The 102,434-nt window shown below is 40.2% G+C and overlaps 3 protein-coding genes and 1 long non-coding RNA gene across 6 annotated transcripts; 1 reads left to right on the top strand and 3 right to left on the bottom strand.

Annotated features, from left to right (window-relative positions):
* Positions 1–3,595: 3,595 nt before the first annotated feature.
* LOC117523540 (protein phosphatase 1 regulatory subunit 1C-like) lies at positions 3,596–40,860 on the bottom strand. Of its 3 annotated transcripts, none has more exons than XM_034185104.1 (6): positions 40,243–40,860; positions 35,860–35,917; positions 34,696–34,727; positions 29,544–29,598; positions 17,577–17,780; positions 3,596–3,957 (listed from the first exon to the last, which is right to left on the bottom strand). In XM_034185104.1, exons 1-6 carry the CDS (start codon positions 40,321–40,323, stop codon positions 3,902–3,904), a joined length of 486 nt encoding a protein of 161 aa, XP_034040995.1. In that variant the 5' UTR covers positions 40,324–40,860; the 3' UTR covers positions 3,596–3,901. The 3 variants fall into 3 exon arrangements, with proteins under 3 accessions (XP_034040995.1, XP_034040994.1, XP_034040996.1); XM_034185103.1 differs by lacking the exon at positions 3,596–3,957 and adding an exon at positions 14,671–15,625 and having other exon boundaries at positions 40,243–40,858; XM_034185105.1 differs by lacking the exon at positions 3,596–3,957 and adding an exon at positions 14,671–15,625 and having other exon boundaries at positions 35,866–35,917; positions 40,243–40,857.
* LOC117523541 lies at positions 39,978–46,800 on the top strand. Its single transcript, XR_004564532.1, has 3 exons — positions 39,978–39,989; positions 43,447–43,457; positions 46,649–46,800. It is a non-coding gene; the product is annotated as an uncharacterized LOC117523541 (long non-coding RNA).
* Positions 46,801–47,898: 1,098 nt separating this feature from the next.
* On the bottom strand, positions 47,899–51,890 carry LOC117523497. The gene is made up of 3 exons (XM_034185051.1): positions 51,849–51,890; positions 51,668–51,735; positions 47,899–48,652 (listed from the first exon to the last, which is right to left on the bottom strand). Exons 1-3 carry the CDS (start codon positions 51,871–51,873, stop codon positions 48,092–48,094), a joined length of 654 nt encoding a protein of 217 aa, XP_034040942.1. The 5' UTR covers positions 51,874–51,890; the 3' UTR covers positions 47,899–48,091.
* A 13,913-nt stretch (positions 51,891–65,803) lies between these two features.
* On the bottom strand, positions 65,804–75,600 carry LOC117523813 (pleckstrin homology domain-containing family A member 3-like). Its single transcript, XM_034185422.1, has 9 exons — positions 75,336–75,600; positions 70,636–70,762; positions 70,417–70,558; positions 68,341–68,353; positions 68,123–68,235; positions 67,685–67,789; positions 67,522–67,564; positions 67,387–67,417; positions 65,804–65,924 (listed from the first exon to the last, which is right to left on the bottom strand). Exons 1-9 carry the CDS (start codon positions 75,373–75,375, stop codon positions 65,816–65,818), a joined length of 723 nt encoding a protein of 240 aa, XP_034041313.1. The 5' UTR covers positions 75,376–75,600; the 3' UTR covers positions 65,804–65,815.
* Positions 75,601–102,434: the final 26,834 nt, after the last annotated feature.

Below are 102,434 nucleotides of genomic sequence, written 5' to 3'. Positions count from 1 at the left end.
AGGGGGAGTAGTGCCTTACTCAAAGGCATCTTAAGTTTTTTTTATATATATATATATATACACAGATACACACCAAAAAATTGCAATACTGTGTAATTTAAAAAAATGTCTTCACTAAGAAATGGAGCTGAAAAAAATATTAAAAATGAACTCCTCTGATAATTGATTAATCATTTAAGCAATGAAATGGCAAATATTCACTGTTACATATGGAGACATGTGAGAGTGTGTGTGTGTATAAACTGCACATTTTTAAAACTTTTGGAGTGTTCCTCAGACAAAAACAGGAGCTTTGGCAGATATCTTCCACATCTCATTTTTAAAAGATGAACTTAAGTGTGTTACACCTTTTTAAAGCATCTTGTGTGCTTTACATCAATTTAGAAATAATTTTAAACAGCAATTTTCAAATCAATTTATAACATAACTATTCTAATTTAAGCAGTTATAGAACTATAAAACTAAATATTTTAATTCAAAATAGGCATAAATAGGTTTCTAAAGTGCACAATATGTACAAACACATACTGAAAATTGATGCTGGGTGTTTTTAATGGTCCAACTGATAAAATAACTAAATATTGATTAAATTCTAATTGTTCTCAGACCTGTAATGCTGCAGGAGAATAAATGGAGTTATGGAGTCTTGATGCTTTCTCTATACGCATGTCACGTTCTCTCACTGTTCCTCGTCAGTTTCGGGGCTTTTGGATTTTGAGGACAGATGGCTGTGTCACTCTGCAGAGTAGAGTATGAATCTCAGATGTTGTGCACACAGATGATTGATTCACTGACATTCAGGTTCTGTCTGAACACTCTGGTCCTTCAGGTGAACACAAATCCTGAACACAAACATTACAATAGTTTCTACTTTGTGTTTTGCAGTATCAGTACTTGAGGGCAGATTGTCCATAAAGTATGTAATTTTGATGTACTCGTAGGATGGGTTTCGTTCTGACCTCTTCAGAGTCTAATTCCACGGCATACCCTCTGTCATGGAATAAGGTTCTGGTCCATTGTGAGGTCCTGAACCATTGTGTTGGTGACTGCGACCTGAACTGAAAAAAAACTGACTCACTGGATTGGATTTCCATCTAATAAATATACGAGTATGTAGTCCCAACTAAATTAAGTTATACGAGTATTGTGTTGCATGAATGTGCTTTATTTGAGTTTGGGCTGCATATATTTATTAGTTGGAAATCCTGTACATAATTGAATCAAGTTCATCCAATGATGTTTTTTTTTTTTTTTTTTTTTAGTATAGCAACAACCGGTAAGTAAAGTACAACTAGCAGGTTTTATTTACAGTACGTCATCCAAGCATAGTCAAAAAAAAAAAAAACTTTACCTGATTTAAAAAACTCAGTGGTTGGTAACATTCAACAAGTATATGAGCAATAAGAAACTAATCTGCTTTCAGTCTACTTCAAAGCGGTGTATAGTGCCACAGTTAATTAACCATCTATAACCTGTATATAAATGCACTCGGAAGTTGGAGAACAAGATTTCTGTAAAGCATTTTCTCTATACTTTCTATAGGAACAATCTGCTAGTATTTTTATATATATAATATATATATATATATATATTGTGTGTGTGCACGCTAGAATTATATAGAAACCAGCTTTTTCCCAGAAAAACATTTGAAGAAAAAAATCTAAAGGGTTTCTATACTTCTGTGGAAACCATGTCTGCCTTCTACAGAAAACTTAAATGTTCTAAACAATCTGCATTTTATGGGAAAGTTGATTATGAAAAATACAATTCTCAAAGATTTCTAGAGTTCAATGGCTTTTTTTTAATCAAAATCATTCTTGAGAAGCATTTAGAAGTTTTTCCAAGAGTTTCTACATAAACAATCTGCATTATATAGAAAAATCTACAAAAGTAAAAAAGAATTTCAGACTTTCTACACAAGCTGTCTTGGCATTCAACATATGTTTTAAAAAAAAAACTAAAGGATTTCTATACAAGACGCCGCTGCCCAGCCCCCATGGAAGTGCATAAAAACTGCAAAAAGTTAAGTTCATATGTAAAGCTGTACGTTGACAAATGTATGCATACTTTTTTGTGTGTCAGATTTGTCGCTGACTCATGATTGTGACGCTAAACATAAAACAACCCTTTGAAAATAAGTGAATGAATGAAGTGAATTACTGGTTGTCTTTTTTTTTAGATATATCATTCGTACAAAAAGTAGAAAATAGACAAAGTTGTAAAGTTTACAATAACAAGGAGTTTAAGATGGAAATACATTTTTTTTTTAAGTCAAAAGGGGGAGGAAAACGCAGCATTTAATTCTCTTGTTTTAAAAAAGTATTTTCAGTTACAGTTGATGTAGGGTGAAGATTGAATATATCTATGTAAAACTCAAGATTTTAAAAATCTGAGACGTTTTTGAACCAAAAAAAATTAACAAGAAATTCAATTTCAGACTGTTCGAAATATATAACATCGTGATGTTTTCTTTAACACACACACAATTAGATGAACGTGTGCAATTTAAAAAAAAAAAAAAAAAAAAAAATCTGGATTTGTATTTCAAAAGGTGCATTTGATTTTAGAGACTTACAGACTGGTCGGACACATATTGTGCAGAATCTTAAGATGTAGTACGTCTTTTATCTTGTTAGTGACGCTTCATCCAGGCTTTCTGCCACAAGGTGACGCTAAATATAGTATTCCAGAAGGATTTGCCACTTGGAGAAATTCTCTTTTTTTCCCAAGTCAAACGAACAAGCATTTTCATTTCTTTAAAGTGTTGAATCTTGAAAAACAAAACAAAAAAAAAATGGCAGGATATATAAATCTGGAAAATTGTATATGATAATCAGATAGAACCTGCCTGATGACGTCACTGCACTGGGAGAAGACGTCATTGGACTATCGCGCTGATCAGGGCGGAGTCTGACGGAGTTTTACGACGATGGTTGTCATAGCGACTGCTCAGTTTACAAAGCAGAGTTCCTGAGTTTTCTGAAAGTGATCAGTAAGTAAACGCCTCGTTTTGCTGTAAACTTTTTTTTTTTTTAACCAGGTTTATGGAAAAACAAACAGTTTGAATCCATATTATGTTTTTATGTCTGCTGAGGTCGAGACGAGATCCAGCGCCTGCTGCGACATACCGGTAGGGGGAGACACATGCAAACAAAAGATACCAATGTACTTTGACGTTTAAACTGAATCGTGATTAATTAAAGAAAATATTTAAGGAAATTCACAAGTTTAGCCGTAATGTGTATCTGTTATCTGTACATCAAAGCATGGTGTCATTTCTGTATACAGTTAACTTTTAACTACAATTTATTCACAGCAACAATATACAGTGTTATTACTGGGTTGGTAAGGTTAGACCTTACTTGTGTGAAGCGCCTAGAGGCAAATTTATTGTGATTTGGCGCTATATAAATGAATGGTAAATGGACTGCATTTATATAGCACTTTTCCACGTGCATCAGACGCTCAAAGCACTTTTCACATCAATGCCTCACATTCACCCCAATGTCAGGCTGCTGCCATACAAGGTGCTCACTACACACCGGGAGCAACTAGGGGGATTAAGAACCTTGCCCAAGGGCCCTCAGTGATTTTCTCATCAGGCTGGGATTTGAACCAAAGATCCTCTGGTCTCAAGCCCAATGTTTAACCACTAGACCCTCACCTCCCCTATGAAATGAAAATAAATTGAAAATTGAATCAAATATACTACAAATAGAACGGTGAGTTGATGTTCTGGTGTCTGAGCTGCTTCCAAATCAGGTCATCAGGATTGACCCAGCTGGTTTTTGTTTTTTGCTTGTTTCCTTTGCTCTCAACAAAACCTCAGAGGATGGGTCACTGAGGTCACAGAGGTCAAGGTCACGTCTGCCTTTGTTGCTGCTGCATGTTTATTCATGCGTCAGTGGGCCTCGTTGGCTTCTTCGTCTTCCTCCGGCACGGTACTTTCCAGTTTACCTACACACACAAACTCAAAGTGAACAACAGTAATCTGGATCACCTCCAAAATTTAATGGAGTCTTCCATGCCCTGATATCTGTCTGTGGTGAAAAATTTTTCAAACTTCGTGCAGTAGTTTTGATGTAATCTTGCTAACAGACAAATAAATAAATGCAGATGATTTTATTAGATCCTTGGCAGACGTAATAAATTTTATTCCAGTGTTGCAGGTTTCCAGTTGCTTGAATGAGACTTTGCAAAAGTCCGTTTTCATCATGAATTAAAATTTTAAACTAAAGCCCCCGTCACACAGCAAGAATGTTTTGCCAATGCACCATCTTCTTTGTCCTTTACTTGTGGCCATTTCAGCATACTTGATACATATCTTAACACAACTGTAGTTGGATTACTGGTGTAGGACGGCACTTCACATGGGACTTATTTATTTATAGGTGGATGATGCATTTGTGAGTTGGTTGATGTTGCCAGTACACAGCGCAGCCGGGTGAAAGGGACTTAAGCAGCTGTATGTGTTGCACTGTGGGATGCTTCTGGGGTACCGGAAGTGAGTTAAATAAATAAATGGACTGCATTTATATACCACTTTACCATCTGCATCAGATGCTCAAAGTGGTTTGTTTCTTTGATTATTTGTTTATTGTTATTGCTCAGAGTTGCATGTTTATTGATGTTGTCATGGGCTGAGGAAACAGTTTCACAGCATACCTGCTACAAAGTTAGGAGGTGAACATGTAATAATACAACCCCTGGCAAAAATTATGGAATCACCGGCCTCGGAGGATGTTCATTCAGTTGTTTAATTTTGTAGAAAAAAAGCAGATCACAGACATGGCACAAAACTAAAGTCATTTCAAATGGCAACTTTCTGGCTTTAAGAAACACTGTAAGAAATCAGGAAAAAAAATTGTGGCAGTCAGTAACGGCTACTTTTTTAGTCCAAGCAGAGGGAAAAAATATGGAATCACTCAATTCTGAGGAAAAAATTATGGAATCATGAAAAACAAAAGAACGCTCCAACACATCACTAGTATTTTGTTGCACCACCTCTGGCTTTTATAACAGCTTGCAGTCTCTGAGGCATGGACTTAATGAGTGACAAACAGTACTCTTCATCAATCTGGCTCCAACTTTCTCTGATTGCTGTTGCCAGATCAGCTTTGCAGGTTGGAGCCTTGTCATGGACCATTTTCTTCAACTTCCACCAAAGATTTTCAATTGGATTAAGAGCCGGACTATTTGCAGGCCATGACATTGACCCTATGTGTCTTTTTGCAAGGAATGTTTTCACAGTTTTTGCTCTATGGCAAGATGCATTATCATCTTGAAAAATGATTTCATCATCCCAAAACATCCTTTCAGTTGATGGGATAAGAAAAGTGTCCAAAATATCAATGTAAACTTGTGCATTTATTGATGATGTAATGACAGCCATCTCCCCAGTGCCTTTACCTGACATGCAGCCCCATATCATCAATGACTGGAAATTTCCATGTTCTCTTCAGGCAGTCATCTTTATAAATCTCATTGGAACGGCATCAAACAAAAGTTCCAGCATCATCACCTTGCCCAATGCAGATTTGAGATTCATCACTGAATATGACTTTCATCCAGTCATCCACAGTCCACGATTGCTTTTCCTTAGTCCATTGTAACCTTGTTTTTTTCTGTTTAGGTGTTAATGATGGCTTTCGTTTAGCTTTTCTGTATGTAAATCCCATTTCCTTTAGGCGGTTTCTTACAGTTCGGTCACAGACATTGACTCCAGTTTCCTCCCATTTGTTGTGTTGTGCATATTCGATTTTTGAGACATACTGCTTTAAGTTTTCTGTCTTGACGCTTTGATCTCTTCCTTGGTCTACCAGTATATTTCCCTTTAACAACCTTCCCATGTTGCTTGTATTTGGTCCAGAGTTTAGACACAGCTGACTGTGAACAACCAACATCTTTTGCAACATTGCGTGATGATTTACCCTCTTTTAAGAGTTTGATAATCCTCTCCTTTGTTTCAATTGACATCTCTCATGTTGGAGCCATGATTCATGTCAGTCCACTTGGTGCAACAGCTCTCCAAGGTGTGATCACTCCTTTTTAGATGCAGACTAATGAGCAGATCTGATTTGATGCAGGTGTTAGTTTTGGGGATGAAAATGTACAGGGTGATTCCATAATTTATTCCTCAGAATTGAGTGAGTCCATATTTTTTTCCCTCTGCTTGGTCTAAAAAAGTAACCGTTACTGACTGCCACAATTATTTTTCCTGATTTCTTATAGTGGTTCTTAAAGCCAGGAAGTTGCCATTTGAAATGACTTTAGTTTTGTGTCATGTCTGTGATCCGCTTTTTTTCTACAAAATTAAACAACTGAATAAACATCCTCCGAGGCCGGTGATTCCATAATTATTGCCAGGGGTTGTATATGTATTACAGCGATGACATCCCGTTCAGCTGCGTGCCGGCAGGCTTTGCCGTGATTGATTGATCGCAGAGCTCAATCAGCCGCGATCAGATCATTTCAAACAGTTTTGACGCCGTCAGAATATGTAGATTGAGACCAGATGACAGACAAACTGCACATAGACCGCCGTCAGATGTGCGTCCCATCCCAATGGTGCCAAGAGTGTTTTGAACTATGCAACACACTCGAATGGGAGTGTGCGAATGGCACCAACTAGGTCGACTTCTCAGAGACTGCTGTCCGTCCTTCTACAGGCCGCAGCTCAGTGCTTCCCAATTGTAGCCGGATGTATCATTCTGATGAATTTCGGCCTCGATCGGCCTAGGGGTGACAGAGGTTTAAATCTTAAAAAAGAAATAAAAGTCTCACTTATTCCATACAACTAAATTTCATCATTTGTTTTTTGTTTTTGTTTTTTGGGGGGTGGGGGGAGTCTGATTCTTCACAACTGGGCAATCACCTCATTTCTGGAATGACAGCATAATGTCACTGATATTACAAAATACTTTTTATACAAATAGTAAGCAATGTTTTTCATCATGAATAATAACATTAAAAAAGTCACATTTGCAAAGTAAAATATTCATTTTTATTGACACCATATCTTTCATAATCACCAGCAAATTCTTGAGATTGTCCAGGAATCTCCAAAAACACTATATAATACTATCGTGCAGATCATAGATGTTTGTCCTTCTTATCATTACAGATGATACAGTGTAAAAATTATGTCATATTGTTGAACACAGTGTTCAGCTTTTTTGTAGTGGAAGATAATGACCAAGAAATTGTGGGAGACATTAGGTTATCAAACTTATTTTTCTTTTTCCCTTTCTTTTCTTTGCATCTTTTTTTTTTAATCTTTTTTCAGCTGCTTGGTCTGTTGCTGCCATGACTTGGACCAGGTTAAGCAGCAGAATGAATGAATGAACACCATGAACAGCAGAAAATCTCCATTAAAATCTGTAGTATCGCTAACTGTACAGATGCAATGTTTGCTCTGAGAATACTGTTGGAAAAGTACAGAGAAGGACAGAAACAGTTACATTGTGTGTTTGTGGACTTAGAAAAAGCTTATGATAGGGTGCCAAGAGAAGAATTGTGGCATTGTATGAGGAAGTCTGGAGTGGCAGAGAAGTATGTTAGGGTAGTGCAGGACATGTACAAGAATAGTGTGACAGCGGTGAGATGCGCAGTCGGAATGACAGACTCATTCAAGGTGGAGGTGGGATTACACCAAGGATCAGCTCTGAGTCCTTTCTTGTTTGCAGTGGTGATGGACAGGTTGACAGATGAGATCAGACAGGAGTCCCCATGGACTATGATGTTTGCAGATGACATTGTGATCTGTAGTGAGAGTAGAGAGCAAGTTGAGTCTAGTCTGGAGAAGTGGAGATATGCTTTGGAGAGAAGGGGAATGAAAGTCAGTAGAAGCAAGACTGAGTACATGTGTGTGAATGAGAGGGAGCCCAGTGGAATAGTGCAGTTACAAGGAGTAGAAGTGGTGAAAGTAGATGAGTTTAAATATTTGGGGTCAACTGTTCAAAGTAATGGAGAGTGTGGTAGAGAGGTGAAGAAGAGAGTGCAGGCAGGGTGGAGTGGGTGGAGAAAGGTGGCAGGAGTGATTTGTGACTGAAGAATATCAGCAAGAGTGAAGGGGAAAGTTTACAAAACAGTAGTGAGACCAGCTATGTTGTATGGTTTAGAGACAGTGGCACTAACAAAAAGACAGGAGGCAGAGCTGGAGGTGGCAGAGCTGAAGATGTTGAGATTCTCTTTGGGAGTGACAAGAATGGACAAGGTTAGGAATGAACATATCAGAGGGACAGCTCAGGTGGGACGGTTTGGAGACAGTCAGAGAGGTGAGATTGAGATGGTTTGGACATGTGCAGAGGAGGGACCCAGGGTATATAGGGAGAAGGATGCTGAGGATGGAGCCACCAGGCAGAAGGAGAAGAGGGAGACCAAAGAGGAGGTTCATGGATGTGCTGAGAGAGGACATGCGGGTGGTTGGTGTGACAGAGGAAGATACAGAGGACAGGGTGAGATGGAAACGATTGATCTGCTGTGGCGACCCCTAACGGGAACAGCCGAAAGACAAAGAAGAAGTACATTGATCACAGCATCAATAACATAAAACACCCACTCAGGTTACAAAGAAGATGACAATAAAACAAAAAATCATAACAAAACAAGAGTGCGGTCTTAAACATAAACCTTATCAAATAAATAAAAGAAGGGTATTACCCGTTCCTAACGAGGAGCCAAAATGCCTCTGTCACCCTCTAGTGGTTGCAGTACAGGCAGTGATCAGGGTGCACTCGTGTTGCTCCCTGTCCTGGTGAGACACTGGCTGTAGCGATATTTGTGAGACTATGTCTGTATTAGTATTTACATTTGAGAGACAAATGAAGATGTTACATCTCACATCATCATAGTGATAATTACCGTCACAGAGGATGTTATTGTTGGGTCGTCTGTTTGCTGATTGGTTGGATTATTAGCAGAATTAAAAGTAAATAAATAAAAATCACAACACATGTCTGACCTGGAATAGGTTCATAAAATCCATTACAACAACAGACATAATTTATTATTATTATTGTTGTAAATTCCTTACAGATAGAAAAATAGAACGAGGTAAAAACAAAATCTGATTCATGCAGGAAATGAATCAATCACAGATCAAAGTGTGTGTGTGTACAGCTTTTTTTTGTTATTGTTTAATAAAACAGTCACTTAAAAGCATTTTGTGGTTTTAGCTGCTTGTGCAGCGTAAAGAATTCTGATCTACAACCACAAAGGTCACACAGATGTGACGACGCCAACAAACATCTTACTGCTGCTCACATTTTATATATATATGTACACACACACACACACACACATATATATAGTGGGGAAAATAAGTATTTGACCTCCTGTCAGTTTTGCAGGTTTTCCCACCTACAAAGAATGCAGAGGTCTGTAATTTTTATTGTAGGTACATTTCAACTGTGAGAGACAGAATCTAAAAAAAATCCAGAAAATCACATTGTATGATTTTTAAATAATTAATTTGCATTTTATTGCATTAAATAAGTATTTGAACACCTACCAACCAGCAAGAATTCTGGCTCTCACAGACCTGTTAATTTTTCTTTAAGAAGCCCTCTTATTCTGCACTCTTTACCTGTATTACAGCCCCTGGCAAAAATTATGGAATCACCGGCCTCGGAGGATGTTCATTCAGTTGTTTAATTTTGTAGAAAAAAAGCAGATCACAGACATGACACAAAACTAAAGTCATTTCAAATGGCAACTTTCTGGCTTTAAGAAACACTATAAGAAATCAGGAAAAAAAATTGTGGCAGTAACGGTTACTTTTTATAGACCAAGCAGAGGGGAAAAAATATGGAATCACTCAATTCTGAGGAAAAAATTATGGAATCATGAAAAACAAAAGAACGCTCCAACACATCACTAGTATTTTGTTGCACCACCTCTGGCTTTTATAACAGCTTGCAGTCTCTGAGGCATGGACTTAATGAGTGACAAACAGTACTCTTCATCAATCTGGCTCCAACTTTCTCTGATTGCTGTTGCCAGATCAGCTTTGCAGGTTGGAGCCTTGTCATGGACCATTTTCTTCAACTTCCACCAAACATTTTCAATTGGAGTAAGATCCGGACTATTTGCAGGCCATGACATTGACCCTATGTGTCTTTTTGCAAGGAATGTTTTCACAGTTTTTGCTCTATGGCAAGATGCATTATCATCTTGAAAAAATATTTCATCATCCCCAAACATCCTTTCAATTGATGGGATAAGAAAAGTGTCCAAAATATCAATGTAAACTTGTGCATTTATTGATGATGTAATGACAGCCATCTCCCCAGTGCCTTTACCTGACATGCAGCCCCATATCATCAATGACTGTGGAAATTTGCATGTTCTCCTCAGGCAGTCATCTTTATAAATCTCATTGGAACAGCACCAAACAAAGTTCCAGCATCATCACCTTGCCCAATGCAGATTCGAGATTCATCACTGAATATGACTTTCATCCAGTCATCCACAGTCCACGGTTGCTTTTCCTTAGCCCATTGTAGCCTTGTTTTTTTCTGTTTAGGTGTTAATGATGGCTTTCATTTAGGTTTTCTGTATGTAAATCCCATTTCCTTTAGGCGGTTTCTTACAGTTCGGTCACAGACGTTGACTCCAGTTTCCTCCCATTCGTTCCTCATTTGTTTTGTCGTGCATTTTCAATTTTTGAGACATACTGCTTTAAGTTTTCTGTCTTGACACTTTGATGTCTTCTTTGGTCTACCAGTATATTTGCCTTTAACAACCTTCCCATGTTGTTTGTATTTGGTCCAGAGTTTAGACACAGCTGACTGTGAACAACCAACATCTTTTGCAACACTGCATGATGATTTACCCTCTTTTAAGAGTTTGATAATCCTCTCCTTTGTTTCAATTGACATCTCTCGTGTTGGAGCCATTCATGTCAGTCTACTTGGTGCAACAGCTCGCCAAGGTGTGATCACTCCTTTTTAGATGCAGACTAACGAGCAGATCTGATTTGATGCAGGTGTTAGTTCTGGGGATGAAAATTTACAGGGTGATTCCATAATTTATTCCTCAGAATTGAGTGATTCCATATTTTTTCCCTTTGCTTGGTCTAAAAAAGTAACCGTTACTGACTGCCACAATTATTTTTCCTGATTTGTTGTAGTGTTTCTTAAAGCCAGGAAGTTGCCATTTGAAATTACTTTAGTTTTGTGTCATGTCCGTGATCTGCTTTTTTTCTACAAAATTAAACAACTGAATGAACATCCTCCAAGGCCAGTGATTCCATAATTATTGCCAGGGGTTGTAATTGCACCTGTTTGAACTTGTTAGCTGTATAAAAGACACCTGTTCACACACTCAGTCAATCACACTCCAACCTGTCCACCATAGCCAAGACCAAAGAGCTGTCTAAGGACACCAGGGACAAAACTGTAGTCCTGCACAAGGCTGGGATGGACTACAGGACAACAGGCAAGCAGCTTGGTAGAAGACAACAGCTGTTATGATTATTTATTAAAAAGTGGAAGAAACACAAGATGACTGTCAATCTCCCTCAGTCTGTGATTCCATGCAAGATCTCACTTTGTGGGGTAAAGATGATTCTGAGAAAGCTCAGAACTACACAGGAGGTCCTGGTCAATGACCTGAAGAGAGCTGGGACCACAGTCACAAAGATTACATTAGTAACACATGATGCTATCATGGTTTAAAATCCTGCAGGGCAGCAAGGTCCCCCTGCTCAAGCCAGCACATGTCCAGGCCCGTTTGAAGTTCACCAGTGACCATCTGGATGATCCAGAGGAGGCTTGGGAGAAGGTCATGTGGTCAGATGAGACCAGAATAGAGCTTTTTGGAATCAACTCCACTTACCATGTTTAGAGGATGAGAACAACCCCAAGAAAACCATCCCAACCGTGAAGCATGGGGTGGAAACATCATACTCTGGGGGTGCTCTTCTGCAAAGGGGACAGGACGACTGCACCGTACTGAAGGGAGGATGGATGGGGTCATGTATTGTGAGATTTTGGCAAACAATCTCCTTCCCTCAGTAAGAGCATTGAAGATGGGTCATGGCTGGGTCTTCCAGCATGACAATGATCCCAAACACACAGCCAGGGCAACTAAGGAGGGGCTTTGTAAGAAGCATTTCAAGGTCCTGGAGTGGCCTGGCCAGTCTCCAGACCTGAACTCAATAGAAAATCTTTGGAGGGAGCTGAAACTCCAAACCTGAAAGATTTGGAGAAGATCTGTATGGAGGAGTGGACCAAAATCCCTGCTGCAGTGTGTGAAAACCTGGTGAAAAACTACAGGAAATGTTTGACCTCTGTAATTGCAAACAAAGGCTACTGTACCAAATATTAACATTGATTTTTACAGGTGTTCAAATGCTTATTTGCAGCAGTAACATATAAATAAATTATTAAAAAAATCATGCATTGTGATTTCTGGATTTTTCTTTTTAGATTATGTCTCTCACAGTGGACATGCACCTAAGATAAAATTTCAGACCCCTCCATGATTTCTAAGTGGGAGAAGTTGCAAAATCACAGGGTGTTCAAATACTTATTTTCCTCACTGTATATCCTGTTACAGACAAACCAACTCTGACAACACAGAAGACTGGACACAACTGCTAGATGAAGTATTTAAGCGATTACGTTATTCAAATGGAAGCTATATATATATATATATATATATATATATATATATATATATATATATATATATATATATATATATACAGTGAGGAAAATAAGTATTTGAACACCCTGTGATTTTGCAAATTCTCCCACTTAGAAATCATGGAGGGGTCTGAAATTTTCATCTTAGGTGCATGTCCACTGTAAAATCGCAGGGTGTTCAAATACTTATTTTCCTCACTGTAATGGCAGCACAGCGACTTAGTGGTTAGCACTGTTGCCTCACAGCAAGAAGAAGGTCATGGGTTCGATTTCCATCTGTGGCCTTTCTGTGTGTACATGTTCTCCCTGTGTTTGCGTGCGTTTCCTCCGGGTGCTCCGGCTTCATCCCACATTTAAAGATATGCATGTTAGATGAATTGGAAACTTTATAATTGTCCAGGTCTCCCTGGCAAAAGAGGTCTCGATCTCAAATGGACTAACCTGGTTAAATTTAAAAAATAAAGTGATGCTTTGATTTGTGTTTTGACCTACGAAAGGAAAAATGCTAACGGTACCACAAACAAACACATCTTCAAATAAAAAAGACTTTGATATTTAATCATTTAAAAATCTAACTGGAGCGGGCACTTGGAGACCCTCACATTTTTCACTGATTTATGCAAAATAATTGTGACTCAGTGACATCATACATCACTCTTTGTGACGCTGATTTTCCGTCAGTTTTGTCCAAAACTGAGCCACTTTATCTTTGACTGAAGCAAAATGTTTCATCCATATCAGCTCTAAACTGTTGGACTTAACAGCCCGACCTTGACCTTTTTTTTTTTTCGTCCAATACTTAGACCACCTTGTCGTTGGCTGACCCTCAGTCATTCCACCAAGTTTAGTCGAAATGATTTTGTTCACACTGTTGCACACAGATGCACGATTTTCCCCAAAAATGACCACAGCACAGACGCGAGACACATCCAGCAAATACTGGAATATAATGAATCTTTATTCACAGCCTTTTCTACACATGTACAATCTGAATATCACTTTTTTTTCTTCTGTTCATCCAGCTGATAAAGGGGAAAAAATTTTTTTTTTTTTTAAACCTACTGAGTTGTTTTGATGCATCAACACCGCAAGTAGTCCATGGGCCAAGCAGGTTTTCGGTACCACTTAAGGGGAAAAAAATGACACTTAGAATCCAGCCTCGGTGTATCATGGCCAGGGTTGGGTAGGATTACTTTGAAATGTAATCCAAAAGTAATCAAACTACAAGTAATCCAAATGTATGTACATACATACATGTAATCCACATGCATTCTTTCAAAGTAATCCTAACCAACCCTGATCATGGCCTACACAAAAATGTATGATAGCCATCCCAGGGTGGTAGCTGTAGCCAGGTAGGGGTCAGTGAAGAATTACACAGAGGTCAAACTTTAAAAATGCTCCAGTCATGTTGAAAACTATATCACATTACTTGTCTGATCATAATGATTCCAAAAAGGTATAGTTTGGACTATCTATGATGGAATGTTCTGGAGTTATGGGGTCAAAACAACAAAAATGGTGACAAAGACCAATTTCAGTTTGTATGGGGTCAAATATTAAAGTTGCTCCAATTTCAGTAAAAAAAATAAGCAAATTATTGTTTGTGTTATTGGGGTTCTAAAAAGGAATAGTTTGCACCATCTGTCATGCTTAGTTATCATGTTACAGGGAAACGTGTCACATGTAATCAAATTCAATGGACCTTGACCTTGTTTGACCTTTACTTTGGAGACAAAGCATTCAACACAGTCAGAACTATTCTATTTATTGATCCTTTTATTTCAACCAATAATTTGCATCATTTTTTGCTGAAATTGGAGCAAATTTAACTTGTGCCTGACCTACAGTTACCTCGACCACATATGCTAAAGTGAAAAATGTTACTACATATACTAACATGAATTAATTTAGTGTTTACTTTGCTCCAGTAGTCAAAAGCACCATAGCAACAAAATGGTTTATAAGTTTCATTTTTCGTCGCACTGCCCAAATTTTTTTCTTTGTGTTTTCTACTTTTTTTGGGGGGGGGGGTCATAAAACAAATACCAAATGACAAGTTTGTAAAAGCTTTTTTAGTCAGTTGCAGTTTATTGTAATAAAAGTTTGCTTGCTTGCATGTACAACTACAACAAATTTTTAAAAATTTGACATTGTGACATTTGTCACCATTGTTTAGTCGTTTACTACAATCCCGATCCTTAACTAGACTCTACAAACTTTTTATAGTAGTATTAACTAAATTTACACCAGATTATCCATACCATTCTGGACATCTGAAACACACACTTGATACAAATTGCAAGGATTTTGCAAAAATGTAGGAATTTGTACCCTATTAAATCCATTGAGTGAGTGAGTGAATGAATGAATATTACCTTTACTCAAAAACAGTAAATGATATCATTTTGTAAGTCTCCACAATAAAAATACTAAAATATAATGAGGATTAACTGATTAAAATTTGGTTAATAATGAAATTAAGTTTGCTTATATAATACACCATATATAGTATGACTGCCACCTGCTGGTCATGTGTGGATTTGTTGCAGCAAATAACGTCACATGCATGATGGAAATTAGGTGCACTTCTGTTTGTGAAATTATGAGATGAGATTGTCTATTTCTTGTATTTTCAAAGCCTAGGTCTAGCCTAGGCCACCGTAGGTTATCTAGGTATTGTGATGATATGACTGTACTAGAGTATTTCAGAAAAACATGATTCAGTGAAAGTAAGGTAGATCTGAATGTGAAGAATGATTGTAGTCATTGGACAAAGTGTGCGCGTGCATGGCTGGTGAATGCTAACGTTGTGTTTGTTAGCCGTCGAAGCGCAGAGCGAAGCGTGGCGTTGGAACAACAGCAGTCAGATAGATGAAACCAAATATGATTGTAGAGAAACAAAGAAGGAAAATGCAGCTATCGGGAGATGGAGCCTGGACTGGACACTTCCTGTTTGTGGTCACATGACAAATCTGAGAGCAACAGAGGTGTCAAAGAAGACAGGAAGTGATTGCGCAAAGCCAAAAGGGAAGAAAAAAGGAGAGGCAGGAGTTAGTGTTGTTAGTTTGTTCTGAAGAGAAAAAACACAAAGAATAATGAACTTTACAGACGTGTGCATTGGAATTTATATTTGCATAATTTTAAGAATTGTTTATGCCAATTAACTTAAATTACATTTTTGGGCTGCAGTGTTGGTAAACTTTAGCATGCAAAGCTAAAATATGAAGAACCCTTATTAAGATGCAAACTGCCAAGGATAAAATACTCATAATGCAATATAGATCTGGCTGCTTTTGCAAATCTGCCCCCAAAATTTGGGTTTTTCCTTTTTCACTGCTTTTAACCTTAAAATCAGTTTTGGTTGTTTTAACTTGTAGACAGGCGGACTGTCCAGGGCATACTTTGCCTCTTGCCCAATGTCCCAGTGCGCCCATGACTCGTATCTTGAATAAACAGATACAGCAAAAAAAAAACCATTTAATATAAGCCGAATGCAAAGTTTTGTGAAAATGGGCGTGGGTGATGCCACTTATTGCACTGTGAACACATTTTAAATTTTCTTGACTTCATCCCCTTGGACCTACTATTCCAGTTCAGAACTACTAGTTTTGAATTTGATATAAATTTGTTCATTTGCAGCATTTTCAAGTAGTTTAAGGAAAATTATTTATTAACTGCCTCGCAAACTTTTTAAAAATTTGCACCTGACTTTAACTAATGGTTTCAATTCCAGGATAGACTCAATCTTCTCATTGTCTTTTGTGAAATTAGTTTATCGTATTTGAGTCATTGTGCTAAAAAAAAAAAAAAAAAAAAAAAAAATTGACACTGATGAGCACGACTTGCTTGGCAGAGTTAATTTTTCTCAAGCACATTTTGAAGTAATAAAAGCATGAACTTTTATGAGTTATGAATGCATCATATTGTGTGCCTTTTAAAAACTCAGAGGTGTATTTTGTCATTTTTAATTACTTGCTACAGTAAAATTTAAGTGAGAAATTTATATCATAAACAAATCTTTATCACCGTATATTAAATGTAAATCCTAAATCTGTACATTTAATCTAAACCTGAAACTTTATATTTTGTAGATAAATATTTGAAAACATTTCCAAATTACACTCACTGTCTAGTATTTTTTGTTTGTTTGTTTCTTTGTTTGTTTATCATAGATTTAGATTTAAAACATATTTTTTGTTGGCATCTAATTTAATGTTTAATGTGGTATTTACATTTTTTAAAAAGACACATTTGTTGAATGTGTATTCATTATACTGTTGATTCATGTTAAACTGAAATTCTATCTAAATCTGAGTAAACTGCTAAATTAAAAGTTTTTTTTTACGCAACATAACCTCAATATCTAAATGTGAGCTTCTGTATATTCTGCATGTATAATCAAGTGTATACTGGAATTAATTGAAATGAGACAAAATTGTGTTTACAGCTGAGATTTTTAAGTCAAGTGCCTGCTAGCTAGCTAGCTAGCGTGTTAGGCTAACAAGTGCAGCCATATACAGATACTGTGCCAGCTAGCTAGCACAGTTATGTGAAATAAATATTGTACCATCTCATCTTCCTATTAGTGGCTGTAAACTAAAATTTTGATACAGTACTGACCTATGTACGACCTCATTTTTAAGCTACACAGTGAGCAAATATGACAGTAGCAAACAGGTTTGCATTTTGGCGATGAGATAAATTTTCATGTCCCGTCATATATTTTTCACAGCAAAATAGAATAAATTGAAAATCCTTGTGAAATTTTGCATCACTTTGGAAGCCCTATAATGAAAGCAAGTGAGGATTTTACATTCAACGGCAGGTGAAGCATAATTTGTGGCATCGAATGACGACTTTGTGTTCAGTTGCAGTTTGCACTTAGCTTAAATAAACATTTATATGTCTGAAATGAGAGTTTACCCCCTGAACTGTTGCTCTCTACCACTCCTCTTTCCTCATTGGCTAACAGCCGAAGTGCCTCATTCCCATTGGCTTCCTCTGGCCCGTTGTGATTGGCCCACAGGGAATCGTTAGAATAGAGCTGTGCTGTGATTGGGCTCATCTGGCTGTCCGTCTCACTGGGCCCTGCCCCCAGGAGGTGTTGCTCCATTCCGAGCTGTAGCGCTGAGAAGACAAGAGCACCTCTAGTGGACAAATACCTCAACAACAAACATGTCGCTGCGGAGCCAAAGACGGGAGAAAAAAAATAAAAATGCAACAAATAAGAATGAATTGAAAATATATCCTAATATTAAAAATCCAACTAAATGTGAACAAAATGACTTGCTACCTTTTTAACAATATTTTGTATCTCCAAACACCCCCTGTTTAATAAGTAAAGTAGAATAGTAGAGAAGCTTGAATCTTCGACTGGACTGGGTTGCTTGAAGCGAGGACGTTTCGCTTCAAATCGCAGAAGCTTCCTCAGCTAAAATTCTTGCTCTGGTAGTCTGACTTCTGTCTTGACTCTTGTAGAGAAGAATAAACAGAAGCCACAAAAGCTGGAGTTTTAAACCTAACCAGACCCCTCCCACCAAGAGGCAGACCTTTTAGTGCAGAAAAGGCGTACTTTCAGTGGGAGTAGTTTTAAAGATACACCAGACAAATTAGTGACAACAGGGAAAATTGGGTAAAGAATCTCTCCGACAGGGTTCTTACACAGACAGAAAAGGATGTGCTTGCTAAAGGACTAAATTTCTCAGTGACCCCTAAACATGTACCGACAGTAGATTACATCACTGCAGTAGAGTCAGCCATTAAACATAACAGTTTGTCAGAGTCAGAAGCTGGGGACCTCCGACTAAGAGTCACAACAGTGCTGAACAGTGCTAAGCCTCCTCCGTCCAACATCACAGGAGAAGAACGGAAAGCTTTGGCAGCACTGCAGAAGGACCAAAGCATCCTTATCCTGCCAGCGGATAAAGGCAGATGCACGGTGGTCCTGAACACATCGGACTACGAGGCCAAGATCAACAACTTGCTCAGTGACTCCAATACATACGAACATCTGAAAAGAGACCCCACAAGCGGCTATAAGAAGAAAATCATTAGCTACCTCCAAAACCTGGAGAAAGAGGGACTCATCGACAGGCAGGCATACTACAGACTGTACCCTGGGGACGCCACTCCATGCATCTATGGACTGCCCAAAATCCACAAACAGGACTTGCCACTCATGCCTATTGTATGTAGCACAGATTCCATTACGTACAATTTGGCCAAGCACCTCAAGTGGATTTTGGCTCCTCTAGTGGGTAACTCAGGCCACCATGTGGAGAACACGCAAGATTTTGTGAACAAGATCAAGGACCTGCAGCTGGAGGCAGATGAAACTGTGGTATCATTTGATGTGACATCGTTGTTCACCTGCATCCCCACCGCTGAGGCCGTCTCAGCTGTGAGGCAGAGACTGCTGGAGGATGTGTCTCTACTTGAAAGGACCAAACTCACACCAGACCACATCTGCCAACTGTTGGAGATCTGTCTTAACACCACGTATTTCCTGTTTAGGGGTAATTACTACAGGCAGATCCATGGTTGTGCAATGGGGTCTCCGGTATCCCCCATTGTGGCCAATCTGTACATGGAGCGAGTGGAGAAGACAGCCTTGACATCTTTCACGGGCATCCCTCCCAGTCACTGGTTCAGATATGTCGATGACACATGGGTTAAAATCAAGCAACAGGAGGTTGAGGACTTTACAGAACACATCAACTCGGTGGACTCCAATATCAAGTTCACACATGAGGATGCCAGAAACAACCATTTAGCCTTCTTGGACTGTGATGTTACAGTTGGAGAGAACAGGCAGCTCCGGACAGGGGTTTACAGAAAACCCACTCACACTGACCAATATCTGCTCTTTGGCTCAAACCACCCCCTTGATCACAAGCTCGGGGTGATCAGGACTCTTCAACACAGAGCCCTACAGGTGCCCACAACTGCAGAGGGAAGGGCTAAAGAACAACAACTTGTCCGGAAAGCCCTCACAGTATGTGGGTACCCACGATGGTCCATGGACAAAGTGCAGAAGTCCCAGAGAACAAAGAGACCAGATAGACAGGAGACGGAGACAAGAAGAAGAGTGTCTCTCCCTTATTTAGCAGGAGTAGGGGAAAAACTACAGAGGATCTTTAGACAGCACAAAATCCCAGTTTACTTTAAACCGGTTAACACCTTGAGACAGAAATTAGTTCACCCTAAGGACAGGATCCCTAGTTACAAATAGAGCAATGTAGTGTATTCTATCAGATGTCAGGAAAACTGTAACGAACACTACATAGGTGAGACTAAGCAACCTTTACACAAAAGGCTATACCAGCACCGCAGAGAGGGCACCAGTGGACCTCAGTCTGCAGTTCATCTCCACCTTAAAGACACTAACCACACGTTTGAGGACAAGGAAGTTAAAATCTTAGCCAGAGAGAAGAAATGGTTTGAGAGAGGGGTCAAGGAGGCATTCTGTGTGAAACAGTTGAAACCCAGCCTTAACCGGGGAGGGGGTCTGAGACACGCTTTGTCCCCTGTTTACAATGGGGTACTCAGGTCAAAGCAGTTTCGGGCTTTTGTTCATGGTAATGAGTTCATGGTAATTCACATCATCAGGAGAGTCATCAAGGGAGCCATCAGGAGAGGCGTCCGTCCATCATTAGGAGGGACAGCTGCCCTGTCATTAGGAGGGTGCTAACTAGAGCACAATAGGTGCTAATTAGAGCTATTGTTTAGTCACTAGCCTATAGCAGTCGGCCTCTCGGTAGGAGGGGTCTGGTTAGGTTTAAAAAACTCCAGCTTTTGTTGGCTTCTGTTTATTCTTCTCTACAAGAGTCAAGACAGAAGTCAGACTACCAGAGCAAGAATTTTAGCTGAGGAAGCTTCTGTGATTTGAAGCGAAACGTCCTCGCATCAAGCAACCCAGTCCAGTCGAAGATTCAAGCTTCTCTACTATGGAAACCACCTGGACAACTGAGATCCTTCACAGAAACAAGTAAAGTAGAACAGAAAGTAAATGGGAACAGGTTGTACAGTACAACAGCCAGCTTGTTTTTACTAATACATCTGATTAATTTGTCACTATTTCATGATATGTTAAATATGAAAGGATGCATTTTAATTCCATATTTTGAAATAGTTTGCTTTTGCATGCAAATAAAATAAAATAAAATTTAAAAAAAAAAGCAAAGACCTGAAGAGCCCAAATAAAAACAAAACTTTTGTTTGTTTTTCTTTGATGCCTTGGCCTTGATATGCAATGACTCCGTCTTGGCCTCGGCATCATCCAGCCTCGAAGAATCAATTGAGGCTCGTTCGATCGAGGCTGCCTTTTTTTTTTTTTTTGCATTGTTTACTTCCCACCAAATAAAAAAGTAGCCATTACAGTAATGTTACGCATATGATGGTCTATACACACAATTGTTTTCTAGTCACCACAGTACTACATGTACAAGTACTAAGCTTATTCCAAAAAGGACTGTTCTGAAGGACTGTCTTGTCGCTGCTCAAGCATGGTTATATTCCTTCGTCTGGGTAAAGTGTTAATGTCTGTGATCCAACGCATTACCTCCAAGTCACTTGTCTGTGGCTTGAAATCGTGCATGAGTCCACGGGAACGGGTCGCGGCAACTAGACTTTGTATAATACTTGGCCTCGGCCTCTGATGCTGTGTTCTCGGACACCAAGGACTCGGACTTGGCTGTGGCCTCGGAGGAGGTGCGCTCGACTCCAGCACTGGTCAGAGATTTTTAGTGAGATGACCCAATGTGCCAAGTTTTACAGGTTAAAAAAAGCATATAAATACATTGATGTCTATTCTCATACTGGATTTTCATAACCTTTATTTTTGAAATGTCATATCTTTTTTCGTTCTCATTTTTAAAAAAAATACCAAATTGCTACTTTAAGAAAACACGTGCTTCCTGGAGCTACGTTCTGTAAATGCTGTTGTTTGGCTCACAGGTTCACTGACGAGGCTATTAGGTAACTGGCACAGAGCGCCAACGCGCACTCAGGCAAAAAAAAAAAAAAAAATCAATCAAATAAAAGCTTTTACTGCATCGACTTCCTGGAAGGAGTCTGTGCTGCACTCAGATTTAAATATATATAGATATATATGTAGACACACACAGACACACCTACCTGTTTTTATTCCATTGTTTCTCTAAACTGTGCACATATTCCTGCATATGTTTTAAATTCCACCCCCCCCCCCCCCAAAAAAAAAAAATCAGTTTATTGTGATATTAGCAGTCAGTTGTAGAACTGTGGACTGAGAACATCGCTGTGCTGCATCATTGTATGAATTATTTAGCTTTCAATTTTCATTGCTCATTATGACATGACAACACTGATGAAAGGAAGAGGGGAGGAGTCAGGTCACTGTGGAATTGTGGGTAAAAGTCAGAGATTCTAACCTCAGATCTTATCTGATAGTGTAAACGTACTTCCAGGCTGCACGACCCATTCCTGTTCATGATTATAGATAAATTAAATACAAAATTTAAAATAAACAAAAATGGTAAATAAAATGAACATTTTCCAAAAAAATAAACTGAAGGTGCAGATTTAAAGCAAACATGTTGAAGCACATGTACAGATGTAACAACACACACAGTATCACACACTGAAAAAAAAAAAACAACTTAATTGTTTCACTTGGTAACACGTTCAACTGGTTCAACTGTTTTCTTTCTCAGTGCAGGACATACAAAAAAATTGAGCAGCGCTCACTCCAAGATGAGTTTACAACAAGAGTTCACACTAGGCCGAGTTCACAACAAGAGCAGTTCACAACGGCCGAGTTCACAACAAGAGGAGTTCACACCAAGAGGAGTTCACACTAGGCCGAGTTCACACCAAGAGGAGTTCGCACTGGGCCGAGTTCACACCAAGAGGAGTTCGCACTGGGCCGAGTTCACACCAAGAGGAGTTTGCACTGGGCCGAGTTCACACTAGGCCGAGTTTACAACAAGAGGAGTTCACAACGGCCGAGTTTACAACAAGAGGAGTTCGCACTGGGCCGAGTTGACAACAAGAGGAGTTCACAACGGCCGCGTTCACAACAAGAGGAGTTCACAACGGCCGCGTTCACAACGGCCGAGTTCACAACAAGAGGAGTTCACAACGGCCGAGTTTACAACAAGAGGAGTTCACAACGGCCGAGTTTACAACAAGAGGAGTTCGCACTGGGCCGAGTTCACAACAAGAGGAGTTCGCACTGGGCCGAGTTCACAACAAGAGGAGTTCGCACTGGGCCGAGTTCACAACAAGAGGAGTTCACAACGGCCGAGTTCACACCAAGAGGAGTTCACAACGGTCGGATTCACAACAAGAGGAGTTCACAACAAGAGGAGTTCACAACAAGAGGAGTTCACAACAAGAGGAGTTCACAACAAGAGGAGTTCACAACGGTCGGATTCACAACAAGAGGAGTTCACACCAAGAGGAGTTCACAACGGCCGAGTTCACACCAAGAGGAGTTCACAACGGCCGAGTTCACACCAAGAGGAGTTCACAACGGCCGAGTTCACACCAAGAGGAGTTCACAACGGCCGAGTTCACACCAAGAGGAGTTCACAACGGCCGGGTTCACACCAAGAGGAGTTCACAACGGCCGGGTTCACACCAAGAGGAGTTCACAACGGCCGGGTTCACACCAAGAGGAGTTCACAACGGCCGGGTTCACACCAAGAGGAGTTCACAACGGCCGGGTTCACACCAAGAGGAGTTCACAACGGCCGGGTTCACACCAAGAGGAGTTCACAACGGCCGGGTTCACACCAAGAGGAGTTCACAACAAGTGAAGATCACAACGGCCGCGTTCACAGCAAGAGGAGTTCACAATGGCCGGGTTCACAACAAGAGAAGTTCACAACAAGAGGAGTTCACAACAAGTGAAGATCACAACGGCCGCGTTCACAGCAAGAGGAGTTCCCAACGGCCGGGTTCACACCAAGAGGAGTTCACAACGGCCGGGTTCACACCAAGAGGAGTTCACAATGGCCGGGTTCACAACAAGAGAAGTTCACAACAAGAGGAGTTCACAACAAGTGAAGATCACAACGGCCGCGTTCACAGCAAGAGGAGTTCCCAACGGCCGCGTTCACAACAAGAGGAGTTCCCAACGGCCGGGTTCACAGCAAGAGGAGTTCCCAACGGCCGGGTTCACACCAAGAGGAGTTCGCACTGGGCCGAGTTCACACCAAGAGGAGTTCGCACTGGGCCGAGTTCACACCAAGAGGAGTTCGCACTGGGCCGAGTTCACACCAAGAGGAGTTCGCACTGGGCCGAGTTCACACCAAGAGGAGTTCGCACTGGGCCGAGTTCACACCAAGAGGAGTTCGCACTGGGCCGCGTTCACACCAAGAGGAGTTCGCACTGGGCCGAGTTCACACCAAGAGGAGTTCGCACTGGGCCGAGTTCACACCAAGAGGAGTTCGCACTGGGCCGAGTTCACACCAAGAGGAGTTCGCACTGGGCCGAGTTCACACCAAGAGGAGTTCGCACTGGGCCGAGTTCACACCAAGAGGAGTTCGCACTGGGCCGAGTTCACACCAAGAGGAGTTCGCACTGGGCCGAGTTCACACCAAGAGGAGTTCGCACTGGGCCGAGTTCACACCAAGAGGAGTTCGCACTGGGCCGAGTTCACACCAAGAGGAGTTCGCACTGGGCCGAGTTCACACCAAGAGGAGTTCGCACTGGGCCGCGTTCACACCAAGAGGAGTTCGCACTGGGCCGCGTTCACACCAAGAGGAGTTCGCACTGGGCCGCGTTCACACCAAGAGGAGTTCGCACTGGGCCGCGTTCACACCAAGAGGTGTTCACAACGGCCGGGTTCACACCAAGAGGAGTTCACAACGGCCGGGTTCACACCAAGAGGAGTTCACAACGGCCGGGTTCACAACAAGACAAGTTCACAACGGCCGGGTTCACAACAAGACGAGTTCACAACGGCCGGGTTCACAACAAGACGGGTTCACACTAGACCGAGTTCTCAACGGCCGGGTTCACAACAAGACGAGTTCACACTAGACAGAGTTCACAACAAGACGAGTTCACACTAGGCCGAGTTCACACTAGGCCGAGTTCACAACAAGACGAGTTCACACTAGGCCGAGTTCACAACAAGACGAGTTCACACTAGGCCGAGTTCACAACAAGAGGAGTTTGCAACAAGAGGAGGATGCAGAGACCGTACCAGGTTTGATGCCATGGTCTGTGAAAGAGGAGGGGGTGAGGTCTCACCCTCGTCAGCACACTTCCTGAGGTACTTTAGGTTTTGTGACTAACATGAGTACAGTCAGTAAATGTGGTGTCCCTCACACCTTATTATATTGAGCTGTTATGTTAGTCGTTTAATCAGCTTCCACTACAGTGGAGAATTGAACTGGGTGTTCCATGCCTGCAGGGTAGGAAGCTGATTGGTAATTAAGCCAGGAAGTGTTTGCTGTTTATGTACACCTTTGAGTGGTCTCTCTGTGTGTGGAGTGGTGGACTCACATGATGGTTTCTTCTTTCACAGACTCGGTTGGTCGCGGCCACCTGGGGGGTGTCGGCGGGGTCCTTGGGTCCGAACTGTTCTGGCTCCAGACCGTTTGTGCTGCTGGGAGCGCACCGTTATTCCACCTCGCCAGACCGCGCACTCATTTGTTATTATTTAGCACTCACTGTTATGTTATTAAATTCTGTTATCCTTTATACCGTGCTCTGCTTATTTTATACTGGGTCCTACTTCAAACGCTGGTCGGTTCTCCGACTGCGTTCGACACATAACAAGATTTGCCTGACCTACCCACATTTTTGCCGGGTGGTGTTTGTGTTTGGGAAGAATTCAGCATGTAAGAATTGCTTGGAAATCAACCGATTTGCACAACTTTTTAAATTTGGCTGGTTGCAGAGTGAAGTGGTGTGACGCTCAGCCAAATCAAATCGAAATCAAATCAGTTTTATTTATATAGCGCCAAATCACAACAAACAGTTGCCCCAAGGCGCTTTATATTGTAAGGCAAGGCCATACAATAATTACGGAAAAACCCCAACGGTCAAAACGACCCCCTGTGAGCAAGCACTTGGCGACAGTGGGAAGGAAATCTCCCTTTTAACAGGAAGAAACCTCCAGCAGAACCAGGCTCAGGAGGGGCAGTCTTCTGCTGGGACTGGTTGGGGCTGAGGGAGAGAACCAGGAAAAAGACATGCTGTGGAGGGGAGCAGAGATCAGTCACTAATGATTAAATGCAGAGTGGTGCAAAAAGAGAAAGAAACACTCAGTGCATCATGGGAACCCCCCAGCAGTCTAAGTCTATAGCAGCATAACTAAGGGATGGTTCAGGGTCACCTGATCCAACCCTAACTATAAGCTTTAGCAAAAAGGAAAGTTTTAAGCCTAATCTTAAAAGTAGAGAGGGTGTCTGTCTCCCTGATCTGAATTGGGAGCTGGTTCCACAGGAGAGGAGCCTGAAAGCTGAAGGCTCTGCCTCCCATTCTACTCTTACAAACCCTAGGAACTACAAGTAAGCCTGCAGTCTGAGAGCGAAGCGCTCTATTGGGGTGATATGGTACTATAAGGTCCCTAAGATAAGATGGGACCTGATTATTCAAAACCTTATAAGTAAGAAGAAAAATTTTAAATTCTATTCCAGAATTAACAGGAAGCCAATGAAGAGAGGCCAATATGGGTGAGATATGCTCTCTCCTTCTAGTCCCTGTCAGCACTCTAGCTGCAGCATTTTGAATTAACTGAAGGCTTTTCAGGGAACTTTTAGGACAACCTGATAATAATGAATTACAGTAGTCCAACCTAGAGGAAATAAATGCATGAATTAGTTTTTCAGCATCACTCTGAGACAAGACCTTTCTAATTTTAGAGATATTGCGCAAATGCAAAAAAGCAGTCCTACATATTTGTTTAATATGCGCATTGAATGACACATCCTGATCAAAAATGACTCCAAGATTTCTCACAGTATTACTAGAGGTCAGGGTAATGCCATCCAGAGTAAGGATCTGGTTAGACACCATGTTTCTAAGATTTGTGGGGCCAAGTACAATAACTTCAGTTTTATCTGAGTTTAAAAGCAGGAAATTAGAGGTCATCCATGTCTTTATGTCTGTAAGACAATCCTGCAATTTAGCTAATTGGTGTGTGTCCTCTGGCTTCATGGATAGATAAAGCTGGGTATCATCTGCGTAACAATGAAAATTTAAGCAATGCCGTCTAATAATACTGCCTAAGGGAAGCATGTATAAAGTGAATAAAATTGGTCCTAGCACAGAACCTTGTGGAACTCCATAATTAACCTTAGTCTGTGAAGAAGATTCCCCATTTACATGAACAAATTGTAATCTATTAGATAAATATGATTCAAACCACCGCAGCGCAGTGCCTTTAATACCTATGGCATGCTCTAATCTCTGTAATAAAATTTTATGGTCAACAGTATCAAAAGCAGCACTGAGGTCTAACAGAACAAGCACAGAGATGAGTCCACTGTCTGAGGCCATAAGAAGATCATTTGTAACCTTCACTAATGCTGTTTCTGTACTATGATGAATTCTAAAACCTGACTGAAACTCTTCAAATAGACCATTCCTCTGCAGATGATCAGTTAGCTGTTTTACAACTACCCTTTCAAGAATTTTTGAGAGAAAAGGAAGGTTGGAGTTTGGCCTATAATTAGCTAAGATAGCTGGGTCAAGTGATGGCTTTTTAAGTAATGGTTTAATTACTGCCACCTTAAAAGTCTGTGGTACATAGACAACTATTAAAGATAGATTGATCATATTTAAGATCGAAGCATTAATTAATGGTAGGGCTTCCTTGAGCAGCCTGGTAGGAATGGGGTCTAATAGACATGTTGATGGTTTGGAGGAAGTAACTAATGAAAATAACTCAGACAGAACAATCGGAGAGAAAGAGTCTAACCAAATACCAGCATCACTGAAAGCAGCCAATATGTCTTTGGGATGGTTATGAGTAATTTTTTCTCTAATAGTTAAAATTTTATTAGCAAAGAAAGTCATGAAGTCATTACTAGTTAAAGTTAAAGGAATACTCAGCTCAGTAGAGCTCTGACTCTTTGTCAGCCTGGCTATAGTGCTGAAAAGAAACCTGGGGTTGTTCTTATTTTCGTCAATTAGTGATAAGTAGTAAGATGTCCTAGCTTTACGGAGGGCTTTTTTATAGAGTAACAGACTCTTTTTCCAGGCTAAGTGAAGATCTTCTAAATTAGTGAGACGCCATTTCCTCTCCAACTTAGGGTTATCTGCTTTAAGCTGCGAGTTTGTGAGTTATACCACGGAGTCAGGCACTTCTGATTTAAGGCTCTCTTTTTCAGGAGCTACAGCATCCAAAGTTGTCTTCAATGAGGATGTAAAACTATTGACGAGATACTCTATCTCACTCACAGAGTTTAGGTAGCTAGTATATGGCATTAGAGAACATAAAGAAGGAATCATATCCTTAAACCTAGTTACAGCGCTTTCTGAAAGACTTCTAGTGTAATGAAACTTATTCCCCACTGCTGGGTAGTCCATCAGAGTAAATGTAAATGTTATTAAGAAATGATCAGACAGAAGGGAGTTTTCAGGGAATACTGTTAAGTCTTCAATTTCCATACCATAAGTCAGAACAAGATCTAAGATATGATTAAAGTGGTGGGTGGACTCATTTACATTTTGAGCAAAGCCAATTGAGTCTAATAATAGATTAAATGCAGTGTTGAGGCTCTCATTCTCAGCATCAGTGTGGATGTTAAAATCGCCCACTATAATTATCTTATCTGAGCTAAGCACTAAGTCAGACAAAAGGTCTGAAAATTCACAGAGAAACTCACAGTAACTACCAGGTGGACAATAGATAATAACAAATAAAACTGGTTTTTGGGACTTCCAATTTGGATGGACAAGACTAAGAGTCAAGCTTTCAAATGAATTAAAGCTCTGTCTGGATTTTGGATTAATTAATAAGATGGAATGGAAGATTGCTGCTAATCCTCCGCCTCGGCCCGTGCTACAAGCATTCTGGCAGTTAGTGTGACTCGGGGGTGTTGACTCATTTAAAGTAACATATTCATCCTGCTGTAACCAGGTTTTTGTAAGGCAGAATAAATCAATATGTTGATCAATTATTATATCATTTACTAACAGGGACTTAGAAGAGAGAGACCTAATGTTTAATAGACCACATTTCTGTTTTAGTCTGTGGTGCAGTTGAAGGTGCTATATTATTTTTTTCTTTTTGAATTTTTATGCTTAAATAGATTTTTACTGGTTATTGGTGGTCTGGGAGCAGGCACCGTCTCTACGGGGATGGGGTAATGAGGGGATGGCAGGGGGAGAGAAGCTGCAGAGAGGTGTGTAAGACTACAACTCTGCTTCCTGGTCCCAACCCTGGATAGTCACGGTTTGGAGGATTTAAGAAAATTGGCCAGATTTCTAGAAATGAGAGCTGCTCCATCCAAAGTGGGATGGATGCCGTCTCTCCTAACAAGACCAGGTTTTCCCCAGAAGCTTTGCCAATTATCTATGAAGCCCGCCTCATTTTTTGTGAGACCAGATGTGAGACCTACTAAAACTGTTCACCCAGATTTCTGAATCAAAAGCTTCACCACATGCGACATTTATGCTTCCAAACATGTGGCACAATTATGAGGGATTATAATTTTTCCTCTTGATTTGTATAAATGTGCCACATCAGATTTTTGATTGATTTTTTTATCGGTGTTGAATCCTTTGCACATTTGGTTTTGGATCAGTTCAGGTAAAAGCAAAACATGAATGTGAAAACTAACATGGTAAAAACCAAAATCAGATTTGGGTCACTTTAGCTTCTAATTTGAATGCATAAGTACCCTGCACATGGCTTGATTTTAGAGAATTGTTGGAAAACCTGTTTACCTGTCAGCGTGGGCGGGGCATAAGTACCCTGCTTTCTCTGAGTGACATCTGCAGCCTGCACAAACAACAACAATATATATTATTGTGTATATATATATATATATATATATATATATATATAAATGTAGTATTTAAAAATATTGTATGTTATAGAGTGCATCCAGAAAGTATTCACAGCACTTCACTTTTTTTCCACAATATATTACATTCTTATTCCAAAATGGAGCAAATTCATTTTTTCATTTTTTTTCCACAAAATTCTACTCACAACACCCCATAATGACAACATGAAAAGGGTTTTTTTTTGTTTTCTTTTTTTTTTTTTTTTTTTGCAAATTTATTAAAAATTAAAAAAAAAAAAAAAGCCCTGAGAAATCATATTAACTTAAGTATTCACATCCTTTGCTCAGTACTTTGTTGATGCACCTTTGGCAGCAATTACAACCTCAAGTCTTCTTGAATATGATGCCACAAGCTTGGTGCACCTATCTTGGTCAGTTTTGTCCATTCCTCTTTGCAGCACCTCTCAAGCTCCATCAGGTTGGATGGGGAGCGTCAGTGCACAGACATTTTCAGGTCACTCCAGAGATGTTCAATCAGATTCAGGTCTGGACTCTGGCTGGGCCACTCAAGGACATTCACAGAGTTGTCCTCAAGTCACTCCTTTGATATCTTGGCTGTGTGCTTAGGGTCATTGTCCTACTGAAAGATGAACCGTTGTCCCAGTCTGAGGTCAAGAGCGCTCTGGAGCAGGTTTTCATCCAGGATGTCTCTGTACATTGCTGCATTCATCTTTCCCTCAATCCTGACTAGTCTCCCAGTTCCTGCTGCTGAAAAACATCCCCACAGTATGATGCTGCCACCATCATGCTTCACTGTAGGGATGGTGTCTGGTTTCTTCCAAACATGACGCCTGACATTCACGTCAAAGTGTTCAATCTTTGTCTCGTCAGACCAGAGAATTTTGTTTCTCATTGTCTGAGAGTCCTTTAGGTGCCTTTTGTCAAACTCCAGGTGCCTTTTGTTTCACATTTTCGGCACCCTGAGTGACATGGTTGTTGTGAGTAATGACATCTGTTGCAGAACCACATTCATGTAGTATTCTGTCGAATAAATCTTCTCAACTCAAGGTGGCGCAGTTTCTTCCCTTTGCTGTCACAATATTATCATCTGAACTTTTCATGTTAAGTTAACATACCTGTATGTCCATGCGACTTATACTCCAGTGCGACTTATCTATGGTTTATTTTTCTTTATAATGGATAAAGTGGCTGGTGCGACTTATACTCCGGTGCAACTCATAGTCCGGAAAATACGGTACATAGATTTAAACCAGGAGACCAGAGCTCAGGTTACGAGCACATTAGTCTGGTAACAGTATTGTTATCTTTCCCAAAGTGGTTTGTCCTGGTCCTGTTTTTGAAGTAACATAACTCAAACATTAAAGTGATTAACCGTCTGAGGTCTAGGGTTATATTCTAGATTTGACCATACTGCCAGTAATTCCCTTTTGAAGGTACTGTTTTAGTTTAATGCCATGTGTTGCATAAAAAAATGTTCACAACAATCTCATCTTTCAGAATATGTGTCATATTTGGCAAGAACACTGTATCTAGAAATATTTTGACTCTAAATCTGAAAAAATTAAAATTAAATGCATTTTTATAAAATTCTTCAAATCTTTGTTGAAGACACACCTTTATTTATGTGGACAAACTGTTATGATGCTAGAAAGAAGTTCACCAAAAACCGTTGGCTTATAAAAGTAAGAAGAGTAATAAAATTGCATATGAGTGTAAATAAATGAAAAATAAAATCACTCACTGCTTTATAGACACATGAATGTACCGGCGTGTTCATAGACCTCAGAGGCTTAATAGTAACAATATTCATAATGACGATGATGATAATAATAAACTTTATTACCTCTGCCAAACTGTTTGTTTGTTTGTCTGTGAACAACCTGGAGCCCACAAATTTTCATATATCGTTATGAAATTTTTACTGAAGATTCATATCCTAATAGGCAAGAACTGATTCAGTTTCATTCATTAAAATTCATTGCAATTTCAAGGTCATAGGTTAAAGGGCAAAGTCAGGAAAAATCCCCATCTTCAACATGGAACAAATTTTCAAAAATTCCTAACTGTCAAAAAAATCACAATTCTTTCATATTTGAGAGCCATATGTAGGATGGTTTCCTTTATCGACTGACAAAGTTTGATCTGGATGCATTGCTGGATGGACTGCAGTCTGTGCACGGAGAATGTGCACGGGCACACGGGTATGTCTCTGCATTGAGAGCGTGCACATGTATTTGGGGTGCACGTTGGTGTGGAGGGCCATGCTGAGGCTGGTCCAGTTGTTGTTGGTCAGGTCATTGATACTGATGTTGTAATGTTGGTTGCTGCCATGGTAACGATGTTTACTGCCACTGGATTGGCTGCGGACGCAGCAGACCATCTGTCTGACCTTCTCCTGGTGTCTCGGTCATGTTGTCCTCTTCTAGCTCCAGTAAGTGTTGGTGAATACTCTGAAAGCCTTCAGCGTCAGGGTTCTCGGGCAGCACCTGCAGGTGGAGCGTTGAGACAACCGTCAAACTCCAGGTGCCTTTTACTATAGAGTGGCTTCCGTCTGGCCACTCTACCATACAGGCCTGATTGGTGGACTGTTGCAGAGATGGTTGTCCTTCTGGAAGGTTCTCCTCTCTTCACAGAGTTCACAGAGGAATGCTGGAGCTCTGACAGAGTCACCATCAGGTTCTTGTTCACCTCCCTGACTAAGGCAATTCTCCCTGATTGCTCAATTTAGACGGGCGTCCAGCTCTAGGAAGAGTCCTGGTGGATCAGAACTTCTTTCCTTTACAGATGATAGAGGTCATTGTGCTCATTGGGACCTTCAAAGCAGCAGAAATGTTTCTGTACCCTTCCCCCGATTTGTGCCTCAAGACAATCCTGTCTCGAAGGTCTACATACAATTACTTTGACTTCATGCACTGTCAACTGTGGGACGTTATATAAAGACAGGTGTGTGTCTTTCCAAATCATGTCCAATCAACTGAATTTACCCCTGGTGGACTCCAGGTAAGTTGTAGAAATATATTCATATCCTGATAGGCAAGAAGTGATTTAATTTTCAAGGTCATAGGTCAAAGTCAGGAAAAATCTTGGAAAATTGCAAAAATCCTTGTCTTTAACATTGAACAAATTTTCAAAAATTCATAACTGTCAAAAAAGATCAAATTTCTTTCATATTTCAGAGTGTTATGTAAGATGGTTTCCTTTATCGAGTGACAAAGTTTGATCCAGATATGATCCAGATTACAGATTTTGTGGCCATTTAAATCTAACTTTGAAAACCCCATTTAATGTATATTTTAAATTATATCTCAAACCCTAATCAACAAAGTTTGATCCGGATCTGATCTGGATTGTGGATTTTGTGGACATTTGAATTTAATATTGATTGATTGCATTATATCTCAATCAAAAATGCTTCAGTTGCTCTCATTTTTGTGTTATGGATTTACCTACACCACCAATTTTATGCCTGTTTGTCCTCCAGTTATCAGTCAGAAACCAAGTGCCAAAAAGCAATGACAAATTGTGCACAGCAGAGAAAACCAATGTTCTGTGAAAATGATCTGAAAAAGAATTCAGAAACCAAAAAAACAAAAAAAACATTTCAACACCAAAAAAAAGCCTTTGATTCAAGTGTATGAACTAAATACATCCTCCTGAAAAGTCACTTCTAACAGGACTTTGAACTTGAACATTTTTTCTAAGGTAAAATTTTGTGGAATTGAAAACTAGTGTTGGCAGAGGTTTGTGAACTATGAGCGTGGTGCTCTAGTGTTTAATTAATTTCTCAGGGAGCATGGTGGCTTAGTGGTTAGCACTGTTGCCTCACAGCAAGAAGGGCAAGGGATCAATTCCCACTTGTGGCCTTTCTGTGTGGAGCTTCTCCCCATGTTTGTGTAGGTTCCCTCCGGGTGCTCCAGCTTCCTCCCACATCCAAAGACATTCAGGTTAAGTAGATTTGAAATTTTAAATTGCCCTTAGGGGTGCGTGCAGGTGTGACTGTGTTTGTTTGTCTATATGTGGCCCTGTGACAGACTGGCATCCTGTCCAGGGTGAACCCCGCCTCATGCCCTGTGACTGCTGGCATAGGCTCCAGCACCCTGTGAACTTTAACTTAAGTAAGCGGTTGAAGATAAGTGAGTGAAATCGCAAACAAAACTTTTATTTTGTCATTATGGGGTGTTGTGTCTAGAATTTTGAGAAAAATGTTGAGTTTAAACCATTTTGGAATAAGGCTGTAACATAACAAAATGTAGAAAAAGTGAAGCGCTGTGAATACTTTCTGGATACACTGCAAATTCACAAAAATAAAAAAAAGTAATATCCACAGAGAGCAGGAGGTTAGCAGTGGATCATGGAGCTGTCAACACTTAAATTATTAGTTCACATAAAAATAAAAAAATATTAATTAAATCTGTATGTTAGCTGTTTTATGTTTAATTAAAGTTTGACATTCTGCTGTAAGACTTGAGCATGTACTACTGTAAACAACAGATTGGTTGTTGTCTTGTCCCAAGGTTCTTGAAATGGAGCAATATCTCCACCTGGTGGACATTTACCATTAATGTGGGGACAATCAAATTTTGTGAAGAGCTCTTATATTAAAAACATAATTTACGTTATTTAAAATTGTTTATGTTTTATGTGTTTGATCACCTGAACAACTCCCCCCCCCCCCCCCCCCCCCCTTAAAAAATAAAATAAAATGAATATTCCACTCATCTATCCGTGCACATGTCTGTGGACTTTATGTCGTATCTCAGGAGCCACAGCTCACGCCCTCTTAATTCTGATGTCATGTGACTTGTGAGATACAAATCACTACAATAAGGTCTTAATGGAGCACTTGGACCTCAGTAAACACTAAATCTATGCAGCCAGTTTTTGTCTTTAATTCAAAGTTTCAGTTTCTTCCAGCAGAGTTGTGCATTGTAAATAATGAGTCTGATCATTTAAGGAATTACAATAGAGAGGTTTTTTCTAGCAGTTTGAAATGTTTTGAAAGTGACTCTGGCAGAGGAGCTCTGCTGCACCTCCTGCCGTCTGTGTGATGATATAACATTCATACAAACCTGTGAGTCTCCGCTGGCGACGTCTCCAACATCTGCAGGACAGAGGACACGGCAGCCGTTACTGCCTTAATTCTAAACACTTCTTTAAACACCCCTGCTGTCTTGCTTTTCTTTAAGCATCTTTGGATGAATTTGGTTTTGCTGCTGTTTTTTAAGTCATTGTGTGTGGGGGGGGGGGCACCACTCTGTTTTGAAAAATGAAAAATACCTTTAAACTAACTCTCTAATAGTTTTTCTTTAAACATCTTTTGATAAATTAGGTCATACTGCTTGTTTTTTTTTTAACCATTAAGTGAAAATGGACTACAATGACTCCACTCTATCTTTTGAAAAAAGAAAAAAAAAAAATCCAAATTGCTCCATCTTTATATGAGTTCATTCTGTTTGTTTTTTAGACTTAAAGTTAAAAAATAACAGGGAACAATGATTCTGCTCTAACTTTTGAACAAATAAAATGCCTTGAAACAACACTTTTTAAATCACTTTTTTTCTTTCAGTAAATTAGGTCACATTGATGTTTTTACATTATCATGTAATGGTGGAACATCACAGGGATGATTCATTCTTTCTATTCGTACATATTTCGTGTTTACAGAGACAACATGCATTAATTTTTGAAAATGTACCAGATTTAGTCAAAGGTGTCTAATTTACTCTCCAAAAATCTGTTGCAGTTCTGTGGCCTCGGCTTAACAAAAAACATTATTTTGAGCTGCAGATGGACCACAAAGATCCAGCGTTAATGTTCTATAAATATGTTTGGTCATTTTTTTTCCATTGCAAAATCTTGCTGATGCCTGCTGCAGGTCCAAGTCCTGTTCGATGCACATTACAGCTCCATGTTTGGGTTTTTATGACCCATTGAGTTCTGACATGCATCCAAATCTCCAAACACTTTTCTGTTCCTTGCACACATTGTGTCTGCTGGAATGTTTCCTTTATTGGCGATTCGGACCTTTTAAAGGCTCCTATATTGGAACCAGACCCCCTGAGCCCAGTTCACAAAGTGGAATCAGGACAATTATTCCATCAGCCAATTCCTGTGTGGAGGGATTTCTACGAGCTAAGAGCTCATGTTCTGCATCCATCAGCCCTCTGATCACTTAGCGAAGCGAGTAGAACAAATCTAATAAGGGATCCATTAGAGGCAGTCTGCAGTTTTACCTGAGCCAGGCTGTCTGTAGATCTGCAGGGTGGCAGGAGTCGGCCTTCTGCGACGGATCTGAGATAGAAAAAACACATTTTTATTCTTTCTTCTTAGAATGTAAAAAGCTCCATTACTTATAAGGGTTCTCTGACCAGTCAGATCAATAAGTACACACTTTTATTGATCTGGTTTTCCACTTTAAAAGCACCAGCAGTAATTAAGCTTTAAATATATCCCGTTATCATTAAAAGTTCTCCCGCATCTGTTTGACTGTTGGCAAAATAAAACGGATGATACAGTTTTCATGAAACTTGGTGAGAATGACATCGCATCTGGAACAAACCGTTAAATTCTGGGGCAGATTGTCAAAGGTTGGGTCAATCCTGGAATGTATCCCATTGGATTATTTTAGATGACTCGGTAGAGACACCAGGACATTTAAATATCAATTAAATATACCAAGGTAGACCGCTACAGTTGTGTGTGTGTGTGACAAACCAAGATTTATACCAAACAGTTTAAATCATTGATAAGGTGTATTTATGACTTGATGTGTCAACCATGGTTAATGGTAATGATTACCATAGTCTACCATAGTCATCATAAAATAAAAGCATTGAAGCAAATCAAAGGATTTCGTAAAATGAGGTCACATTTCAGCTACAGTTTGCCAGAAGGCACATGGGAGATTTGAGCTGAGCTATAACTGGTGACGCAACAGCCACAGAAGGTTAGAACTCCTTCAGAGTTGTGTCTTGGTGGCTTCCCTCATCCCTCGTCTCCTTCTGGCACGTCAGTCACTTGGCAATTTAAGAGCTGCCTCCTTCAGACAGATTTACCACACAGTATCCCCGCCCCCTTCCTAAAAAAAACCTGGCTGTAAAAGTGATGATTTGTTTTAAAAGAATGCTTGCATTTAGTTTGTCCAATTACTTATGGACTCTTAAAATGTAGACACTATGTTAATGAAATAGCTGTAATTCCTAAACGGTTAATGGATCAAATTACTTTAATTAAAGCTGAAAGTTATCACTATAAGTGTGGCATGGTTGTTTTATTTTATCTCCACTGTGGTGACAAAAAACAACTAGAGCACCGCCAACACTAGCTTCCAATTCAATAATATTTTACCTTGAAAAAAATTTTCAAGGTCAAAGTCCTGTTACACCAAATGGGCTTTTCAATATTAAATTTCAGATGTCCACAAAATCCACAATCCAGATCAGATCCAGATCATACTTTGTCAGCTGATAGTGAGTGCCAGTCTGCACCTTACTGTCAAACATCAGAGTGATTGGGGCACGTTTGATTAAAATATGATGTAAAATATGTATACATTAAATGGGGTTTTCAATGTTAAATTTAAATGGACACAAAATCTGTAATCTGGATCAGATCTAGATCAAACTTTGTCAGTTGGTAAATGAAATAAATTTAATTGGTTGTTTCCAACATGCATATTCTGATGATATCTAAGGGGCCCTGATCACCAGTCACCACTAGGGGCCGCTAGAACTAGCTGAAGAGCAAAGCCACGTGAAAACGTTCTCACGAACATTCTAACATGTTTAAATATGGTTCCCAAAATGGTATTTAAGAGCAAGTGTGGACATGGTGAGGATAACCAAAGTAAACAGATGTAAACCATTATACATTAAAAAATAAATAGCATATTTTCTGGAGTATCAGTCACACCTTTTTCTGTATTGTCAGCTATTATTATTGGCTCTTTAATTTGGGATTTTGTGTATTGTTGTGCTTTTTTATTATTGCCATTTATTCTTTAATTATTGAAGTTTATTTTGTTTAGTGCTTTGATTCCTGTGAAAGGTTATTTATATAATTGGTTATTATAATTACTGTTGCTAACTAGAGCACCACACTCATAGAGCACAAACCCCTGCCAACACTAGTTTCCAATTCCTCAAATTGTTACTTTGGAAAAAATTTTCAAGGTCAAAGTCCTGTTTGAAGTGACTTTTCATAAGATAAATGTGATCAAATGTCAGCAGTTTGTATTTAGTTCATGCACTTGAAGTTTTTTGTGGTGTTTTTTATTTGACAACTTTTTCAGTTTCTGAATTCTTTTTCAGATAATTTTCACAGAACATTGCTTATCTAAAATGAGAGTGATTGAGGCACTTTTGATTGAGATGTAATGGAAAATGTACACCAAATTGGGTTTTCAATATTACATTCAAATGTCCATAAAATCCACAGTCCGGATCAGATCCGTAACAAATTTTGTCAGGTGATAGTGCAACCTGGTTTCACGGCAAGTCGTGATTCAGCAGCACGAAATATACATTACTTCATTGGTTTTTGATATTGTGACGAAAAGCACCTCATTTTTGTCACAGCAGCACAAATTCATTCTAATTCATTCTGTGATGGCTGCACAAAATTAAAAGTGAAGATGGGGGTGGGGGGGTTGGGGTTGGGTGGTTAGGGTTGGGGGAAGGAGAAGGGTTAGTAATAGTGAGTTAAAAAAAACCCTATCACAAAATTTCTCAGCAGGGACGTCCCTGAAAAAGACGTTGCTTGGATGGCAGCATGTGTTGCTCCAAAACCTGGATTTACCTTTCAACATTGATGGTGCCATCACAGATGTTTATGTTGCCCATGCCATGGGCACTAACACACCCCCATACCATCACAGATGCTGGTAACAATCTGGATGGTCTTTTTCCTCTTTTGTCTGGAGGACACAATGTCCATGATTTCCAAAAACAATTTGAAATGTGGACTCATCAGACCACAGCACACTTTTCCCCTTTGCGTCTGTCCATTTCAAATGAGCTCGGGCCCAGAGAAGGCGGCGGCGTTTCTGGATGTTGTTGATGTATGGCTTTCGCTTTGCATGGTGGAGTTTTAACTTGCACTTGTAGAGGTAGTGGTGAACTGTGTTAACTGACAATGGTTTTCTGAAGTGTTCCTGAGCCCACATGGTAAGATCCTTTACACAATGATGTCAGTTTTAATGCAGTGCCGCCTGAGGGATCGAAGGTCACAGGCATTCAATGTTGGTTTTCGGCCTTGCTGCTTACGTGTAGAAAGTTCTCCAGATTCCCTGAATCTTCTGGTTATATTATGGACTGTAGATGATGGAATCCCTAAATTCTTTGCAATTGAACGTTGAGAAACATTGTTCTTAAACTATTGGACTATTTTTTCATGCAGTTGTTCACAAAGTGGTGATCCTTGCACCATCTTTGCTTGTTAACGACTGAGACTTTTGGGGATGCTCCTTTTATACCCAATCATGACACTCACTAGTTTCCAAACAGGTGTTCTTTGAGCATTCATCAATTTTCCCAGTCTTTTGTTGCTCCGTCCCAATTTTTTTGAAATGTGTTGCAGGCATCCATTTCAAAATGAGCAGAAATTTGCACAAAAACAAAGTTTATCAGTTTGAATATTAAATATCTTGTCTTTGTGGTGTATTCAGTTGAATATAGGTTGAAGAGGATTTGCAAATCGTATTCTGTTTTTATTTACATTTTACACAACGTCCCAACTTCATTGGAATTGGGATTGTACTTACATTGAACTTACTAAATAAAATCACGCACGCTTTTACTATAAAAATTATTTACCGCCCCCTGCTGCAATGGCGTGTGAGCCCAGAATGTAGTTAGCAGCGTCCAGTGTTCAGTGTTGTTGACCCAAACTACATTAAGTATACCAGATGGCAAATGTCAGCTCTCCCTGATTTGTCCGTGATCGAATTACACGCATGCACACAGGCGCGGGCACACACACACACACACACACACACACACACACACACACACACACACACACACACACACACACACACACACACACACACACAGAGGCCACTGCATCTGCTTTAAACATGATTTTAAAACTATGTAAATTGGTCTTTTTTGTGTATAAGCAATTGTTGTATTTAAACCATGTGAAATCCAGTTTTAAAAACCATTTTAAATGACTTGTTTTTAAAGGCATTGCAGAGATATTCAGTAATTTTTTAAGATATCTTGTTAAAACAAGAATATTTCAGATATAGACATTTTAAACTGTAAAATTATTTGGACAACTTTTTTAGTGTTTATTCAATATGTATTCTGAGAAATTCAAAAAGCCGTCTTGTTGTTCACTAATCTGAAAATATTCCGGGAACGTTTGGAAGCCTGCGTGTGGATTTATCGGGCGTTTCTGTGCGCCTTATTTAACCGATTGTAAGATATGACAAAATACACAACAACAAAACAAGCGTGACCATAAAACCAGTTTGCAAAACTTACAGATGTGATGAAATGTCTCTTCAAATATGCTCACACACACACACACACACACAGAACATTCCAGACCGGATTTACAAAGACCCACTCAGCCCCACACGCCCCAACACGTATGTGCACGGATCCACTCACATGTTCGGCAGCCTGTGGGTCCAGCTGACCCTGCAGAGGGGGAACATCAAACTGGATCTTCTTTGGGCTGCCGGGCTCCATTATCACTGACTGAGAGAAACAAACAGACACAGAGAAAGAGAGAGAGAGGAGGAAGGGAGAGAGAGTGAGAGAAGGAGGGAGGGAGAGAGTGACAGTGCTCTCTTTGGCCTGCTGGGCTCCATTATCTCTAATTGACAGAATTGCAGAACAGCGGCTTCGTCATCGTAACGTTTGCCAAATCTGCCAGAGTCTCGAATATCGACAATAATGAGCCGACGGTGTAAACAGCCATCACTCTCACATTTTGGCATCAAGTTGTGTGACTGAAATTCAACTTATTTTAGTGTAAATCACCAAAACCAGCAGATCCACTTTGACCCCGTCAATGAGGAACTGAGAACTTCGACATGCAAAATCATCATCGTTCCAGAAAGAGTTTTGGAATTCAGCTCCAGACGTTGGATCTGTTTCAGACATGGATGATCTAAACATCTTTGTTTGTCTTTAATATGTTGAAAGGGGTTAAAAGTTTGGAAAAAGGAACCAAGTTAAATTAGCCTCAATTTGTCTCAACACGTGCAGGTTCAGGGATTCCCACATAAACATGCACCTACACATACGTATGCATATATAGGTACAAACAAACCACATATGCACACCAACAGAGGCTCAAAACATACAAACCCCCACACAAAACAAATTCCCCAAAGCCTAGTCTAATCCAGCAATGTACCTTTGCTGCAGTGGGGTTCAAACACCAGACCTCTCACACTTGAGGCCACTGCCCTACGAAATCAACCAAAAGGGTTGAGGTGTTATTTCAGTCTTGAAATGACACCTCAACCCCTTTGGTTGATGTGTCACTAGGTGAAACCTAGTGTAAGAAGGTGAAGTCCAGGGACTTAACCTTCTGGAAAAGTGGAGAAAGTGCAGTCTTTTGCATGTCCTTCTGGTCCCAGAAGATATCATTCATGGATTCATGAATCTTTCCTTCATATCAAAATTGTATTTCTTTTATGTCCTGTGATGAACTGGTGTCCCACCCAGGGAGAGTTGTGGACTCTCTTCTACTTCACACCACTGAACCCAGAAATGAGCACAAGCCTGATGGGCCTCAGGACCGAGGAGGAGTTAACCTTCTGTGTGTTTCTTATTAACCGTGATGCTGCTTGTCTGTCCATGAAGGTCTTCGTTCCTTGTAAGGAACTAGAGGATGCTGTGATTTTGAACTTGAGGAACAAGTTGGACTTCATCTTCACTTCTGTGAGGACCAGCTCTTTGGCCCACGGAGTGCAGGATCTCAAAACCTTAGCGAGGCTTTCCACACCTGGACTATAGTGGCCATGTGGTCAATGTGTGAAGTTTGTCTTCACCTTTGATGTTCGTCCATTGTACCGTCATACAGAACGTGGTTGACTTCAGCCCACCACATTTTGATAACGTACTGCATGAAACATCAACACTGTCACCATGTTGAGGAATACTGAATTTTGAATAAGTCTTTCTGACTTTAAACTGAACAGAAAACCAGGAAATAAAAGTATTTTCTGTCTCCAGCTCAGAAACCTTTTTTCCCCACCACCAACATGGATGTGTGTTTGTGCTGGCAGTCACAGTGGAAACTCTTTGTCTCAGTGGACATCTGGAGAGGCTTGCTGGCTACTGTAGGTGGAACAAACCACACAAACTTCACACAAAGAGCCTTTTCATTTTTTCATGTACTCTGGAACTGCTCGGCTCGGCTCAGATCTCGACGCCAGGCAGGAAATCAGATCTGTGACCCCTGCAGGCTTCAGTAAAGACTTTCCACATGTTGGATGCTAACAACCTGATAGCTGTGATGCTTCTCAAGCAAAAAAATCTGCTGATTGCAGAAACTTTCCCTCCAGAAGAGATGAGAGGAAGAAAGCAAAATAATGTTGAGTACGAAGTGTCTCTGCAACTGACTGTGGAAACATAATGTTCATTATCCTTCACTGAGGGACCCAACAGTAATCATTTAACATCAAAACTGCAAAATGTCTTTGTTCTTTCTGTCTGTCTTCTTTCTTTATATTTTAAGACTTTGAACTGAAGTTCTACGCGGCCGCCCAAACTAAATCTGTAAGAACATTGCAAACCAGTGAGTCGAATTTTGCTTATTTTGTCCCCAAGGCAGAGTTTGGTCATCACACGTAGGCCGGAGAGGCAAATAGTAGCAATACAGTAGTGTGATCCTTCACACATAACACAAAGTTGACCAAAAGAAGCAGGAACTGGCCAAAAAAACGCAGAAAAAAAAATGAATTGGCAAACCGCGAAAAATCCCACCTGCTGTCGGGGGGGGGGGGACACAGTCAGACAGGCGTGAATGATACTGTGGCAACGATGCTATTCATGCATGCTCGTGCGTTTGCATGAACACAGTACAAGCACGTGGACAGTGTGACACCACATCGCCCTCCAACAGCAGTGGAGCAGTTAGATGCTGGACATATGCACATAAATCAACGAAAACATGGACGCACAAAATAATGTGAAGCACAGATTCAGAACATTATAGGAACAATGAATGTACTGTTAAAATGTAGCACAATCACGTTACTGGTCATGAATTTGTTGTCACTGTAAAAAAAAAACCCAACAACAAAAAGAGAAAACAATGCAGTGTCTAATATGTAATTCCTGTTATAAAGAGCAGACAATACAAGTAGTAGATAATACATCCTCCTGTTCCTCTGTACATGACCCATAAGTAAGTAAGTTTCATTACACTAGAAGTCTTTCAGAAAGCGCTGTAACTAGGTTTAAGGATATCATTCCTTCTTTATGTTCTCTAATGCCATATACCAACACAGTGCAAAGTAGCTACCTAAACTCTGTAAGTGAGATAGAGTATCTCGTCAATAGTTTTACATCCTCATTGAAGACAACTTTGGATGCTGTAGCTCCTCTGAAAAAGAGAGCTTTAAATCAGAAGTGCCTGACTCCGTGGTATAACTCTCAAACTCGTAGCTTAAAGCAGATAACCCATAAGTTGGAGAGGAAATGACGTCTCACTAATTTAGAAGATCTTCACTTAGCCTGGAAAAAGAGTCTGTTGCTCTATAAAAAAGCCCTCCGTAAAGCTAGGACATCTTTCTACTCATCACTAATTGAAGAAAATAAGAACAACCCCAGGTTTATTTTCAGCACTGTAGCCAGGCTGACAAAGAGTCAGAGCTCTATTGAGCTGAGTATTCCATTAACTTTAACTAGTAATGACTTCTGACTTTCTTTGCTAACAAAATTTTAACTATTAGAAAAAAAATTACTCATAACCATCCCAAAGACGTATCGTTATCTTTGGCTGCTTTCAGTGATGCCGGTATTTGGTTAGACTCTTTCTCTCCGATTGTTCTGTCTGAGATATTTTCATTAGTTACTTCATCCAAACCATCAACATGTCTATTAGACCCCATTCCTACCAGGCTGCTCAAGGAAGCCCTACCATTATTTAATGCTTCGATCTTAAATATGATCAATCTATCTTTGTTAGTTGGCTATGTACCACAGGCTTTTAAGGTGGCAGTAATTAAACCATTACTTAAAAGCCATCACTTGACCCAGCTATCTTAGCTAATTCTAGGCCAATCTCCAACCTTCCTTTTCTCTCAAAAATTCTTGAAAGGGTAGTTGTAAAACAGCTAACTGATCATCTGCAGAGGAATGGTCTATTTGAAGAGTTTCAGTCAATCAATCAATCAATCAATCAATTTTTTATATAGCGCCAAATCACAACAAACAGTTGCCCCAAGGCGCTTTATATTGTAAGGCAAGGCCATACAATAATTATGTAAAACCCCAACGGTCAAAACGACCCCCTGTGAGCAAGCACTTGGCTACAGTGGGAAGGAAAAACTCCCTTTTAACAGGAAGAAACCTCCAGCAGAACCAGGCTCAGGGAGGGGCAGTCTTCTGCTGGGACTGGTTGGGGCTGAGGGAGAGACCCAGGAAAAAGACATGCTGTGGAGGGGAGCAGAGATCGATCACTAATGATTAAATGCAGAGTGGTGCATACAGAGCAAAAAGAGAAAGAAACAGTGCATCATGGGAACCCCCCAGCAGTCTACGTCTATAGCAGCGTAACTAAGGGATGGTTCAGGGTCACCTGATCCAGCCCTAACTATAAACTTTAGCAAAAAGGAAAGTTTTAAGCCTAATCTTAAAAGTAGAGAGGGTGTCTGTCTCCCTGATCTGAATTGGGAGCTGGTTCCACAGGAGAGGAGCCTGAAAGCTGAAGGCTCTGCCTCCCATTCTACTCTTACAAACACTAGGAACTACAAGTAAGCCTGCAGTCTGAGAGCGAAGCGCTCTATTGGGGTGATATGGTACTACGAGGTCCCTAAGATAAGATGGGACCTGATTATTCAAAACCTTATAAGTAAGAAGAAGAATTTTAAATTCTATTCTAGAATTAACAGGAAGCCAATGAAGAGAGGCCAATATGGGTGAGATATGCTCTCTCCTTCTAGTCCCCGTCAGTACTCTAGCTGCAGCATTTTGAATTAACTGAAGGCTTTTTAGGGAACTTTTAGGACAACCTGATAATAATGAATTACAATAGTCCAGCCTAGAGGAAATAAATGCATGAATTAGTTTTTCAGCATCACTCTGAGACAAGACCTTTCTGATTTTAGAGATATTGCGTAAATGCAAAAAAGCAGTCCTACATATTTGTTTAATATGCGCTTTGAATGACATATCCTGATCAAAAATGACTCCAAGATTTCTCACAGTATTACTAGAGGTCAGGGTGATGCCATCCACAGTAAAGATCTGGTTAGACACCATGTTTCTAAGATTTGTGGGGCCAAGTACAATAACTTCAGTTTTATCTGAGTTTAAAAGCAGGAAATTAGAGGTCATCCATGTCTTTATGTCTGTAAGACAATCCTGCAGTTTAGCTAATTGGTGTGTGTCCTCTGGCTTCATGGATAGATAAAGCTGGGTATCATCTGCGTAACAATGAAAATTTAAGCAATACCGTCTAATAATACTGCCTAAGGGAAGCATGTATAAAGTGAATAAAATTGGTCCTAGCACAGAACCTTGTGGAACTCCATAATTAACTTTAGTCTGTGAAGAAGATTCCCCATTTACATGAACAAATTGTAATCTATTAGACAAATATGATTCAAACCACCGCAGCGCAGTGCCTTTAATACCTATGGCATGCTCTAATCTCTATAATAAAATTTTATGGTCAACAGTATCAAAAGCAGCACTGAGGTCTAACAGAACAAGCACAGAGATGAGTCCACTGTCCGAGGCCATAAGAAGATCATTTGTAACCTTCACTAATGCTGTTTTTAGAATTTCAGGTTTTCAGGTCAGGTTTTAGAATTCATCATAGTACAGAAACAGCATTAGTGAAGGTTACAAATGATCTTCTTATGGCATCAGACAGTGGACTCATCTCTGTGCTTGTTCTGTTAGACCTCAGTGCTGCTTTTGATACTGTTGACCATAAAATTTTATTACAGAGATTAGAGCATGCCATAGGTATTAAAGGCACTGCGCTGCGGTGGTTTGAATCATATTTATCTAATAGATTACAATTTGTTCATGTAAATGGGGAATCTTCTTCACAGACTAAGGTTAATTATGGAGTTCCACAAGGTTCTGTGCTAGGACCAATTTTATTCACTTTATACATGTTTCCCTTAGGCAGTATTATTAGACGGCATTGCTTAAATTTTCATTGCTACGCAGATGATACCCAGCTTTATCTATCCATGAAGCCAGAGGACACACACCAATTAGCTAAACTGCAGGATTGTCTTACAGACATAAAGACATGGATGACCTCTAATTTCCTGCTTTTAAATTCAGATAAAACTGAAGTTATTGTACTTGGCCCCACAAATCTTAGAAACATGGTGTATAACCAGATCCTTACTCTGGATGGCATTACCCTGACCTCTAGTAATACTGTGAGAAATCTTGTGTATCTGTTTGTTGTGATTTGGCGCTATATAAATAAAATTGATTTGATTTGACTTGACATCTCCGTAAACCGGAGCTTTAAGGCAGTCTTACGTAACCTGTGGGAGCAGTGGATGACGGATGGGGAGCAACTGGGAGAATGCGCTCCGCAAATTTCCAGGAAGTCATCGGATGGATTGACAAAGCATGGACTTCAGTGACGACCCCAACCATCGTGTCGGGATTCAGAAAGGCTGGACTAACTGGAACTGAGGAATCTGAGGAAAGTGACACAGAAGAGGACGCAGCGCTTTGTCTTCCTCTGGAGTTGGCGCAGTTGTTTCAAAGTAACACTGAGGATGAAGAATTCAATGGTTTCAATGATGTGGAGTGAAATTGAGGGTTAAGTGAACTTGTTCGCATGTTATTTATATTACAGTATTGTGATGTTTCTGTTGCACTCTTGGCATATTGCACGTTTTCACGTTTCACATTTTCGGCACCCTGAGTGACATGGTTGTTGTGAGTAATGACATCTGTTGCAGAACCACATTCATGTAGTATTCTGTCGAATAAATCTTCTCAACTCAAGGTGACGCAGTTTCTTCCCTTTGCTGTCACAATATTATCATCTGAACTTTTCATGTTAACATACCTGTACGTCCATGCGACTTATACTCCAGTGTGACTTATCTATGGTTTATTTTTCTTTATAATGGATAAAGTGGCTGGTGCGACTTATACTCCGGTGCAACTTATAGTCCGGAAAATACGGTACATAGATTTAAACCAGGAGACCAGAGCTCAGGTTACGAGCACATTAGTCTGGTAACAGTATTGTTATCTTTCCCAAAGTGGTTTGTCCTGGTCCTGTTTTTGAAGTAACATAACTCAAACATTAAAGTGATTAACCGTCTGAGGTCTAGGGTTATATTCTAGATTTGACCATACTGCCAGTAATTCCCTTTTGAAGGTACTGTTTTAGTTTAATGCCATGTGTTGCATAAAAAATGTTCACAACAATCTCATCTTTCAGAATATGTGTCATATTTGGCAAGAACACTGTATCTAGAAATATTTTGACTCTAAATCTGAAAAAATTAAAATTAAATGCATTTTTATAAAATTCTTCAAATCTTTGTTGAAGACACACACCTTTATTCATGTGGACAAACTGTTGTGATGCTAGAAAGAAGTTCACCAAAAACCGTTGGCTTATAAAAGTAAGAAGAGTAATAAAATTGCATATGAGTGTAAATAAATGAAAAATAAAATCATTCACTGCTTTATAGACACATGAATGTACCGGCGTGTTCATAGACCTCAGAGGCTTAATAGTAACAATATTCATAATGACGATGATGATAATAATAAACTTTATTACCTCTGCCAAACTGTTTGTTTGTTTGTCTGTGAACAACCTGGAGCCCACAAATTTTCATATATCGTTATGAAATTTTTACTGAAGATTCATATCCTAATAGTCAAGAACTGATTCAGTTTCATTCATTAAAATTCATTGCAATTTCAAGGTCATAGGTTAAAGGGCATAGTCAGGAAAAATCCCCATCTTCAACATGGAACAAATTTTCAAAATTCCTAACTGTCAAAAAAATCACAATTCTTTCATATTTGAGAGCCATATGTAGGATGGTTTCCTTTATCGACTGACAAAGTTTGATCTGGATGCATTGCTGGATGGACTGCAGTCTGTGCACGGAGAATGTGCACAGGCACACGGGTATGTCTCTGCATTGAGAGCGTGCACGTGTATTTGGGGTGTACGTTGGTGTGGAGGGCCACGCTGAGGCTGGTCCAGTTGTTGTTGGTCAGGTCATTGATACTGATGTTGTAATGTTGGTTGCTGCCATGGTAACGATGTTTACTGCCACTGGATTGGCTGCGGACGCAGCAGACCATCTGTCTGACCTTCTCCTGGTGTCTCGGTCATGTTGTCCTCTTCTAGCTCCAGTAAGTGTTGGTGAATACTCTGAAAGCCTTCAGCGTCAGGGTTCTCGGGCAACACCTGCAGGTGGAGCGTTGAGACAACCGTAGGCTGGCGGGGCAGGAGGCTAAAGGGGACGAGGGACGAGGACACCTGACAGACAGAATTGTCAAACCTGACACTTCGTATTTTCCTCACGTTTTTGTCTCCCTTGCACTCTGGATTCTGCACGGTCTCGTGTTGCCCATTGCCGTCCTGTCCAACAGACCCAGGATCAGCAGTGTCTCCATTTGAGACCTCCTCCACTTCTGGTTTCTCCAACAGCACCTCAGGACCTGAACTGCTGCTGCTGCTGCTAGAGATTGAATCCGAGTCCCAGTCTGATCCGGAGTTGGCTTCCGAGGAGCTGTCGTCACACAGCTGAGACATGGAGTGTTGTTTCCGACTGTAGCAGCCGGCGCACGGGGACAAATTCAGGAACGCTGGGACAGATGTCGACTGGATCGAGAGACAAAGAAAGTGCAGTTTATTCAGTCAGCACAGCACTGTTGACTCCTAAACAGAAGGTTCAAACCCAACTATCTGTATCTGGTGTTCACTGCCCAAATAACTCCAATTTTACACCCAGAAAGTGTTTACGTAAAAAAAAAATTCATGTAGTTTATATCAAGCCACACTTTCCAGAGTTAAATAAACAGGATACAAAGTTAATTTAACACTAGCTTTAAGCTGTTAACATGATCTGGAGCGATGCTGGGGATCAGGGTCGGTTTTGGTTAACACAACAAAGAAACCTATAAGTAACTGAATGATACAGAGAGTTTTAAATGGTAATTTTGATGATGTTTTGGTTTGTTCTGGGGTGCTCGATATTGCGCTGCTACCCAACGGCAACAGAGAACTAGATGTGTTTTCAGAAAAGTCAATCAAGACCACACCGACGTGCAGCTTTGCTGTCGTGTACGTTGACATTAAGGAGCCTTCAGCTCATTTGTTTTCATCAACGATTTAAGAAATTGTACATAAACATTCAGAAGAATAACCACTAAATCTTATTAGATGTTAATAATTTGCATCCACAGTTTAATTATCACCTTTCTTTAATAAGAGCGAAGTGACGCGCAGCGGCGCAAAGCTCGCTCATGGTATAGGGAGTCCCAAACAGGAAGTGCCAAATTTTGAGTCCACAGTGAAGCACGAAATGTCAAATGTCACTCACTTCCTGGATTGACAGCCGAGATCTCATAGAATCTCGTGGGAACTCAGTGGCAAGTTCACACTGAAACAGGAAGTGCCAAATTTTGAGTTCACAGTGAAACAGGAAATGTCAAATGTTGAACAGTTCCTGGCATGGGTGGAGCTAGAGTGGAGGCCGGGGTTGCACTGGACTCCCCTGAAATCTGATTGGACACAGATGATTGAAATGTCACAGCACCACATGTCTGGTTGAAAAGAGCTGCATTTTGAAATCAGTGAGTCACATTGACTGCTAGGTTCCTCCTGTCCAGTGGTCGGTGCTGTGTACCACAAATGTTCTAAGCCACCTTAGTAGAAGAAAACGTTTGCCTCAGATTTGAACTCAGCACGTTGTTTGAACCATGGACTAATAATGACACCAAAGTTATATTGGTGGGTAAACGACCATATTTTATGTCAGAAATGAGGTCCAGGTTGTTAAAAGCGGCATTTCTCCTTTACTTTGGGTCGCCTTATATATGCATGTTTTTCCAGTGATTTTTTTTTAAAAGGCACAGGCAGCTGTTGATTAAATAACCTCTTAATTTTGCTGTTTGAGTGACACACCAGTGACAACTTTACATAAATAAATCTAAAGTTATCTTCCTTAAACTCAAACTGAAAGCAGATCTCTACAACTTGATATAAATTAATTAAAAATATAAAATCCAGCTTCCTGGTGAAGTGGTGTTGTCAGGTCTTGCCCCTGCTCGGTCCTCACCCATCATGTTTGTTGTCAGTCTTTTTATTGATTTCCTTTTGTCTGCTTTTTTTGACAGTCTGGTTATTTCACTTTTGTCACAGCTGCTTGTTTTCTGTTCATCACACCATAGCCACATCTTGAGTTCCGTTCTGGTTTAGTTTAGTCTTTGAACCACAGTCTTTGATTTTTGTTCATCACTGATTTTGTCACAGCTTGTTTTGTGTTCACCACACTTCAGTCACATGTTGAGTTCTGTTCTGATTTAGTTTAGTTTTGATCCACAGTTTTTGATTGCATTTGATTACTTGTGTCACTAAGTTTATTTGTCAGGTTTACCACATTTGTCTTCAGTTATATTATTCATGTCAGTTCTATTCTAGTTTTAGCTTTTGGATTTTCTTGTTCTCCAACCTGATTCTGTTCATGTTTAGTTTCTATGCCATCTTGGATATTTTAGTATCATTTGTCATGTTCATCTTGTCACTGCACTCCTTTGTCTCTGTTCTCATATTTTCATATCCAGTTTCTTTTGGATCACAGTCACGTCCTCAGATCACTCCACTCTCTTGCCCATCACCTTTTCAGCTCTGTTGGCCATGCCCAGTTTTGTTTGTCACCTCCTTGTCCACCTGTCACAGCCTTCTCTTGTCTCACAGCCTCTCCTGTTAGTCCACGCCCGCTGACTGCCATTCTGTGTACCAGACCCTGCCTGATTTATTGATAAAGCCTTTTTCTTAATCCATCACCTGCCTGTGTGTCTGCATTTTGTTCCCTACCACCTGCTGTGCCCTGACTACCTATGAATCATGACAGGTGTAGAGGAGGATTTTCTTGAAAAGAACACCCGATAGTTCAGCTACAATTTGCCAGAATGTACATCTGAGATACAAGCCTAGAGTAGATGTTTTGGTGGAAGAAACTTTTGTATTTCTTCATAACTGATGTAAATAAAGTCCAAGACATATTCAGTGACTTGGCAATGTTCATGTTTCCATCCCCTGATTTGTCTGAAGAAAACTGGCAATAAAACTGATTATTATTTACAGGTTTTATCACGTTTTAGAGATTTGCTTTCAGTTTGAGTTTGAGGAAGATAATTTTATAAATTTTTATTCTTTATATATATATATATATATATTTGTATTCCTTGTATTTGAAACGGCTTAAACAAATTAAAATGCGTGAAATACCAAGTGTTCCAATACTAATGGAAGGCACAGTATCCTAACCTTATGAGTGCAAAATGAGTGTGGTTCCAGTTTTACACCTGTTTGTCTTCCAATTATCAGTCTGAAACCAAGTGCTTAAAAACAATGACAAATTGTGCATAGCAGAGATAACCAATGATCTGTGAAAACTGTCTGAAAAAGAATTCAGAAACTGAAAAAGTTGGGGGGGAAACTGACAACACCACAGAAAAGTGCAGGAACTAAACACATCATTATTGATCACATCTAATTTATCTTATTAAAAAAACCCACTTCTAACAGGTCTTTGAAAAAAATTGTCCAAGGTCAAATTTTGTGGAACTGGAAACTAGTGTGATGAGGTTTTAGGGTTTATGGAGTATTAACCTGTCTGGACTGCTTTTCTATGGAACCTTCAGAGTCTGACCGAGATTCTCCGGACTCAGATGCACCAGCTGAATCAAGTGAAACAGAGTTTAAGGAAGACAAAAGCCAAAAAAAATTAAGTACACAGGAAATTATTTGGAAAGTGTTCCTCATAGCACATTTTATAAATCCAAACACTCACCATCACCCGTAATTTTCCTGCTCATCTTTCTTGTTTTGCTGTGTACATAAAAACAAACACGAGTACTAAATTAGAGCGGCACTCATACATATGCCACACCCCTAAAGGTCAAATTTTATAATGTATTTAATTATTTATTTATTTATTTATTAAGTCTTTAAAACCCAGTTTCAGTTGATGGTTTGATTTAATGATTTCAAGAATGGCCTCAAACGCTTCACAAATTTTCAGGAAAATTAACTGATAATTTTCACAGGCTGAAGGAACTTACTATTAATAATAAGAAAAATCTTCATTAATTGCATCCTGATCTGTTGTGTCCTACATTTTTCTCTTTCAAAACTAAAAAAAAAAGGTCTTAGCTCATGTTTCCAAAATCTCACAAATAAGTCATGCTGGATTAAAATAAATGCTTATGACAACAAAAACACAATCAGCTAAACACACATTTTACTTACGGAGGGTTTCCTGATGTGTACCTACTCTGACGATGTGTTTGTCTTTATGTGAGCTGAGCAGCAGCAGCATCGTCTGCATGTCCAGGATGTGGCGAATCATTGAGTGAATCATGTCGTTCACAAATGACTGACTGAGTGTGTGTGTGTGTGTGTGTGTTGCGTAAAAATGAACTGGGTCACATGAGTGCCTTGAAAAAACAATGATCCACAAATGCACACCTTGTGTAAACATGCACCAGGATGGTCCTCGACCCTCTGCAGCACTCCCATGTTGTCTCTTCGATTGTTTTTTTAAGGTCTCGCTAACATCAAAAGCAAATAAAGACTTCAAAGTGCAGGTACTTAACTTTCTTTGGAGGCTGTTTAACTAATTAAAGTGAACGGCTGCACGCCTTCTGCAAATGTTCAGATTACTGGTTCAGTATTTTTCAACATTCAGTCACAAGAGCTGCAGAAAATACTAAACTCACATTTTTAGCTCATTTCATGATATTTATATTATGAAAGCATATTGTGTCTTCAAGAGACCATGTGGAAACTGTTGTGTCATGGTGTGGATGGGAGATGGTGTTGGGGTCATTTTAGAGATGGTTTTGGATGTTAAGCGAGTGTGTGACAGGGTGATGAGCGAGAAGATGGAAATTGAAGGGGTGATGATAAATGTCATCAGTGCATATGCCCCACAGGCAGAACCGCTGCAACAAGACCAACAAACCAATCAGTTGCCTTGTGCTCCAAGCTGGCCTGGGGCCCCCAGACAACAACTGGTTATGTATTTTATGCATTGACAAACTGTGTGAGCGCCTCTCTAAATTTTGTGACAGTCAATGCAGAAAAATGCAACAACACTGTTATCAGAATCCCCTCAAGGGGGCCCCTGACTCCAGCAGCAAAATATAAAACTTCAGCAATCATGAAACGGAATTATCTCTCAGGAAGCCAGAAAAGAAAGAAGAGAAAGGAAGAGGAAAAAAGAAAAAAACAAGACAGCAGTAAGTGATAATTAACATTGGATACATTTGGTCTACATGTGTTGTACACATGTGGGTAATCTAGCAACAAAATATAATGTTTATGTTAGCACGCTGCCTGGCAGTCAGTGCTAGTAACAAACTAGAACAGTTAGTGCAACTTATTTCAAACGGGCTGAGAATATGGCTACACACTAACATGTTATAGTAACAGGATAAGGAAAACGCAGATCTTTACCAGATTTATCGTATTTAATCACATGAGTGCAGTCGCCTAATGGTCTTAACTTCGGATTTGATTAAAGGGGGCATAGCTTCTCTGTTATGCCTCCTATTTTACCGTGATAATCTCTACCAAACTGGGGGGGTAAAAATAACCTATGATAATTCCATGCATCGTATATCCAGACTGCAACATTTATGTCGCCAGCTGTTCACAGTCTTTAAAGCATCAGGTGCTATAAACATTTACACAGATACTGTCATACCCCGGTGAGATTACGTAGCATGAAACTTATGTCTGATGATTGTTGTTGGAAATGTAAAACTGAGGTGGGAACATTTACATTGTCTGTGGGAATGATCTTCAATAACACCATTTTGAGCCAAAGTAATAAAGGAGTTGAGTGACTGGTCTGGCTCACAGGTGCCTTTTACACCAGACCTTTGCTTATTAGGAGAACAGTCCCAAATGCCCAATGTTCCTAAGGGAGTATTTACTGTTTATATGATTGGGCTGGTGACGTCATCCAGGATAATCCTGAGACATTGGAAAACCACAGTACGCCCCGAGCTGAAAAATTGGATCAGTGCGATGGCTGAAACGGCCTCCTATTAATCCACGTGCTACAAAATGAAACCTAATACAGAGGATAAGTTGTGGAACTACCTAAAAATATGTAAAATTCCATCAAGAATACAAAGACCGTCAGAAAATGAGGCGAGAACCTTTTCCCAGTTGATTGCAGGAAATTGTTTTGTCTTGCTCAGTATGTTTGTACCTGTAATATGCACTTGTAAATACTGTGTGTGTGTGGGGGGGCAGCCAACTGTTTTGTTTTGTTTTTTTAGTTACATTTTTGGTTACTTTTGGTTGTCTTGCTTTTCTTAAATCCTTTCTCAAAAAAAACAAAAAACAGCATAAGGTGCATCTGTCTACTTCTCAAACAACAGAATACTTAAATCTGCTGTTAAGCTACAAGTAGTAAGAATGTGTACGAAATATAAACATTAGCTTGGGGTGTTTTTAAGTATTGGTAATTGTGAAAGTAACTATTTCTTCTAAATATCAAAATCAGAAAAATATGGTAATGCTAAACTCTCACTATCTTTTCTTTCTCCCTCAAGGTGCTTTGCTTAAATTTGTAACCCCCATCGATTTGTATTTAAGCCACTGGCGGATGCAGCCTGTGAGCTGTTGCCAGCAGCCGCCATCTTGCTTCGCGTTCTTCTACGTCTTCAGACATTAGATTAAATAGAAATCGATGATGCACTGACTCTAAACTTGGGTTTAAAGTGATTTGAAACTGTTTTGTGCAGCGTTTGGGTGCAGCGACAAGCTGACAAAGGATTATCGGCTGGTTAAATAAAGAAAAAATAAATAATAATAAATTGTTGAGTGAGCTTTGGGATGTGGGGAAATGACTAAAATGATTTATTTTTTGTGTTGATCTGTATTCTGTAAAGTAGTGACTTCTTTTTTACTGCCTAAATGTTTTGTCGTGATATCTCAACATTTGCGATTCAGTAAGAAGTCTCACTTTCATAAATCTCAATTTATCCCTTTTTAATTAGCCTCAGTTTTTTTCTTCAAATTCAGCTTTTCCTTCCTGAGATAATCTGTAAGAGCAAATTCATAGAATGGAAATGTTTTTTTCTCTCTCTCTCGGTTTGGTGGGTGACGTGACAGTTGCTTTAACATTATATATTCTACTAATATAAGAATATACACGAATGAGATTAATTTCTCTATGATATACTCCATATTCCACTGAACGTCTTCAGATTTATTTCAACTTGGTCCAGAAATGATCGAATAATCTTACTTTCACCCTGGTGTGGCTGTTTCATTTTATTTTATATTTTCATGGAGAAGCGCTCCTTGAAAGCGGCGCCACAGGTGTGTTAAGAGCAGTCTTTAATAATAATATATTTAATATGATGTGAGGTGTGAAGCTCTTACTTTCACCCCTGATTATTTCCCGTCTTTACCTTAACTTCATAATGAAATTAATTAAAGATCAGATTTCGTGCTGCGGCAGACAATGTGTGTTTGACAAACTGATGGTATTATTTTCTATTTGGACTGGAACAAATAAATTAATTCAAATCTGTTTTATAAATAGTCTGATCCTCTTCTCTGTTTGCTTTGACAAATATTGGCTGTACAAATAATAATAGTAATAGAACGGAAAATGCAGATTTATGGCGACATTCTCTTAAAAACATTGATCACACTGATTTCTATTGATGTCCGGTTGTTAGACGCTAACCAAGATGGCGGCGCTCTGGCCAGCGGATCTTCTAACATGCTAACATTGTTATAAAATGGTCACGCATATTTTTTGCTGGACATTTCGGATTTTTGCAGAGGGGGCCCTCCTAATGTCTACGTGATGCACTCTGTACATGATAAATATGAGATATGTAGATTCTTTTCCCAGCTGCACCATCAACTTCACCTCACATTGATGAGGAAGAAGATGACCTGGGAGAGACGGGATCCAGTGGTACCATGACCTCAACACAAACTGAGTCTGCATGACTTAATTCCTCCAAAATTCTGAAAATCAACCTCAAAGATTCACAAAGAGAATTACAGAACCATGAAAATAATGATCATGGCGTGTATATTCCATGTTCTGTTTCTCTTGTGGCGATACTAAAATACCAAATGGGGCGAAATTGAGCCTAATAATCACACAATGGGGGTAAGAAGTAACGAAATGGAGTAGACGGACCGAGACTGACTCCAAATATGATTCAGTTAATAACTTAAATTATTTTTAAGTGAAATTGAGCGAAATGGGGACTGATAACGAAACGGGGGTAAAACGTAGTGAAATGGAACAGACTGACTCCAAATATGATTCAATTAATAACTTTTATTTAATTATTTTTAAGCAAAATTGAGCGAAATGGGGACTGATAATAACGAAACGGGGGTAAAACTTAACAAAATGGAGCAGACTGACCCGTTGACTGAAGTTTCATCTGAATGCCAGATGGTGCACCTGCCCCTACTACCTGTACTGAGCGCATCTCAGCAAAAACAAAAAAATAAACAGTTAAATAAAAGTAATTATTTGGAGTCAGTCTGGTTCATTCTGCTCCATTTCGTTACATTTTACCCCCATTATCAGTGATTATCAGTTTGTATTTTGCAGTTACTACATTTTGCATTCTCTTCATGTGTTGGTTATTATGGGATGGTGGTGGGTTTTTTTTGCAAATGTTCAAATGCACTGTCAAAGAAATATGTTATTGATATAAAGTGTTAAACAGTGCGTCTGCTCTGTGGTTCATGTAGGTTTTGGGTGGATGGGGGGGGGCACACCTCGAAGTCCATTTTACTTGGGGCCCCCCAAATGCCTTGACACGGCCCTGCCCACAGGGTCGGTTAGGAGATGGAGAGAAAGATTTCTGGAGTGAGTTAGATGAGGTGGAGGAGAGTGTCGTCGTCATGGCAATCCCTCAGTGAAGACGAAGACTGTCTCTTGAACGATTTCCCAGACAGGATGGTGGACGTGGAGACGACTGAACAGGCCCCATCTCTTTGACTGATGGCGCACATGATCGCTGTGGGAGGCTGCCGGTCAGGATCTTGCTCTCTCCCCTTGCTCTTCTCCTCTCTGATATTCGTGTGCAATTTGTTTGAAGACTTCCACTCTGGATCATTGCTTGCCAGATGACTCTGTCCCTTCCATGTTCTTGCAGCATTTCTTCTGCCCTCTTCGGGACAGTTTTCCTTCCCTCAGCTGGGAGTAGAAGATCTGCTTGGGAAGTTGGCTGTCATCCATCCTAACGACGGGACCCACCCACCGAAGCTGGTTCTTGATGATGACACACTCGATGCTCTGGACGTTGGCTTCATCCAGGATGCTGATGTCGGTATGGCAGTAAATGTAAACGTCGTCTTCCCACTTGATGCAGAGAATACTCCTCAGGTAGCATTGGGGCAATCGCTTGTACTCAACATGAAAGAGTGGTGACTGGAGCAGACTTCAGTGTAGTGGGCACTAATACTCCTTGGACATTACATTAGCTAACGTTGCCAATTACATTCTGGAATCAAATCATATCAAATCAAATCAATTTTATTTATATAGCGCCAAATCACAACAAACAGTTGCCCCAAGGCGCTTTATATTGTAAGGCAAGGCCATACAATAATTACGGAAAAACCCCAATGCTCAAAACGACCCCCTGTGAGCAAGCACTTGGCTACAGTGGGAAGGAAAAACTCCCTTTTAACAGGAAGAAACCTCCAGCAGAACCAGGCTCAGGGAGGGGCAGTCTTCTGCTGGGACTGGTTGTGGCTGAGGGAGAGAACCAGGAAAAAGACATGCTGTGGAGGGGAGCAGAGATCAATCACTAATGATTAAATGCAGAGTGGTGCATACAGAGCAAAAAGAGAAAGAAACACTCAGTGCATCATGGGAACCCCCCAGCAGTCTAAGTCTATAGCAGCATAACTAAGGGATGGTTCAGGGTCACCTGATCCAGCCCTAACTATAAGCTTTAGCAAAAAGGAAGGTTTTAAGCCTAATCTTAAAAGTAGAGAGAGTGTCTGTCTCCCTGATCTGAATTGGGAGCTGGTTCCACAGGAGAGGAGCCTGAAAGCTGAAGGCTCTGCCTCCCATTCTACTCTTACAATCAATCAATCAATCAATCAATTTTTTTATATAGCGCCAAATCACAACAAACAGTTGCCCCAAGGCGCTTTATATTGTAAGGCAAGGCCATACAATAATTATGTAAAACCCCAACGGTCAAAACGACCCCCCTGTGAGCAAGCACTTGGCTACAGTGGGAAGGAAAAACTCCCTTTTAACAGGAAGAAACCTCCAGCAGAACCAGGCTCAGGGAGGGGCAGTCTTCTGCTGGGACTGGTTGGGGCTGAGGGAGAGAACCAGGAAAAAGACATGCTGTGGAGGGGAGCAGAGATCGATCACTAATGATTAAATGCAGAGTGGTGCATACAGAGCAAAAAGAGAAAGAAACAGTGCATCATGGGAACCCCCCAGCAGTCTACGTCTATAGCAGCATAACTAAGGGATGGTTCAGGGTCACCTGATCCAGCCCTAACTATAAGCTTTAGCAAAAAGGAAAGTTTTAAGCCTAATCTTAAAGTAGAGAGGGTGTCTGTCTCCCTGATCTGAATTGGGAGCTGGTTCCACAGGAGAGGAGCCTGAAAGCTGAAGGCTCTGCCTCCCATTCTACTCTTACAAACCCTAGGAACTACAAGTAAGCCTGCAGTCTGAGAGCGAAGCGCTCTATTGGGGTGATATGGTACTACGAGGTCCCTAAGATAAGATGGGACCTGATTATTCAAAACCTTATAAGTAAGAAGAAGAATTTTAAATTCTATTCTAGAATTAACAGGAAGCCAATGAAGAGAGGCCAATATGGGTGAGATATGCTCTCTCCTTCTAGTCCCCGTCAGTACTCTAGCTGCAGCATTTTGAATTAACTGAAGGCTTTTTAGGGAACTTTTAGGACAACCTGATAATAATGAATTACAATAGTCCAGCCTAGAGGAAATAAATGCATGAATTAGTTTTTCAGCATCACTCTGAGACAAGACCTTTCTGATTTTAGAGATATTGCGTAAATGCAAAAAAGCAGTCCTACATATTTGTTTAATATGCGCTTTGAATGACATATCCTGATCAAAAATGACTCCAAGATTTCTCACAGTATTACTAGAGGTCAGGGTAATGCCATCCAGAGTAAGGATCTGGTTAGACACCATGTTTCTAAGATTTGTGGGGCCAAGTACAATAACTTCAGTTTTATCTGAGTTTAAAAGCAGGAAATTAGAGGTCATCCATGTCTTTATGTCTGTAAGACAATCCTGCAGTTTAGCTAATTGGTGTGTGTCCTCTGGCTTCATGGATAGATAAAGCTGGGTATCATCTGCGTAACAATGAAAATTTAAGCAATACCGTCTAATAATACTGCCTAAGGGAAGCATGTATAAAGTGAATAAAATTGGTCCTAGCACAGAACCTTGTGGAACTCCATAATTAACTTTAGACTGTGAAGAAGATTCCCCATTTACATGAACAAATTGTAATCTATTAGACAATATGATTCAAACCACCGCAGCGCAGTGCCTTTAATACCTATGGCATGCTCTAATCTCTGTAATAAAATTTTATGGTCAGCAGTATCAAAAGCAGCACTGAGGTCTAACAGAACAAGCACAGAGATGAGTCCACTGTCCGGGGCCATAAGAAGATCATTTGTAACCTTCACTAATGCTGTTTCTGTACTATGATGAATTCTAAAACCTGACTGAAACTCTTCAAATAGACCATTCCTCTGCAGATGATCAGTTAGCTGTTTTACAACTACCCTTTCAAGAATTTTTGAGGAGAAAAGGAAGGTTGGAGATTGGCCTATAATTAGCTAAGATAGCTGGGTCAAGTGATGGCTTTTTAAGTAATGGTTTAATTACTGCCACCTTAAAAGCCTGTGGTACATAGCCAACTAACAAGATAGATTGATCATATTTAAGATCAAAGCATTAAATAATGGTAGGGCTTCCTTGAGCAGCCTGGTAGGAATGGGGTCTAATAAACATGTTGATGGTTTGGATGAAGTAACTAATGAAAATAACTCAGACAGAACAATCGGAGAGAAAGAGTCTAACCAAATACCGGCATCACTGAAAGCAGCCAAAGATAACGATATGTCTTTGGGATGGTTATGAGTAATTTTTTCTCCAATAGTTAAAATTTTGTTAGCAAAGAAAGTCATGAAGTCATTACTAGTTAAAGTTAATGGAATACTCAGCTCAATAGAGCTCTGACTCTTTGTCAGCCTGGCTACAGTGCTGAAAATAAACCTGGGGTTGTTCTTATTTTCTTCAATTAGTGATGAGTAGAAAGATGTCCTAGCTTTACGGAGGGCTTTTTTATAGAGCAACAGACTCTTTTTCCAGGCTAAGTGAAGATCTTCTAAATTAGTGAGACGCCATTTCCTCTCCAACTTACGGGTTATCTGCTTTAAGCTACGAGTTTGTGAGTTATACCACGGAGTCAGACACTTCTGATTTAAAGCTCTCTTTTTCAGAGGAGCTACAGCATCCAAAGTTGTCTTCAATGAGGATGTAAAACTATTGACGAGATACTCTATCTCCCTTACAGAGTTTAGGTAGCTACTCTGCACTGTGTTGGTATATGGCATTAGAGAACATAAAGAAGGAATCATATCCTTAAACCTAGTTACAGCGCTTTCTGAAAGACTTCTAGTGTAATGAAACTTATTCCCCACTGCTGGGTAGTCCATCAGAGTAAATGTAAATGTTATTAAGAAATGATCAGACAGAAGGGAGTTTTCAGGGAATACTGTTAAGTCTTCTATTTCCATACCATAAGTCAGAACAAGATCTAAGATATGATTAAAGTGGTGGGTGGACTCATTTACTTTTGAGCAAAGCCAATAGAGTCTAATAATAGATTAAATGCAGTGTTGAGGCTGTCATTCTCAGCATCTGTGTGGATGTTAAAATCGCCCACTATAATTATCTTATCTGAGCTAAGCACTAAGTCAGACAAAAGGTCTGAAAATTCACAGAGAAACTCACAGTAACGACCAGATGGACGATAGATAATAACAAATAAAACTGGTTTTTGGGACTTCCAATTTGGATGGACAAGACCTAAGAGACAAGCTTTCAAATGAATTAAAGCTCTGTCTGGGTTTTTGATTAATTAATAAGATGGAATGGAAGATTGCTGCTAATCCTCCGCCCCGGCCCGTGCTACGAGCATTCTGACAGTTACTGTGACTCGGGGAGGTTGACTCATTTAAACTAACATATTCATCCTGCTGTAACCAGGTTTCTGTTAGGCAGAATAAATCAATATGTTGATCAATTATTATATCATTTACCAACAGGGACTTAGAAGAGAGACCTAATGTTTAATAGACCACATTTAACTGTTTTAGTCTGTGGTGCAGTTGAAGGTGCTATATTATTTTTTCTTTTTGAATTTTTATGCTTAAATAGATTTTTGCTGGTTATTGGTGGTCTGGGAGCAGGCACCATCTCTACGGGGATGGGGTAATGAGGGGATGGCAGGGGGAGAGAAGCTGCAGAGAGGTGTGTAAGACTACAACTCTGCTTCCTGGTCCCAACCCTGGATAGTCACGGTTTGGAGGATTTAAGAAAATTGGCCAGATTTCTAGAAATGAGAGCTGCTCCATCCAAAGTGGGATGGATGCCGTCTCTCCTAACAAGACCAGGTTTTCCCCAGAAGCTTTGCCAATTATCTATGAAGCCCACCTCATTTTTTGGACACCACTCAGCCAGCAATTCAAGGAGAACATGCGGCTAAACATGTCACTCCCGGTCCAATTGGGGAGGGGCCCAGAGAAAACTACAGAGTCCGACATTGTTTTTGCAAAGTTACACACCGATTTAATGTTAATTTTAGTGACCTCCGATTGGCGTAACCGGGGTGTCATTACTGCCGACGTGAATTACAATCTTACCAAATTTACGCTTAGCCTTAGCCAGCAGTTTCAAATTTCCTTCAATGTCACCTGCTCTGGCCCCCCGGAAGACAATTGACTATGGTTGCTGGTGTCGCTAACTTCACATTTCTCAAAACAGAGTCGCCAATAACCAGAGTTGATCCTCGGCGGGTTGTGTCGCCGAGTGGGGAAAAAACGGTTTAGAGATGTGAACGGTGTTGGCGGTTGTACACGGGGCTTCTGTTTAGGGCTACGCTTCCTCCTCACAGTCACCCAGTCAGCCTGCTTTCCCGGCTGCTCGGGATCTGCCAGGGGGGAACTAACGGCGGCTAAGCTACCTTGGTCCGCACCGTTACAGGGGCCTGGCTAGCTGTAGAATTTTCCACGGTGCAGAGCCGAGTCTCCAATTCGCCCAGCCTGGCCTCCAAAGCTACGAATAAGCTACACTTATTACAAGTACCGTTACTGCTAAAGGAGGGGCCGAGGAATAACTAAACATTTCACACCCAGAGCAGAAAATGCGGGAGAGACAGGAGAAGCCGCCATGCTAAATCGGCTAAGAGCTAGTAGCTACAGCTAACCTAGCGGATTCCTAAAAACACGCAAAGTGAATAATGTGTAAATAATTTAGAGGTGATTCAGCAGAAGGAGTGCTTTAGTTAAGGCACGTAAAGATTACACTGGGAAACAAATCGTAATCTAGATAACTGATCAATCTAACTGCGCAGATTAAACAGCTAACAGATACAGAAAAACACCGCTGTGCTCCGGAACAGGAAGTGATACAATACCGCAGTTGAGAGCCAACCACCAGTAGAGTCTGAGAGCGAAGCGCTCTATTGGGGTGATATGGTACTTATGAGGTCCCTAAGATAAGATGGGACCTAAATTATTCAAAACCTTGTAAGAAGAAGAATTTGAAATTCTGTTCTAGAATTAACAGGAAGCCAATGAAGACGGGGCCAATGAAATGCCATTCCAGCAGGGGGCAGTAAATCATTTCTATATTAAAGTGGGGATGCATGCGTGATTTTATTTAGTAAGTTCAATGTAAGTACATAATATAATTGAAAATATGTTAAAAATACATGGATGACAAGAAAGTGAAAACATTTCCATTATGGTCCATTTAAGTGTGTCTATGATAAGAAGTACCTAAATAATTTATAAATACATTGACAGTGATTAACATTAAAAATTACATAATTACCAGTAATTAAGAGTTGAGTTCTTCTAAAAATTGTTGAGGGCTATGGTTCTAAAAACTCTGGACTCACACACCATTCCAACTCATAATTATTACCAGCCTTGAAAATGTCAGCTACCTACTTTATAAACACAACCCAACCTAGAACCCGTGGATCCCTACGGGCAACACACGAGTCCATGATTTAATACTTGGAAATGTTTACCAAATGGCACAGCTTGTTTGGAATTTAAACTTTTTTTTTAATGCCGTTACCAGTTTAGATAAACCTAAAATGATGAGATGAGCTAACATTTAATGTTATTTTGTAGCCCACGCTTGGATTTGATGGGGGGTTGGGGGTTTTCTGTTGAGGAACTTTAAAGCTGTTCAGTTTGATTCAGGTCAGGTGACTGAATAATTAATACTTCAGAACTTTTAGTGAAAAGTAGTGTGTACTCAGAGTACTGCTGCAGTTTTTAACTCTGCTGTTGAACTGCTATTTGATCAGTTTTTCCTGCCGTGGTTTTGTGTGTTCAGTTTATCTTTGTGGCGCTGCAGGACGACTTTATGACCAGGCTACTGTGCACTCGTGTGGCCGAGCTTCAGCAAGAACTGCATCAGTCACCATGAATTAAAAAAAAAAAAAACACCACAACACACGTATCACTTTTGTAACTATTAAAGTCAATGAGAGCTCTGTGTCACTTTATTTAGAGTCTGAAAACCACACATCAGTTAAGGCGTGAAGATCAGCAAGGACAAACAAAAAGAAATAAACAGATCAACAGGAATATTATTACCACAAATACTCTGGAATTAATAACAAAGAAACAAATCTGACAGCAGTAACACAAACTTACTGAAAAAAGAAAAAAAAAAGAGGCAAAAGGTTCAAAGGTTGGGAGGGTGATGGGTCTAGTGGAAAAGCGTTGGGCTTGAGACCAGAGGATCCTTGGTTTCAAATTCCAGCCTGACCAGAAAATCACCGGGTCCTTGCTCCGGTGTGAGTGGGCACCTTGTATGGCAGCAGCCTGACATCGGGGTGAATGTGAGGCATTATTGTAAAGCGCTTTGAGCGTCTGATGCAGATGGAAAAGTGCTATGTAAATACAGTCCATTTACCATTTAAATGCTTTCACTCACCTTCAACCACTTATTCCAATTAAGGGTCACAGGGGAGCACCACAGGGCGCGAGGCGGGTTCACCCTGGACAAGACGCCAGTCTGTCACAGACAAACACATTCACACCTACGGACAATTTAAAGTTTCCAGTCCACCTAACCTGCATGTCTTGGATGTGGGAGGAACCTGGAGCACCGGAGGGAACATGCAAACTCCATACAGAAAGGCCACAGGTGGGAATCGATCCCATGACCTTCTTGCTGTGATGGCAACAGTGCTAATCACTAATCATTTAAATCTGAATACTTTAAATTCACTCTGATCCATCAAAAATATCAAATACTACACAGAAACTTTGGTCAAGGAACTTATTCTTTTAAACGTCTTAAAGTGAAACGTTCCACAAAAGGCAGCTCCAAAATTAAACAACAAGTATATATTAAAGGGGAAGAAAAAGAAAGACAACTTCACTTTTCCACAGTTTTCACCTACAAAATGTTTACCAGTAAATCATTTTAAAAATCACATTCAAGGATGTTAAACTCTGTAAAGTGCAAAAACAAAAACCAATTAGAATCATCCTTAAAGAAAAGTTTTCTTTTTTTGTGGAAGAAACTGATAATTCAATGTCAGAAAACGAAATATTCTGCTTCACAAATTGGGAAATATTACTTACTGAGACCTATTACAAATGTTTCTCTTAATAATACAATTAATCTCAGATTGGTCCCTTCTGAGTCAATCATTTGCTGGAAAAAAAACAAAACTTTTTTTCTGGACTGAATCAATTATTTGATTAACTCGGGGTGGGGGGGGGGACAAAATAAATGTAGAAAAACAATGTTTTCTGAAGTTTTTATGAAAAAGTGCCTCATTTCACTGAATTCACAAGATGATAAACTCATTAATTTTGAGATGAGGCACTTTTTTCCCCTCATTACACTTCTATAAGATTAAAATCTGCAGCAATTTTCAGAATCCAGGGTTTTCTTTTAATCCTTTTTTGCTTGATACAGTATATTTTACCTCACAAACATGCCCCGCCTCCAGGAAGGTACATGTTACACGTGCGCACTTCTCATAAAATCGAAACCAGACTGTTTAATTTGGAGGTGTAACAGTTCAGTGGCTGAACTGCAGCTTGCAGACATTCGTCTCTGCAGCAACGATTCCAAAATGTTTTGAATTTGACATTGAGGTGACACATGCACACAGGCTGCACATGCACACACTTTGAACATAGGAGGTTTAATAAAACATCAGAAGCAGACATTCGACTGTGCCCACTTCTCCTTCATGAATACTTAGAATACGAGCAGCGTGTGGAGAAGACGCGGCCGTGGTGGGACGGAGAAAAACGGCTGCATCTCCTCTCTGCCGCAAAAACACTTCCAAAGTGCACGTGTTTGGTGATCGGCTGACTTCAGGGTGAAAACGCAGTGACGGTCCTCACAGGAAGTCAGCGTCTCAATGTCACTTTGACAGCGAGCCTCTCCCAATGTGGGTCGTATGGACGGACTTCAGATCGAGAGGTCGGTGTCTGTGTCAGTGGGCGTGGTCTTGGGGCTGGTACTGCCCGCCCTCTCCTCAGGAATGGTGGAGTCGCCGCCATTGAGCTCAGCAACACACCTGAAACACAATCAGCAGGCGGCTGCTGTAATAATCCAGCAACATTCAGACTGTCAAAGTGAAGACTGCCCCAAGTGGCACTCTGCGGTATATCATCCAAAACTGCAGGAACAATTACTGTTCTCAGCAACCTCTGACCTCGCACATTTACAGTCAGGCTGAAACTGAAGGATTAAACTTTGACTTCTAGTTATATTTCCCCATATTAAGAGAAAGTGAGTGAGAAGATTTAAACAAACACCAACAAAAGTGGCGAATTCTTACGTTCTGCGTCATAAACAGAGCTGTCAGAGCACGTCCTGTTCCGCCGGTAAGATGACCTCTGACCTCCACACACATATCCTTATAACTCCTGACCTGAGAAGGACAAAGGGGGTGGGGTTGAGGAAAAAGTGTAATGTGACTGTTTCTACTTGTTGAGAATTCTGGGTAATTTCAGTTAGAGATCATACTTAACCAGTTGTTCTCACTGTGTCTTGTATAACAACACTCCCTCTACCCTTGGTGACATGAGATATGGGGTCCCACAGGGGTCTGTCTTAGGCCCCCTGCTTTTCTCCCTTTATATAGCACCCCTTGGGCACATATTGCGTGTTGTAGGATTACCTTTCATTGCTATGCTGCTGATACTCAGTACATGCTGATAACTGCTAGTAATCTGATACATATAAAATCCTTAGATGATTACCTTGAGTCAGTGAAAAGCTGGATGTCCAGCAATTACTTACTTTTAAACTCAGACAAAAGAAATGATCATCATTGGCATAAGTTTGTTCAATTAACGTTTAACCTAGGCTCATGTGTCATACATCACACTGACAAAGTGAAGAACCTTGGGGTGATTTTTGACCCCACGTTGTCCTTTTACAACAGAGATATTACGAGGACTGCTTTCTTCATCTGTGAAACATAGCAAAGATTCATCCATCCCATCTATGGCTGATGCTGAGACCTTGATCCATACATATATTTCCTCTAGATTGGACTACTGCAATGCTCTATTTTCTGGTTTACCGCAGTCCAGCATTAGGGGGTCTCCAATTGGTTCAAAATGTTGCTGCCAGACTCTTGACAGGAAGTAGAAAGTTCAATCACATTACATCTTTTGGCATCTCTTCACTGGCTTCCTGTCTTTGTGAGGTTGGATTTAAGGTTCTACTAATAACATCCTTATAATGACAACGCTATGCTGGCCTGATGGCTGTGTCCCTCGCCAATCGCCATCAGCATGGACCTTGAAGGGATGCATGATTGCTGCAAATTTGATGAACCCATCTGAAATCATTGGAAACACACACACACACACACACACCACCACACACACACACAAGTTTTGGATCTGTGACCTTCAGTATTTGGTCATGGTCATCATCACCAAACCTGACCAAGACCTTCAAGGGATGCATCTCTGCTGCAAATTTGGTGAAGCTGTTCCAAATCTATGAAAAGTTATAGGACGTACAATGTTTTGGAAGGACGGACAGACAGCATTTCTATGTGGGGGGACAAAAATAGAACAGTTGAATATGTGTAATGTTGATTCTCTGTGTGTGTATGTATGTGTACACACAACAGTCTCGTGTGTGGATAAACTCACCTGTCGTAAGTGTATGTTCCAGGATGACTAATTGACCTTTCATCTGCGTGGAGGTACAAAAAAAACAGCAAAATGCCTTTTCAAAAGACTGTGTTGAAAGGTTCATCTTCAGGAAAGTTCCTTTGTGGGTTTTTTGTTTATATTTTTAACTTGCGTGACCTACCCTCTCTGGAGGTCGGAGGTCAGGGGTCAAGCTGTGGTTGGCCAGGGTCATACACTCCTCCAGAGTCCTGATGAAGGTTGCGCACGTGGCGCTGAGGAGGGAGGCCTGGAGAAAGAAGAGTTGCCATCTGTAGCTGACCGTTCCAAAAAACGTTGCCCACAAACTATAAAAAAAAAAAAAAAACCTCCAAAAATGATCTGCAACAGTAAATCTGAATTATGTTGAAAATGTTTCAGATCTGCACATTTATGACTTCTATGAATATGACATTTTTGAGTATTAACAGATGTTGTTAGTTTCTTTATGTGCTGTGTTTGTGGGTGTTGAGGGTCATAAAGTTGCCACGGTGACATGTGACATCACATTTCTGTCATCTTGTCGTAAAGTAATTAGAAAATAAAAGCAGAGACTGAAACGTGAAAACCTGAACACGAATACCTCAGAGGTGGGCGTGGTCTGTGTGTCGGTGCTGTGCTGTGATTGGATGGTCTGGACCTGCTGGGTCAGGAGGTCACAGTAGAGACGCAGTTCAGACATTTTGTTTCCAGACACTCAGGAGCTGGATGGAGACGTGAGAGTACAATTAGACACTGAAAAATACAAAATCCCACATGAGTGAATGCTGTGTTTTTACTCTGATGATTAAAGGCACAAACGGTTCAGGTAAAACTGAGGACACAGACCCAAACAGGTTGAATCTGTTACAATTTCAACATTTGAGACAAACAAGATAACCACCGGTGGTATTCATCAGTTTCAAGTCATTTCTCAAGAACAAAAAAAGTCCATTTGTAAGTAATTAGTTGTTCAGATTTGCTCTTTATCGTCACCCGCCTGTTCTTTTTTCTGGGTCACTGCATCAATATTTGACAAGTTTTACACTGGATGCAAATTCAGATGCAACTCCTGTTTCTTCTTACATGGAGAAACCTGCTCACTGCGCCTGGTCTTTCTGCAGTCCACAGAAAAAGGAAACAGGCACAAAACAAACAAAACATGTTTCTTTTATTTATCTTAAAGACTATCTGGCTGTTAAAATAGTTAGTTGTATTTTGAAAACTGAACACAATGTAAACTTCAATATTCAAACCGGGTCACAGATGAATCTCGAATTCAGCTGGATGTCAGCCGTAATGCCAGAGCTTTGGTGAATGGTGCTTCCCCTAAATCACAGTTTCTTTGACACATCTTTTGGGGAGAAAATGTAAAAAAAAATGTAGGAAATTACGACAATATTTAAAGACTTGTCTCATATTGTCTGACGTGTCGTACAACAACTCAGCATCAAAGTATTGGTGACTGTAAGACTATCCGCGCACACACGGTCACTGAAGGACCTTACTGCTACCTAGATTCTTGTTTCAGTGCATTTAAGTCTGCATTTATCAGCAGATGACGTCACTCAGAGCAAAGGCAATAACAGCACAATGGCAAATCGACAAGACTGAAACAACGTTGCAACATCAGATCATGAAACTACCGACCATCCATTCAGCTCAATCTGCTAAGCAGATGCTTGGAAAAAGTCAGTAATACAGTACTCATTTTCCAGTGCGATGGACTTTTTATCAGCTCAAAACTATGCATGTGCATTGAATGTGCTGCTTGGTTCAGAGTGCTGTGTGCAGAGAGAGAGATGACAGACACTTCACCCTCAACTCTCAATTTTTTTTTTTTTTTTAGAGTTTGTCAGATTTTGGCAGGGCTGGTTTAAAAAAATCTACTTTTTTCTATAAAGTCATGATTTTTGATTTTTTTTTTTTCAATTTAAATATACTTTTTCATTTTTATTTAGTTCACTATTCTAAATGAGACTATACAAATAATATACTTAGTTATACTCTTTAGTGACATGTTAAAACATAAAGGTGCACATAACATGTACAGTACCATTAAATAACGATTTCGTATCTTTGATGTTCTAAATAAAACAAAAAAATCATTTTGATGATTTTTTAGAGCAATTTAAATCATGATTTAAATCAACTGATTTAAAAATCATACAAGCTCTGGATTTTGGATCCAGATGTAGGCGGAGTCTGCTCTCCGTACCGGAAGATGGCGCAGTTTTAACCCGGCTGCCTGAACATGCAGCTGACTGCATTGATGACGGACACTTATGAGCGTGCACGAAACTGGCTCTAGTGCAGGTTTTTAACAGGATGCGTTCATGACTGATCAATGTGCACATGCACAACCCGTCTTCACTGTTTCACATTTACTGTACTGATGACAGACACTTCTGGATTTTATAGATGTACATTAATACAACAAAGAAAACAAATTTGGCTGTAAATGACTGAAAACTAATGGAAATAAAAGATTTTTCAGTCGAGTAAAAATTATTTAATATGATTGTGATTGCTTTGCAGAATTCAACAACTACTGACATGAATTCATGTGGGAAAATCCAACAAGGGTTTTTTTCCCCTTTTTTTGGATGTTCATATCAAATTTCAACACAGTCCTATAAAATAAATAAGTAAAATAAGACATGCACAGGCAAGGGTCACAAAAACACTGAAATTTGGTGTCAAGGGCCAAATTTCAAAGAAGAAGAAAAAGCATTTGGAACATAGATTTTGAATTGTGTATGGTTCCATGAATCCAATAGATGATTTTTCATAATCCCCCAAAGAAAGTAAACTCAGATGTGCTTAATTCTGGACTCGTTGACACAGAATAACCGGTTGCTTACTGGTAAAAGTTATTCCTTATGAACACATGAATACCTCTGGTTTGTCCAGTGTTCCAGCTTTGGACGACCCTAAAGCCACCAGCCACCGCTGTCTCTCCGCCGCGTTCACAGCCCGCACGTAAAAATGCTGCTCGCCAGGAATGATCAGCTCCAGGCGTGTCAGATCCGTGGATGGACTGAACAATCAAATGTTGACATGAGTCAGTGCACAAGTTCAGCCTGATGGCAAACACGATCAACAATGGTGTAACGCTGCAAGGAACCTTTAATGTCGCACACGGACATCTTGATGGATCCTTTGCTGCCTTTCCCAACATCGTCCTCGCTGTCGTAGTACGAGATGACGCCGTTCTCTAAGACGAACCAGCGCGGCTGCCAGCCTGAGGACACAAAACTCAAACAGCTGACACTTCCTTCCTTCAAACAGTGATGAAGTTGTACACTTTGATTTTGTGTACATTTACACATCAACACAATAATGTGTCAAAGTGCTGAACTGAGCACTGGGAGCAAATGGGTTCAGAGACTTGCTCCAACACACATCAAATCAAATCAATTTTTATTATATAGCGCCAAATCACAACAAACAGTTGCCCAAGGCGCTTTATTGTAAGGCAAGGCCATACAATAATTACGAAAAACCCCAACGGTCAAAACGACCCCCTGTGAGCAAGCACTTGGTAACAGTGGGAAGGAAAAACTCCCTTTTAACAGGAAGAAACCTCCAGCAGAACCAGGCTCAGGGAGGGGCAGTCTTCTGCTGGGACTGGTTGGAGCTGAGGGAGAGAACCAGGAAAAAGACATGCTGTGGAGGGGAGCAGAGATCAATCACTAATGATTAAATGCAGAGTGGTGCATACAGAGCAAAAAGAGAAAGAAACACTCAGTGCATCATGGGAACCCCCCAGCAGTCTAACTCTATAGCAGCATAACTAAGGGATGGTTCAGGGTCACCTGATCCAGCCCTAACTATAAGCTTTAGCAAAAAGGAAAGTTTTAAGCCTAATCTTAAAAGTGAGAGGGTGTCTGTCTCCCTGATCTGAATTGGGAGCTGGTTCCACAGGAGAGGAGCCTGAAAGCTGAAGGCTCTGCCTCCCATTCTACTCTTACAAACCCTAGGAACTAAGTAAGCCTGCAGTCTGAGAGCGAAGCGCTCTATTGGGGTGATATGGTACTATGAGGTCCTAAGATAAGATGGGACCTGATTATTCAAAACCTTATAAGTAAGAAGAAGAATTTTAAATTCTATTCTAGAATTAACAGGAAGCCAATGAAGAGAGGCCAATATGGGTGAGATATGCTCTCTCCTTCTAGTCCCTGTCAGTACTCTAGCTGCAGCATTTTGAATTAACTGAAGGCTTTTCAGGGAACTTTTAGGACAACCTGATAATAATGAATTACAATAGCCCAGCCTAGAGGAAATAAATGCATGAATTAGTTTTCAGCATCACTCTGAGACAATACCTTTCTAATTTTAGAGATATTGCGCAAATGCAAAAAAGCAGCTACATATTTGTTTAATATGCACATTGAAGGACATATCCTGATCAAAAATGACTCCAAGATTTCTCACAGTATTACTAGAGGTCAGAGTAATGCCATCCAGAGTAACATCAGCACACAGGAATGACAGGGACTGACCTTCTAACCCTCTACTAAATGAAACTGTGTCGTCAAACCCCAAATGAGAAAACTGATCCACGAACAAAACTATTAAAATGGGCCAGAATTGTGTTAGCAGTATGTCCAAATACTTTTGGACCACCTGCACTCTGAACTCATGTTTACTTTTGTGCTTTCAATTCTGTACAATCAAATAAAATAAAAGGTTGCAAATGCCCAAGTGTGCTGAATTACAGCAGATGTGGAGAACATGCAAAAAATTTAATGTGGAGTTTGCAAATTGTTAAACTTTTCTCCCGAATTCTACAACCCCAATTTCATTGAAGTTGGGACATTGTGTAAAATGTAAATAAAACAGAATACAATGGTTTGCAAATCCTCTTCAACCTATATTCAGTTGAATACACCACAAAGACAAGATATTGAATGTTCAAACTGTTAAACTTTATTGGTTTGTACAAATATTTGCTCATTTTGAAATGGATGCCTGCAACACGTTTCAAAAAGCTGGGACAGTGGGATGTTTACCACTGTGTTACATCACCTTTCCTTCTAACAACACTGTAATTGTGCTTCATTTCTTGTTGCAGAAACCCTGAAGTTTATTTTGATAAAGCAAGCACCAGGAAAAAATGCCAAGACGAACCATACAACAACAGAAAAAAATGATTTTTATGACAAATTACACAGTAAATCAGGAGAACTATCAGGAAATGATTTGGGAATTCTATTTGCCTGAGCTGTACTTGGGCCTGTAGGAGAAACAACATGATCCAGATGAGAACCCATTGGTTCCAGCAAATCCAGCTAGGGAAACAAGGCCTTCTCTGAAACAACACTTTGAAGGCTGATTCATCTCTCTTACAACGACACTGAGTGGCCACCGTATTCCCCTGACCTTACTCCTCCAGACTTCTTCTTGTAGGTGTATCTCAAGGACAGGATCTATGGAAACCCTAGACCTCAGGCTCTTGCTCAGCTGAAGGAAAACATCCACTGAGAAATTCAGAACATTCCTCAGGAAACATTTCCCAAAGTGATGGAGAACATGACAACGTGTTTGCAGGCAGTAATCGGGCAACATGGAGCCTACGTCCAACATGTCTGAAAGAAAACGACACCTAATAACAAAATGTCAATTTTGGTGGCAATTTTGACATTAGTACAACAAACTCCAACCTTTCAGCTTTCCATCCAGACATATATCTAAAAAAAATACATGTTATGACCATCTTCTTTGCAGATGAAAAGTTGTGTGTGGTGTATATATATAATAGCCTGTATTTACATTCTCTCTCTCTCACACCCACAGGCACATGAGCATAATCCATGCAAATATAGTCATGAAAGCCAAATGTCACAATCAAGTCTGTAAGTACATTTACTTGAGTACTGTACTTAAATACAAACCTGAGTTACTTTATATTCAAAATTACTTCCATATTTATCAACTGCAATATTAAAACCACCAAATCATTAATGTCTCATATCAAATAATTCAATATTCCAAAATGAGCCAGACTGTATAATGAACATTTTACAGTTTGGCACTAAAAGCATAATTTGATGTTGATACTTTTCATGTACTTCTCTACTTTCAGAGCATATCAGGAGTAACTGGTGTCGCAGAACAAAGGGTCCACCCCTAAAAAATTGGTCCGCCCTGCCTCCACTGCGCATGTGTCATATCAGAGCTCAGCCACTCATCTATGACGAGGTCTCTTCACCCAAAGCGATCAAATGGATTAATGGGATTATTAACCATCAGATGACAAGTTAAAACCTCTTAAATCATTTTCAAGTCAGTTTTAAGCGAGGCAATACTCCGTGACACTTTGAAATGACCTACACACAGTGAACGCATCCTCTACTGATCACCACTGCTCAGGCAGTGGTCTCTCTCAGCTGAGCCGAACCACTATTAAGATTTTAATATTCTGTGCACATCCATGCTCTGGCCTCATCACCAAGAGGCAATCACTTCACTTAAAGTAGTCCCACAGAAATGAATACCTGCACTGCAAAACAACACATGATTTGCTGATGTATTAATTTGACAATGTTTGAAGGCACACGAATGGCAAAAATGTAAATTAAATCATGATTACTTACTCTTCATTGATGCATGCGTGTGGCTTTGTGCCATGTTGGATGTCTTCTTGTTTACATCCGGGAAACCTTGAAAGTAGTCCCACAAGCCCATATTACAGCAGTGACTTGGCACAGTCAGAAGCTGCGGACAGTGTGACCCCTCGCTCACACTGCCTCCGGTGTTACTGTTGCGGGGTACAGATGCAGGACCCGCAGAGACTCCAAGTCATTAAAAAGATACAAAACTATCTCAGTGGCCATGGAGCTCTGCGGCTGCGGTTACCGAGACCCTGCAGCGCTGCAGATTTTCCCGTAAGACGTCTACCCTTGCGGGCTGCCGGAGCGCTCTGCATCAAAACAGCGACCATAGTCCCTGGGCCTGTTGCCAAAGTTGGCCGCAACTCCATACAGCAGACAGGGAGGCGGTGCCAGAGTTGGCCGCAGCTCCGCACAGCAGACTTGGGGCTGTGAGAGTGGCCCGCTGCAGCGTTTACTGAGCCCGCAGACTCGGTAAGCACATCGGAGGCAGTGAGAGCAAGGCCTGATCGTGTAGCTGCGGTACTCTGATTGCTTCCTCGTCTTTTATTATGAAATAATGCTGAATTTATTTGGAAAAGACTGTTGTATAAAAGCTTCAGATATCTGTTGCTGAGATAGATAATGACTCGAGTGCAGTTTGAAGCAGAAACGAGGTGATAATCTGTGAACCGCGGCTGATGACGCATGCGCAGTGAAGGCAGGATGGACCAATTTTTAGGGGGGACCGTTTGGTCGGTGACACTGGACCCACTCCTGGAAGTCACATAACCTGCATGTTTTCTATGTGTACCTACTGCAGCCAGCTGATTTCCTCGCTGTTGATTGGCTGAGCACACCTGACTTAATTAGTGGGCGGACCAGACATTTGGGTAAACATGCAGAGCAGGTGACTCCTGTTCTGCATAAATAAACAGTATTAAAATATTCTGAGTAATTTGCTCTTAATGGACAAATCATTTACTTGGTTTTTGGTGGGCTGTTCGGTCAAAACATCTACAGATTTAGATCACAGTTATCGGCACTGTGCCTAATGCTTTTATTTGTTTATTGACATGAATTTACCGAGTCTGAATCAAAATGTCACCAAGTCACAGCTGTACTGAACTGTGGTGCTAAAAGCTAACCTACCTGAAAGCCATCAAACCAAACAAAAAAGTCTGCAACAGCCAGCAGACTGCCCAGAAAAGAAAAAACACTTACCCGTCATATAATTTGTCCATTTGTAGAGAATTCCCTCCATCACTTCAAGTTAGCGTGCTAATACAGCGGCTAACTTAGCCAGCAGGCTAGTTAGCGTTAGCTGCAGCTTGAACGTTCAGCGAACAGCGGATTAGAAATCAGATCCTCAGCATAATGGAAGTGTTCCTCGTTAGAGTCAAGTGTCTGAAACCTGCCGGTCAGCAGCAGGATGGCGACATGATGGTTTGTTTCAGCAGCAATGCTGAAAAATTAATGACGTCATCACAGCAGCAGCGCGACTTTAAGTACGGAAACCTGCTGCAGCCAAAAAAATGCAAAAATAACAGTTGTAAATATTGTCCACCTGTGGGAAAAACTACTTAAACTGTCAACTTAGTTTGAAGTGAAGCTCGATATTATTTCACCTTCACATTCCTGCAGGACCTTTTCTCCACTGTACCATTTAATCAAGTTATGTAATTAAAATAATTTTCTAATATGCTCAACCAGCAATAAAATTTTTAAAATAATTTTTCCAGCCTGAAATTCCATTTTCAGCCCAAGTTTAATTTTCAAATTTAAGTAAATGGTAATGCAGGCACTAATGGTAGGTTGGTTAAGTATGACATCAGTTAGGATGTGATGACTGCGTTGATAGAATTTCCCAGCCCAATGGAAAACTGACCTTTGATCCCAGTTGCACGAATTTCATCCAAGTGATTGACAGCAGGCTGAATTCAGAATTCAGTCACACCTGTGTGCACACATTTAGTCCAAACCAGGTTGAATTTTTTCCCCTCCATTTTATTTGCTGAAATGAACCATTTTAAGGGCACTTCCTGGTTTGACCTTCACCAAATTGACCAAATTTGGCCTCACTTGCGCAAGTCAGGAACTCTCACACCTGTGCACCAAGTTGACTGGACAATTCAGGAACCCATCAACATCAATACCAAGTTTGGTACAAATTTGAGCAGAGGGTGATGAAATGTTTGACCTGTGACCCCAATGACCTGACCTCTGCCATGGTTAATTCAGACTTGACCTGCAGCAACAAATCTGTGGAAACTGACTAAACAGAGGCCGGGTCATAAAAACACAAACAAATGACGTGTGTTTTGTTGTAAATCGGCTTCTTGTTTGGGATTAATACTTTTCCAGCCATCCTGTACAGAATTCCACACACACACGTTCATGTTTTCTTAATTCTCTTTATTGCATTAGAACATACATTTCTCATATATCTATATATATATATACACATTATTTTTTTATAAATGTGAATTTGTACACTACAATCTTTTATTGTAACATGTAAGAAAATACTTGAAACGCTCCAAAAACATAGCACTAAAAACAGTTACCAAACAATGATCAGTACATTTCCTAGTTTCATGGTTTATTTTGGCCACCGAGAACAAAGGAACTACAACCCCTGGCAAAAATTATGGAATCACCAGCCTCGGAGGATGTTCATTCAGTTGTTTAATTTTGTAGAAAAAAAGCAGATCACAGACATGACACAAAACTAAAGTCATTTCAAATGGCAACTTTCTGGCTTTAAGAAACACTATAAGAAATCAGGAAAAAAATTGTGGCAGTCAGTAACGGTTACTTTTTTAGACCAAGCAGAGGGAAAAAAATATGGACTCACTCAATTCTGAGGAAAAAATTATGGAATCATGAAAAACAAAAGAACGCTCCAACACATCACTAGTATTTTGTTGCACCACCTCTGGCTTTTATAACAGCTTGCAGTCTCTGAGGCATGGACTTAATGAGTGACAAACAGTACTTCATCAATCTGGCTCCAACTTTCTCTGATTGCTGTTGCCAGATCAGCTTTGCAGGTTGGAGCCTTGTCATGGACCATTTTCTTCAACTTCCACCAAACATTTTCAATTGGATTAAGATCCGGACTATTTGCAGGCCATGACATTGACCCTATGTGTCTTTTTGCAAGGAATGTTTTCACAGTTTTTGCTCTATGGCAAGATGCATTATCATCTTGAAAAATGATATCATCCCCAAACATCCTTTCAATTGATGGGATAAGAAAAGTGTCCAAAATATCAACGTAAACTTGTGCATTTATTGATGATGTAATGACAGCCATCTCCCCAGTGCCTTTACCTGACATGCAGCCCCATATCATCAATGACTGTGGAAATTTACATGTTCTCTTCAGGCAGTCATCTTTATAAATCTCATTGGAACAGCACCAAACAAAAGTTCCAGCATCATCACCTTGCCCAATGCAGAATCGAGATTCATCACTGAATATGACTTTCATCCAGTCATCCACAGTCCACGATTGCTTTCCTTAGCCCACTGTAACCTTGTTTTTTCTGTTTAGGTGTTAATGATGGCTTTCGTTTAGCTTTTCTGTATGTAAATCCCATTTCCTTTAGGCGGTTTCTTACAGGTCGGTCACAGACATTGACTCCAGTTTCCTCCCATTCGTTCCTCATTTGTTTTGTTGTGCATTTTCGATTTTTGAGACATATTGCTTTAAGTTTTCTGTCTTGATGCTTTGATGTCTTCCTTGGTCTACCAGTATGTTTGCCTTTAACAACCTTCCCATGTTATTTGTATTTGGTCCAGAGTTTAGACACAGCTGACTGTGAACAACCAACATCTTTTACGATATTGCGTGATGATTTACCCTCTTTTAAGAGTTTGATAATCCTCTCCTTTGTTTCAATTGACATCTCTCGTGTTGGAGCCATGATTCATGTCAGTCCACTTGGTGCAACAGCTCTGCAAGGTGTGATCACTCCTTTTTAGATGCAGACTAATGAGCAGATCTGATTTGATGCAGGTGTTAGTTTTGGGGATGAAAATTTACAGGGTGATTCCATAATTTATTCCTCAGAATTGAGTGAGTCCATATTTTTCCCTCTGCTTGGTCTAAAAAAGTAACCATTACTGACTGCCACAATTATTTTTCCTGATTTCTTATAGTGTTTCTTAAAGCCAGAAAGTTGCCATTTGAAATGACTTTAGTTTTGGTCACGTCTGTGATCTGTTTTTTTTCTACAAAATTAAACAACTGAATGAACATCCTCCGAGGCCGGTGATTCCATAATTTTTGCCAGGGGTTGTAGATGGCGAGTGTGAACGCGCCGACCAGGCAGAGAGGAAAACGGCTGTGATAGTCAGAGTGGGAGTAAAGGGCACACAGGACTGTGGTAAGCTGGGATCTATGACGACAAGGAGGGGGAGGGGGTGAGTTATCACCTGACACAGAAACATGGAAACAGGTGATGGGGAAACCGGGGTACAGTATAACAGTCTGACGTACAAAGACACAGCGAGGCTAACGGCACGCTTTAAAAACTAGGTTACAGACAACAGGCACTGACCGGGGGGGGTAGCGATGAGCAGGTGGAGGGGGAGTTGAGGATAAATCCAAGGAAGAGACACGAGGCAGAGAGGAAGTTATTCCTGCTCATACGTGAGCAGTTTAAAACGCCGCTGTTACTCTCAAAACTAAGATGATCTTTAAAAAAAAATTTTTTTAATTCAGCGGCACTGCCCGACAGCGTCTACTCATTGGAACATTTTCTGTCCCGTCTCTTTAATAGTTTCAAGGAATTTGTCCTTTGTACCGACTTTGTAACTTTTGTAGCTTTTGAAAATAAGAAGTTTTAATCCAGTAAAATTCTTGTGTGTATTTTAACTTCAAACCTCAACACATTTATCCACCAAATCGTTTTAGCGGGATGTGAAATGCCGGTGCATTTTTTTTGTTGTTTTGTAAAAGCACCAAATTTTACACAAACACTGTTTGATATACAATAACAAAAAATGATATGCTGAGGACTTTTTTTTTTATATCACTGCAATTGTAATCACAATTACACTGATTAATTTTTTGTAATGAGCTTAGTGCATACATACACAATAAAAATGTATTTAATCTAATTATAAATAATTTAATAAACAAAATATAATTTAAAAATAAGTAACTTGGTGCAAAATTTGGTACTTTTACCTTAAATCAAATTGACATTTTACATGCAACTGTCCTGCTATTTCTTACAGGCTGCTCACATCATTTTCATAAATATCATTTTCAAATAATTTCAGTGTGATTTGCCATCACTGGCTCCACGCCAATTTCCTCAAACAAGCAAATCATTCACTCAAGTTTGTGTCAGTACACTTTGAGATGTGACCAAATGGAGGCGGAGCTTTTAAAAAGCTCTCTCCCCCAGAATACAAACTTCCCAAAAATCAAGACTTTTTAGCACAAATTCATTGCATTCAAGTAACTTTGTCTGGTTTAGTTAGCAGATGTCATCAGTTATCATGATGATTAGCGACAAAGTGGTCATACCTTTATGCTTTAAGCTGACCCTTGAGAGGGTCAGCTTAACCCTCTCAAGGGTTAATTAACCATACAGATTCTTTGTGTGAGGCTGCACGAACCTCGTTAGCTTTCCAGGGATTTTATCCTCTATTCCACATGCACACAAAACCCTGTGACCAAAAAACATTTGTTTACACACACACACACTGAACACACCAGAACTGCTCATCTGCAGGCACGTTTTGGGTGTCTTCAAGTTAATTATAGCAGAACTAAAACCCAAATGCACACACCGTCTGTCACTGGAACCACAATCACTGTTTCACACCTCAATCATAAAAATAATTAAATACTAATGTTTGCTTCACGTCGCACATCCCGCGGGACGTACGGCGTGAAGCAAACATTAGTATTTAATGATTTCTTTTTTTGGGGGGGGGGGTTTCAAATTAATTTCAGTGTCAGTGAAAATCTAACTGCAGAAAAGCAAGTACAGAAAAAAAATTTCAGTGCAAAAATAGAAACGTTTACATTTAAGACAACTCTCCTCGCTCTCCCTCCCATCAGCATTGCGTTTTTTTTTGGGGGGGGGGGGGTTTCTAAGGCAGTATCACAGCGCAGTCCACAAAGAATCCCGCTGGGCGGCCCAGAACCTTACACCCGCCTCACACGGGCGTCCTGTCCTCTAAAGAAGAAACCACCAGGAGAATTCTAAAAAAAAAAAAAAAAAAAAAATTAAAGTTTAAAATCTCATTCATGTCTAATTCTTGCCGTGTGTTGTAGCTCAGCGGGCTAAGGCACGTACTGAGTTTTTGCAACATCAGTGGTCTGAATCCGGCTGACGTTGACCTACGACACTTCGCTGTGCTTATGTTTTGAAAATCGGTATCGTGCCATCGGTGTTACAGTAAGCTTTCTTGATATACGGATGCACATTCCTGAAACATCCAGCAGGTGGCACACCACTCAAGGTTTTTCCTTTTCATGTGGACTCTGGAAGGTGTACCAGCTTTTGAAATGGTGCTGAGCAGTATTTCAAGTTTTCCTTCAGTAATTTGCAGAGAAGTATGTCCTGGTATCATCCACCATTAAACATTCTGCCCATCATTTAATTCCAGTTTATTTTCCCGTTCTATTGAAAATTTCATCTCATATTTGACGATATAGCGGGCAGTGTATTTCTCCCTGTAGGTGCTAGCTTAATTTGTTAGGTGGTGTGAGTCCGCTACTCCAGCCGGTGGCAGACACGTCTACGGGTTATTATGTGACAGATTTATTGATTGGCGAGGGCACAGCGGAGTGTCAGTGTCATCAACAGTGGTTACTGGACATGGGAGGAATCTCCTCTATAGTTTACGGTTCACAAAGTGTTACCTGCACGCTGACTGCTTCTTGAGATACCCAATAACATGCCGATGTAGGACTCTGGGCAGGATCTGGCAGGAAAATCCGCCTGGAATTTGAAAAGCAGAATTCTGACTGCAAATAAGAATTGAAATAAGGGGGAACGCTCGGACAGCTGATGCCTTTTTCCCCACTCTTTCTCTTAAAGTTTAGTTGTGATGAAAGTGGCTCATCAAGGCTATTAACGATGAGACAGTAATCTATTACCGGTAAGCGAACCGGAGCGTTTACGGAGCAGCATTCCGGAAGCTGCTCACATATCTGACTGGATGATGGAATGTATGCAGTCTATAGTACAGTAGCATCAACACAATGGTCCAAGAGACAGATAAAGAGAAGATATCATACAGATGGTCCAATACAGTTATAGTACAACATCTATACATCAACTATACATTGTGCGTTTTTTTCCTTTGTTATGTTACTAAGGGATTTCAGGGGTCAGATTTGGTCACCATTACATCACTGCTGTAAGACGGGGAGGTGGAAGTCATGGGGCAAGCAGTGCAGAGCCACAGATAAAAATAAACAGTTTCGTCAAAAATTGCCACGTTTGTCCTACAAAGTGTAACCACGGGTTAAGGCGTCATCTGTGAATGGTGCGCGCTTTGCATTCTGGGTGATGGCCATGAACAACCGTTCGTGAACATCCGCTGCAGAATGTTTTATTAGAATACTGAATTGGTGCATTTACATTTTTTGATTTTGTTACGCCTCTACTGTTTTTTTTTTTTTTTTTGTTTTTTTTTGGGGGGGGGGGGGGGCAACCTGAACTGAAACCCTAGAATATTGCAAAACAGAGCGTCACCATCAAGCTGTTTAATTATCCAAGAATAAGATTTTCTCCAGTTTTGTTACTCTGGGTCACTCAGTAACAGTTCGAGGTATGGAAGATCTGAGCAGGAACAATCTAATCTTCCTAAAATCTGCATTTTTCATCTTCCTTATTCCACCAACTGACAGAGTGTCAACAAGTCATTAAAGGGACACTGTTTAGTCTTCAAGCATATACCTGCTTCATGGCAATGTTTTCCTTTTTTCATGAATCAGAGAATTTTATAGAAAGAACGTTCATGAGTACATGAACTTTATCCTCTTGCTGGCGAAACCCAAAGAATTTGTAATGCTGTGCAACATATTGCTCACAGGAGAAACTCCAATCTAAAGGAACGTCCAGTTACCTGTATTCAACCGTAACTTCCATCAGAGAGTTGGCGATTCTGTTGACGAGCAGAAACACCCGTTGGTTAGAATGCATAACGCAAAATATTAAAATAAATAAATATAAAAGCTGTGACTATTTGTTAGAGAATGAAGTGTTTGAAAAAGACACTGTAAATACTGGTCATGTGCGCATTTTACACCATATATCTGTAATAATGTGGCTTGTGCGGTTAATCATCTAGGACGTGTTGGTGTCGGACACTAAAATAGGGTCGCATGTTGTAACTTGTGGTTTATAAAGTCTGAGGTGGTGAGACGATTCATGTGCCTCTTGAGGTAAAACTTCAACATAATCACCATGGAGGCAAAGTGCATAAAAAACAAAACAAAAACAAAAGCACAACAACAACCCTGAAAGCATGAAGTTCATGTCTGAGAGAGGTATCTGGCTAATGGCGGCACAGTGGCTAAGTGGTTAGCACTGATGCCTCAAAGCAAGAAGGTTGTGGGGTCGCTTCCCGCCCTTTCTCTGTGGAGTTTGCGTGTTCTCTCCGTGTCTGTGAGTTTCCTCCCGGCACTTCGGTTTCCTCCCACAATCAAAAACATGCTGTAGAACATCTACCAGAGACATCAGATGGAAATGAGCCGACGGCTATAATCTGGTCTGTTCACATCACTGTAAGGCGATGTACATGAACTTGTACTGTCCCCTCACAATAAATAAACTAAAAGGTCTTCACAGTTCTTCTCAGTTTCTTGGAACTATAATCTGGTCCAACTTGGATCCTGGTTAAGCTACAAATTTCAAATGGTTTTGAAAGCTCTGGATCGGTTCTATTCTACTGCCTGAGGTATTGGTTCCTCAACATGTCGAACACCATAGTGGATCTAAGAAACTCCCATCGTATCAGACCAAGAGAACCACCTCACTCCCCACCCCGCAAAAACAAAAAACAAACAAAGAAAACAAACAAACAAACAAAGCTTTATGACCAGAATGTGAACTCTAAAATACTGCAGTAAGACGAGCCCAAATATAACAGCTTTAAAATTTTAAATCTCTGCATGAGATTTTATTTAAATATTTTCTTCTGGCACATACAGTAGTGTTCAGAATAATAGTGCTATGTGACTAAAAAGATTAATCCAGGTTTTGAGTATATTTCTTATTGTTACATGGGAAACAAGGTACCAGTAGATTCAGTAGATTCTCACAAATCCAACAAGACCAAGCATTTATGATATGCACTCTTAAGGCTATGAAACTGGGCTATTAGTAAAAAAAAGTAGAAAAGGGGGTGTTCACAATAATAGTAGCATCTGCTGTTGACGCTACAAACTCAAAACTTATGTTCAAACTGCTTTTTTAGCAATCCTGTGAATCACTAAACTAGTATTTAGTTGTATAACCACAGTTTTTCATGATTTGTTCACATCTGCGAGGCATTAATTTTGTTGGTTTGGAACCAAGGTTTTGCTCATTTACTAGTGTGCTTGGGGTCATTGTCTTGTTGAAACACCAATTTCAATCCAAACTGATCCATGATACCTGGTATGCGATATATAGGCCCAAAACCATAGAAGGAGAAACATGCCCATATCATGATGCTTGCACCACCATGCTTCACTGTCTTCACTGTGAACTGTGGCTTGAATTCAGAGTTTGGGGGTCGTCTCACAAACTGTCTGCGGCCCTTGGACCCAAAAAGAACAATTTTACTCTCACCAGTCCACAAAATATTCCTCCATTTCTCTTTAGGCCAGTTGATGTGTTCTTTGGCAAATTGTAACCTCTTCTGCACGCCTTATTTAACAGAGGGACTTTGTGGGGGATTCTTGCAAATAAATGAGCTTCACACAGGCCTCTTCTAACTGTCACCGCACTTACATGTAACTCCAGACTGTCTTTGATCATCCTGGAGCTGATCAGTGGGTGAGCCTTTGCCATTCTGGTTATTCTTCTATCCATTTTGATGGTTGTTTTCCGTTTTCTTCCACACTTCTGTTTTTTTTTTGTCCATTTTAAAGCATTGGAGATCATTGTAGATGAACAGTCTATAATTTTTTGCACCTGCTTATAAGTTTTCCCCTCTCCAATCAACTTTTTAATCAAACTAGGCTGTTCTTCTGAACAATGTCTTGAACGTCCCATTTTCCTCAGGCTTTCAAAGAGAAAAGCATGTTCAACAGGTGTTGGCTTCATCCTTAAATAGGGGACACCTGATTCACACTGTTTGTTCCACAAATTGATGAACTCACTGACTGAATGCCACACTACTATTATTGTGAACACCCCCTTTTCTACTTTTTTTTTTTACTAATAGCCCAATTTCATAGCCTTAAGAGTGTGCAAATCATGAATGCTTGGTCTTGTTGGATTTGTGAGAATCTACTGGTACCTTGTTTCCCATGTAACAATAAGAAATATACTCAAAACCTGGATTTATCTTTTTAGTCACATAGCACTACTATATCTGAACACTACTGTAAGAGAGTTCTGTCACTTGTTCTTTGAGTAAATAAACATAAGTGCCGTTACATTTGTAAAATATGTGTGTCTTAAAATAAGAATTAAAGTCTGTGTGTGAGACCGAGTTTCTTGGTTTTGGGTCTTTTTTTGGCTGTTGACTGTTGAGAGGATTTTTTTTTTTTTTTTTTTATACTGATTAACATGCTCCCGGTTTGTAAGCGTCTTGCATGGCAGCAGCCTCACATCGGGGTGAATGAGAGGCATTATTTGTAAGCGCTTTGAGCGTCTGATGCAGATGGAAAAGTGCTATATAAATGCAGTCCATTTACCATTTACAACAGATGTAATATAATTTATGTATTTGTTGGTACCCTTCTGTTCAGGTACAATCTCAATAAATAAATTAAAATTTGAACTCATGCTTGGTTTTGGAAGCTTTTCTGAAATCTGTTTTAGTGTGACCTGAATTTTTTTTTTATTTCTATTTTGAATTTTAAAATAACTGAAGTTATTGTACTTGGCCCCACAAATCTTAGAAACATGGTGTATAACCAGATCCTTACTCTGGATGGCATTACCCTGACCTCTAGTAATACTGTGAGAAATCTTGTGTATCTGTTTGTTGTGATTTGGCGCTATATAAATAAAATTGATTTGATTTGACTTGACATCTCCGTAAACCGGAGCTTTAAGGCAGTCTTACGTAACCTGTGGGAGCAGTGGATGACGGATGGGGAGCAACTGGGAGAATGCGCTCCGCAAATTTCCAGGAAGTCATCGGATGGATTGACAAAGCATGGACTTCAGTGACGACCCCAACCATCGTGTCGGGATTCAGAAAGGCTGGACTAACTGGAACTGAGGAATCTGAGGAAAGTGACACAGAAGAGGACGCAGCGCTTTGTCTTCCTCTGGAGTTGGCGCAGTTGTTTCAAAGTAACACTGAGGATGAAGAATTCAATGGTTTCAATGATGTGGAGTGAAATTGAGGGTTAAGTGAACTTGTTCGCATGTTATTTATATTACAGTATTGTGATGTTTCTGTTGCACTCTTGGCATATTGCACGTTTTCACGTTTCACATTTTCGGCACCCTGAGTGACATGGTTGTTGTGAGTAATGACATCTGTTGCAGAACCACATTCATGTAGTATTCTGTCGAATAAATCTTCTCAACTCAAGGTGACGCAGTTTCTTCCCTTTGCTGTCACAATATTATCATCTGAACTTTTCATGTTAACATACCTGTACGTCCATGCGACTTATACTCCAGTGACTTATCTATGGTTTATTTTTCTTTATAATGGATAAAGTGGCTGGTGCGACTTATACTCCGGTGCAACTATAGTCCGGAAAATACGGTACATAGATTTAAACCAGGAGACCAGAGCTCAGGTTACGAGCACATTAGTCTGGTAACAGTATTGTTATCTTTCCCAAAGTGGTTTGTCCTGGTCCTGTTTTTGAAGTAACATAACTCAAACATTAAAGTGATTAACCGTCTGAGGTCTAGGGTTATATTCTAGATTTGACCATACTGCCAGTAATTCCCTTTTGAAGGTACTGTTTTAGTTTAATGCCATGTGTTGCATAAAAAATGTTCACAACAATCTCATCTTTCAGAATATGTGTCATATTTGGCAAGAACACTGTATCTAGAAATATTTTGACTCTAAATCTGAAAAAATTAAAATTAAATGCATTTTATAAAATTCTTCAAATCTTTGTTGAAGACACACCTTTATTATGTGGACAAACTGTGATGCTAGAAAGAAGTTCACCAAAAACCGTTGGCTTATAAAAGTAAGAAGAGTAATAAAATTGCATATGAGTGTAAATAAATGAAAAATAAAATCATTCACTGCTTTATAGACACATGAATGTACCGGCGTGTTCATAGACCTCAGAGGCTTAATAGTAACAATATTCATAATGACGATGATGATAATAATAAACTTTATTACCTCTGCCAAACTGTTTGTTTGTTTGTCTGTGAACAACCTGGAGCCCACAAATTTTCATATATCGTTATGAAATTTTTACTGAAGATTCATATCCTAATAGTCAAGAACTGATTCAGTTTCATTCATTAAAATTCATTGCAATTTCAAGGTCATAGGTTAAAGGGCATAGTCAGGAAAAATCCCCATCTTCAACATGGAACAAATTTTCAAAAATTCCTAACTGTCAAAAAAATCACAATTCTTTCATATTTGAGAGCCATATGTAGGATGGTTTCCTTTATCGACTGACAAAGTTTGATCTGGATGCATTGCTGGATGGACTGCAGTCTGTGCACGGAGAATGTGCACAGGCACACGGGTATGTCTCTGCATTGAGAGCGTGCACGTGTATTTGGGGTGTACGTTGGTGTGGAGGGCCACGCTGAGGCTGGTCCAGTTGTTGTTGGTCAGGTCATTGATACTGATGTTGTAATGTTGGTTGCTGCCATGGTAACGATGTTTACTGCCACTGGATTGGCTGCGGACGCAGCAGACCATCTGTCTGACCTTCTCCTGGTGTCTCGGTCATGTTGTCCTCTTCTAGCTCCAGTAAGTGTTGGTGAATACTCTGAAAGCCTTCAGCGTCAGGGTTCTCGGGCAACACCTGCAGGTGGAGCGTTGAGACAACGTAGGCTGGCGGGGCAGGAGGCTAAAGGGGACGAGGGACGAGGACACCTGACAGACAGAATTGTCAAACCTGACACTTCGTATTTTCCTCACGTTTTTGTCTCCCTTGCACTCTGGATTCTGCACGGTCTCGTGTTGCCCATTGCCGTCCTGTCCAACAGACCCAGGATCAGCAGTGTCTCCATTTGAGACCTCCTCCACTTCTGGTTTCTCCAACAGCACCTCAGGACCTGAACTGCTGCTGCTGCTGCTAGAGATTGAATCCGAGTCCCAGTCTGATCCGGAGTTGGCTTCCGAGGAGCTGTCGTCACACAGCTGAGACATGGAGTGTTGTTTCCGACTGTAGCAGCCGGCGCACGGGGACAAATTCAGGAACGGGGACAGATGTCGACTGGATCGAGAGACAAAGAAAGTGCAGTTTATTCAGTCAGCACAGCACTGTTGACTCCTAAACAGAAGGTTCAAACCCAACTATCTGTATCTGGTGTTCACTGCCCAAATAACTCCAATTTTACAACCCAGAAAGTGTTTACGTAAAAAAAAAATTCATGTAGTTTATATCAAGCCACACTTTCCAGAGTTAAATAAACAGGATACAAAGTTAATTTAACACTAGCTTAAGCTGTTAACATGATCTGGAGCGATCTGGGGATCAGGGTCGGTTTTGGTTAACACACAAAGAAACCTATAAGTAACTGAATGATACAGAGAGTTTTAAATGGTAATTTGATGATGTTTTGGTTTGTTCTGGGGTGCTCGATATTGCGCTGCTACCCAACGGCAACAGAGAACTAGATGTGTTTTCAGAAAAGTCAATCAAGACCACACCGACGTGCAGCTTTGCTGTCGTGTACGTTGACATTAAGGAGCCTTCAGCTCATTTGTTTTCATCAACGATTTAAGAATTGTACATAAACATTCAGAAGAATAACCACTAATCTTATTAGATGTTAATAATTTGCATCCACAGTTTAATTATCACCTTTCTTTAATAAGAGCGAAGTGACGCGCAGCGGCGCAAAGCTCGCTCATGGTATAGGGAGTCCCAAACAGGAAGTGCCAAATTTTGAGTCCACAGTGAAGCACGAAATGTCAATGTCACTCACTTCCTGGATTGACAGCGAGATCTCATAGAATCTCGTGGGAACTCAGTGGCAAGTTCACACTGAAACAGAAAGTGCCAAATTTTGAGTTCACAGTGAAACAGGAAATGTCAAATGTTGACAGTTCCTGGCATGGGTGGAGCTAGAGTGGAGGCCGGGGTTGCACTGGACTCCCCTGAAATCTGATTGGACACAGATGATTGAAATGTCACAGCACCACATGTCTGGTTGAAAAGAGCTGCATTTTGAAATCAGTGAGTCACATTGACTGCTAGGTTCCTCCTGTCCAGTGGTCGGTGCTGTGTACCACAAATGTTCTAAGCCACCTTAGTAGAAGAAAAACGTTTGCCTCAGATTTGAACTCAGCACGTTGTTTGAACCATGGACTAATAATGACACCAAAGTTATATTGGTGGGTAAACGACCATATTTTATGTCAGAAATGAGGTCCAGGTTGTTAAAAGCGGCATTTCTCCTTTACTTTGGGTCGCCTTATATATGCATGTTTTTCCAGTGATTTTTTTTTAAAAGGCACAGGCAGCTGTTGATTAAATAACCTCTTAATTTTGCTGTTTGAGTGACACACCAGTGACAACTTTACATAAATAAATCTAAAGTTATCTTCCTTAAACTCAAACTGAAAGCAGATCTCTACAACTTGATATAAATTAATTAAAATATAAAATCCAGCTTCCTGGTGAAGTGGTGTTGTCAGGTCTTGCCCCTGCTCGGTCCTCACCCATCATGTTTGTTGTCAGTCTTTTTATTGATTTCCTTTTGTCTGCTTTTTTTGACAGTCTGGTTATTTCACTTTTGTCACAGCTGCTTGTTTTCTGTTCATCACACCATAGCCACATCTTGAGTTCCGTTCTGGTTTAGTTAGTCTTTGAACCACAGTCTTTGATTTTTGTTCATCACTGATTTTGTCACAGCTTGTTTTGTGTTCACCACACTTCAGTCACATGTTGAGTTCTGTTCTGATTTAGTTTAGTTTTGATCCACAGTTTTTGATTGCATTTGATTACTTGTGTCACTAAGTTTATTTGTCAGGTTTACCACATTTGTCTTCAGTTATATTATTCATGTCAGTTCTATTCTAGTTTTAGCTTTTGGATTTTCTTGTTCTCCAACCTGATTCTGTTCATGTTTAGTTTCTATGCCATCTTGGATATTTTAGTATCATTTGTCATGTTCATCTTGTCACTGCACTCCTTTGTCTCTGTTCTCATATTTTCACATCCAGTTTCTTTTGGATCACAGTCACGTCCTCACTCATCAGATCACTCCCTCTCTTGCCCATCACCTTTTCAGCTCTGTTGGCCATGCCCAGTTTTGTTTGTCACCTCCTTGTCCACCTGTCACAGCCTTCTCTTGTCTCACAGCCTCTCCTGTTAGTCCACCGCCCGCTGACTGCCATTCTGTGTACCAGACCCTGCCTGATTTATTGATAAAGCCTTTTTCTTAATCCATCACCTGCCTGTGTGTCTGCATTTTGTTCCCTACCACCTGCTGTGCCCTGACTACCTATGAATCATGACAGGTGTAGAGGATTTTCTTGAAAAGAACACCCGATAGTTCAGCTACAATTTGCCAGAATGTACATCTGAGATACAAGCCTAGAGTAGATGTTTGGTGGAAGAAACTTTTATTTCTTCATAACTGATGTAAATAAAGTCCAAGACATATTCAGTGACTTGGCAATGTTCATGTTTCCATCCCCTGATTTGTCTGAAGAAAACTGGCAATAAAACTGATTATTATTTACAGGTTTTATCACGTTTTAGAGATTTGCTTTCAGTTTGAGTTTGAGGAAGATATTTTATAAATTTTTATTCTTATATATATATATATAATATTTGTATTGTATTTGAAACGGCTTAAACAAATTAAAATGCGTGAAATACCAAGTGTTCCAATACTAATGGAAGGCACAGTATCCTAACCTTATGAGTGCAAAATGAGTGTGGTTCCAGTTTTACACCTGTTTGTCTTCCAATTATCAGTCTGAAACCAAGTGCTTAAAAACAATGACAAATTGTGCATAGCAGAGATAACCAATGATCTGTGAAAACTGTCTGAAAAAGAATTCAGAAACTGAAAAAGTTGGGGGGGAAACTGACAACACCACAGAAAAGTGCAGGAACTAAACACATCATTATTGATCACATCTAATTTATCTTATTAAAAAAACCCACTTCTAACAGGTCTTTGAAAAAAATTGTCCAAGGTCAAATTTTGTGGAACTGGAAACTAGTGTGATGAGGTTTTAGGGTTTATGGAGTATTAACCTGTCTGGACTGCTTTTCTATGGAACCTTCAGAGTCTGACCGAGATTCTCCGGACTCAGATGCACCAGCTGAATCAAGTGAAACAGAGTTTAAGGAAGACAAAAGCCAAAAAAAATTAAGTACACAGGAAATTATTTGGAAAGTGTTCCTCATAGCACATTTTATAAATCCAAACACTCACCATCACCCGTAATTTTCCTGCTCATCTTTCTTGTTTTGCTGTGTACATAAAAACAAACACGAGTACTAAATTAGAGCGGCACTCATACATATGCCACACCCCTAAAGGTCAAATTTTATAATGTATTTAATTATTTATTTATTTTTATTAAGTCTTTAAAACCCAGTTTCAGTTGATGGTTTGATTTAATGATTTCAAGAATGGCCTCAAACGCTTCACAAATTTTCAGGAAAATTAACTGATAATTTTCACAGGCTGAAGGAACTTACTATTAATAATAAGAAAAATCTTCATTAATTGCATCCTGATCTGTTGTGTCCTACATTTTTCTCTTTCAAAACTAAAAAAAAAAGGTCTTAGCTCATGTTTCCAAAATCTCACAAATAAGTCATGCTGGATTAAAATAAATGCTTATGACAACAAAAACACAATCAGCTAAACACACATTTTACTTACGGAGGGTTTCCTGATGTGTACCTACTCTGACGATGTGTTTGTCTTTATGTGAGCTGAGCAGCAGCAGCATCGTCTGCAGTCCAGGATGTGGCGAATCATTGAGTGAATCATGTCGTTCACAAATGACTGACTGAGTGTGTGTGTGTGTGGTGTGTTGCGTAAAAATGAACTGGGTCACATGAGTGCCTTGAAAAAACAATGATCCACAAATGCACACCTTGTGTAAACATGCACCAGGATGGTCCTCGACCCTCTGCAGCACTCCCATGTTGTCTCTTCGATTGTTTTTTTAAGGTCTCGCTAACATCAAAAGCAAATAAACTTCAAAGTGCAGGTACTTAACTTTCTTTGGAGGCTGTTTAACTAATTAAAGTGAACGGCTGCACGCCTTCTGCAAATGTTCAGATTACTGGTTCAGTATTTTTCAACATTCAGTCACAAGAGCTGCAGAAAATACTAAACTCACATTTTTAGCTCATTTCATGATATTTATATTATGAAAGCATATTGTGTCTTCAAGAGACCATGTGGAAACTGTTGTGTCATGGTGTGGATGGGAGATGGTGTTGGGGTCATTTTAGAGATGGTTTTGGATGTTAAGCGAGTGTGTGACAGGGTGATGAGCGAGAAGATGGAAATTGAAGGGGTGATGATAAATGTCATCAGTGCATATGCCCCACAGGCAGAACCGCTGCAACAAGACCAACAAACCAATCAGTTGCCTTGTGCTCCAAGCTGGCCTGGGGCCCCCAGACAACAACTGGTTATGTATTTTATGCATTGACAAACTGTGTGAGCGCCTCTCTAAATTTTGTGACAGTCAATGCAGAAAAATGCAACAACACTGTTATCAGAATCCCCTCAAGGGGGCCCCTGACTCCAGCAGCAAAATATAAAACTTCAGCAATCATGAAACGGAATTATCTCTCAGGAAGCCAGAAAAGAAAGAAGAGAAAGGAAGAGGAAAAAAAGAAAAAAACAAGACAGCAGTAAGTGATAATTAACATTGGATACATTTGGTCTACATGTGTTGTACACATGTGGGTAATCTAGCAACAAAATATAATGTTTATGTTAGCACGCTGCCTGGCAGTCAGTGCTAGTAACAAACTAGAACAGTTAGTGCAACTTATTTCAAACGGGCTGAGAATATGGCTACACACAACATGTTATAGTAACAGGATAAGGAAAACGCAGATCTTTACCAGATTTATCGTATTTAATCACATGAGTGCAGTCGCCTAATGGTCTTAACTTCGGATTTGATTAAAGGGGGCATAGCTTCTCTGTTATGCCTCCTATTTTACCGTGATAATCTCTACCAAACTGGGGGGGTAAAAATAACCTATGATAATTCCATGCATCGTATATCCAGACTGCAACATTTATGTCGCCAGCTGTTCACAGTCTTTAAAGCATCAGGTGCTATAAACATTTACACAGATACTGTCATACCCCGGTGAGATTACGTAGCATGAAACTTATGTCTGATGATTGTTGTTGGAAATGTAAAACTGAGGTGGGAACATTTACATTGTCTGTGGGAATGATCTTCAATAACACCATTTTGAGCCAAAGTAATAAAGGAGTTGAGTGACTGGTCTGGCTCACAGGTGCCTTTTACACCAGACCTTTGCTTATTAGGAGAACAGTCCCAAATGCCCAATGTTCCTAAGGGAGTATTTACTGTTTATATGATTGGGCTGGTGACGTCATCCAGGATAATCCTGAGACATTGGAAAACCACAGTACGCCCCGAGCTGAAAAATTGGATCAGTGCGATGGCTGAAACGGCCTCCTATTAATCCACGTGCTACAAAATGAAACCTAATACAGAGGATAAGTTGTGGAACTACCTAAAAATATGTAAAATTCCATCAAGAATACAAAGACCGTCAGAAAATGAGGCGAGAACCTTTTCCCAGTTGATTGCAGGAAATTGTTTTGTCTTGCTCAGTATGTTTGTACCTGTAATATGCACTTGTAAATACTGTGTGTGTGTGGGGGGGCAGCCAACTGTTTTGTTTTGTTTTTTTAGTTACATTTTTGGTTACTTTTGGTTGTCTTGCTTTTCTTAAATCCTTTCTCAAAAAAAACAAAAAACAGCATAAGGTGCATCTGTCTACTTCTCAAACAACAGAATACTTAAATCTGCTGTTAAGCTACAAGTAGTAAGAATGTGTACGAAATATAAACATTAGCTTGGGGTGTTTTTAAGTATTGGTAATTGTGAAAGTAACTATTTCTTCTAAATATCAAAATCAGAAAAATATGGTAATGCTAAACTCTCACTATCTTTTCTTTCTCCCTCAAGGTGCTTTGCTTAAATTTGTAACCCCCATCGATTTGTATTTAAGCCACTGGCGGATGCAGCCTGTGAGCTGTTGCCAGCAGCCGCCATCTTGCTTCGCGTTCTTCTACGTCTTCAGACATTAGATTAAATAGAAATCGATGATGCACTGACTTAAACTTGGGTTAAAGTGATTTGAAACTGTTTTGTGCAGCGTTTGGGTGCAGCGACAAGCTGACAAAGGATTATCGGCTGGTTAAATAAAGAAAAAATAAATAATAATAAATTGTTGAGTGAGCTTTGGGATGTGGGGAAATGACTAAAATGATTTATTTTTTGTGTTGATCTGTATTCTGTAAAGTAGTGACTTCTTTTTACTGCCTAAATGTTTTGTCGTGATATCTCAACATTTGCGATTCAGTAAGAAGTCTCACTTTCATAAATCTCAATTTATCCCTTTTTAATTAGCCTCAGTTTTTTTCTTCAAATTCAGCTTTTCCTTCCTGAGATAATCTGTAAGAGCAAATTCATAGAATGGAAATGTTTTTTTCTCTCTCTCTCGGTTTGGTGGGTGACGTGACAGTTGCTTTAACATTATATTCTACTAATATAAGAATATACACGAATGAGATTAATTTCTCTATGATATACTCCATATTCCACTGAACGTCTTCAGATTTATTTCAACTTGGTCCAGAAATGATCGAATAATCTTACTTTCACCCTGGTGTGGCTTTCATTTTATTTATATTTTCATGGAGAAGCGCTCCTTGAAAGCGGCGCCACAGGTGTGTTAAGAGCAGTCTTTAATAATAATATTTAATATGATGTGAGGTGTGAAGCTCTTACTTTCACCCTGATTATTTCCCGTCTTTACCTTAACTTCATAATGAAATTAATTAAAGATCGATGTCGTGCTGCGGCAGACAATGTGGTGTTTGACAAAAGATGGTATATTTTCTATTTGGACTGGAAACAAATAAATTAATTCAAATCTGTTTTATATAAATAGTCTGATCCTCTTCTCTGTTTGCTTTGACAAATATGGCTGTACAAATAATAATAGTAATAGAAACGGAAAATGCAGATTTATGGCGAACATTCTCTTAAAACATGATCACACTGATTTCTATTGATGTCCGGTGTTAGACGCTAACCAAGATGGCGGCGCTCTGGCCAGCGGATCTTCTAACATGCTAACATTGTTATAAAATGGTCACGCATATTTTTTGCTGGACATTTCGGATTTTTGCAGAGGGGGCCCTCCTAATGTCTACGTGATGCACTCTGTACATGATAAATATGAGATATGTAGATTCTTTTCCCAGCTGCACCATCAACTTCACCTCACATTGATGAGGAAGAAGATGACCTGGGAGAGACGGGATCCAGTGGTACCATGACCTCAACACAAACTGAGTCTGCATGACTTAATTCCTCCAAAATTCTGAAAATCAACCTCAAAGATTCACAAAAGAGAATTACAGAACCATGAAAAATAATGATCATGGCGTGTATATTCCATGTTCTGTTTCTCTTGTGGCGATACTAAAATACCAAATGGGGCGAAATTGAGCCTAATAATCACACAATGGGGGTAAGAAGTAACGAAATGGAGTAGACGGACCGAGACTGACTCCAAATATGATTCAGTTAATAACTTAAATTATTTTTAAGTGAAATTGAGCGAAATGGGGACTGATAACGAAACGGGGGTAAAACGTAGTGAAATGGAACAGACTGACTCCAAATATGATTCAATTAATAACTTTTATTTAATTATTTTTAAGCAAAATTGAGCGAAATGGGGACTGATAATAACGAAACGGGGGTAAAACTTAACAAAATGGAGCAGGACTGACCCGTTGACTGAAGTTTCATCTGAATGCCAGATGGTGCACCTGCCCCTACTACCTGTACTGAGCGCATCTCAGCAAAAACAAAAAAATAACAGTTAAATAAAGTAATTATTTGGGTCAGTCTGGTTCATTCTGCTCCATTTCGTTACATTTTACCCCCATTATCATGATTATCAGTTTGTATTTTGCAGTTACTACATTTGCATTCTCTTCATGTGTTGGTTATTATGGGATGGTGGTGGGTTTTTTTTTGCAAATGTTCAAATGCACTGTTCAAAGAAATATGTTATTGATATAAAGTGTTAAACAGTGCGTCTGCTCTGTGGTTCATGTAGGTTTTGGGTGGATGGGGGGGGGCACACCTCGAAGTCCATTTTACTTGGGGCCCCCAAATGCCTTGACACGGCCCTGCCCACAGGTCGGTTAGGAGATGGAGAAGAAAGATTTCTGGAGTGAGTTAGATGAGGTGGAGGAGAGTGTCGTCGTCATGGCAATCCCTCAGTGAAGACGAAGACTGTCTCTTGAACGATTCCCAGACAGGATGGTGGACGTGGAGACGACTGAACAGGCCCCATCTCTTTGACTGATGGCGCACATGATCGCTGTGGGAGGCTGCCGGTCAGGATCTTGCTCTCTCCCCTTGCTCTTCTCCTCTCTGATATTCGTGTGCAATTTGTTTGAAGACTTCCCACTCTGGATCATTGCTTGCCAGATGACTCTGTCCCCTTCCATGTTCTTGCAGCATTTCTTCTGCCCTCTTCGGGACAGTTTTCCTTCCCTCAGCTGGGAGTAGAAGATCTGCTTGGGAAGTTGGCTGTCATCCATCCTAACGACGGGACCCACCCACCGAAGCTGGTTCTTGATGATGACACACTCGATGCTCTGGACGTTGGCTTCATCCAGGATGCTGATGTCGGTATGGCAGTAAATGTAAACGTCGTCTTCCCACTTGATGCAGAGAATACTCCTCAGGTAGCATTGGGGCAATCGCTTGTACTCAACATGAAAGAGTGGTGACTGGAGCAGACTTCAGTGTAGTGGGCACTAATACTCCTTGGACATTACATTAGCTAACGTTGCCAATTACATTCTGGAATCAAATCATATCAAATCAAATCAATTTTATTTATATAGCGCCAAATCACAACAAACAGTTGCCCCAAGGCGCTTTATATTGTAAGGCAAGGCCATACAATAATTACGGAAAAACCCCAATGCTCAAAACGACCCCCTGTGAGCAAGCACTTGGCTACAGTGGGAAGGAAAAACTCCCTTTTAACAGGAAGAAACCTCCAGCAGAACCAGGCTCAGGGAGGGGCAGTCTTCTGCTGGGACTGGTTGTGGCTGAGGGAGAGAACCAGGAAAAGACATGCTGTGGAGGGAGCAGAGATCAATCACTAATGATTAAATGCAGAGTGGTGCATACAGAGCAAAAAGAGAAAGAAACACTCAGTGCATCATGGGAACCCCCCCAGCAGTCTAAGTCTATAGCAGCATAACTAAGGGATGGTTCAGGGTCACCTGATCCAGCCCTAACTATAAGCTTTAGCAAAAAGGAAGGTTTTAAGCCTAATCTAAAGTTAGAGAGAGTGTCTGTCTCCCTGATCTGAATTGGGAGCTGGTTCCACAGGAGAGGAGCCTGAAAGCTGAAGGCTCTGCCTCCCATTCTACTCTTACAATCAATCAATCAATCAATCAATTTTTTTATATAGCGCCAAATCACAACAAACAGTTGCCCCAAGGCGCTTTATATTGTAAGGCAAGGCCATACAATAATTATGTAAAACCCCAACGGTCAAAACGACCCCTGTGAGCAAGCACTTGGCTACAGTGGGAAGGAAAAACTCCCTTTAACAGGAAGAAACCTCCAGCAGAACCAGGCTCAGGGAGGGGCAGTCTTCTGCTGGGACTGGTTGGGGCTGAGGGAGAGAACCAGGAAAAAGACATGCTGTGGAAGGGGAGCAGAGATCGATCACTAATGATTAAATGCAGAGTGGTGCAGTACAGAGCAAAAAGAGAAAGAAACAGTGCATCATGGGAACCCCCAGCAGTCTACGTCTATAGCAGCATAACTAAGGGATGGTTCAGGGTCACCTGATCCAGCCCTAACTATAAGCTTTAGCAAAAAGGAAAGTTTTAAGCCTAATCTTAAAAGTAGAGAGGGTGTCTGTCTCCCTGATCTGAATTGGGAGCTGGTTCACAGGAGAGGAGCCTGAAAGCTGAAGGCTCTGCCTCCCATTCTACTCTTACAAACCCTAGGAACTACAAGTAAGCCTGCAGTCTGAGAGCGAAGCGCTCTATTGGGGTGATATGGTACTACGAGGTCCCTAAGATAAGATGGGACCTGATTATTCAAAACCTTATAAGTAAGAAGAAGAATTTTAAATTCTATTCTAGAATTAACAGGAAGCCAATGAAGAGGGCCAATATGGGTGAGATATGCTCTCTCCTTCTAGTCCCCCGTCAGTACTCTAGCTGCAGCATTTTGAATTAACTGAAGGCTTTTTAGGGAACTTTTAGGACAACCTGATAATAATGAATTACAATAGTCCAGCCTAGAGGAAATAAATGCATGAATTAGTTTTTCAGCATCACTCTGAGACAAGACCTTTCTGATTTTAGAGATATTGCGTAAATGCAAAAAAGCAGTCCTACATATTTGTTTAATATGCGCTTTGAATGACATATCCTGATCAAAAATGACTCCAAGATTTCTCACAGTATTACTAGAGGTCAGGGTAATGCCATCCAGAGTAAGGATCTGGTTAGACCACCATGTTTCTAAGATTTGTGGGGCCAAGTACAATAACTTCAGTTTTATCTGAGTTTAAAAGCAGGAAATTAGAGGTCATCCATGTCTTTATGTCTGTAAGACAATCCTGCAGTTTAGCTATTGGTGTGTGTCCTCTGGCTTCATGGATAGATAAAGCTGGGTATCATCTGCGTAACAATGAAAATTTACGCAATACCGTCTAATAATACTGCCTAAGGGAAGCATGTATAAAGTGAATAAAATTGGTCCCTAGCACAGAACCTTGTGGAACTCCATAATTAACTTTAGACTGTGAAGAAGATTCCCCATTTACATGAACAAATTGTAATCTATTAGACAAATATGATTCAAACACCGCAGCGCAGTGCCTTTAATACCTATGGCATGCTCTAATCTCTGTAATAAAATTTTATGGTCAGCAGTATCAAAAGCAGCACTGAGGTCTAACAGAACAAGCACAGAGATGAGTCCACTGTCCGGGGCCATAAGAAGATCATTTGTAACCTTCACTAATGCTGTTTCTGTACTATGATGAATTCTAAAACCTGACTGAAACTCTTCAAAATAGACCATTCCTCTGCAGATGATCAGTTAGCTGTTTTACAACTACCCTTTCAAGAATTTTTGAGAGGAAAAGGAAGGTTGGAGATTGGCCTATAATTAGCTAAGATAGCTGGGTCAAGTGATGGCTTTTTAAGTAATGGTTTAATTACTGCCACCTTAAAAGCCTGTGGTACATAGCCAACTAACAAAGATAGATTGATCATATTTAAGATCCAAGCATTAAATAATGGTAGGGCTTCCTTGAGCAGCCTGGTAGGAATGGGGTCTAATAAACATGTTGATGGTTTGGATGAAGTAACTAATGAAAATAACTCAGACAGAACAATCGGAGAGAAAGAGTCTAACCAAATACCGGCATCACTGAAAGCAGCCAAAGATAACGATATGTCTTTGGGATGGTTATGAGTAATTTTTCTCCAATAGTTAAAATTTTGTTAGCAAAGAAAGTCATGAAGTCATTACTAGTTAAAGTTAATGGAATACTCAGCTCAATAGAGCTCTGACTCTTTGTCAGCCTGGCTACAGTGCTGAAAATAAAACCTGGGGTTGTTCTTATTTTCTTCAATTAGTGATGAGTAGAAAGATGTCCTAGCTTTACGGAGGGCTTTTTTATAGAGCAACAGACTCTTTTTCCAGGCTAAGTGAAGATCTTCTAAATTAGTGAGACGCCATTTCCTCTCCAACTTACGGGTTATCTGCTTTAAGCTACGAGTTTGTGAGTTATACCACGGAGTCAGACACTTCTGATTTAAAGCTCTCTTTTTCAGAGGAGCTACAGCATCCAAAGTTGTCTTCAATGAGGATGTAAAACTATTGACGAGATACTCTATCTCCCTTACAGAGTTTAGGTAGCTACTCTGCACTGTGTTGGTATATGGCATTAGAGAACATAAAGAAGGAATCATATCCTTAAACCTAGTTACAGCGCTTTCTGAAAGACTTCTAGTGTAATGAAACTTATTCCCCACTGCTGGGTAGTCCATCAGAGTAAATGTAAATGTTATTAAGAAATGATCAGACAGAAGGGAGTTTTCAGGGAATACTGTTAAGTCTTCTATTTCCATACCATAAGTCAGAACAAGATCTAAGATATGATTAAAGTGGTGGGTGGACTCATTTACTTTTTGAGCAAAGCCAATAGAGTCTAATAATAGATTAAATGCAGTGTTGAGGCTGTCATTCTCAGCATCTGTGTGGATGTTAAATCGCCCACTATAATTATCTTATCTGAGCTAAGCACTAAGTCAGACAAAAGGTCTGAAAATTCACAGAGAAACTCACAGTAACGACCAGATGGACGATAGATAATAACAAATAAAACTGGTTTTTGGGACTTCCAATTTGGATGGACAAGACTAAGAGACAAGCTTTCAAATGAATTAAAGCTCTGTCTGGGTTTTTGATTAATTAATAAGATGGAATGGAAGATTGCTGCTAATCCTCCGCCCCGGCCCGTGCTACGAGCATTCTGACAGTTACTGTGACTCGGGGAGGTTGACTCATTTAAACTAACATATTCATCCTGCTGTAACCAGGTTTCTGTTAGGCAGAATAAATCAATATGTTGATCAATTATTATATCATTTACCAACAGGGACTTAGAAGAGAGAGACCTAATGTTTAATAGACCACATTTAACTGTTTTAGTCTGTGGTGCAGTTGAAGGTGCTATATTATTTTTTCTTTTTGAATTTTTATGCTTAAATAGATTTTTTGCTGGTTATTGGTGGTCTGGGAGCAGGCACCATCTCTACGGGGATGGGGTAATGAGGGGATGGCAGGGGGAGAGAAGCTGCAGAGAGGTGTGTAAGACTACAACTCTGCTTCCTGGTCCCAACCCTGGATAGTCACGGTTTGGAGGATTTAAGAAAATTGGCCAGATTTCTAGAAATGAGAGCTGCTCCATCCAAAGTGGGATGGATGCCGTCTCTCCTAACAAGACCAGGTTTTCCCCAGAAGCTTTGCCAATTATCTATGAAGCCCACCTCATTTTTTGGACACCACTCAGCCAGCAATTCAAGGAGAACATGCGGCTAAACATGTCACTCCCGGTCCAATTGGGGAGGGGCCCAGAGAAAACTACAGAGTCCGACATTGTTTTTGCAAAGTTACACACACCGATTTAATGTTAATTTTAGTGACCTCCGATTGGCGTAACCGGGTGTCATTACTGCCGACGTGAATTACAATCTTACCAAATTTACGCTTAGCCTTAGCCAGCAGTTTCAAATTTCCTTCAATGTCACCTGCTCTGGCCCCCGGAAGACAATTGACTATGGTTGCTGGTGTCGCTAACTTCACATTTCTCAAAACAGAGTCGCCAATAACCAGAGTTTGATCCTCGGCGGGTGTGTCGCCGAGTGGGGAAAAACGGTTAGAGATGTGAACGGGTTGGCGGTGTACACGGGGCTTCTGTTTAGGGCTACGCTTCCTCCTCACAGTCACCCAGTCAGCCTGCTTTCCCGGCTGCTCGGGATCTGCCAGGGGGGAAACTAACGGCGGCTAAGCTACCTTGGTCCGCACCGACTACAGGGGCCTGGCTAGCTGTAGAATTTTCCACGGTGCAGAGCCGAGTCCTCCAATTCGCCCAGCCTGGCCTCCAAAGCTACGAATAAGCTACACTTATTACAAGTACCGTTACTGCTAAAGGAGGCCGAGGAATAACTAAACATTTCACACCCAGAGCAGAAAAGCGCGGGAGAGACAGGAGAAGCCGCCATGCTAAATCGGCTAAGAGCTAGTAGCTACGCTAACCTAGCGGATTCCTAAAAACACGCAAAGTGAATAATGTGTAAATAATTTAGAGGTGATTCAGCAGAAGGAGTGCTTTAGTTAAGGCACGTAAAGATTACACTGGGAAACAAATCGTAATCTAGATAACTAGATCAATCTAACTGCGCAGATTAAACAGCTAACAGATACAGAAAAACACCGCTGTGCTCCGGAACAGGAAGTGATACAATACCGCAGTGAGAGCCAACCACCAGTAGAGTCTGAGAGCGAAGCGCTCTATTGGGGTGATATGGTACTATGAGGTCCCTAAGATAAGATGGGACCTAATTATTCAAAACCTTGTAAGAAGAAGAATTTGAAATTCTGTTCTAGAATTAACAGGAAGCCAATGAAGAGGGGCCAATGAAATGCCATTCCAGCAGGGGGCAGTAAATCATTTCTATATTAAAAGTGGGGATGCATGCGTGATTTTATTTAGTAAGTTCAATGTAAGTACATAATATAATTGAAAATATGTTAAAAATACATGGATGACAAGAAAGTGAAAACATTTCCATTATGGTCCATTTAAGTGTGTCTATGATAAGAAGTACCTAAATAATTTATAAATACATTGACAGTGAATTAACATTAAAAATTACATAATTACCAGTAATTAAGAGTTGAGTTCTTCTAAAAATTGTTGAGGGCTATGGTTCTAAAAACTCTGGACTCACACACCATTCCAACTCATAATTTATTACCAGCCTTGAAAAATGTCAGCTACCTACTTTATAAACACAACCCAACCTAGAACCCGTGGATCCCTACGGGCAACACACGAGTCCATGATTTAATACTTGGAAAATGTTTACAAATGGCACAGCTTGTTTGGAATTAAACTTTTTTTTT

This window comes from Thalassophryne amazonica, chromosome 13 (assembly GCF_902500255.1).
Source record: "Thalassophryne amazonica chromosome 13, fThaAma1.1, whole genome shotgun sequence".
NCBI classification, from domain to species: Eukaryota; Metazoa; Chordata; class Actinopteri; order Batrachoidiformes; family Batrachoididae; genus Thalassophryne; species Thalassophryne amazonica.
The sequence above is the reverse complement of the archived record's forward strand: the minus strand, read 5'-3'. Positions and strand labels throughout refer to the sequence as shown.

Bases quoted from the DNA above. Each gene is read 5' to 3' on its own strand.
- LOC117523813 (XM_034185422.1), bottom strand. From the start codon at position 75,375: ATGGAGGGAATTCTCTACAAATGGACAAATTATATGACGG. The intron at 70,763-75,335 runs GTAAGTGTTTTT...TTGTGTCCTCAG, and splicing joins ATGGACAAATTATATGACGG to GCTGGCAGCCGCGCTGGTTC. The intron at 67,418-67,521 runs GTGAGTTTATCC...CCCCCCACATAG, and splicing joins GGAACATACACTTACGACAG to AAATGCTGTCTGTCCGTCCT.
- LOC117523497 (XM_034185051.1), bottom strand. From the start codon at position 51,873: ATGAGCAGGAAAATTACGGGTGATG. The intron at 51,736-51,848 runs GTGAGTGTTTGG...CACTTGATTCAG, and splicing joins CAGGAAAATTACGGGTGATG to CTGGTGCATCTGAGTCCGGA. The intron at 48,653-51,667 runs GTTAATACTCCA...CTCTCGATCCAG, and splicing joins TAGAAAAGCAGTCCAGACAG to TCGACATCTGTCCCAGCGTT.
- LOC117523540 (XM_034185104.1), bottom strand. From the start codon at position 40,323: ATGGAGCCCGGCAGCCCAAAGAAGATCCAGTTTGATGTTCCCCCTCTG. The intron at 34,728-35,859 runs GTAAAACTGCAG...TCTGTCCTGCAG, and splicing joins CTACAGACAGCCTGGCTCAG to ATGTTGGAGACGTCGCCAGC. The intron at 3,958-17,576 runs GTAAACTCTCAT...TTGTGTGTGTAG, and splicing joins AGAGAGCAACAGTTCAGGGG to GTAAACTGGAAAGTACCGTG.